At 45.5% G+C, this 103,577-nt stretch overlaps 1 protein-coding gene across 1 annotated transcript; it reads right to left on the bottom strand.

Moving 5' to 3' along the window:
- Positions 1-22,434: 22,434 nt before the first annotated feature.
- Positions 22,435-101,282, bottom strand: LOC132477573 (forkhead-associated domain-containing protein 1-like). The gene is made up of 19 exons (XM_060080004.1): positions 101,180-101,282; positions 81,723-81,929; positions 73,722-73,992; positions 64,503-64,612; positions 61,183-61,419; positions 48,919-49,042; positions 45,131-45,261; positions 42,816-42,905; positions 41,684-41,788; positions 37,834-37,941; positions 37,329-37,481; positions 35,831-35,960; positions 35,030-35,154; positions 32,015-32,110; positions 31,370-31,590; positions 30,642-30,832; positions 28,275-28,315; positions 24,747-24,803; positions 22,435-22,551 (listed from the first exon to the last, which is right to left on the bottom strand). The coding sequence occupies exons 1-19, from the start codon at positions 101,270-101,272 to the stop codon at positions 22,435-22,437; spliced, it is 2,607 nt and encodes an 868-aa protein (XP_059935987.1). The 5' UTR covers positions 101,273-101,282.
- Positions 101,283-103,577: the final 2,295 nt, after the last annotated feature.

The following is a 103,577-nucleotide window of genomic DNA, read 5'->3' as shown; positions in this document are numbered from 1 at the left end:
CACAGTGAGCACATAATGTGTGGTCATCCTGTTTTTAACGATATTGAGATTGAATGGTAGGTCCAATGCTAACAGACTGAGCCATCCATTACAAAGTCCCCAACGGCTTTTTTTCCCCCAATAATTAACATTTTTAATTTTTCATTATGGTAAAATATACATAACATAACATTTACCATCTGAACCATTTAAAAATATGCAGTTCACTAATGTTAAGGATATTCACATTGTTGCTTAACCAACCTCCAAAAACTTTTCATCATGTAAAACCGAAACTGTGTACCCCTTAAACAACTACTCTCCATTTTCCCCTTACCCCAGCCCCTGGCAACCACCCATCTATTTTCTACTTCAATCAATCTGGCTACGCTAGGGACCTCATATAAGTGGAATCATATGGTATTTGTCTTTTTGGTGACCGGCTTCTTTCACTTAGCATAATATCCTCAAGGTTCATCCATGTTGTAGCATGTGTCAGAATTTCCTTCCTTTTTAAGGCTGAATAATATTTCCTTGTGTGTATATACCTTGTTTTATCCATTCATTTGTAAATGGGCACTGGAGCTCATCCATCAACTTTTTACCTAATAGTTTTAGCATCCTTTGAGGATCATTCCCTGGATCCGTATTTCTTGTGGGGTCACAGAGTTGTGATTTTTTCCTGATTGTTATTCCTTTGGTAATTATTAGCTAGAATCCTTCATCAACCATTTGTTTATTTGTTTATCATAAAATACAGTTGGTTCAGGGAAGGCAGAATAAGAGATTGGTTCTTTCCTCCTATGTGTCATTATTCAAAGAAGCAACTGCCAAAGTGACCAGTGAGTTTTAAAAAATATCATTAGGAGTCTTTGATTTAAACAGTGTAGATGTGTTTTAATCCACTGAACTCATTATGTGGTTTGAGGCTCATACTATGCCACCTCAGGGGTTCATGCAGGTTGGCTCCCGTGTTTTTGTTTTTCCAGGTGGAAACTACGCAGTATTTACTGGTAACCACCTATGTTTGCATTGCATTGGTGTGGTCTTTAGACAAACAACTCTGCCTCTCAGTTTTCCTTCGCTGTACAAGGAAGTTGGACAAAATGAGCTCTAGCGCCATTCCTGTTCAAAACTCTCCCTTTTGTAGCATTTTCATTACATAGAACATTATGATTCAGTCATTGGATTCTTCCAGTCCTGTGACTGAATGCAGTTACCAACACCTTCCTTTCAGAAACATGAAAATTGCCACCCTGCTGATACTGTTTTTATTCTACTTCTCCATACTGCATTTTCCCCCAGTAGACTTAAAGCTGTACCTCTCAGTTAGGGATATTTTGCCTCCCAGGGGACTTTTGACAATGTCTAGAGACATGTTTCATTGTCACACAAGGGAGGAGCTACTGGTATCCAGTAGGTAGAGGCCAGGGATGCTGCTAAACATCCTACAGTGCACAGGATGTCCCCCCCTCACATAAATGCTCTCCGGCACCAAATATCATTAGTGCCAAAGCTGAGAAACCCTGACTTGAAGAAATCCATAGAGATGAAATCATATTCCTCTTACTTATATGTTTCAGTGAAAGGAAGTACATATAAAAATGTACACATCTGAGAATTCAGCTATACATGACGTAGGACAATGAGATCGTCTGTTTTTAACCTACCCATAGCATTTAGTCATTTGATGTGCATCTCCTTACTGTTTCCCCTTCAATCTTATTTCTGGCTCCTATTCTACCCCTTGAGACCTTTCTATTATTGGCCTGAGGGAAGGTTAATGGACAATTTTTACTGCTTTCAGGTCAATGGAAAAATTTTAGGTCTTAATTTTTTTTTTAGACTCGGAAAATAAACATCAAAATCAACTTTTATCATAAATAGCAGTTAGATATTTTTGGTCCCAATTCCTCTTTGCCATTTTAATTGATTGAGTGGATATTTTCAATGAACTTAGCATTACCTTTCAAATTATTGCTCTCTTCTGCTCACAGCATCTCCTGTGAGATGTGTATTCCTGAATCTTTCTCTCTCATGCTTTTGTGCTGATTTAAAAGAACCCACTTGGTGCTAAAATGAATTTATCATTGGCAACTGCTAGAATGGTGTGTCCTTTCCTAATCAAAAAGTCAATTTGTGGGCTCATACTTTGAATCTGATTTTTAAAACAGACAACTAATTTGTCAGAAACAAAAAAAAATGCAGCTTTTATCTTTTTTGTGGTTGTTGTTCAGCTTTGAAAGAGGCAGCATTTAGATAAGGCAGGTACATTTATTTTTATTTTTGGCCGCGTTGGGTCTTTTTTGCTGCGCACTGGCTTTCTCTAGTTGCCGCGAGCGGGGGCTACTCTTCGTTGTGGTGCGTGGGCTTCTCATTGCAGTGGCTTCTCTTGTTGCGAAGCACGGGCTCTAGGCACATGGCCTTCAGTAGTTGTGGCACGCGGGCTCAGTAGTTGTGGCTCACGCACTCTAGAGCACAGGCTCGGTAGTTGTCGCACATGGGCTTAGTTGCTCCGCGGCATGTGAGATCTTTCCAGACCAGGGCTCGAACCCATGCCCCCTGCATTGGCAGGCGGATTTTTAACCACTGTGCCACCAGGGAAGCCCAGGCAGGTACATTTATTCACTTGTTTATATCAAGTATTCACACAATTTCTCTTACCAACACATATATTCACAGCTTGTCAAGTTTTACCCAAAAAGTGAAGGAAAAAGCTTGCTATCCCATTATTATATGATTTTTCTCTCTTTTGTGTTTTGTTAAAGTAGATGCTGATGATTTTTCTTGACTGGACATATCATCAAGGATGCTTTCTGAAATAAGTCATCTTGATGATAAACACTAAGGACATTTTCTTGCATTTAAAGTTCCCATGCACCTCTCCAATTTTATACAGTATTGAGCCTAGGTGATCTCTGAGATGCATGCTGTATTGTTTGACATTGGTTCTTTTTTCTGATAAGGAAGACCTGTAGCCCAGAAGGCTTTTTGCCATAACTTTTGCTTCCCAAATTGTATTCTAGTTGGTTTTGTTGTGGTTATTCACCCTCCATTAGTTCCAAGTATGCTTTTAAATAATCTAAAATTCCTCCAAATCAATGTGAGTTTCTAACTACTACCGACTCTTTTCTTTCCCACAGTTTTTATATTACAATTAAATTCCAGGTTTTAATGCACAGAGTTGGGGCTGGAGATAGAGAAAAGGAGAAAGGGAAGAGAAGTCTGTTTCTATCATGCCATGGAGAATTTGATTTATAGTTCTGGACTGGGGAGGGATAGGAAAACAGTCTTTGTAAAAGACTGTTTCTTTAAAGGAAAATGGTAAGTACCACACTCAGACTGGTCTCCAAGGATGATTGTTTCCTGCTTCTTTCTTATGGAACTGACACCAGGTGTCCAGGCTCTCTGATGGGAATCCTCACTGCCCAAGAGAATGGATTTTCCTCTGTTCAGGGCAGCGTTTTTCAAACTCGGCCCCATTGACTGTGGGGTAGAACAGTTCTTTGTTGTGGGGACTGTCCTATGCATTGGTGGGTGTTTAGCAGAATCCCTGCTCTCCTAGATGCCAGCAGCAGCTCCCCCTCCGGCCACTGTGACTTTGCCAAATGTCCACTGGGGGGCAAACCCAATCCTGGTTGAGAACCACTGATCTGAGGTGAGAACATTCAGTTCTGGCGTTGGCTTGAATCCTTAACAGTGTCACTGCAAGCTGAGAACATTTGGTCACATGTTGCATCTGGGAGCTGGTTGGCTTGTATCAGCATGTCATCCACCTAACTGCCTTCCTGGAAAGTGCAGAGTTCCAGGGGTCTGATGAGACACATGGCAGTCAGGCGGGTTGGTCCCAAGGAAACTCCTGTTGCCAGGGCTACGTTTTAAAGGTGTCTGGTGCACGTGTATACATGTTCTCTCTAGTGGCTTTTCTGGAGAAATTTGCATCTGTGTATTGTGTGCTCGTATTTCCCTATCTTTCCCTCCCTCTCTGGGTCAGCTTGCTTCGCAATGTCCAAGGAGAGCAGGTTTCCTGACCACTACTCTCCTTCAGTTATTGGAGGATCTGAGCCTGATGTGCTGTGGCTCGCTGTCACGTACCATCCCATCTTCAGGCACTCTGGGACATCGCTTCCTAGGCCAGCTGCATTGCTACAAAGACACCGGGGAATGGCTTTCTCCTGTCGGCTCAGCATGAAAGGTGCTTCTGAATGGTCTGACGGTGCCTTGCGAACCACCACCCACACAGGTGGCAAGAACTTTGGAAAGCATCCACCCCTCTGCCATGAGGCTGTCATGAGGGGGTGCAGGCTTCCCATCAGAGGCACACGCTTCCCTGTCGGGGAGTGGACACAGGGGGGTCTGAGATGGAGGTTCCAGGCGCCTGTGGCTGGCTCATCCTGCACCCATGAACTTGGTTCTACCCCGCTGCCCACCACCACCACTGCCAGGCGCTGCTGGGCCATCTTAGTGGCTTGCCCTTACTGGTGATCTGCGATCTGAATGCCACCTAGCAAGAAAGCTGATGGACGACTTCATCAATGAGCTGTAGGACTATGGGCAACCCTTGTCTGCTCTGGGCCCGTTTCTCCCCCTGCAGAATATCACATTTGGCTCCATCACCATTCCCTGCAGGGTGTTCTGTGAAAGCTGACCCTGGAAGATGCTCTGTGGGGAAAAAGAGTTTTGTGGCCAAATGGGTTTGGGAAATGTGACGTCATACAGCATCTGTTTGGAGATTCATAATGTGCACAAACATTTGAGAGATTTTCTGGAATTCTCTGCACCCAGGTATCCATGTGGCTCCCTCGTCACTTTTCTGCAATGTGATTTCCCTCGAGACTTTTCCTGATCACCCAGATCTGTGGTCCCTTCTCATCTGTCCTTTACCCTGCCTCATTTGTCTTCCCAGCACTTCTCATTTTCTGACATTGCATCATATTCTTATTTATTGGTTTATTTTATGTCCCCCTCCACCCAAGATGTGCCCTCTGTGTCAGCAGGGACTTGATCCATTTGTTTGCAGATTATCCCTAGCATGTGACCCATAGTAGGTGCTCAATAAAAATGTGTTGAATGAATAGACTGTTTAACTTGGAGATTCCCAAATGAAGCTCATCAGGGACGTTTTCCCATTAAAATCCTGGGAAAGGTGCTTGGGGACTCACCAGGAAGAGGGTGGCTAAAATCCCGAGGGCCGTGGTTCCTAGTACCAGCCACTTAGTTCTGAGTACACAGACAACTCGGCGTTAGCCTGAAAATAAACAAAACGGACGTCATGAGAGTTGCCATCACGTGCCTCGAGGAACCAAGCCTTGTGCAAGGCTGACCCCAGGGCTGCCTCAACTGGTCTTACCTACGGGGCCCTGCTGCCGTTTTCCTGAGATGGCTTTATATGAAGATTCCTTGCAAACTATTGGTGGCGCCTGTTGAATCTTCCCAAAACACGTTTTCAGAAATGAGTGTGAGGCTCACACTTGGAGAAGTGCTTGAATCTTCAAGTTCTCCATCAGGAGACTGTGGTCTAGTCACAGCCACCACGTGGCAACTCCCCCCCGCACCCCCGCCTCCACTCTGAGTCAGGTGTAGCTTTGGCACTTTGCCTGTGGTTTCCTCAGGTGCTCAAAAGTAGGAAACTCCAGGGCTTCCCTGGTGGCGCAGTGGTTGGGAGTCCGCCTGCCGATGCAGGGGACACGGGTTCGTGCCCCGGTCCGGGAGGATCCCACATGCCATGGAGTGGCTGGGCCCATGAGCCATGGCTGCTGGACCTGTGCATCTGGAGCCTGTGCTCCACAACGGGAGAGAACACAACAGTGAGAGGCCCGCGTACCACCAAAAAAAAAAAAATTAGGAAACTCCATTTTGCTGGTGTAGAGAGGAAGGCTCAGAGGGATCCAATTATTTGCTCACGATCATCCTTCTAGGAAGCAGCAGTGCTTGGATTAAAACAAAGTCCTCCCCAGTTGAAAGCCCATCTCTCGCCCTCTGTGCTTGCATACAGAACAGGGGCTGTCCTTTTGTACCTCCACACTTAAATACTCAGCACAATTTGTCCTAGGAGCTAAATGGGCCTGGCCAGGGCCCTTAAGGCAACAAATGAGACCAGTAATCCTCAGAAGGGCTCTTCGTGTACTGCCCATTTATGGCCTGTGGTTTGATTGATCCATCCATTTCCAGGGATAAAGCTGTGTCCCATTTTCAGTTTTGCTCCACAGTTGTGGGTTTAGTTTAGATTTCCCATCTCACACGTGTTCATCCAGAGCCAAGGCGTCTCAGAACATTTGGCATCAAGCAACAGAAACCCACTGCAACTCATTTAGGCATAAGATAGGACTTTATTGAAAGTAGCCTGGGGCATCCTATAGGACAGTGAGTGAGGCCAGGCTAAGGAGAGCCCAGAACTCTCTCTTTCTATGAAGGACTGTTTTCTCCGTGAACCTCTGCTTCATGAGTCTCCTCTTGCAGACCAGCTTTCTCTGTGCACGTGGCTCCCTGGTGGCTTTCAAGTTGATTAGGTCCAGTGCAAGTAGCCAGTCCAAAATGACCATGGTCATTGTCACCCAAGGCCACGGGACCCACTTTGGGAAACACTGTTCAAGCAAGGACCCTTCCCATGGAGAGCGGGGCTTCATGCCTTATCCCCAGAACCCAGAACAGTACCCTGGCACATATCTGTGGAGCTCCGTACCTGTCTGTGGGTGGATGCAGCTGACTTAGCTGCACACACACACCAGGCAGCGCTCTGCACTGCGGTCACAGCTGTGCTCCAACACGATCTTTATCTCAATCATCTGCCTGTGGCTCCCCTTTTCAGAACTGTAACTGGTCTGAGAAAAGTGAAAATCAAAATTGAGACCCGGTGGAGTATCCACTGTGGGCCCAGCACTGCCTGATATGATGCAAAGGCAGGGCCCGCCTTCAAGGACATGGGCTAAGTTTAGGATCCGACCTTAAAAGGGGAATTTATTGGGAGGACACAGCATTTCTTGTGGAACCCAGGGGCAGAAGTACAGCTGGGCTTTCCAAGGCATCAGGACCAAAGACCAGAAAGTCATCAGGACACAGCTATGTCTGAGGTCTCATCCTCATGTCGGCCTCTTTCAGCAGTCACCTTCTCTCTGTGCTGAGGTACGTCCCCTGCTTCACTCACCTGTGGCCCCTTAATCCCTGATACCACATTGCCCAACCCAGGACCTGGGAGAGATGGCCTAGCCCAGCCCAGCTTCTGATTGGTTCTCCTGGGTCAGGTGAACACATACCTATCAGCTGTGACTTGAGAGGGTGGAGGTCACATGGCACCAATATGGCTGCTGAGATTCCTCCTTTTGGGTGGGGTGGGAGTGCTGGGGGGAATTTTCTTTGCTCTTTCATAGCCCTGGGGCCAGTTAGGGCCCAAGAACAGGTGAGGTGGGTGGCTTTTGATTTTTCTCCCCTGTCTCTGCCTTTCTTCTATTTAGTCTAAGAACAAAAACACGGCGGAGAGGAAAGGAAGGGCCAGGGTCTTTCTTCTGGTTTTTACCTTTTTAGCTTTTTCTGTAGTGAAAAGATAGAGAGCTCTGAGAAGTCTGAACCAGTGAACAAGCAGGACGAGTGTGCCTTCGGGAATTTTGAGGTGAAAGTGACCTCCTGCTTTGGTTTTAATTTACTCTTGCAGATAACTTCCTTGTCTTCCTAGGCACTATTCAGGGCTCCAGCCTATTGCTACCATTCCCAGCTAACATTCTCCCTGCCTTCCTTTCAGACGGAGGTGCATCCATGCTCCAAATTTTACGTACTAAACATCCATGAGCTATTCTCTGAACAACGTGAATAATTTTCTACTTGATTGTTTCCACACATACAAAACAACTAAGGTCCTTTGTGCAATTTCCACAGCACTCCTGCCGTATAGGAAGAGTCCAGAAGTGTTCAGATCAAAGTGGGGGACTGGTCTCTAATGAGTTGAAGATTGAGCCCCGTGTTGGTTTGCTAAACACAGTGATGAATTCCCACAAGCTTAGTGGCCTAAAACAACAAACGTATTCTCTCATGGGTCTGGGGGCTGGAAGCCCCAAATCAGTATCAGCTGGGCTGCAATCAAGGTTTTTCAGAAGAACCAAACTCCCTTGGATGCTCTAGGGAGGAGTCCATCCCTTGCCTCTTCCAGCTCTGGTGGCTGCTGGCATCCCTTTTTTCTTTTTTTTTTTCTCGCTATGTAGGATTCCCATCTAGGGAAATACAATAATTTATATGTGCATTTTCCTGTTGATGGACATTTAAATTGTTTCCAATTTTCAATATGATTTCTTTTAAAAAAAATTTTATATACTTTTTCAAGGTTACTTTACATTTACAGTATTACAAAATATTGGCTATATTCCCTGTGTTGTACAATACATCCTTGAGCCTATCGTACACCAAGAAGTTTACATCTCTCACCTCCCCACCCTGTATTGTACCCTCCTCCCACTCCGCGCTGGCAACCATTAGTTTGTTCTCTATATCTGTGACTCTCCTTTTTTGGTATATCCGGTAGTTTGTTGTATTTTTTACATTCCATATATAGGTGATATCCTACAGTATTTGTTTTTGTTTGACTTATTTCACTTACCACAATGCCCTCCAAGTCCACCCATGTTGCTGCAAATGGCAAAATTTCGTTCTTTTTTAAGGCTGAGTAGTATTCTATTGGTTATATGTACCACATCTTCTTTATCCATTCATCTCTTTTAATTTTTTTTTTTTTTTTTTGCGGTACGCGGGCCTCTCACTGTTGTGGCCTCCCCCGTTGCAGAGCACAGGCTCCAGATGCACAGGCTCAACGTCCATGGCTCACGGGCCCAGCCGCACCGCGGCATGTGGGATCTTCCTGGACCGGGGCACAAACCCGTTTCCCCTGCATCGGCAGGCGGACTCTCAACCACTGCGCCACCAGGGAAGCCCCTATCCATTCATCTCTTGATGACACTTAGGTTGCTTCCGTATCTGGGTAATTGTAAATAATGACACTCTGAACATTGGGGTGCATGTATCTTTTCAAATACATGTTTTTTATAACACGTGTTTTTGTTTTTTTCGGATTTATACCCAGGAGTTGAGTTTCGAGGTCATATGGTAGTTCTATTTTTAGTTTTCTGAGAACCCTCGATACTGTTTTCCACAGTGGCTGTGCCAGTTCACATTCCTACCAACACTGTACCAGGTTTCCCTTTTCTCTAAAAATTGTAAATTTTCTTCCTAGGGGTAATTGAGATGGTAGTTCAATAATAACATAAGATCAGGTGAAGCCTAAAGAAATTTTAGAAAACCTGTATAAAGTAAGAAAACATCTGTTCACTGGCATTTGAATGTTAGAGAGACACCAAGACATGTGGGCCAAGTTCTGGAGAGAAGGGAAACACAGACGCAAGCTTGACATTTGGTGCAGCTTTTCTCCTTGGGGCGTTGGCTGATTCAAATCTTACAGCCTAGGAGCTGAAAAGCCAAGGAGTTCAAAAGACTCTAACCACAGAAGCTGCTGGCATCCCTGGACTTGTAGGTGCAGCACTCTAGTCCTGCCTCTGTGGTCACGGCCTCCGCCTCTTCTTTGTATATAATCTCCTCCTGTCTCTCACTTATAAGTACACTTACAGATGGCACTTAGGGCGAGGATAGTCTCAACTCAAAGTCCTTATATCCGCAAAACTTTACCTTGTAAGGTAACATTCTCAGGTCCCAGGGATTAGAGCCTGAGATCTTTGGGGCCACCAGTCAGCCCACTGTAAGCCCTAAACGTCTTCTCTCCTGAGGAAGGTCTAGGCTGGGCAGAAACCCCGACAGACATCTACCAGAGGCCAGATTGAGAGCCCGTTTAGAAGGTCATTTCTCAGCTCATTTGGAACCTTGCTATTGCCCTTTTTGGTTTTTTCTTTTCTTTTCGGTACGTGGGTCTCTCACTGTTGCGGCTTCTACTGCTGCGGAGCACAGGCTCTGGACGCACAGGCTCAGCAGCCATGGCTCACGGGCCCAGCCGCTCGGTGGCATGTGGGATCCTCCCGGACCGGAGCACGAACCCGTGTCCCCTGCACTGGCAGGCGGACTCTCAACCACTGCGCCACCAAGGAAGCTCTGCGCTTTCTTTTTTCCTCCTGTTTGTCCTCAACAGGTGGAAGGATTAAGAGTAAATGAGGGGCTTCCCTGGTGGTGCAGTGGTTAAGAATCCGCCTGCCAATGCAGGGGACACAGGCTCGAGCCCTGGTCCAGGAAGATCCCACATGCTGCGGAGCAACTAAGCCCGTGCGCCACGACTACTGAGCCTGCGATCTTGAGCCTGCGAGCCACAACTCCTGAAGCCTCCATGCCTAGAGCCTGTGCTCCGCAACAAGAGAAGGCCATGGAATGAGAAGCCCCGCGCAACGCAACAAAGAGTAGCCCCTGCTCGCCACAACTAGAGAAAGCCCGGGCGCAGCAACGTAGACCCAATGCAGCCATAAATTAAAATAATAATAATAATAATAATAAAATAAATGCATTAGTGGATTTTGGGTTTCCTCTCATCGTTAGCGTATTGCTTTCATTCCTAAGACCCTAAAAAATTGGAAACCACTCCACTTACCAGGAACACACTTTGCAACACGGATCCAGGGGAAGCTGTTTTCTTCCGTAGACACTTCATGACTCCGGTTTCCACAACAGCAGGCACTGCTGGCTCTGCCAAGTTGCTGGAGAAGGGCACCTTATCTGCAAAGTCACGAATCCAAATGGGCCCCCATTGGCAAGGGTGGAAGGAAGTTGTTTGGCTTAGCTTCTTGGGGGATCAGAAGATTGGGAGTTCTGGTGGGGGGACTGCAGGTACCTTGCTGTCCCTTGGTACAACGTCAGGGGAAAGAAAGGTCGCTGGTAGCTTCTCAGAGCTACCAGTTGGGGCTGTGCAGAGCGTCTTAGTAAATGCCATTTTGGTTGCAAATAACAGAAACTCAAACCGGCTGAAGAAAAAAGGCGACATCTATGGAGAAGAAAAGATGGCTCCTGCCTGTCCAGACTCCTCCGCTTTGCTTGCCCTTTGATTCTCTAACCTTCCGCATTTCCTTTCAGTAAACTCCTTTTCTGTTTAAGTTAGCCACAGGAGATTTCTGTTGGTTGCAACCAGAGAATCTTGAGTGATACAAAACGTCCTAGTGGAACCCAAGGGCAGGCATTGGAATGGGCCTTTCCAAGGAAAGAAACCAGGAACCAGAAAGTCATCAGGAATCAGGGCAACTTTGTGCATCAGTTGGAATGCTTTCAGCTTTTTTTTTTTTTTTTTTCCTTCATGGAGCTCATAATCCATTCATTTATTCAATAAACAATTATTGAGTATCTATCCTGTGCCAGGCACCCTGGTAGGTCTTAGAGTTCCATACAGGTATAAAATATGGCAAGACCCCTGCCCTCAAGTAGCTCACATTCTAGTGAAGATAAAACATGTGAGCACATAGAGTATATTCACAACACAGAATAAGCAGAGCTATGCCATGGACACATATACACCAGCAAACATAAAATAGATAGCTAGTCTGAAGCAGCTGCACAGCACAGGGAGATCAGCTCGGCGCCCCGCGACCACCTAGAGGGGTGGGACAGGGAGGGTGGGAGGGAGGGAGACGCAAGAGGGAAGAGACATGGGAACACATGCACATGCATAACTGATTCACCCTGCCACAAAGCAGAAACCGACACACCATTGTAAAGCAACTACACTCCAACAAAGATGCAAAAAAAAAAAAAAAACAAGAGCTATGCCAGAGGGATGAAGCATGACTGTCTTCATAGACCTAGAAAGCACAGATGCAATTATCCTGGTAGAGAGGGCCTGGGCAGAGAATCGCAGTTAGGTGAACCTGTGTGCACAGAGAACATGGTATGTATGAGAAGCTGCAAGTTTTCAACATCCGTGGAGCAAAAGAGTTCTTGCAAAAGTAGTGGGAGACGTGGCTGAAGAAATTGGTTGAGGATGAAGCATAAAAAACCCACTGAAGTGTGATCTTTTTTTCCTGAGGAGGCATGGGGGAGCCATGGAAGATTTTTAAGCTGTTTGAGGACATGGTCAATTCTCTGGGTTTCAGAAAAGTCCCTCTGGAGTCTGGGATGTGGTGAAAGTTGGGCTGGACCTTTCACCAGCAGGCATGCTCAGTCGCTCAGGAAAGGTTTTCGCTCTGCCTTGGGAAATTTTTCACGCCGCTCTGGCAGCGGAGCTCGCCCCGCCCACGGCTTCTCCTCACTGGATTGGTTGAACTCAGGGAGGCTACCAGGAGGCCCAGTTGACCTCCCAACTCCACACCCCCGCCCCCGCCCGTTAACGCTCTGGGCGCGCGCTGCCTTCAGCTTTAAATAACTGAAACCTGGATGTGGGTAGATGGTAAAAATTTGGAGCCCCTCCCAAATGAACTCTAGCCATGTGGCTTGCTTTGTCTGATGAGATGTTGGCAAACACATGGCAGGTGGAGACTTGAAAAGTGTGCTTTGAGGCTTTCTCTCTCCTGTTGCTCTTGGAAACCTGTACCCACCACACGTGGCCTGGTCTGGCCTGCTGGGTGATGAGGGACCACACCAGGCAGAATCAGACGTCCCAGCTGAGGCCTTTCTAGACCAGGGTTTCTCATTCTCGGTACTATTGACATATTGGATCAAATAAGTCTTGGTTGTGGGCAGCTGTTCTGTGCACTGCAGGATGTTTAGCAGCATCCCTGGCCTCTACCCCGAAATGACAGTATCACCCCCACCCCAGTTTAACAACCAAAGTGTGTCCAGACATTGCCAAATGCCCCCTGGGTGGCAAAATCGCCCCCAGTTGAGAACCACTGTCCTAACCCAGCTTGCCTGGCAATGACCAGGCTGGCCTGTACACGAAGCCACCCTAAACTAGCCCCAGCCAAACCAACCAGGCCAGTACAAGTGGCCAGCTTGACGCCTGGAATCCTGAGAACTAATAGTTGCCATTTTAAGTCACTAACTTTTGAGTGGTTGGCTCCACAGCACAAACAGGTACATCTGACTACAGTGGCTGAAACTGATAGGATTGATTTATTTATACAACAGGATGTACAGAGGTAGGCAGTTCAGGTACAGTGCAGAGCACAGTGATGCCACTAGGCTCCCACCCAGGCTTTTCATGTCTTTCCACTCCACTGTCCTTTGAGGTGGGCTTTGGTCTCTTGCTTGTTACCTGGTGATCCCCAACATGGCTGCTCCAGCTCTAAGTCCGAGCTCCAGGAGAGGAAAAGGAGACAAGGCAAAGGGACAAAGAGAAAAACTTTCTCCTAGCAAAGCCTTGCCTTTAATTCCAGAAGGGAAGCCCTGCCCAGGGCCTTCACCTGCATGTCACTAGCCAGAACTGAACAACACAGCCAGGTCTAGCTGCAAGGGAGGCTGGGAAATGAGGGCATTTCACATGCTGCTTATACAGTAGAGGGAGGCAATGACTAAGGGGCTTGTAGTGTCTGTTGCACTGTCTCTCTGGGGATCGTCTTGGTTTCTTCTTCTTCTTCTTTTTTTTTTTTTTTTTTGCCACACGGTGTGGCTTATGGGATCCTAGCTCCCTGATCAGGGATTGAGTCCGGGCCCTTGGCAGTGAAAGCGCAGGGTGGACTGCCAGGGAATTCCCTGGGTCTTGGTTTCTTGTCTTTACCTGTTGCTTATCTATCCTGGCCATCTCTTTCTAAGACTGGCTTTGTTTCTCCAAACACAGTGGGAGAAATGGCCACCCCAGCTGGGAACTGCATCAAGACTTTCAGCTCCGGGCCATTAATGACCTGTGTGGTAACTCCGTGTCCCACTTCCAAATATCAAGGGCACAGGTGCTGATTGGCCCCGCTTGGGTTAGAAGAGAAACCTGATTGGTCTGGCTTGGGTAGAATATCTACTGATCAGCCAGTCAGGTGTGGCCAAGAGAGCAGCAGTAGGTAGGGTAAACCTGGTTGGGGAATGTGCATTCTCAGAGAAAGGGGTGTGTGGCTGAGGAGACACCTAAAGAACCATCTAGTTCAAGGAGTGAAGAAAGGACATTGCCACTGTGGGTTGCAATGCTGATACGATAAAGATTAACACGTCCTTTGAAAGACCTCAAATACAGTGGAGTCCCATAGGCATTACATTTAACTTATGCAAATTCAAATATTTGTATTCAACCAAAGTATTTTTTTTCCCACACAATTTGGCTTCCACACATGAGCCAGCTACTTAACTACTGCCTGACCAAGTGATCTTTTCTGGTGCTGGAGATTGCTGTTTTGGATTTTGGGGATATGGTACAGTATAAGTAATATGTTCTTTATGGAAAACTGCTGGGATTTTCAAGATTATTTTTAAGGTCAGGTGATGCTCACCCTTCTCACTGTGTAAGAAGTACCTTTAGTGGAAGATCATGCAAATCATTTTTCCCATTTCCTTCTAGATTTAATCAGTATAAAGAATGCATTTGGTTTTAAAATATCAAAATACTTTTATTGTGGCTTTTTAAAAATAAAAAATAAATGATATTCATGGCTTCTGGCTCTTCCTCCAGTTTTGTTTGGTGGTCTCTGGCCGTACAAGAAAGGCAGGGAGAGAACAGATGGCTGGAGAGAAGGCAAAAATGAGGGTCTCTTCAAACACCACGGGAAAGGGGTGTGCCCACCTGGGCAGTGTGTGTTCTTTGATGACTGGGTACTTGGTCTGTCCTGATGGCCTGGGACTTGACCTACTGGGCTGTCTTGGCGTGGCAGAATGGGCAGCGTGAGATGGAGTTAGAAACCTGGGTTCCAGACCCAATTCTTGAATTTACTAGCTGTGTGACTTTAGATGGGCCATTTAACCTCTCTGGGCCTCAGCTTCCTCATTTGTAAAATGGGGAACATAATGCTATTTACCTCCCAGGGCTTGAGAGAGGATTAGACGAGAAGTGTTTTGAACACCGCAGAGCGCCATATAAACATGACTCACTGTTATGGAAGCAATAAAACTGGTTGCTGTTCACATTTATTATAATCAATTCAGATATAAATGCACTATACCATGGCCCCAACAGCCCTGAGGTTACCATTCTGTCCTGTGGCCACAGTACACGCCCTGGGTTTTCTCAACTGCGGGCTTCTCAGAGCTCCTTGGAGGTTTGACATTTGGGTTTGTCACTACCCAAACACATAATTGCACCTACCAGGCCTAGGAGTCTGAATTTCAAACTTATTCTTCATACGCCTGTGTATGTTTACATTCATAATATCTGTGAAAAGAACCCCTCTCCTCACACACTCCAAAATACAGTATTGTGCAAAATACCAGTCTAGGAAGCAACACACTAGGGTAGCAACCTTTAATGTCCTAAAAAAGCATCTTAGTAGTTTGACGCAGAAGAGTTACACTGACTCACGGAGGATCACGCGAGGCCCAGCGGGACGACGTTTCTAGTTCCTTCCACCAGGTTTAGAAAACAGAAGGCTCTGGCTGGATTTGCTGGGCATTTCTCTCTTCAGCATCTCCTTTCCTTGGTCCATCTTTGGGGTGCCTTTTCTGGCTCCAACCTACAACAAGCAAGAGCAACAAAAGCCCAAACTCTATAATTGTAGGGAGATCCCCAAATACTTCTCAAATGGCGTTTTTTTTTTTACTGAAAATAAAATCTTTGTTGTAAAAAAATATTTATATACACACATAGACATGAGCAAAACGAAGGTAAAATGATCCACCATTATCACACTACCCACAGGTAACCTTATTCACATTTTGGTGTACACTCTTCCAGATACACAGTTAACATTTTCTTCTTACATTTGCATCATTTTGCCCATCTTTACATTTGCCTCCTAACTCATGGTTAGGATATGGGTTTCAAAATCCCTTTGGGGTGACCTTGGGCAGCCTGTTTTACCTTTCGAGAGGCCTTTCGAATGGCCCTCTCCTCCAGGACTACTTGAGAGGATTAAATGAGAAAATGTATGTAAAGTGTTTCGTTTAGTGTGTGGCACGTGGCACGTAGCAAAAGCTCACAACACTCTCACAACAAGTGATGGAGATGATGATCAGCTGGCTTCCTGGTAGTCATGTGGCAGACAATAGCCATGCAGATATTAACAATCTAGTCTGCGTGAGAGTTTAACACGGGTTGGCATATCTGGCCCTCTGCCTATCTTTATAAATAAAGTTTTATTGGGACACAGCCAAGCTCATTTGTTTAGGCATAATGCTGCAATGGCAGAGGTGAGTAGTGATGACAGTGACCCCATGGTTCACAAAGGGAAATGACCCTTTATAGAAAACGTTTGCTGACCTGACCCTCATCATCCAGTAGATAACAAGCTGGTTCCTGGACTTCACCGAGGAAAACGCTGTATTGGAGCAGCTGAGTACGAAGTCTGGGCTCTGATGCTTCTGCTCTTGGGCAAGTAACTTACTTCTCATCATTTTCACACGTGAAACCGGAGCGATCCAGACAGTGAGGACTGAGCACGTCTGGACCGTGCTTAGTGCAGGGTCTGATGGCTGGCAAGGATGCTATAAAAAGCTGGCTATTATTAGCTATGAAACTTCAACTGTTGAAAGGCACAAAGAAACTCCCAGAAGAGGGTCACTGCTGCATGCAGCTCTCTAGAGAAGGCCCAGCAATAATCTCATAGAAAGCCAAAAGAGGCTGGGAATGTCCCAGGTGAGCTCTCCCAGGCAACACACCCACTAAATTAACTATTCCAACTCCTTTGCAGGAGGGCAGCAGATTAGACCGTGAAAAGAAAGGGGAGCAAAGGTTAAGGCCCCAAGGTCTAGCACAGTATCATTAGTCCCTGGCACGTAGTAGGTACCTGGTGTCTGTTGGAATGAATGAAGGCTGGTTGTTTAACCATAAAAGAGATTTATCCGTCAAAGGGCAACTCTAACCTGTGCCGATAAGACCACGTCGAGCCAGAGGTAAAATTGCTGCCTCCGATATCTTAGGGTCTTAGGAATGAAAGCAATGTGATGAGAGGAAACTCAAACAAGGAGCCTGCTAATGTTTCCCACCGCAGGACAGAGGCATTGCAGTGGATTCCCGGGGAACAGATGGACAAAGAAAAATGTTTAAAAACAAAAGCAGGCACAGAAGATCATGAATGGGCCCAGATAACTCGGGACACTGAGCAGACAGAGGCAAGCGGCGCATCTTGATGGAAATGAGGCCAAGCTAATAAGCCGAAAGAGTTTACCCTCCCTCAACTGGCTCCCTAACTCCTGCCTTAGGAAACTCAGTATGAAAAAGAGGAGCACATGGACTTCCCTAGTGGCTAAGAATCCGCTTGCCAATGCAGGGGACACGGGTTCGAGCCCTGGTTCAGGAAGATCCCACATGCCCCGGAGCAACTAAGCCCGTGCGCCACAACTACTGAGCCTGCGTTCTAGAGCCCGCGAGCCACAACTACTGAAGCCTCCATGCCTACAGCCCATGCTCTGCAACAAGAGAAGGCCATGGAATGAGAAGCCCGCGCAACGCAACAAAGAGTAGCCCCTGCTCGCCACAACTAGAGAAAGCCCGGGCGCAGCAACAAAGACCCAATGCAGCCATAAATTTAATAAAATAATAATAATAATAAATAAATTTATATTAAAAAAAGAGGAGAACATTAGCATTAGCAGGTTTTGGGTTTCCTCTCATCGTTAGAGTATTGCTTTCCTTCCTAAGACCCTAAAAAATTGGAAACCACTCCACTTACCAGGAACACACTTTGCAACACGGATCCGGGGGAAGCTGTTTTCTTCCGTAGACACTTCATGACTCCGGTTTCCACAGCAGCAGGCACTGCTGGCTTTGCCAAGTTGCTGGAGAAGGGCACCTTATCTGCAAAGTCACGAATCCAAATGGGCCCTCATTGGCAAGGGTGGAAGGAAGTTGTTTGGCTTAGCTTCTTGGGGGATCAGAAGATTGGGAGTTCTCGGGGGGGACTGCAGGTACCTTGCTGTCCCTTGGTACAACGTCAGGGGAAAGAAAGGTCGCTGGTAGCTTCTCAGAGCTACCAGTTGGGGCTGTGCAGAGCGTCTTAGTAAATGCCATTTTGGTTGCAAATAACAGAAACTCAAACCGGCTGAAGAAAAAAGGCGACATCTATGGAGAAGAAAAGATGGCTCCTGCCTGTCCAGACTCCTCTGCTTTGCTTGCCCTTTGATTCTCTAACCTTCCGCATTTCCTTTCAGTAAACTCCTTTTCTGTTTAAGTTAGCCACAGGAGATTTCTGTTGGTTGCAACCAGAGAATCTTGAGTGATACAAAACGTCCTAGTGGAACCCAAGGGCAGGCATTGGAATGGGCCTTTCCAAGGAAAGAAACCAGGAACCAGAAAGTCATCAGGAATCAGGGCAACTTTGTGCATCAGTTGGAATGCCTAAAGCTTTTTTTTTTTTTTTTTTTTTTCCTTCATGGAGCTCATAATCCATTCATTTATTCAATAAACAATTATTGAGTATTATCCTGTGCCAGGCACACTGGTAGGTCTTAGAGTTCCATACAGGTGTAAAATATGCCAAGACCCCTGCCCTCAAGTAGCTCACATTCTAGTGAAGATAAAACATGTGAGCACATAGAGTATATTCACAACACAGAATAAGAAGCGCTATGCCATGGACACATACACACCAGCAAACATCAAATAGATAGCTAGTGGGAAGCAGCCGCACAGCACAGGGAGATCAGCTCGGCGCCCCGCGACCACCTAGAGGGGTGGGACAGGGAGGGTGGGAGGGAGGGAGATGCAAGAGGGAAGAGACATGGGAACACATGCACATGCATAACTGATTCACCCTGCCACAAAGCAGAAACCAACACACCACTGTAGAGCAACTACACTCCAACAAAGATGCAAAAAAAAAAAAAAAAAAAAACAAGAGCTATGCCAGAGGGATGAAGCATGACTGTCTTCATAGACCTAGAAAGCACAGATGCAATTATCCTGGTAGAGAGGGCCTGGGCAGAGAATCGCAGTTAGGTGAACCTGTGTGCACAGAGAACATGGTATGTATGAGAAGCTGCAAGTTTTCAACATCCGTGGAGCAAAAGAGTTCTTGCAAAAGTAGTGGGAGACGTGGCTGAAGAAATTGGTTGAGGATGAAGCATAAAAAACCCACTGAAGTGTGATCTTTTTTTCCTGAGGAGGCATGGGGGAGCCATGGAAGATTTTTAAGCTGTTTGAGGACATGGTCAATTCTCTGGGTTTCAGAAAAGTCCCTCTGGAGTCTGGGATGTGGTGAAAGTTGGGCTGGACCTTTCACCAGCAGGCATGCTCAGTCGCTCAGGAAAGGTTTTCGCTCTGCCTTGGGAAATTTTTCACGCCGCTCTGGCAGCGGAGCTCGCCCCGCCCACGGCTTCTCCTCACTGGATTGGTTGAACTCAGGGAGGCTACCAGGAGGCCCAGTTGACCTCCCAACTCCACACCCCCGCCCCCGCCCGTTAACGCTCTGGGCGCGCGCTGCCTTCAGCTTTAAATAACTGAAACCTGGATGTGGGTAGATGGTAAAAATTTGGAGCCCCTCCCAAATGAACTCTAGCCATGTGGCTTGCTTTGTCTGATGAGATGTTGGCAAACACATGGCAGGTGGAGACTTGAAAAGTGTGCTTTGAGGCTTTCTCTCTCCTGTTGCTCTTGGAAACCTGTACCCACCACACGTGGCCTGGTCTGGCCTGCTGGGTGATGAGGGATCACACCAGGCAGAATCAGACGTCCCAGCTGAGGCCTTTCTAGACCAGGGTTTCTCAATCTCGGTACTATTGACATATTGGATCAAATAAGTCTTGGTTGTGGGCAGCTGTTCTGTGCACTGCAGGATGTTTAGCAGCATCCCTGGCCTCTACCCCGAGATGATCGTATCACCCCCACCCCAGTTTAACAACCAAAGTGTGTCCAGACATTGCCAAATGCCCCCTGGGTGGCAAAATCGCCCCCAGTTGAGAACCACTGTCCTAACCCAGCTTGCCTGGCAATGACCAGGCTGGCCTGTACACGAAGCCACCCTAAACTAGCCCCAGCCAAACCAACCAGGCCAGTACAAGTGGCCAGCTTGACGCCTGGAATCCTGAGAACTAATAGTTGCCATTTTAAGTCACTAACTTTTGAGTGGTTGGCTCCACAGCACAAACAGGTACATCTGACTACAGTGGCTGAAACTGATAGGATTGATGTATTTATACAACAGGATGTACAGAGGTAGGCAGTTCAGGAACAGTGCAGAGCACAGTGAGGCCACTAGGCTCCCACCCAGGCTTTTCATGTCTTTCCACTCCACTGTCCTTTGAGTTGGGCTTTGGTCTCTTGCTTGTTACCTGGTGATCCCCAACATGGCTGCTCCAGCTCCAAGTCTGAGCTCCAGGAGAGGAAAAGGAGACAAGGCAAAGGGACAAAGAGAAAAACTTTCTCCTAGCAAAGCCTTGCCTTTAATTCCAGAAGGGAAGCCCTGCACAGGGCCCTCACCTGCATGTCACTAGCCAGAACTGAACAACACAGCCAGGTCTAGCTGCAAGGGAGGCTGGGAAATGAGGGCATTTCACATGCTGCTTATACAGTAGAGGGAGGCAATGACTAAGGGGCTTGTAGTGTCTGTTGCACTGTCTCTCTGGGGATCGTCTTGGTTTCTTCTTCTTCTTCTTTTTTTTTTTTTTTTTTTGCCACACGGTGTGGCTTATGGGATCCTAGCTCCCTGACTAGGGATTGAGTCCGGGCCCTTGGCAGTGAAAGCGCAGGGTGGACTGCCAGGGAATTCCCTGGGTCTTGGTTTCTTGTCTCTACCTGTTGCTTATCTATCCTGGCCATCTCTTTCTAAGACTGGCTTTGTTTCTCCAAACACAGTGGGAGAAATGGCCACCCCAGCTGGGAACTGCATCAAGACTTTCAGCTCCGGGCCATTAATGACCTGTGTGGTAACTCCGTGTCCCACTTCCAAATATCAAGGGCACAGGTGCTGATTGGCCCCGCTTGGGTTAGAAGAGAAACCTGATTGGTCTGGCTTGGGTAGAATATCTACTGATCAGCCAGTCAGGTGTGGCCAAGAGAGCAGCAGTAGGTAGGGTAAACCTGGTTGGGGAATGTGCATTCTCAGAGAAAGGGGTGTGTGGCTGAGGAGACACCTAAAGAACCATCTAGTTCAAGGAGTGAAGAAAGGACATTGCCATTGTGGGTTACAATGTTGATACGATAAAAATTAACACGTCCTTTGAAAGACCTCAAATACAGTGGAGTCACATAGGCATTACATTTAATTTATGCAAATTCAAATATTTGTATTCAACCAAAGTATTTTTTTCCCACACAATTTGGCTTCCAAACATGAGCCAGCTACTTAACTACTGCCTGACCAAGTGATCTTTTCTGGTGCTGGAGATTGCTGTTTTGGATTTTGGGGATATGGTACAGTATAAGTAATATGTTCTTTATGGAAAACTGCTGGGATTTTCAAGATTATTTTTAGGGTCAGGTGATGCTCACCCTTCTCACTGTGTAAGAAGTACCTTTAGTGGAAGATCATGCAAATCATTTTTCCCATTTCCTTCTAGTTTTAATCAGTATAAAGAATGCATTTGGTTTTAAAATATCAAAATACTTTTATTGTGGCTTTTTAAAAATAAAAAATAAATGATATTCATGGCTTCTGACTCTTCCTCCAGTTTTGTTTGGTGGTCTCTGGCCGTACAAGAAAGGCAGGGAGAGAACAGATGGCTGGAGAGAAGGCAAAAATGAGGGTCTCTTCAAACACCACGGGAAAGGGGTGTGCCCACCTGGGCAGTGTGTGTTCTTTGATGACTGGGTACTTGGTCTGTCCTGATGGCCTGGGACTTGACCTACTGGGCTGTCTTGGCGTGGCAGAATGGGCAGCGTGAGATGGAGTTAGAAACTTGGGTTCCAGACCCAATTCTTGAATTTACTAGCTGTGTGACTTTAGACGGGCCATTTAACCTCTCTGGGCCTCAGCTTCCTCATTGTAAAATGGGGAACATAACGCTATTTACCTCCCAGGGCTTGAGAGAGGTTTAGACGAGAAGTGTTTTGAACACCGCAGAGCGCCATATAAACATGACTCACTGTTATGGAAGCGATAAAACTTGTTGCTGTTCACAGTTATTATAATCAATTCAGATATAAATGCACTATACCATGGCCCCAACAGTCCTGAGGTTACCATTCTGTCCTGTGGCCCCAGTACACGCCCTGGGTTTTCTCAACTGCAGGCTTCTCAGAGCTCCTTGGAGGTGTGACATTTGGGTTTGTCACTACCCAAACACATAATTGCATCTACCAGGCCTAGGAGTCTGAATTTCAAACTTATTCTTCATACGCCTGTGTATGTTTACATTCATAATATCTGTGAAAAGAACCCCTCTCCTCACACACTCCAAAATACAGTATTGTGCAAAATACCAGTCTAGGAAGCAACACACTACGGTAGCAACCTTTAATGTCCTAAAAAAGCATCTTAGTAGTTTGACGCAGAAGATTTACACTGACTCACGGAGGATCACGCGAGGCCCAGCAGGACGACGTTTCTAGTTCCTTCCACCAGGTTTAGAAAACAGAAGGCTCTGGCTGGATTTGCTAGACACTTCTCTCTTCAGCATCTCCCTTCCTTGGTCCATCTTTGGGGTGCCTTTTCTGGCTCCAACCTACAGCAAGCAAGAGCAACAAATGCCCAAACTCTATAATTGTAGGGAGATCCCCAAATATTTCTCAAATGGCATTTTTTTTTTACTCAAAATAAAATCTTTGTTGTAAAAAAATATTTCTATACACGCATAGACGTGAGCAAAATGAAGGTAAAATGATCCACCATTATCACACTACCCACAGGTAACATTATTCACATTTTGGTGTACACTCTTCCAGGTACGCAGATAACGTTTTCTTCTGACATTTGCATCTTTTTTTGAACCAGGAGTTTCTGATTATAGGCAATTTCACTGGGATGGACTTTCTCTCGAAAAGCTGTTACTGAACTGAATGCCTTATGTCTCTGATGTCTTAGGAGGGTAAGATGCAGCATACTCTAGGGGGTCTGTCTAACCCTTTTCTGAGCACTACTCCTGGATCCAGGCAGCCATGTGTGTGACTCTGTCCCTGGTCATAGCTGATCGGGCACTTGGCACGGGCTGGGCTTTTAAGATGGTCACTCCCAGGATTTGGGGTTATGGGCTCTAAGATGCTACTTGCTTCCTGGGCTGGTCCTTTGAACTGGGGGACCGTGAGGTCATTCCTTCCTGTCACATGACTGGAGAGAGCAGAGATCAGGGGAGCCACACAGAGACACAGAGAGGAGATACGGCCTGTGTGTGCGTGTGCGCATGATTGTGTGTGTGTAAAAGAGATGATGCCTGAGATCTGATGGCTTACCAGTTCTATTTCGAGGCCAGGCTCTCTTTCAGCTCCCAGTTTTTATGAGGCACTCACCCCTATATCCTTAAAAAAGCCCCCTCCCCCCCCCCTTTTTTTTTGCCGTACGTGGGCCTCTCAGTGTTGTGGCCTCTCCCGTTGCGGAGCACAGGCTACGGATGCGCAGGCTCAGCAGCCACGGCTCACAGGCCCAGCCGCTCCGCGGCATGTGGGATCTTCCCAGACTGGGGCACGAACCCGTGTCCCCTGCATTAGCAGGCGGACTCTCAAACACTGCGCCACCAGGGAAGCCCAAGGCCCACTCTTGGGGGAGGAGTCGCCCAAGTTACACTTGGCAAGGAACCTGGAGGAAACCTTTCTGTACTGACGAGATCCTAGACACCAAACTTCTAAGCTCAGGCTGGAGGGCAGGGAGAATGGGAAGCTGGCTCTTTGCTCTTAGCCGAAGCACCATCTGCCCTGCTTCTGTTAAAGCCACAGGCAGCGTGAAGTTCCAGGGCGTCTCACATCTCAGAGAAGCACAATGTTCCCACAACATCCGGGGCCCATCCCAATATCTCCTCTGCCATTTCACATCCCCAGGTGGTCCTCAGACAAAACCTAGATGTGGGGCAGTTTCTGCCTCCTCCCAGCTCAGTCATATATGTGAGTGAATAGGTAACAAACTTCCAGTCGTTTCCACTTTGCAGGGTGGCAAACGTCTCAGATCAAGTGGGGCCCTCAGGATGCTCTCTATCCTCTTAACATACTGCTCTGGGGAGTAACCATCTTCTGGTCTTAGCACAAGGATGCTGGTTGAGAAGCTTCTATTTTCCAAATATATCCCTCACCTAGAATATCTTCGTTTCTTCCCATGATAATTTGGTTGCCTCAGCATGACTGTGGCCTTTTATCAAACTTGAATGTCTCCTCTCTCATATTCAACCAAAATGTGTTTGGCTTTCTAGCTTCCTGAGAGCTCGCCTCTACTGTCTGCAAAGTGGGAACGTGGACTGGCTTAATTGCAGTTCCAGGGCTGATTTGTCAATGGCAATGTTTCAACATGTTCAAGATTTCATAGTCTTAATTCTCAACTTTGAAGAGAATTCTAGAGGATGCTTCCTGGAAATTTAAGAGAAATGCCACTGGAAATGTATCAGGTTTATTACCTGGAGGTTTATAACCTAAAGGAGGAAAAGCTAGCACTCACCTGGGTGTCAGATCTGCACTGATTCCCAGCTCTCCTACTGAGCTGTGTGGCTCTGGACAAAGAAAGTCTCTGAGCCTCAGACACCTCATCTGTCAATTGGGTATAATAACAACACCCACCCCATAGGGTTGTTGTGAAGCTTAAAAGAGATACTGCACGTCGAGTGTTTGGCTCTGTGCCCGGCACATGCCAAATGCTCAGTACATAACAGATGTGGGATAACTGTCAACTGGGCTTCCTGCTGACGTTCTAGGGTTTTCTCTCTTCTCTCTTCTGGCTCACCTGGAAATGTGAGTTCTGCATCTTTGAGTTCTTCATCAGCTCTACGAACATTCGTCTCTTTAACACAGAAAGAATATTGACCAAATTTAGCTTATGTTCTTCTTTGCCTTTTGCATCAGAGAAAAATGGATTTTTCTCAACTTTCAGATGCTACCCATTTGGATGGAATGTTGAGCCTTCCTAGCTGAGGAGGTGAGGATAGAGGTCTGCAGAAGGGGGTGTGGCTTTGGGGCAACGCTACACTGTCCTGCTGCACCTTTTAGGGAATCTCTGTTCCAGATTCCAGCAGAGAAGGAGGTGGTCAACCAAGAAGGCTATGAGGGATACTGTATTCTTCTTGGAGGACAGATCTGCTTTAGCTGGAAGCAGAGCCTCCTAGATCAGTGGAAGAGGCTGTAGATGTCCAGTGGCTTTCCGCCCAGTGGAAATGTTGAAAGCCCCAGTGGCTAACCTCCCTGGCAGGGACTACAGGGGCCTGTTGGGAAGCCAGCATCACTGAAACCCTGGAGCTTGCCGCTCCCCTGGGGTTTGATTACTATTGCTGACCCTGATCTGCTCAAGACCCTGCACCTCAGGGGCAGCTCATCAAAGAAAGAGCATCCCCTAGGCACTGGAGACACAAAAGTGAGAGGGAACTGGGGTCTCCCTTGCAGACTGACACTCCGCAGGTGAATGTGCAGTGGTGTCAGGAAGGAGACGTTCTCCTAGAGCCCTGAGCATCCACTGGGGTCGCCAACCTGACTCCTACAGTGGCCAGGAAAGTAAAAGAAGTGGGTGAAGTGAGCTGGGGTGGCGGTGGACAGCAGCAAACACACGAGCCCAGCGCCTTTCTAAGGGGCCTGGAAGATGGAGGCTTGTGATGGTGGCTTGTGGGTCTGTGGGCCTAGGGTCGCCAGATCTTCCAAGTTTCCCAGAGAAGCTGGATATCCAGAGTATTCCAGGAAACTGCCCTATTTTGAAATGTAACTTAAAAAAAAATCCCATGAGCCAAATGGAATATATCTGTGGGCTGCCATCTTGCGACACCTGCTTCAGAACCTCCCTGCTTGGTGTCTAGTTGGTGCTCAGTAAATGTTGGAGGGGTTGCCAGATAAAATACAGGATGCCCAGTTAAATCTGAATTTCAGAATGAAGCCAACAAATTTGTGAGTGTGAATATGCCCCGTGTAATATTTAGGACATTTATACTGAATAGCTTTTGTTGTTTATCTGAAATTAAAATTTAACTGGGCATCGTGTTTTGTGTTTGTTTGTTTTCCCCTAAATCTGGCAACCCTACCGGGTAGTCACAAAACTCAGGGAGGAAATAAGGCTGTCTTTTGGGACAGGGCATAGGTGCTTACAAGACTCTTCCATTCTCCCAGAAGGATGCTAACTCTACCCTCAGAGGAATGTCCGTGAAGGCTGATGGGCCCATATTGAACTGACAGTTGCCCTCCAGGCATTTTCCGTGGAGAAGGCCTCGAGCCTGCAGCCACTCAGTATTTATCACAAACTCAGTTGAGACAATCAGTATCCAAATTCTCAGATTTTATAAAGCAGGGGTTAGTTTTAAACCAACAGCCTTCTTCTCTCCCACCCCATCCCCCACCTCTTTTTTTGCAGAACCGTTTATCCAAGCAAAATCCCATGAGGAACGTGGGGTATAAGATAATGGAGAGCTTCTCTGGCAGGAGAAAGGTGTGTGTGCTTTGAGAGTCACACCTTTCCATGGCACCCAAAGGCTCCAGGGAACCCCAGTTTGAACATTGCTGCAAAATTCCTTCCTGGATTAAGTTCCATCAGTGGGCAGCTGGGCACTGAAAGGCAGAGCCTGGCCCCTGTGCACCTGCTTTTCCTGAACTTTACTGAACTCACTGGGATGTGATGAAGGGGGTGGGGGAGGGTCTTTTTCTTTAGCCTTCTTCTATCCGTATGCTGCATAGACCTGGCCACATGGTTCTACTTCATCATTGTGGGCGGAAGAGCACCACCCCAAGCCCCTCCCATCCCACGCTCCTCCTACACAACATCTACCAATTGTGGGGCTTCCCTGGTGGCTCAGAGGTTGAGAGTCCGCCTGCCGACACAGGGCACACGGGTTCGTGTCCTGGTCCGGGAAGATGCCACATGCCGCGGAGCGGCTGGGCACATGAGCCATGGCCATTGAGGCTGCGTGTCCGGAGCCTGTGCTCCGCAACGGGAGAGGCCACAAGAGCGAGAGGCCCGTGTACAGGAAAAACAAACAAACAAACAAACCAAACACACAAGTGGCACGGAGGAAGCCAGAATCTTGAGAATACCTGGGCCCAAGGAAATCTTGGAAGATAGTGAGTTAAAGAGAATAGTGAGGATAATGACGATGGTAGGAGAGCGTGTATGCTTTGTGGTCCTATGTGCTAAGGCTTTTGTATACAAGCTCCCATTGGGAAGGCTACGAGCTAGGTGCCATTTTTATTCTCATCTTAAAGAAGAGGGATCTGAGCTAATTAAGCAGAGGGAAGGTTAGGGGGTATTCCTGGCTGAGACCACAAGGCCAAGTGGTGGTCACGCCCCCAAGGCAGCACTTGATTGGCTGGAGATTTGATTGGCAGGAGAGCTGAGCGGCTTCTCCTGCCAGAAGCAGCCGGTGCCCTTCAGCCTTTCTTACACTTCAAGCCCTAAGAAAGGGCTTGCGTGCTTCCCAAGTGGCAACTTCTGTGCATTTAAAAATTTCCTCTTGAAAATCCCAGCCTTAGCCCTTTCACAAAAGGTATCTGGGTCCTTTCTTGGCCATGGCCCTAGTCGTATTCACCAAAGAGAAGAGTGTGTCCCATAAGAGCTGGCGGCTTTGGGAGGACCAGGGAAGGCGTCAGCTGGCAGGAAGCTCCCTGAAAGAAATAGAGGAATCCCCACCCATCCATGAGCTGCCTATTCTTCCCCCTTAGACACGGGGCTTGCGATGTGCCAGGCACTGCAGGCATTTTGCCATTTAACCCTCCCGCTGCCCCACGGAGTAAGCCCCTTGCTAACAGTTTTGGTTGCTTTTGTTGAGGAACCTGGGATACAGAGGTCAAGCCACTTATCAGGGTCATTCGGGGCAGCGGTGGGGCTTGACCCCTATTTGTTTGACTCCAAATCTGGCCTCTGAACTCTGAGAGACACTGCCGGCTTCTCGAGGGATGTGGGATGTGGATTCGAGTGGGCACGGCCTGGGCCGCGGTTCCCGTCCCTCTGCCACATGGACAGAGCCACAGGCCCAGTCGCTGTGAAGGCCCAGCATCTTATACCAAGTCTCATTTTCACAGCCAGAGATATTAGTGTGGAAATAGGACTTTTGATTCTTGAAAGGTCTGCTTGGTGAAGAGATGGTCAAACATTAAAACTACAAACTCCATTTTTTTGGGGGTGGGCAATTCTGAAGCTTAAGGTGTGTAATTTCATCTCAGTGCTTCAACCTTGCCACCTCTGTGAACGGGTGAAGAGTTTCAAAGTTTTATACAGGAGGCTAAAAAACTAAGGCTCCTTGTGAAAATACTAAGTGTAAAACTTAGAAAAGAGGAATTCTACCTTCTGTTCATTTCTGCTTAAAGACGACGAAGATATACTCCCTGGAAGGAACGGATGCCAAGACAGATGTATACAAGTGCGCTTTAGGATCCAGCAAAACTTTAATATATATTATTGTTTTCTTCCTGACAAACAGGCTGGCATGTCCCTTGCGTTGTGTATGAATGAGGCAGCCCATGAATAATGCATGTGAAGCCTGATTATGTAAATCCTCAGGTTTTCAGTACATGACAATGGCTTTTTTTGGGCCCTTCTCTGTCCCACTTTGTGGTCTGGTGTCTCTACTTTGGGGCCTAGTCTGCCAAGCCCTGGGGGGGGGGGCATGTCGGAGAGGGGTGAGCTCTCCAGAGGGCACATCAAAGGGAAAGTCACAACTCTGTCACTGGCCCAGCTCTCCCTGGCATTGCTTGGTGTGAAAGGAAACTGTCCTCTGCCTGAGGCAGCCCCATGACACATGCAGACTAAGGCCTGTGATGTTTAATTCACAGCAGTGAGCACTGGAAACACCGCATCCAGGCTCCCTCAGAGCAGGACAGCCACTTTTCATTTCTGGGGCTCTAAGCCAGAGAGCCTGCTGTCTGGAAACCTATTGCCTGGAAGGTTCGCAGGATGGAGGGCAGGCTTCTGCAAGGAACTATCTGACCATCACCTCCTGGTTGAGAAGAAGGGCACCCTTCTATGACCTTGGCCTCCTTAGAGCTCATGCAGGCAACAAACACACACATGCAAATACACACACATGCCAACACACAGCACATACTCACATGTACACACATACACGCAAGCATGCGTGTACAAATACACAGCCCCAAGTCAGAAAGACTGGAGTACTATTCTGGCTACTCAGAAGAGCAAACCCAAATCTTTATTCTCAGAGAGCTTATTCCTCGGTGTATCCCTGGCACCTGGCAGAACAATGAAAATCAGAAGCGCCGCCTTTAAAAACACTCGGGCTGTTCACTCAACTGATTGTGGTCATCATTGCAGGAGGCAGGGAAGTCAGATCATGATGCTGGACACCCTTAAGCTCAGTACAGTGCTGTGGGTCAATTATGTCTCAATAAAACTGGTAGAAAAAAGAGTTATCTGGATAGAAAGAACAAGATAAAATACACGAATTATCAAAAGTTAAAAAAATACAGACGAGCTAGACTATGAGTCTCAGAAAGCACTGTTCACAACAGCCAGGACATGGAAGCAGCCTAAATGTCGATGGAGGAGTGGATAAAGAAGATGTGGTACAAATATACAGTGGAATACTACTGAGCCATAGAAAAGAATGAAGTAATGCCATTTGCAGCCACATGGATGGACCTAGAGACTATCATATTATGTGAAGTAAGTCAGACAAAGACAAATATCATATTATATCATTATATGTGGAATCTAAAAAAAATGATACAAATGAGCTTATTTACAAAACAGAAAGAGACTCACAGACTTTGAAAACAAACTTATGGTTACCAAAGTGGAACTGTGGTGGGGAGGGATAAATTAGGAGTTTGGGTTTAACATATACACACTATTATATATATAATATGTAATCAACAAGGACCTACTGTATAGCACAGGGAACTCTACTCAATATTCTGTAATAAGTTATATGGGAAAAGAATCTGAAAAAGAATATATATATGTATATGTATAACTGAATCCCTTTGCTGTACACCTGAAACTAACACAACTCTGTAAATCAACTATACTCCAATATAAAATAAAAATTAAATTTAAAAAAAAGAAAGTTAAAAAAAATAGAGGCAAGCTAGACTATGAGTCTCAGAGAGGTTAAGCTAACACATATATATGGAATCTAAAAAAAAAAAAAAAAAAAAAGAAGGTTGTGATGAATCTATGGGCGGCCAGGAATAAAGACACAGATGTAGAGAATGGACTTGAGGACATGGGGAGGGGGAAGGGTAAGCTGGGACGAAGTGAGAGAGTGGCATGGACATATATACACGACCAAATGTAAAATAGATAGCTAGTGGGAAGCAGCTGCATAGCACAGGGAGATCAGCTCAGTGCTTTGTGACCACCTAGAGGGGTGGGATAAGGAGGGTGGGAGGGAGACGCAAGAGGGAGGGATCTGAGGATATACGTATGCATGTAGCTGATTCACTTTGTTACACAGCAGAAACGAACACCACACTGTAAAGCAATTATACTCCAATAAAGATGTTAAAAAAAAAAAGCTGCCTGAAGTCACACAGTAAATGGCAGAACAAGAGTCTAAACCTAAGTCTGCCTAACGCTAAAGCTATTCTGCCACCTTCCTTTGCAATGAGCGAATGCATTCTGTGCTGCCTGGATCCCACCGGGACCTCAGCTGGCTGTTTCTAAAGGGAGCTGAGCGGCAGCCTCAGAGGCTCTGCTCCGAGCAGGGGCCTCCCACCTTCTGCTGCCTGATCGCCCTGGTGACCCTCTTCTCCTGGTGCAGCCGCTCTTCCACGTGCACCAGGGCCTCCTTCAGCAGCGCCTTTCCTTCGGCCTCTTTGGAGATGCCGTCCTTCAGCTTTGCCACCTGTGACTGGTACATCTGAACCGACACTTTGCTCTGCCTGAGCACACAGGGGAGACAAAGTCTCTTTTCTCCTCATCTTTCTCACTCACCACCAATGCTCCCGACCTGGGAGATCCTCAGAACACTTCCATGTATGCCTGGCTTCGCGGTTTCCTTACAAGTGGGGGGAAGGATGAAGATGTGGGGACTAGAGGGCAGAATAAATAGCCCATTGGCTGTGGACGTGCAGCATGAAGGGGGCACAGGTTATGCTACCAGCCCCTCCCAATTTTCCAGAGAGGGTGGGGGAACGGATACCACTGAAAATAGGATGGAATTACGAAAAGCACACACATGGTGAAACATCAGACACATTTATAAAAGGTGCACCTTATTCCTTAACAGTAGGGTACTTTAACTGCTGCTTTCTTGCCCACAGACTTGGGTCCTTCAGGCCCTGAGTCACCATCCCGCCTGCCCCCCTCCACACCCAGGCCTCTGTCCTCTTGTCCTGGTCCCTACGGGTCTGTAGCTGCACCGAGGTTTAGCCTGGAGAATGGAGGCCTGGGCCTTTTGCCGGAGACATGGGCCATACTTGAGCTGTGCAATGTCCTTCTCGTATCGTCTCAAAAGCTCTTCTTTTCTCTGCAGCTGGTTCTTAAGTAGGGTGATCTTATCAAACACCAGGTACAGGTCTATTTGTCGAAGCTGGTAGACACTCTCCCTCTCTTTTGGGGAGAGGTGTTTCATGGACACGTGACCTGACATACCTTGGATGTTCATCAAAGTCCCGAGGGTTTTGCTCATGTCCATGTACTACGAGAAAGCATTTCGCAGGTAAGAGGCCTGGCCCAAGACCGCTGGTGGCCACTTTGAGGAGGCAAACGTCTAATTGTGTTTCATTCATTTTCTGCAGTTGCAGAGGAGAAACACATGCTTTGCAAATGAGTGCATTTGGGGTTTTTAGTGCGACTTTCATTTTCCCCCGCATCCATTTACACTAGACCTTTTTGAGAATTGGGGGGAAGTGGGGAGGGGGAATGACAACAGACATAAACATTCATTCTTACTACCCAGTCTTGCAAGGGATTGGGCTCTGCAATTTCCAGCCCATGTTGGGATAGGAGATGGGTCTCGTGGAGCTACTGTAACAACTAAACATGTATGTGGAGTTGATGTTTAAACTATCTGCAGGGCACGCAGGTTTGGACAGGAGGGGACTGATGCTGGGTATACCTACCAGCTTTTCACTAAGATCTAAAGCGTCAGCCACATCCATTTTCCTTAACTTCTCAGAGACCATGATGGACCCTGGGCTGGAAAGGCCATTTTGAGGCTGAAATAAAAAAAAAAAAGAAGAAAAACTCTCTTGGCATTCCATTATGATTTTCTACATCCAGAAGAATAACCCAAACAATAATGGAAGAACTGGAAAGATACTAAAGAATAATTTGAGAGAGTTAATTTTTTTAACATCTTTATTGGAGTATAATTGCTTTACAATGGTGTGTTAGTTTCTGCTGTATCAAAAAGTGAATCAGCTATACATATCCATATATCCCCATATCCCCTGCCTCTTACGTCTCCGTCCCACCCTCCCTATCCCACCCCTCTAGGTAGACACACAGCACCGACCTGCTCTCCCTGTGCGATGCAGCTGCTTCCCACTAGCTATCTATTTTACCTTTGGTAGCGTGTGTGTGTATATATGTCCATGCCAAGAGAATTGGTTTTAAATCCAGTCTGACTCTGTGAACTGCTTTCTTTATGACTGTGTTCCTACCCCTTCAGAGCACGACTGCCTTTGAAATGATGCATCACTTGTGCCGTTCTTTGGCCACCGTCTCGTCTGTCTTCCCTTTAGGCCAGTGGTTCTCAACCGGGGGTGACTCTGTCCACCCTACCCCCTCCAGGACATTTAGCAATGCCTGGACACATTTGTGGTTGTCATAATTGCTGCTGGCGTCTAGTGGGTAGAGGACAAGGATGCTGCTAGACACCCCACGATGCATAGGGCAGTCTCCCAAACAAAGAGTTACCTGGCTCAAAAAATCAGTACCGCTGATGTTGAGAAGACAAGCTCCAGAAAAATGGGGACCATGCGGCTTTTGCTCACTATCTCCCTCCTTGTGCCCAGCATGGCACCTGGCACCGAGTGGTGCATAGTGGGCATGTTTGTTGAATGAACGAATGAAGGTTAAGTGGAAAATAGCCTCCCTCCTTTTGATTAAAGGAATCTCATTTCTGTGCAGCAGAAACCATACCCTCACAAAATTTGGCCCAACCTTCTCCTAGCTCGGGAACCTGGTGGGTGGGCATCACTTCAGACCCTTTCCAGAGACAATGCAGATAGTGTTTGCAGCTGCATCTCCCTAAGACCCCAACCAGCCAGCTGGCTGCTGGAAGCCCAAATGACTGCATGGAATGGCCACCAGTCTGAATAGGTTACCCGAACTGAACGACTACAAATAACCATAATAAGCCTCCTTAAAAAATAAATTGGCTCTTAATGCTTGCCATGAGCATCTCTTAGCCCTAGCATTTGTTGGCACTACCCTGAAAACCTCTGAGATTAAAAACAAAACAACTAAAAAACTATAATGGCCCCCAAAGTGACTGTGATAGATAAGAGTGGACATATTTGTCTATGTATCTATGGAGATGAGAATAAAAGAGGGTATCTGAAGATGACAATAAACCGGGCAGATCTGCTGCAAAAAGAACCTGAGATGCTGCTCAGTGTCTTCAGCTACCCTGAGCTGCATCCTCTGTACCTCTCCAGACGCCCCCTCTTTTCCTGAGGGGAGGGTCACTAAGGAAGAGCCTGGGCTACAGGATCCAAGCACACAGTCCCCACCCGGTCTCTGCAGGCTAGCAGACACACCACCAGGGACACACCCCTGGTGTGTCTTCAATCATTATTCTGTGACCTTGGGTGAGGTACTTGACCTCCTGAAGCCTTCATTTTTCTTATCTGTTAAATGGGGACAATAAGAGTAACTATGACACAAGGCTGCTAAAATGGTTCAATGACATAAGGCATGGAGCCGGCTGAGCTCAACGCCTGGCACACAGTAAGCAGTTCACAGATGTCAGCTATTCTTCCTCCTGCTCTTTCCTTTAATTACTGCCAACCTTGGAGGATTGAGAGTTAGGAGGTTTCCTGCTCTGTGGTGTCAGTGGTGGGATGAGGGCTTGTTGCCAAGGAGAAGGTCTTGGAAGCAGGACCATCAGGACGTGAGATCCAGCTGAGCTCCCCACCTGGAGACGGTCCCTCTACTCCCAACCTCAGAGAAGGAAGGTTCGATTTTATCAGGAAGACCAACATGTTTCTGAAGACTCACATCTCTAGACGTGTGAGCAAATGTCTAGAAAAATTGTAGGAGAAAATGCTGGTACGGATAGGATGGCTTTATTATGTTTTCCAAAAGCTGGTTTAGACCAGCTGCCGCAGCAAGCCACTCTGGCCTGAGCTGTCCATTGTCACGTGTCAGTCAAACACCCGATCAAACATCCATTTAGGATACAGGGCACCTTCAACCTAACAATCAAATTACTTCTGAAAATCCTGGAAAACACAAACTATGCTCCCTAAGAAAGGAAGGTTTTCTTGGATAATATTCTTTAAATACTGTTTGACAATAATAACTATCATCTATTAAAGTGCTCGCTATGAGCTAGGCACTGGGATAAGCACTTTACATAATGATCTCCTTTAATTTTTCCATCCTCATTTTACAGCTGGGAAATTGAAGCCCCAGAAAGGTTAGGAGGCTGCCCAAGGTCACAGAGCTTGCAGAGCTGGGATTAGGACACAGGTCTCTGATTCTAGAACTTGTGTCTTCTTAATCATCATGGCTCCCTTCTGCTGCCCTTTATGTGTTCATGTTTTTCAGTTTATAGCAAAAAGCAAATGTTAGGCAAGCTCATGACATACTGTTGTACATTAGCTTGTTGGATATTTCTGCAGAATATAACATGTGATGTGAAAAGGAGGGCCCAGAGATTGACCGGGCCAGCATCAGTGCAATGCTATATCATGCTGTACATGATGGGAAGCCGCCTTTCTATTCAAACACTGGATCGCTGGTACGGCCAGGCACCGATCAGTCCATACAGGTGCCAGCCCATCAGGGAGGACCTGGCCTCGAACCAATGATGTATACAGTGGTGCCAGGGCACACGGCTAGTGTCTGTCCTCATGCCCACCCTCCCCATGTGTCAGTCAATGCAGAGACAAAGTGTCTTTGGTTACCGTTCGGGTCTCTACTCTTGAAAAAGTTGGCAAGTCAGGTTTTGCATCCAATATTTTCCGAACATTTTTTTCCATCCCGAAGGTCTTTAAGTCTAGAAATGATCCATCCATGTGGTCCTTGTGATCTATAAAAGAAAAAGTTTACACTCAAAGGCTCAGGAAGAAGTTACTGCATGTAAAAGTCACAGCTGCTATTTACTGGACACTTACCACAGGCCAGTACTAATGAGCTCACCATCCTCCCTTGGCAGGTGGGTCATCGAGGCCCAGAGAGGTGAAATGACTTGTCCAAGGCCACACAGCTCGTATGAGGCTGCAGCCTCCCAGGGCTGGGGCACTGAGGGGGAACCTTCGGCCACAGGTGTGAGGACGGACTTGAACCCAGGCTTCTGTGTCCTAGCCCAGGGCTCCACCCAGCAGCAAGCTTGGCTTCTTGAAAGCCCTATTCCCTCTAAACAGGGTATTTATCCTGGGAAGTTCCCCAAGGTTGGTCCTTGCACAGCATCCGTCTATGAAAAAGTTTCCACTGGGCCACAGTGAAATAAGAAGGACAAGGTTCTGAGTTTTTCATGAAATCCTGTTTATTTAATATCAAGGCCTGCTCTTGACTCTGAGCTCATGCCTACACATCTATTTTTTTTTCCTGCCCATCTTTTTTTATAACTATGTTTTTTTAGTTATGAAATGATGGGGATAGAAGATGGTGGTCCTGGCAAATTGGTTAGTCCCTAAAGTGAACCCTCAAGTCTGGGGTCCACGGTTCTCAGCACAGAGGGGGTGACTAGGCAGGAGGAAACTTACTTGACAAGCAGGCCTTCTCAAGTTCTTTAATTCGTGCACGAAGCTCAGATAAAGCCTCTTTCTGACGCTGAATGACTTCCTCATGTCGGGACCCTTTGCACTTGGCTCCTAGATCACTGAAGGACTGCTCCTGTGGCCAGAAGGGTGAGGACAGCAGCTTTATCAGTGATCACAACCTCCCTCTCTTGTATTTGAAGAAACATGAACAAATCATGGATTAGCAGAAACCCTGTCACTTACTTAGTACCTTGGAAAATATCATTACAGGGTTTCAGACGAGAAGGAATTTAAAAATTGCATTTCGAATACAAAGTCACATCAAGGAAGATTTCCAACTTTCCTACCTACTTAGCATCACTATAAATAAGAGATCCCCCCTATGTTCCCTCCCCATGTTTTATTTCTTTTTTTCTTCTAATCTTCTTGTAAGCTTGGGTTTCCACTTGTTGTCATTCTGGTCTCATCTCTGAACAATCACATCAAATTTGCTCCTGGAGGGGCTTTTTTTTTTTTTGCCGGCACCATGCGGCATGCGGGATATTAGTTCCCTGACCAGGGATCGAAACCGTACCCCCTGCAGCGGAAACACAGAGTCTTAACAACTGGACCGCCAGGGAAGTCCCTGGAGGGGCATTTTTTTTTTTTTTTTTTTTTTGGTACGCGGGCCTCTCACTGTTGTGGCCTCTCCCTTGCGGAGCACAGGCTCTGGACGCGCAGGCTCAGCGGCCATGGCTCAGGGGCCCAGCCGCTCCGCAGCCTGTGGGATACTTCCGGACCGGGGCATGAACCGGTGTCCCCTGCATCTACAGGCGGACTTTCAACCACTGTGCCACCAATGAAGCCCCAAATGGTTCTTATCGGCCAACTTGGGGAAAACCTTCTTCTAAGACTTTGTGGCTGAAAATGTAGTCTGCAGAGCTGTGCTATCGGTACCAGCTGGGAGCTGGTCAGAAATGCAGAATCCCAGGCTCCCCCCACCCGATACCTGCTGAGTCAGAATCTGCATTTTAACAACATCCCCATATGATCCGTGGACACCTTTGAGTTGAGAGGCACCACTGTAAACTATCCTCTAATTGGCTGGTTTCTGGAAAAGTAAGTAGCCGTTTTGGCCATGTGTTTCCCCTGATATGCATGAAGAGAAAGCAAAAGACTGAAATACTATTGGTTGGTCTTGCACACACTTAGACACAAACCAGGACCCGCAGTAACGACTGGGATTTGTATCAATAAAATCAGCTGCGGTATATAAACAAAGTACCATTTCTAGACATTTCAATAACCTTGCCTCTTCAAGTTGATCTTCAAGTTGATCTCTGAGTTTTGGGATTCAAGCTTCATGTTAATTCCTCCTACATCATTCACCCTCTTTAATTAATTTAGCTCCCAACAAGGAGTTGCTGAGATTCCTCCATCTGAGTACGTTCCCTCTGTTTCTCATAGGAAAGCCCATTTCATCAGTTTCCAGTAGTAAAGAGAAGGACGGGGACCACCTTACCGATTTCTCTGACATTAGCCGCTTGACTCTGGCTTTCAGCTTCTCCTCTTGCTGTAGCCTTTCCTCGGTCAGCTTCTCCTTCTCTGCCAGATGCTGCCGTAACTGTTCTTGCAGCAAATACTGCTGAGTTTCCCGAGAACTGTTGATCTTCATCTGAAATGAGGGGAAGGGAAACTGCAGCTGATGGGGGACAGGACTAACGCAGGAGTCATTTCCACTACCTTTGGGGGCGGGACAAAGGTTCACGAAACTTTCTTCAAAACACAGAAAAACGATGCTTAGCTTAGTAACTAATAGCGAAGTAGTAGAGCATCGTGGTTAAGAGCTCAGACTCCAGATCTAGATAGAATCTCAGCTCTAGATCTTTCTAGACACTTCTTCGTATAGAAAATAAGCGGGTGAACTAAAGCAGGCCATCTTCCTCCTCATTCATCCCTGCCGGGCACTTGGGTGCGGGATTCCGTGGAGAGCACGGGCCCGTGAAGGGGCTCTGCAGCACGCCTACCTGACCTACTACCCTTTCCAAATGGGCTTTAATGAGGTTTTCTCTGTTCCTCATTTCTTGCAGCTGAAGCAATTGCCTTCTGGAATCCTCCCGAAGCTTCTCTTCAACCTGAAAGGATGATGAAACCGAGGGCTTGCTGCTAATGTGATCATCATGCCCTCTGGGGAAACTCTTCTGGGGGGTGCTAATGGCAGTGGGGGAGTCCCTGAGGGGTAGGGACAGCTGCAGCCCAGCAGCAGGGGGTCACAGGCATGCACTGGGTAGCAGCAGACTCACAGGGAGTTGCCCCCTATGGGAAAGGGCCGAGCTCTGCACCCGGGGCTCAACTATGTTCTACCGCACACTCCGATCCCAGCTCGGTCCCTAACAAGCCGTACGACACTGGGAAAGTTATTTCACTGCTCCGTGACTCAGTGTCCTCATCTGTCCAACAGGGATGATGATACTAGTATCACTGCATAGAGTTATTGTGGGGATTCAATGTTTGGAAGAGTGCTTAAGGGCTCTGTGAGTGTGTTAAGTACTGTTGTAACCTATGAAAGGTGGACGGGAATGTCCGCCGTACAGTCTCGTTCTAATAACTCGTGATGGATACTTGGAAATGTTATGATTGGGTTTATTATCATAACTGTTTGTCGTTACCACTTTGAGCACACTCACTGGTGGTAACCTCTATGGAGGCTTGCTAAAGCAATGTCTATTAAGAATTGCAGCCTGCAAAGGAAGGCATTTAAAGTGGAGAAGCTTGCCTACTTTTCCCCCCTTGCTTGGGTAACAGTCAACAAACGGTAAGCTTGGGAGTGCTTCATGCTACCCTTGGCTGGCCTGTGTAGGCCTCGCAGCTGCTCAGTTCTTAGATGCACCTGCTGAGCCCTGGGCCCTGGCACTAACAGGAAATGAGGCAAACTCTCGTAAATAAATGGAAAGTGTTTGTGCTGAAACAAATACACAGGCTCTTTTTTTAGGGATCTGAAGAGGGGGATCACAGGGATGTAATAAAAGACCCAGAAAAGCCCTTAAGAGCTTTCTTCTGAGTAGTGTGGTCCAGTGGAAGAGCCTCTGCCCAGCTCTGTTACCTTGGAAAAGTCATCTAAGCTCTCTGGGCCTGAGTTTTCTCCCACGTCTAAACATGCTCTGACTTCTATGTCAGCAGCCTTTTTCATGTGCTGCAAAAGCCAAGTCCAGCCTTGGACTCTGCCGTTGTCTGTGCTCTGCATGAACAGCCCCCGTTCCCGTCCCCAAGCCTCAGAGTCACCTTCAACAGCCGCCCTGCTCCCTCGCTCACACTCGGGGGTCTCACGCCTGTCCTCCAACCCCTCTCACATGCAAGCTGGACTGTGACAGCTGGCCACCTCGCCTCGAGTTTAGTTTCTTCCAGTGCAATCTTAACGGTACTATGAGAGTTACCCAGCTGTAAGGCAGCTCTGTCCAACAGAACTTTCTGCAATGGTACAGGTACTCTGAGCGAGGCTGTGTTGTCTAATACGGCAGCCACCAGCCACATCTGGGGATCGAGCACTCGAAATGGGGCTGGTGTGACGGAGGAACTGAACAAAAAATTTTACTTAATTTTCATTAATTTCAGTGTAAACAGTAGCATGTGGCTGTTTGCTACGCCAGGGTCATTGAAGTCAGACGAACCTGGAGTCATACAAAACTCACTGTGCCATTGGGCTAGTTACTTTACTAGTAACTAGTAGCCTTGACTTTCTCATCTGTAAAATGGAGAGGATGATTTCTAGATCACAGCGCTGTTGTGAAGATGAAGAGATGAAATGTTCAAGGAAACTCCTAGTACGTGAGAAATTGTAACTATCATTTTCACCCTGATTACTGTCCACGAATGTCATTGCATCAGTCACTTGTTCAGAAGCCTTAGTAGCTCCACACGGCCTGTGTGGTACAGAGCCCAAGCGCCTGAACTAAGGCAAAACATCAAGCCAGGGATTCAAGAAGCCCCTACAAACTCAACGAGGTAAATAAAACTGAATCCACACCTAGATAAACCATAATAAAACTGCTGGAAATCAAGGGAAAAGACAATCTTAAAAGCAACCGGAGAAAAAGACAGATTATGCCAAGGTACAACAGTTAGGCTTACAGATGACTTCTAAATAGAAATAATAGGAGCCACAAGACAATAGTGACATATCTAATGCTGTATCTAATGTGCTGAAAGAAAAGAATTGCCACTGTAGAATTCAATACGCAGTCAAATGTGTTTTAAGAATGAAGGTTAAATATACATCTCCAGACAGACACACAGGCACATATGAGAATTTGCCATCAGCAGAGCCACAATGAGGGAAAACATTAAAGGCTATTCTTCAGACACAAGAAAAATGAACCCAGGTGGGTGATCAGAGATGCAGAAAAGTCGAGCAACAGTAAGGGTCATGTGTGGATATGATACTGACTATAGCAAAACCCTAATAATGTCCTGTGGGGTTTCAAGTATCAAGAGGAGTTTAGAACATGACAGCAATGGCTTATGAACCTGGAGGGGGTCAGTGAAGTGAAGGTGCTTGAAGCTCACGGCACTGTCCAGGAGAAGGGCAGGATCACCAACTACTAGTGCCTCTGGGGAAGTGAAGAACGCAGGGCTGCCCTGGTGGCGCAGCGGTTGGGAGTCCGCCTGCCGATGCAGGGGACGTGGGTTCGTGTCCTGGTTTGGGAGAATCCCACATGTCGCGGAGCGGCAGGGCCCGTGAGCCATGGCCAATGAGCCTGTGCGTCTGGAGCCTGTGCTCCGCAACAGGAGAGGCCACAACAGTGAGAGGCCCACGTACCGCAAAAAAAATAAATAAATACATAATGCATATTGTAGTCTTCAGGATGACTACTAAGAGAATAGTAGAAGAGTGAAAAACTTAATTAATGTGTGAGTTTGGTGAGTCAAGGATGAATGCTATTGTCTTACTATTACTAAAAGAAGAGTAAAAAAGTGAAATATTTCCAAGCTAATAGAGGGGGAAAGTGGAATAAGAGAAAACAATCCACGCAGAAGGAGGCAAGAAAGGAGAGAAAGGAACATAACACAGATGGTACAACTGGTATTGAGCAAGAAGGTAGATTTAAACCCCAGTACATGAGTAATTACATAATATAAATGGACTAAAAGTCAAAGATTGTCAAACTGGATTTTGTAAAAATGATACGCTATTTGAAGGCATATGTCTAAACCTTAAGACAAAAATTGACAGAGAACATATGAAAAAGATATGGTATGAAAACTCTAACCAACAGAAAGCCAGTGATGAAGCTAAATGACAAAGGAGACGTTAAGGAAGAAACACTACTAGAGATGAAAAGGGACATTTCATGATGATCTAAAGTTTTGCTCTACAGGAAGTATTAGGATTCTAAATTTAGATGCACCTAGTAACACAGCCTCAAAATATATAAAGCAAACATCGTTCATATTAACAGAAGAAACACTCAAATGACAAACATATTGAGATTTTCAAAAACATTCTCAATGATGGAACAAAAAGACAAAAAAAAATCAATATGAGAATTTAAGTTGGAACAACATCATTGGCAAACTTGATTTAATGGATCAATTCTTTCTTAAATAATTTCACAATTAAGATTTGAAGGCAGTCTAGGGTAGTGGTTACACACAGGAGCTTTGGAGTCAGGCAGACCTGGATTCAAGTTCTGCCACAACTACTTTATGCAAGTGAACTTGGATAACTTCCTTCACCTCTGTGAGCCTCAGTTTTCCCAACTGTAAAGTGGGGTTAATACCAGTATAGACCGCATGGGGTCATTGTGAGGATGAACAGAGATGATGCAGGTGGAGTGCTTGCCCCAGAGTGGTTCCCAGGCCGACCTGTCCCTGCCATACCTTGCTCTTTTCCTGCAGCATCATAGAGATCAGGCTCTGCTCGGTACTGCTCCTTTTCAGCTCCACCCTGAGCTTCCTCATTTCTTTTTCCATGTCCTGGATTTGCTGAAAGAGTTCCAACAACAGGGAAGTCAACTTCACAGCTCATTTCATCCGGTTCATTAAGGCAGAAACCTAGTCTGGGATTCGCTTCATTCCTTCCATTGGGGGACAATTCCACATCTTTGAGGCAAAGTAGACTTTCTTTCAACGGATGCAATGAAAGGGCTGGGTGAGGGAAAATTTGAGTTTCTTTTGAAGATCAGCATGGATCCTGGATTAAACAGTACAAGATACCTATCCACTCATTAGAATCTCTTTCCTTGGGGTATATTTTTGAGTTCAATCTAAATAAGGGCTGTTTGGAAGACACAATGGGCACCGTTTGGAAAAAAAGAACAATGACACTTTTCTTTTTTCTCAGGTGAGGCAGAGAAGTGTGCTCCTGACAGAGAGAAGAACACACGTCTCCTGCCCCCGTCCCAGGCACCGTCCTTCCCAATGGATGGAAAACGTATGCCTGGTGATGTGCACGAGGGTTTGGGCTGGTATAGGGGGTGAACATTTACATTTAGTGGTCATCTTTTCATTGTGTTAATTTTTATGTTCACCTTCCATACAAGGCCAGTGATACAGTTGCTTTTTAGTTTGTTTTTACGAATTGTTGTAAAATTGAATGTATTTAAGTAAAAATACTTCAAGAAGAGTTGTGTTAATAACAGTGCTCACAGCTGTGATAAAACTTGTGACAGTGGATCATGAAAGTCTGGGCATCACAAGTCCAGGGGTAGGGACCGCGGTGAATTTCTAGCAGCATACGGTGGCCACCTCCCGTCCCTTTCCCCAGGGGAAACCTGATGAGGGGCCTTGAGCCAACTGCCCAGAAAATCTGGGGAGCGTGTGTTTTCCATGGTCTTTTCACCCATCTCTTTGAGGCTAGCAAATCAAAGAATTAGGAGACTACAATAACAGACAAACACCCAGAAAGCCCCAGAGCTTGTGCTAGCTAATGGGCCAAGGAACCCCTCCAAAACCCTCAAGGCCACAATCTAGGCTTTCAGTGGACACCTAGGGGTCAGGAGGTTCAACGCACGGTTTTGCAGAGTTTTAACTCTTTCTCTTGGGCTTCCCACTTCTCCTTCTGGGCATCTTCCTTCTGTAACTCTTCTTTCAGCACTGAGCACTGTGGAGAAAAAGGACAAGGCCAGGGGGCTTGGCTGGGGGTCCCAAGTACCTGTGTTCATGCCCAGGAGTGTTTCCTGCTGTATAACCCAATCACACCTCTGAATTCTGAGAGGCGAGACCATTTATGTGATGGGAGCACGGGATCCTGCAGTAGTTCCCAGTTCACCCCTCTCATGAGTTCTGAGGAATAGAGCGTCTAAATTCCTCTTCAAAAGCCAGCAAACTTCACCGCAGGGAAAAGCCAGCTTTGTAGTGTCTGGGTACTTAGGGTGCAGGAATTGGGATATTTTCACGCTGTGACCAGTGAGGGTGGAAGGGGCCGAGCCAGTGAGCCCAGATCCATCTTAGGGCTTTTGTGCAGGTTGCATCTCAAAGACACAACTGCCCTGACTGGTGTGGAGGGGTAAACGGAGCTGTCTTGCCCGAGGGCGGCTTGGCAACAGGCATTAAGGGCATAAGGATGGATGTGCCTTCTTTTGACCCAGCAATTCCCACTTTAGGAATGTACCTTAAGGACAATGACTGGAGAAATAAGTAAATCTGTAGTTTCAAGGATGCTCTTCACAGAATTGTCAGTAACAGTGGAAGAAAAAAAAAAAGAGGAAACAACCCAAGTGTTGTTTAGAACAGCAGACCACTTTATAACACTGGGTACATCCAGGAGAAAGTATGTAGCTTTTAAGATGAATGATAAGAGCATTGCTTTATTAGAATGGGAAAATAATCAGTATTTAAAAATTTAAAAAATGTGCATAGTATAAATTCACTATAAAATGATTGATTGATTTCTAGGCAATATATAGAAACAAGACTGGAAAAACAGACATGAAAATATTAACACTGATTTCTCAAGGTAGCATTTCCTCTGCTCTCTTTTTACTTTTCCTTTTCAATGTCATCTACTTATTTTTCTAAAATTAACACACATGATGTATGCCATTAAAAAAAAAGGCATCTCAAATGTTCACAAGAGCAGTACCCTTGGTGGTGACGAGCCCTTTTGCTATTGGCCCGCACAGTCTAGAGGAGAAGGGACCTCATTCCAAGGTCAACGAGGAAGGGGAAACGGGGACATAAATCATCCAAATGCACTTCAGGAGGTAGAAGAGCCAAGCAGGTGCTGTCTTTGCAGATTCCTTCTACTTAGCACCAGCTCTTCATCCCCTTCCCGTCCCCAACAGAGACACACACACCACATAAAACAGCTATAGCACATGCCTGGGAAGACACTCTGCTTGGGAGAAATGAATGCAGAGGGCTTGGCCAGGCAGCTGACCTCGGGCAGAGGCAGAAGAGCACAACTAAAACCAGCCTCCCACTACTCGGAAAACGATTTTGTCATCCCCATTTCACAGATGGGGAAATGGAGGCCAAATAAGTTACAATAAAAGAAAGCTCTGGGGTTGGACCCTGGTCTGTCTGATCCCAAAGCTCATGCAGTGCCTTTCACCAGCTCCAAACTGGGTATGGTACTACGTACCAGGTATTACTTAGTGTGCCTTTTCCTTGGAACCTCAAGATCTGTTCTCACCCCACCCCCATGCAGACCTAGCTATCGGGTAGCCTCTGGGAATCTCTGAGTTGCCACCTGAGATGAAAGCTTTGAGGTTTTACCTTGACTCACAGAAACAGGCACATCATGCAAATACTGAGAAATCTTATCCTATAGAGTCAGGATTCTAAAGTTAGCATTGAAGGCAAGATTTGCAAATAGTCAAAGTTACATGTAAAAAGCTCTTTGCTTGCCTACCACGTTCATCTTCCATAGAGACATTCTACACACTAAAGTCTAAGGAAGAAATGAGAGTCTGCGTGTTTGCATCTGGATCTTCAAACATTCTGCTTTGAAGACAATTATGAGAACCAGTGGTGCTGGGACCATGATGCAGCCGTGTGGTCATCCTTGCTCACAGAGAGATCGTATTCTGTTTAATATTAAACTTTGCAATGGCAGTATATGCTCATAGGTTTGTTTGTTCCTGGGATTAAACAAACTAATTTATAATAGGGGTTAGAAAATGTTTGCTGGATTTGAAAATCTATTATGCTTATTCTGAGCCACATACATGCTGTCCTTTGAAAGGCTTCAGAGAAGTTGGCCACCTGCCCAGCAGCTACCCTCCCTGTGTCCTTGGGCACTGGCCTCATCTCACCACCGTGTGTCATGTGACTCCACTGTGTCTGCTTTTCGCAGCTACAATTTGCTGATGACACGACACTCACCCTGGAGCTGAGGGCTTCGAGCTGGTGATCCTTTTCTTTGTTCTCACTTTTCAGTTGATTCACCTCCTGTTGTAGTTGTTGAACTTGACCATCCTTTACTAACACGTCTCTTTGCAAAGATGACACCATCTCTGTAAAAGAACCAAACCAAACCAAAACAGAAGACTCATGGAGGTCAAAGAGGCAGGAAGGACTATTGGCAACACCATGGCTGTCAGCCAACGTTCGGACAAGACCTTCCAAGCCTGGGCCACCACCGGTGCCCGCCTAGACCTGGGGAGGATTTTTGCAAGGGTCCCAGAGCAGGAATGGGAATGAGAGCAAAGTCCACGGAACAGGGTTTGAGGCTTCAGTGAGAATGAGGGGCGGTCAGCAGCAGCGAGAGGAGAAGCCTTTAGGGGCCCCTTGTGGGCACAAGCCAGGCAAAGCTGGGAGGAGAGGCCACACCATGGGCCTGGGGAACAAAGGCCCAGCACAGGGAAGGTCCAGGAATTCTTCTCCAGAGGCCAGGAGATGGGCCTGTGGCAGAGGGCACTGCTGGACACTATTGATGGGGTGGTTGGTTTCACAGTCCTCTGAGTTTGGACCCCTCTCTACCACTTATTAGCTTGTTGGTCTTGGACAAGCTATTTCACCTCCCACTGTCTGTCCCACACAGAGTTATTGTAAGGGTCAAATGAGACGGTATGTCCCAAGAACACAAAGTGGCTAAATTATTTTTGTTCCATGGCGCCTATTATTTTTCTCGGCAGCCAGCTTCCAAAATGGCCCCAATGATTCCTGCCGCCTAGAATTCATGCCCTGTGTAGCCCCTCCCACCCTGAATAGGGCTGCCATGGGTAACCAATATGATACTGTGGAAATGACGGACTGTTTCCGCTCAGGCTGGGTCATAAAAGACACTGTGGCCTCCTCTTTGCTCCCTCTTGAATCACTCACTCTGGGGGAAGCCAACTGCTGTGTTGTGAGGACACTCAAGCAGCCCTAGAGAGAAGCATGTGTGCTCAGGGACTAAGGCCTCCAGCCAATAGCCACATGAGCAGCCATTCTGAAGGGGGATCCTCCGGCGCCCCCCGAGGCTTTAGATGACATGACTTATGCCCCAGCCAACATCTTGACTGCAACTCATGAGAACTAAGTCACCCCCCGCTCAAATTCCTGAACTACAGAAACTGGGGGAGATAATAAATATTGGTTGGGGTTTTATCCATTACATGTTGGGGTAACTTGTTATGCAGCAATAGATAACTACTCCATTACTGTAGTATCATTTTTTTAAACATCTTTATTGGAGTATAATTGCTTTACAATGGTGTGTTCGTTTCTGCTTTATAACCAAGTGAATCAGTTATGCATATATATATCTCCCCATATCTCTTCCCTCTTGCATTGTAGTATTATTTTGAATAAAAGTGGGAAGAAGGGTGCATAAATGCAGTGGTATTGGGTTATCTCCTACGGTTCTTTTCTTGAAAGAACATCAGGCCCAGTTTTAGTGGTAGGTATCAATCAAGAATGTCTATGAAATAAAGCACAAAATGCTCCAGAATTTCAGTTTAAAAATGAGCTTTGCCTCCAGGACACAGTTCAGTTACTTGGAAATCCCTCTGGGGCTTGCCACACTTTGAGTGGGTCCAGCCCATCTCAAGCGTTATCCCAACCCAGGTCTGTCCGACTCCCTGATCGGAGAAGGTGGGATCTGAGACAGGCTTGATGCTTGGATGAGGTTTCACTGGCCGACATACGGGAGGAAGGTGAGGACCAGCGAGTTCATCCTTCCATTCCTAGTGCCCAGAACAGCACCTAGCCTGGGGGAGGTGCTCAAAAAATATCTGAGGACATCCCAAGTGAGGGAGGAGCATAAGCAGAGACCTGGGGGCAGCAGTGGGTGGGGCTGGATGTGATTAAGTTGCAGAGTGAGGCAGAAGGAAAGCACAGATTCATACAGAGATGGGGATTCACGTGTGACTCAATGCTATGTGTGGCTTCTACAGCTGTGGGCATGTTTCCTGCTATGCGCTGGCTGCTTTCAGAGTGATGTGCCCCTCCGAGGCTCACTGCCTCCTCCCTGTCACCTGCTTCTCTCCCTCCCCTCGTCTGTGAGTGATCCCATCCTCTTCAGGTCTCTAGGCATGCCAGTTCCTGCTTGAAAACCTCCACTGGATTCCCAACACCCTTGGAATAAAAACCCAGACCCCCTGACACTGCCCAGCCCCACAATCCCCTGTTCACTCCATGCAGCCTCTCTTGCCCTTGGCTTGTCCTTGCCCACGTGAAACAGGTCCTCTCTAAAAGAAGGACATAGCCGTGGAGGATACAACATAAACTGGTTAGAATCAGCTAGGTCCAAGGGGGCGTAAGATTCGACTTCCAGGGGAACTGGAGCCTCATTACAGGCTCATTGTAATACATGAGCGAAATGACACACCCACCAGCACCAGGATGTTCCAAGGCTGACCATAAAGGTCAAAAAGTGGGTGGTGGGGCTTCCTTGGTGGCGCGGTGGTTGAGAGTCCGCCTGCCGATGCAGGGGACACGGGTTCGTGCCCCGGTCCGGGAAGATCCCACATGCCGTGGAGCGGATGGACCCGTGAGCCATGGTCACTGAGCCTGCGCGTCCGGAGCCTGTGCTCCGCAACGGGAGAGGCCACAACAGCGAGAGGCCCGTGTACAGGAAAAAAAAAAAAAGTGGCTGGTGGCCCAATTCCTGGAAATCCCCGCCCCTTCCCCAAAATATTAGAGTTGTCCCAATCCTCCCACTCATTAGCCTATAAAATTACCCTGCCCATAAAAACTAATCGCCCCATATTTGGGGGCCTCTAGCCTTCTGAATTGGCCCACACTCTGTCTGTGGAGTGTGTTTCTCTCTAAAGAAATTCACTTCTTACTTTGTCTCTCACTGAATTCTTTCTGCGATGAGACATAAAGAATCTGAGCTTTAGTAAGTCGCGAGACCAGATGCGTGATCTCGATTAAAAGATAGTGGGTTCTGACTGGGTTCGAGTCCCAGCCCACGGGTTCAAGTCCCACCTGAGTTCCATGGTTGCACACCCACTGAGCTGGTCCCCCTTGGCCTCCCCCCTTGAAGTGCTGGCCACCACCACACACAGTTTATTTTCTCCACAGCACCACTGCTCTCTGAAGTGGGCTTGTGTATTCATCCGTTTACTTTTATTGTCTGTCACCCCCTCCCGAATCTGTGAGTACAGGAATCTGACTGTCTTGCTTGGCTCTCCCTCCCCGGAGCCTGGAACGGGGCCTGACACCTAGTAGGAGCTCAAGAAACATGTGGAAGCAATGAAGGAATCCAGGGAATCAAAGCTCAGCCACAGCTGTGTGTTGGCTGCACCTCTCACAATCCAAGCCCTTTATCAGGGAACCCCCTCTGATCAAATTAGAAAATGGTTTCACTTGGGCCCAAGTGCACTCGGCTGAAATGGGTGAGACCATGTGTGCCTTAAAGGAGTGACCCCATTTTGTCCACGCTCTAGTTTGCACTCAGGCTGCTTTGTGGAACCACCCAAGCCACAAGGTGACCTGTGTTCTCCCTGGTGGGGCCAGTGCTCAGGAGACCTTGTAGCCAAGAGATACCATTCTCTCAAATATTTACCTGGCCCTGCCCTCAGAACTGAGTGGCAAGAAACCTCCACTGAGGGAGAACTCTAATGCACCGACACGGGTGATCCCTGAGGCTGCACCCAGGTCACGGGCACAGGTGTGCTGGTTGACTGGTGATGTCTGCAGGGGGAGGGCAGAAGCTCTGGGGCCTGAATGCAGAAGGGTCTCACCTGACGTGATGGCGGCCTCCCTCCTTAAGTTCTCGGCCTCGTGCTTCAGGGAGGTGATTTCTAAGATTCTCTCAGACAGTATCTGGCACAGCACCTGGTTGTAGACTTGCTGTAGGGCACTGATCTGTGGAAGGAGGCAACACACCGTCAGAGGGGGCCAGCCAGGCCTGCAGGACACGCCGGTACTTCTCCAACGTTGGGAAAAGAGTCGGGTTGATCTTGGATCGGGGTGTTGGGGAAACCAAGGTTTTCCGTTGTCACTAGTGGAAGGGGCAGGAGGGGGCCTGTTCCTTCAGTGACCACCATGTCATCGGTCCTCGAGACACGGACCTTATCTTTGTGGCCACCCAGGGGCTCTGGTGCTGCTGTCTTCCTATGACCTGTGGGTTTTTAGCCATAAATAGACCAGCTGTTGCTTCCAGATCATCCAGCACTGACTGGATGCACAGCAAAGTTCAAGAGCCGGGAGCAGGTTATGAAATGAATTCCCTCTAATGAGAATAGAGGGTAGTTTATACCTCACAGAACACTCCAGAGTTTACAAAGCCCATTCACACATGCTACACTGATACTCGTCACAGCGTTGCTGAAGGCTGACGTTCCCATTAATGTGCCCATTTTGCAAGGGAGCCAGGTTGAGACTCAGAGAGGCGAGGCCCCCTGCTCGGGATCACGCGGCTGGTCAGACGTGGAGTCTGATTCAAACCCAGTCTTTAGTTGCCTGGTTCCTCCTTCCCAGGTGGCTCTAGGAATGAGCGTGAGAAGTTGGAGACTGTAAAGCATGGCATGGACTCGGGAGCCGGACTGTGGCCTTCAAGTCCTGCCTCTGCCAGTTAACGGGCTTTGTGAACACAAGGAGGACACCGTATTCTGTTTCCTTTTGTTCAGTCTGTACGCGGGGTGATGGTAGTCCCAACCTGATAGGTTTGTGAGAAGTATTTTAATAAGTTAGCATGTGTACAAGTGCTCAGATCATGCCTGGCACATGGCACAGGGGGATGAGCTGTGACAATCCTCTCCTCTGACTACCCACGGGGTGTATTTTTTGTTTTGTTTTGGGTTTTTTTTTTTTGCGGTACGCCAGCCTCTCACTGTTGTGGCCTCTCCCATTGCGGAGCACAGGCTCCGGACGTGCAGGCTCAGTGGCCATGGCTCATGGGCCCAGCCGCTCCACGGCATGTGGGATCTTCCTGGACCGGGGCACAAACCCGTGTCCCCTGCATCGGCAGGCGGACTCTCAACCACTGCGCCACCAGGGAAGCCCTCACGGGGTGTTTTAGCTTCAGCTTCCCTCGTCCGTCTCTGGGGAAGGTAGTTGGTAATATTTATGTGTGCATTTGTAAGCCTTGCCAGGCTCACTTAAACGCCAGTGTGGTTGTTATTAAGAAGAAATACAGGGGCTTCCCTGGTGGCGCAGTGGTTGAGAGTCCGCCTGCCGATGCAGGGGACGCGGATTCCTGTCCCGGTCTGGGAAGATCCCACATGCCGCGGAGTGGCTGGGTCTGTGGGCCATGGCCACTGAGCCTGTGCGTCCGAAGCCTGTGCTCCGCACTGGGAGAGGCCACAACAGTGAGAGGCATGCGTACCACAAAAAAAAAAAAAAAAAAAAGGAAATACAGGAATCGTGGGTGGGAGGACCACAGGTCGGCTCTATCTATGGCTGCTGTGAGCACCCTGTAAGTCCATGGCTCACAGCCCCTCAAGGGCGGGCCCCCCTCCAGGGGTCTAGGTCTACACGTGGGGTGCGGAAGGCTCTCCATCAAATGCAACGTTGATAAGGCCCCGAAAGTAGCTGCCAGGCCTCGGCCTCCACAGAGCAGGTACCCGAGAGGCCGGGAAAGAGAGCTGGGCCCGGAACTCCCTCCCTCTCGGTCTGATGTGGTCAGACTGCTTGTTCTGAGTGGCCAGGACTTTCCCACCTCAAGGTGCACTGTGGGCCTTTGCCCTGTGATTTTTCAGATGTCAGGCCTAAGTACTCCCACAGGGACACGTTTATTGGGGCATAAATGCCACACAATCTGTAGACAGGACAAGAGCTAGCTTGTTTTAGTTTTGGTTTTTTTTTTTTTTTTTTTGCTGTACGTGGGCCTCTCACTGTGGTGGCCTCTCCCGTTGTGGAGCACAGGCTCCGGACGTGCAGGCTCAGTGGCCATGGCCCACAGGCCCAGCCGCTCCGTGGCATGTGGGATCTTCCTGGACTGGGGCACAAACCTGCGTCCCCTGCATTGGCAGGCGGACTCTCAACCACTGCGCCACAGGGAAGCTCCACTAGCTTGTTTTGATAGATCAAAATGGAAGTGACAAGGAGAAGGGTGCAATTTATTTTCTTTTTTAAAAAATAAATTTATTTATTTTATTTATTTATTTTTGGCTGCGTTGGGTCTTTGTTGCAGTGCACAGGCTTATTGCAGCGCCTTCTCTTGTTGCAGAGCATGGGCTCTAGGCGCACGGGCTTCAGTAGTTGTGGCATGAGGGCTCAGTAGTTGTGGCACACGGGCTTAGATGTTCCACGGCATGTGGGATCTTCCTGGACCACGGCTCGGGCCCGTGTCCCCTGCACTGGCAGGCGGATTCCTAACCACCGTGCCAGCAGGGAAGTTCTGGATGCAATTTCTTTGTTCTCCTAAGGTAAGGTTGCCAGATTTAGGAGAGGAAAAAAGGATGTTCACTTAAAATAGGATTTCAGATAATGAATAATATATTAGTGCAAGTGTGTCCCATGCAATATTTGGGAAACACACTAAAACGAAATTCTAAAATTCAAATTTAACTGGGTGTCCTTACTTTATCTGGCAACCCCACCCAAAGAGAGTTCCTAAACTTCAGTCATTCATATACCACTTTCACTATTTTTCCCATGTCTCTTGGCTAGCCCCACTATAATTTCTTAGCATTTTTCGTAGAAGCAGCTCCCTTTTTAAACTAAAAACGTGCATTAAATTAAAAATAACTGTTATAAGAGTAAATAGAGACTCAGTATCTTAAATAAAAATAATCCCTCCAAAAGAAGAAATACAGGAATTTCCCTGTTTACCATCAGACCAGGTTGCGGGCATCACGCTAAAAAAAAAAAAAAAAAAAAAAAAAGATTGGTGGGAGGTGGTGGGCATGCCCAGGTAATGGAGTTCGGGTGTGCTGATATGGCCACCAGATGGCGCTCACAGCCTTTGGTCTTGGTTTGTGTCCTTGGAAATCTTGTCATTATTACTCTGGTAGAATTAACAGAAGCGTCGAGGTCTCACACGTTTTCTGACTCGTTTCATGCACCATCATGGTTCAGAGTCTAGGACATTTGGGGCAGTTACACTTACTTTTTCCCTGGGGCACCTGAGACATTATTGGGGGGCGTCTATGCTAGAAGTTGTGGGGACACAGGCCACTCTGACCCCCACTCTCCCCAAGGCTATACTTTTGCATGTTTGTGCTTTGGAAACTTTGAGTAAAAAAATTCTTTCACATCTTACTTTTCTCTGTTGGGGGGAACTACAACTTTTCCATAAAAGGTCCTTGGAACACTGAAAGTGTTTGTAAGCTCTTCTCAGCTTAATGCTTTTATTTGCATGATACCAGAGATAGAACACACAGAGACAAACTTCCGGGAGGGAAATCATACGTTCCCCTCTAAGACTCCAGTGATTTTGACAGATTGAAAATATTTCAATCTGAGTGTCAGAGTTTTAGGATTTCGGATTGCTGGAAAACTCCAAAGAGTCTTCAAACCTCTTTGATACTTTTACTATCAAAATAAATATCCATATTGTTTGTAATGGCATAAATTCCAAGATGTTTAATGTCTGTTAAGCTGTGTAATAAAATGGACACTGAATCATAAGAAAGTTAAGAGTGCTAGGAGGAGTGATTGTTTCAGGATGATAATTTGGCTTCTAATTAGCACAGGCGTATAAGAGCACATGGAGGTAAGAATTTTCTAGTGATATTGTAGCGGATCGAAGATCTCTGAGAGCAAATCATTATGCACACACCTTCGGGGACCAGGGAAAACACATAAAGTAATCAGAACCATAAATCAACCTGCCATGTGGCTTATACTTCTGGTGGAATGCTCTGCAGGCAGTAGAATAGTTAAGAAACTAAAATGTCAGTGGATGAAACTCGATTTGAGTTCAAACGAATGGAGCCTCTGGTTCATATATGCCTTGCTATAAAATATTCTTCTTCAGTTATAAGTGAAGCTCCAGGGGTAGGGGAGGCAAGAGCATGATGCATCAGTGTAATTATTTCTAGATAATTTCTTTGTAAAAAAAACATTTTTCCCCCAGATATCGGCAGCCACTTTAAATAATACTCAAATTGGGACCTGCTGATATTCAAAGATATGTGGAAATTATATAATATTCTATGTCAAATATATTTCAATTATTTAAAAAAAGGTATGTGGGGAATTCCCTGGCAGTCCAGTGGTTAGGACTCCGTGCTTCCACTGCTGGAGGCCTGGGTATGATCCCTGGTCAGGGAACTAAGATCCTGCAAGCCGCGTGGTACGGCCAAAAAAAAAAAAAAGGTATGTGGGAATAATTCAGCCTCGTCCATGTACCTGAAAAAGACATGTCATTTTCTCAGGAAAGCTCTGAAATGGGAGAATAACTGAAAGGAATATTTCAGCAAAATTGGGTTCAGTTCAAGAAAAAGGTGCTCATTAATGTGTCAGCTACATGTCAAGGTAGCTGTTTGCATTAATAATCCATACAGGACCTGTTACTTTCATTGTTTTTTCAAAACCAGGTTTGAAGGAGAGTCATTAGTTCATTTAAATATTAGAGCATGTATTTGTTGACTTGTTTATTCTGTCTCCCTCACTAGAGCATAACAGGGGGAAGGATCATGTCTGTCTTGTTCTCTGCTGAATTCTCAGAGCCTGGAAGAGGGCATGACACAGGATAGGCCCCCCAAAATATTTATTTGGATTAATGGACGGATGGATGGATGGATGAATAAAGAACAACCAAACAGACACGGTCCTAAAAGAGTTCTAGAAGGTTACTGGGCCCAACCTTTGCCTTCATGGAGATTACAGTTTCCTGCTAGAATCTCCTAGGTTCACCATACACAATCTGTGTCCTTTCTAGAGCACCATTTCTAGGACTGAAACTGTGTACCTAGAATCGGTTACAGAGGGAAAGACAGTAAACAGAGCACAAGAGAACAAAGGCCCCCAAGCACTGTCTACGGTTCTTTTTTTTTTTTCTATCTCTTTTTAAAAAATGCTTATTTATTTATTTATATTTTTCTTATTAGTCACCCATTTTATACACATCAGTGTATACATGTAAATCCCAATCTCTCAATTCATCATACCAGCACCCCCACCCCCTGCCACTTTCCCCCCTTGGTGTCCATACGTTTGTTCTCTACACGTGTGTCTCCATTTCTGCTCTGCAAACTGGTTCATCTTTACCATTTTTCTAGGATCCACATATATGCGTTAATATAGGATATTTGTTCTTCTCTTTCTGACTTACTTCACTCTGTATGGCAGTCTCTAGATGCATCCACATCTCTACAAATGACCCAATTTTGTTCCTTTTCATAGCTGAGTAATATTCCATTGTATATATGTACCACTTCCTCTTTAACCATTCGTCCGTCGATGGGCATTCAGGTTGCTTCCATGATCTGGCTATTGTAAATAGTACTGCAATGAACATTGGGGTGCATGTGGCTTTTTGAATTATGGTTTTCTCTGGGTATATGCCCAGTAGTGGGATTGCTGGGTCCTATGGTAATTCTATTTTAGTTTTTTAAGGAAACTCCATACTGTTCTCCACAGTGGCTGTATCAATTTACATTCCCACCAACAGTGCAAGAGGGTCCCCTTTTCTCCACACCTTCTCCAGCATTTGTTGTTTGTAGATTTTCTGATGATGCCCATTCTAACTGGTGTGAGCTGATACCTCATTGTAGTTTTGATTTGCATTTCTCTAATAATTAATGATGTTGAGCAGCTTTTCATGTGCTTCTTGGCCAGCGGTATATCTTCTTTGGAGAAATGTCTATTTAGGTTTTCTGCCCATTTTTGGATTGGGTTGTTTGTTTTTTAATATTGAGCTGCATGAGCTCTTTATATATTTTGGAAATTAATCATTTGTCAGTTGTTTCCTTTGCAAATATTTTCCCCCATTCTGAGGGTTGTCTTTTCATCTTGTTTATGGTTTCCTTTGCTGTGCAAAAGCTTTGAAGTTTCATTAGGTCCCATTTGTTTATTTTTGTATTTATTTCCATTACTCTAGGAAGTGGATCAAAAATATCTTGCTGTGATTTATGTCAAAGAGTGTTCTTCCTATGTTTTCCTCTAAGAATTTTAGAGTGTCTGGTCTTACATTTAGGTCTCTAATCCATTTTGAGATTATTTTTGTGTATGGCGTTAGGGAGTGTTCTAATTTCATTCTTTTACATGTAGCTGTCCAGTTTTCCCAGCAGCACTTATTGAAGAGACTGTCTTTTCTCCATGGTATATCCTTGCCTCCTTTGTCATAGATTAGTTGAGCATAGGTGCGTGGGTTTATCTCTGGGCTTTCTATCCTGTTCCATTGACCTATATTTCTGTCTTTGTGCCAGTACCATATTGTCTTGATTACTGTGGCTTTGTAGTATAGGCTGAAGTTAGGGAGTCTGATTCCTCCAGCTCCATTTTTTTCCCTCAAGACTGCTTTGGCTATTCGGGGTCTTTTGTGTCTCCACACAAATTTTAAGCTTTTCTGTTCCAGTTCTCTAAAAAATGCCATTGGTAATTTGATAGGGATTGTACTGAATCTGTAGATTGCTTTGGGTAGTAGAGTCATTTTCACAATATTGATTCTTCCAATCCAAGAACATGGTATATCTCTTCATCTGTTGCTATCATCTTTAATTTCTTTCATCAGTGTCTTACAGTGTTCTGCATACAGGTCTTTGTCTCCCTAGGTAGGTTTATTCCTAGGTATTTTATTATTTTGTTACAGTGGTACATGGGAGTGTTTCCTTATTTTCTCTTTCAGATTTTTCATCATTAGTGTATAGGAATGCAAGAGATTTCTGTGCATTCATTTTGTGTCCTGCAACTTTACCACGTTCAATGATTAGCTCTAGTAGTTTTCTCCTGGCAACTTTAGGATTCTCTCTGTAGAGTATCCTGTCATCTGCAAACAGTGACAGTTTTACTTCTTCTTTTTCAATTTGGATTCCTTTTATTGCTTTGTCTTCACTGATTGCTGTGGCTAGGACTTCCAAAACTATGTTGAAGAATAGTAGTGAGAGTGGACATCCTTGTCTTGTTCCTGATCTTAGAGGAAATGCTTTCAGTTTTTCACCATTGAGAATGATGTTTGCTGTGGCTTTGTCATATATGACCTTTACTATGGTGAAGTAGGTTCCCTCTATGCCCACTTTCTGGAGAGTTTTTATCATAAATCAGAGTTGAATTTTGTCAAAAGCTTTTTCTGCATCCATTGAGATGATCATATGGTTTTTCTTTTTCAATTTGTTAATATGATGTATCACATTGATTGATTTGCTTATATTGAAGAATCCTTGCCTCTCTGGGATAAATCCCACTTGATGGTGTATGATCCTTTTCATGTTTTGCTGGATTCTGTTTGCTAGTATTTTGTTGAGGATTTTTGCATCTATATTCATCAGTGATATTGGTCTGTAATTTTCTGTTTTCGTAGTGTCTTTGTCTGGTTTGGGTATCAGGGTGATGGTGGCCTCAGAGAATGAGTTTGGGAGTGTTCCTTCCTCTGCAATTTTTTGGAAGAGTTTGAGAAGGATGGGTGTTAGCTCGTCTCTAAATGTTTGATAGAATTCACCTGTGAAGCCTTCTGGTCCTGGACTTCTGTTTGTTGGAAGATTTTTAATCATAGTTTCAATTTCATTACTTGTGATTGGTCTGTTCATATTTTCTATTTCTTTCTGGTTCAGTCTTGAAAGGTTATAACCTTCTAAGAATTTGTTCATGTCTTCCAGGTTGTCCATTTTATTGGCATAGTGTTGTTTGTAGTTGTCTCTTAGGATGCTTTGTATTTCTGCGGTGTCTGTTGTAACTTCTTTTTCCTTTCTAATTTTATTGATTTGAGTCCTCTCCCTCTTTTTCTTGATGAGTCTGGATAATGGTTTATCAATTTTGTTTAACTTCTCAAAGAACCAGCTTTTAGTTTTATTGATCTTTGCTATTGTTTCTATTTCATTTATTTCTACTCTGGTCTTTATGATTTCTTTCCTTCTGCTAACCTTGGGTTTTGTTTGTTCTTTCTCTAGTTCCTTTAGGTGAAACGTTAGATTGTTTATTTGAGATTTTTCTTGTTTCTTGGGGTGGGCTTGTATAGCTATAAACTTCCCTCTTAGAACTATGGGATGCTTTTGCTGCATCCCATAGGTTTTGGATCGTCGTGTTTTCATTGTCATTTGTCTCTAGGTATTTTTTGATTTCCTCTTTGATTTCTTCAGTGATCTCTTGGTTATTTAGTAACGTACTGTTTAGCCTCCATGTGTTTGTGTTTTTTACAGGTTTTTCCCTGTAATACATTTCTAATCTCATAGCATTGTGGTCAGAAAAGATGCTTGATATGATTTTAATTTTCTCAAATTTACTGAGGCTTGATTGGTGACCCAAGATGTGATCTATCCTGGAAAATGTTTCGTGCACACTTGAGAAGAAAGTGCAATCTGCTGTTTTTGGACGGAATGTCCTACAAATATCAATTAAATCTATCTGGTCTATTGTGTCATTTAAAGCTTGTGTTTCCTTATTAATTTTCTCTTTGGATGATCTGTCCATTGGTGTAAGTGAGGTGTTCAAGTCCCCCACTATTATTGTGTTACTGTTGATTTCCTCTTTTAGAGCTGTTAGCAGTTGCCTTATGTATTGAGGTGCTCCTATGTTGGGTGCATATATATTTATAATTGTTATATCTTCTCCTTGGATTGATCCCTTGATCATTACGTAGTGTCCTTCCTTGTCTCTTGTAACATTGTTTATTTTAAAGTGTATTTTCCCTGATATGAGTATTGCTACTCCAGCTTTCCTTTGATTTCCATTTGCATGGAATATCTTTTTCCATCCCCTCACTTTCAGTCTGTATGTGTCCCTAGGTCTGAAGTGGGTCACCTGGAGACAGCATATAGATGGGTCTTGTTTTTGTATCCATTCAGCAACCCTGTGTCTTTTGGTTGGAGCATTTAATCCATTCACGTTTAAGGTAATTATTGATATGTGTGTTCCTATGACCATTTTCTTAATTGTTTTGGGTTTGTTTTTGTAGGTCCTTTTCTTCTCTTGTGTTTCCCACTTAGAGAAGTTCCTTTAACATTTGTTGTAGAGCTGCTTTGGTGGTGCTGAATTCTCTTTGCTTTTGCTTGTCTGTCAAGCTTTTGATTTCTCCATCAAATCTCAATGAGATCCTTGCTGGGTAGAGTAATCTTGGTTGTAGGTTCTTCCCTTTCATCACTTTAAGTATATCATGCCACTCCCTTCTGGCTTGTAGAGTTTCTGCTGAGAAATCAGCTGTTAACCTTCTGCGAGTTCCCTTGTATGTTGTCATTTTTCCCTTGCTGCTGTCAATAATTTTTCTTTAATTTTTGCCAAGTTGATTACTATGTGTCTCGGTGTGTTTCTCCTTGGGTTTCTCCTGTATGGGACTCTCTCTGCTTCCTGGACTTGGGTGGCTATTTCCTTTCTGATATTAGGGAGGTTTTTGAATATAATCTCTTCAATATCTTCTCGGGTCCTTTCTCTCTCTCTTCTCCTTCTCGGACCCGTATAATGTGAACGTTGTTGTGTTTAATGTTGTCCCAGAGGTCTCTTAAGCTGTCTTCATTTCTTTTCATTCTTTATTCTTTATTCTGTTCCGCAGCAGTGAATTCCACCATTCTGTCTTCCAGGTCACTTATCCGTTCTTTTGCCTCAGTTATTCTATTGATTCCTTCTAGTGTATTTTTTTTCCAGTTATTGCATTGTTCATCTCTGTTTGTTTGTTCTTTAATTCTTCTAGATCTTTGTTAAACGTTTCTTGCATCTTCTCGATCTTTGCCTCCATTCTTTTTCTGGTGTCCAGGATCATCATCACTATCATTATTCTGAATTCTTTTTCTGGAAGGTTGCCTATCTCCATTTCATTTAGTGGTTTTTCTGGGGTTTTATCTTGTTCCTTCATCTGCTACATAGCCCTCTGCCTTTTCATCTTGTCTGTCCTTCTGTGAATACGGTTTTTATTCCACAGGCTGCAGGATTGTAGTTCTTCTTGCTGCTGCTGTCTGCCCTCTGGTGGATGAGGCTACCTAAGAGGCTTGTGGAAGTTTCCTGATGGGAGGGACTGGTGGTGGGTAGAGCTGGCTGTTGCACTGGTAGGCAGAGCTCAGTAAAACTTTAATCTGCTTGTCTGCTGATGGGTGGGTCTGGGTTCCCTCCCTGTTAGTTGTTTGGCCTGAAGCGACCCAACACTGGAACCTACCCAGGCTCTTTGGTGGGGCTAATGGCCGACTCTGGGAGGGCTCCTGCCAAGGAATACTCCCCAGAACTTCTGCTGCCAGTGTCCTTGTCCCTTGGTGAGCCACAGCTGCCCCCCGCCTCTGCAGGAGACCCTCCAACACTAGCAGGTAGGTCTGGTTCAGTCCCCTATGGGGTCACTGCTCCTTCCCCTGGGTCCCAATGCACACACTACTTTGTGTGTGCCCTCCAAGAGTGAAATCTCTCTTTCCCCCAGTCCTGCCAAAGTCCTGCAATCAAATCCCACTAGCCTTCAAAGTCTGAGTCTCTAGGAATTCCTCCTCCCATTGCCGGACCCCCAGGTTGGGAAGCCCGACGTGGGGCTCAGAACCTTCCCTCCAGTGGGTGGACTTCTGTGGTAGAAGTGTTCTCCAGTCTGTGAGTCACCCACCCAGCAGTGATGGGATTTGATTTTATGGGGATTGCGCCCCTCCTACTGTCTCAGTGCGCCTTCTCCTTTGTCTTTGCATGTGGGGTATCTTTTTTGGTGAGCTCCAGTGTCTTCCTGTCGATGATTGTTCAGCAGTCAGTTGTGATTCCAGTGTTCTCGAAACAGGGAGTGACAGCATGTCCTTCTACTCCGCCATGTTGAACCAAATCTGACTACGGTTTTAAGCAGAATTATGCACTGAGGCCAAAATTCATCAATGACCAATTGCTTTTTTATCAACTTTGTTGAGATATAATTTATGACCAAGATCAGTGGCCAATTTTAAAGTAGTTCTTTAAAACTTAAAAAGCAGTTTTGTTTTTTTTTTTGGATTTAGTTTCAGGAGGAAGGAAGTTGACTGGTAAATCCAGACATTCTGGGTGGAGATTTTTTGGTGAAATTCCCTATAAATGAACCAGCAGCTGCCTTCAGGTTTTGATAAAGGCCTCCGTGTTTGGAACACTGTGGGGTTCCTTCTCCCCATCTCCAGCTCTTTCTGGCTGGGTCCAGGTGGGTGTGAGAAGTGGTCACTGAAGCGACAGGAGTTGGGTGGAAATGCAAAGTGGGTGTGAAAGCATGAGGTGTACAAGGTGGCAGAGCTGAGCCCAAATCACATCACTGCCTCTCACTTGCTGTGCAAGCTGTAACAAGCTCCTGGGCATCTCTGAGCGTGCCTCAGTCTCCTCATCTGTAGAATGGCATCTGTCAGAAGACTGAGGTTTAAATAGCTAATGAGGGGACTTCCCTCATGGTGCAGTGGTTAAGAATCCGCCTGCCAATGCAGGGGACAGGAGTTCGAGCCCTGGTCCAGGAAGATCCCACATGCTGTGGAGAAACTATGCCCGTGGGCCACAACTACTGAGCCTGCACTCTAGAGTCCGCGAGCCACAGCTACTTAAGCCCTCATGCTGCAACTACTGAAGCTCACGTGCCTAGAGCCCATGGTCTGCAGCAAGAGAGGCCACTGCAATGAGAAGCCCATGCACCGCAGTGAAGAGTAGACCCTGCTCACTGCAACTAGAGAAAGCCCGTGCACAGCAACGAAGACCCAATGAAGCCATAAATAAATAAATTAAATAAATAAATTAATTAAATAAATAAATAAATAAGTAAGCTAATGCACCAAAAGCACCTGCACCGGGGCCTGAACATGGTAGTCACTTAATCAAATCTAATATTGTTTTTACAAGGCTAGAAACTTGCCAAACCTGCACTTCCTGGAAGTGTACTCCTCACCATGTTGTGCTCACTGCCCATTTCTAACTACCCGGGTGGCTCCCCCCAGGCTCTACCTGAGAGCTGTCACCCTGTGTTGTGACCCCAAGGCCCCGACCCACTTGTCTCTGAGCCCTACCTGGTTTTTCAAGCTCTGGATCTCTCTCTGTTGGGCATCGTCCTCTTCATGCAGAGCCTGAAACTTGGGCGGGATCACCCTCTCCTTCTGCCTGGAGGCGGCTGTTTCCAACAGCTTCTGCCTCAGGTTGGACACTTGGCTCTGCAGGCTTGCTATCACGGTGTCTTTGTATTTAGATTCAAGTTCAAAATCGGAGAGACGGCTGACTTCTTTTCCCAGCAGCCGAATTATTTCATCCTGGGTGGAGGCCAGATGGGAAATTTACTAGGTGTGGGTCTGGGTGTAAGGCTGAGGCCATTTAAAGAAAGACAGGAAAAATATGGTATCATTCTTTGGGAAGGTGAGGGCAGGCAGGGAGGGTAAAAGCAGACTTTCAAGGCTATCTCTGTCACGTGGAAAATCTCATAGAGACAAGAATTGGGTTAAAATGAGGTACTTGTATATAGACTCCTGTAATGGATGTCTATACCTCACAGGTACGGAAACTTTCCTTTCCCCAAGAATTAGACTTCCATATTAAGAACAACCATCCCACTTGGGAACTTTTGTTGCTAGAAAGTTTACTTAGAATGTTTTCATTTATAATATTCAGCCTAGCACACTGGGGACCTAGGAAGGGTAGTTAGGAAAATAACATTCTGTTGGACCACATTCTGCCTATAATGAGGGTTATTTGTTTTAACTTAAAACATTCTGAACTATTTGTTTTCCCTTTCCTCTCTTCTAATATTTCCTGCCTCTTTTGGCTATTCATGTATGAATTTTTTCCAGGTAACTCAATCTGGAAAGTAAATGAGACAGGAATAGTGATTTATTTGCATGGGCTCATGTAAACTTTTGGCTGGAAAAACAAAATTGCTGGCAGACTGTACCCACAGGTATAATTAACCCTGTCCTCCATCTCTCCAGTGAAAAAGCTCTGCAGCCAAAGAATTGGTTAGGTTTTCCAAAAAAGGAAAAAAAAAATCCCCCAAACTTCTCACCAGACGTTATCAATAAAATGTCAGAAAAACTGAAGAAGAAGAAGAAGAAAAAATTCCCCAGAGGCTTTTCCAAAGCAGTCATAGGAGGAGGTAAACGGGCAATTTCTGGGCCAGCTCATTCCCAGGGGAGCCGTCCAGTCAGCCTCACGACCTGCTAGCTCCGTGACCTGGGGCAGGACAGGGTCTCGCTCATGAGAAAGCCTGTCTGACATTGCCAGCTGCTGCCAGGGGCCTTCCTTTGGGTCCTTGTGAAAGTTGGTGGCAAAACTTCAAGAGAGAGCATCAGACATATTCCCTACTCCTGGGCAGTTTCTCCTGTTTCACCCTGTTATGATCAGCCAGGTGCTTATTCATTTTTCATGCAACAAACATTCATCGGGCAGCCACTAAGTGCCAGGCCCCGTGCCAGTGCTGGAATATAAGAAGTTTGCAGAGGGCAGTGGACAGCTGTGGGTTCTGCTTTCCTGCTGAGGGTCCCCTTGCCCTTCTTGGAGGGAGTGTTCCTCCTTCCATTTGGTCTGGGTAGGACTGTCAGTCATGTGCCCTGCTCCTTCCTGTCCCACCTCCCCATGTGCATGTGGCCCAAGCTGGTCAATCAGAGATTTCACACATCGATTACAGAGGGAGAGGATCTTGCCTTCTTTTGGATCATGTAGGCTTGTTTGCCTGAGTTTGTCTTTTCTAACACACAAAGCCAGCCTTATGTAGAAAGCCAGACTCTGAGGGAAACAGAGGGGAGAAGTTGGTAGTGGGGAGGTGTTCTTATGACATTATTCAAGCTCCTGGATCTAGCCATACCTGAAGCTAGTGGCCCTTTAAATTTTCCAATAAGATGAGCTAATCAATGCTCCCCCTCAAGCTAATTTGTTTATTGTCACTTGAAGGAGTCCTGGCAAGTCAGGGTATAAACGACTTATAAAGAGAAAGAATTATTTCTATTATAAATAGAAAAAATTATAAATGGCTTATAAACATTTTCTATAAATAGAAAAAATTATAGTGGTTGCACTATATTTCCAAGTTAAAATTGAGGCAGGTTGAACAATGGCTACAAATACTTTGCAGTTTTGCCATCCAGTCTATTTCCCCAACCTCTAGTCTGGGCTGGCCCCGTGACTAGCTTTAACCAACGGAATGGAGTGGAAGTGATGCTGCATGATCTCCAGGCAAGTTCTTACAGGCTGTGCAGCTTCTGCTCTGGCCCCCTGGGAACCCTGAGACCACCGTGCTGTGATGAAAAACCACATGCACAAAGGGGCGCACCAGTCCAGGCGTCCTGGCTGATGCCCTAGATGTGGGAAGGAGGCCAATGGAGACCGACCACCAGCCTGGCCAAGCCAGCGGCTTACTGAGGCCGCATGAGTGAGGCCAGGGGACACGAGCAAAGTAACCTTCCAGGTCAACCCATAGATTCTGGGGAATAATGAATTGCTGTTTGAAGCTGCTAAGTTTTGGGATGGCTTCTTACACAGTGATAAATACAGAATCTGAGTGTGGCTTCTCGCCCTTCTACAACATTTTTCAGAGTCTGGTCCCAGGATGCCTGGGTTGGAACCTCCTGCCTCCTGAAGGTTTGGATTTCCGTGTCTGACAAGAACCCCAGGTAGGTCTGCTCCTCACAAACTCTGAGAATTGCTGCAGGAGCAGGCCCTGGCCCTTAAGGAAAGCGAGATATTATAGACTGCTTCTTTTACAGTAACTTTCAAGTCGTGTCTAAGTGGGGAGAAATTGACCTGGGCCCTTCCCAGGATGGCTTGAATCCACCTGTTCTGCTCGCATCCCTGCTTTAAACCTCTCTGGCTCTTTAACGAGTCTCTTGGCCCAGGCCTCCCTGACTTCAGGGCTCACGTCCTCCTGCTAGGAACTTGTTTTTGCATCACTGTTCCATCACTGAAGGTTGACCAAGTGATTACTGTGTGGGAGTTAGAAGTACCCACTGAGAAGCTAACCAGACCTCGGTTTGAATCCTAACACTGCTCCTTGCACTGGGCAGCCTTGAACACATTACTGAACCTCTCTGAGATTCAGTTTCCTCATCTGCAAAGTGAGGGTGATAAAATCTATTTTGAAGATGGTGAAGATTAACGAGCTAATAAATGTCAAGTGCACAGGACATGGCCCAGCACACAGTAGGTGCTCAGTACCTTGTAGCTGTAGATGTTATTTGGGATAAAATGAGCAGTGGCCAAACCTGGCTGAATGTCTTGGGAGGAAGAGGTGGTTTCTTGGAAGTAGGAAAAAGGGACAGTCCTTGAGACACAGAGAACAAGAGGCAGTGGCAATCTCGCCAAGGTCCCTCTTGCTGCTGTAGCTCTGTGCTTCCCCGAGACCCCTCACCTTATCGTGCTGGGACAGGTCCTGGTCCACAAAAATTTCTCTGTAGGGCTCTGCCACAGGAATTTCCTCGGCCACTGATTTTTCGGACAGTTCCGCCGCGTTGGTCCACACTAACACACAAGATCAACAGAGAATGCAGAGGAGACTGTGAGTTTCCCCAAAGCCCTAAAGAATATTTTCAGATTCACCTTCCCATTCATGAGACTTATGCACTGAAAGCATTGCAGGAGGCCTGGAAAGGGTAAGAGCTGCCTCAGTTCTCTTCCCCAGCGTTAACTGCACTGAGGCCCTGTGCTGTGTCTCTTTCCAGACTTTTTTCTATGCCGCATAAGAGCTGAGGACCTTGGGCAAGTCATTTGCTCTCTCTAAGCCTTCGTTTCCACATACATAATTCAGGATCCCTGATAGTCTCTGCTATAAAGGGCTATCTGGAGATTAAATAGAATAATGATATAGAGCAGGGGTTGGCAAACTATGGCCCTGTGGCCAAATCTGGCCTTCTGCCTATTTGTGTAAATAAAGTTTTATTGCAGCATAGTCACAGTGATCATTTACATATTATTTATGGCTGCTTCCCAGCTACAAAGGCAGAGCTGAGTAGTTGCAGCAGAGACCATGTGACCCACAAATCCTAAAGTATTTACTATCTGGCTCTTTACAGGAAAAGTTTGCTGACCCCTCATGTAGAGCATTTAGCACTAAACGTTAGCTATATTTTTTTTATTGCAATCATATCTTTTCAAAAAACAAAAATGCATTTACATGACAGAGATTCTTATCCAGCTTACTTTTCAGCTAACAATATCAAAAACATCTTCCCATGTCAGTATTTGAGGCTGTACTGGGTTCTTTTCAAGGGTAGCATTGTGGTCCACTGTACAAGTGTGCCAAACGTGTTTAACTACGATCCACTCGAGAGACATTTAAGCTTTCCTAATTTTTTTCTTATTTACCCCAATATTACAAGGCCTGATTATATGACTTTTGGGGAGTATGGCATTGTGTTTGGGGGCCCCACTCTGGATCACATCAGACATCTCGCAATTCACTCACATCAACACTGAATACATTTTTTTTTATTGGTGTAGAAACGTTTGTAAAGATTTCTATAATTCTACGTGTGAGATCACTTGGGCCCAAGCAGCGTATTTTAAATTTCCAAGTGACTATGGTTTCTGGACAGTCACTGCACATTCTTATCTTCTTGTGAAGTGAGAAACTGAACAAATTGTTTTCAGTGGTGATGAAACTTTAATGAGTATTAACATTAATGATGAATGAAGCACGCACTGTCATGTTTGTGGACATTCATCATTTATTCATTTTGCTTCTGCATTTTTTATTTATGCATTTTAGAGTCAAAGATTCCTGCCCCCGAGCCAGGTCTCAAACCTGTTTGTGGACCCCAGAACCTCTAGTGGACATAGCTGATTGCCTGTGGTGCCCGGAGAATGCTCAGCCTTGCGTGTTGAATGAGCAGCCCTGGCCACGGTGTTTCCTGGGGCGCGAGGAACAGAAGGGCCTGGAACTTCAGCAGCTGCCCATTTTCTCTCCTTCCACCTCCCCAACTAGGTCCATGATTAGAAAACTTTTATTTGAAGCTCACTGCCCCCATCTGACTCTCTTGGATCCTGAGCAGCTAAGTCCTAACTGACTACAGCAGCAGTGCCTGATAGACAAATAATGGGAGCTACAGAATGCAATTTTCAATTTTCTAGTAGTCACGTTAAAAAGGTAAAAAGAAGAGATGAATTTTTTAATGATCAATTTTATTTAACCCAATACATTAAAAAAATATCATTTCAACACGTAATCGACAAAAAATATGGAGATATTTTATATTCTTTTTCTTCGAGGCATGAAGCCTTTGAAATCTGGGGTTTATTTTACACTGATTGTGCACATCAATTTGGAAACTTAATTTTCAGGAGGAAGACTTGATCTGTTTTCAGATTCCTCAAGAAATCGGCTCCCACTGGAGGATGGTACTGCCTGGCCTGTGTCGCCAGGGAGGGCCTCGGGGTCTGACCCTAACTGGGCCCCTGTCCAGTCTCAGCTTAGAGCTCTGGCGTCTGATGCCATCTCTAGGGGTGACTCCGGCTGCCTCTGCGACCCTGTCGTGGCTGTCTTGAGGGACGCTTCCCTGCAAGATGATGACCGGAGGGGGGACTTCATCAAACTTACAGAACAGGCTGATCGATGGGGTCCCTTTACTGGGGAAGGTGTGTTTACTCAAAGCCTTTGTGGGGCTAGAATTTGCTCTGAGACTCGCTTTCCTTACACCCAGGAAGGGAGGTGCTGGAGCAGTTACCCCTCACCCACCCCAAACTTCTTTACTGGCTACTGTTATTTATCAGAAAGAACCTAAGGGCCATGTATGAAGAAACTGGCTTAACTCTAGCTGCTGGATCCTTCGGAGGTCCCAGTGGGGAGAAGCCCCAGGGAGGGTCGGGAGGGCTGGCCGGATATGGGGATGCAGGCACTTTAAGAATTTTCGTGCATGAGCTGTTGGCCAAATGGCAGGGGAGTAACTTTAATATTTTAACAACCCCCAGCTGTCCTGGTGCGCTCCAATAATCACCAGTCTGCAGCAGGGGCAGTATGTGTGCACCTTAACTGTGTCTTTCAGACATTGTAAGTTGTAAATAAAAGTTAAATAACAATCATGGTTAGGTAATAACTTAAATTTTAAATATTAAAATTTTAAATTATTAAAATTTAAATTTTAAATATTAAAATTTTAAATAATTTAATATTTACTGAATGTTCGCTGTGCACCAGGCGCTGTGCTCAGCACTTACACGCAGGATACGATTCCGTCTTCATAACAACCCAGTGAGATAGGCATTATTATTCCCATCTCCATTTTATATGTGAGAGATATGAGGCACAGAGACGTCAAGTCACCTGCTCAAGGACACACAGCTGGTAAGTGGTAGAGTCAAGGGATGAACCTAAGTTTGTTGAATTCAGAGCCTATGCTTTTAACCACTATGCAGTCATGTATTGAAGTGGGAAGATGTTTATGACATATTATTGAATTTTAAAAATCAGGTAGGGAAGTCCTTGGCAGTTCAGTGGTTAGGATTCTGTGCTTCCACTGCAGGGGGCACAGGTTCCATCCCTGGCTGGGGAACAAAGATCCTGCAAGCTGAGCGGCACGGCCAAAAAAAGAAAAAAAAAGAAGGTTACCTATGTTAGGTTCATATGATCCCATTATTGGGAAAATATATATATATATATATGAATCAAGATGCTATTTTAATAAATCACTCCACATATTTTCTTTTCTCAGTAATTCTTCCCCACCTCCCATGAGCTCTTGCCGTTAAGATTTGGCCTTGGAGCTGACGTTTTATTGCCTTGTGGTAAAGGAAGGATGAGTATTAATTAGAACAGGGTGATTTTTCCCCCAGGCAAAATGATGTTTTGATTTTTGACAATGTCTGGAGACATTTTTGAGTACCACAGTTAGGGGGGGGGGTGGTGTTGCTACTGGTATCTCTGCTGGGTAGGAGTCAGGGATGCTGCTAAACATTCTACAGTGGACAGGACAGATCCTACAACAAGGAGTTATGCGACCCACCTGTCACTGTGCCAAGATTGAGAAACCCTGACCTGATCTGCAGTAAATAACTCCTTGGCTTTGGGTTTTCAAATAGAATTTTTCAAGTCTAAAGCAAGGTGACAGTCTAACAGTAAACCAATTTAATTGGAAGAGCCCAGCTTTGCTAAGAGAGGAAAGAGCTTTCTCGGAACCCTTAAAAAGAGGTGTTTTCTGTCAAGAGACAGCATGGAGGACTGGAGCACAGAGTATTCTCTAAAGCGTGGAGTAGAGAGGCCCAGACAGAAAGGAACTCCCCATGACACGGGAAGGTGAAAGTCCTTTTCTGAGGATGGGGAGAGAGTCAGGGGAATGAGGGCAAACGTTTGGAAACATGAGACCTGGCTGAGAGGCTGAGGAGATAGAGCCCAGGTAGATGTGAGGGACTCTAAGCCATACGACTCATCCTTCATTTCTCCATGGGGGGATGCAAGTCCTTTAGAGAAGCCCCAAGTTCAACATGGCACTGGAGAAACCGGTGATTACAGTGGAAAAATTTAAATGGCGGAGTGAAAAAAAGAAAAGAAACAGCCCATGTGCCATGTATCCAAAGGACGCATTAAAAAACAACCCCAAAAACCCTGTATATATGTTCATAAAACAGAACATGATCCATACAACAAAATGAATGAATCTCAGAAATACTATGCTGAGTGAAAAAAGCCTTGCACAGAGGAATATGTACTACATGGTTCTGTGTACTTGAGATTCTAGAACAGGAATATCTAATCCCTGGCGGGAAAAGAGTTCAGAAGAGTGGGTGCCTCTGGGGCCTGGGGCTGGGAATTGACTGGGGAGGGACATGAGGGAACTTTGTGCGGTGATGGTAATGTTCTATATCTTGATAGGAGTTTGGGTTACATAGGTGTACACGACCGTCAAAACTCAATGAGCACACTCAAGATCTACACCTTTCATGGTGTGGTAGCCAGTCTCCAAGATGGCCCCACTGATTCTTGTCTCCTGGTATTCAGACCCTTGCATCATCCTCTCCAATACTGGATGGACTTTATATTAGTTAGCTGGGGCTGCCACAACAAAACACCACAGGAGGTCTTAACAAAAGAAATTCATTTTCTCACAGTTCTGGAGGCTGGAAGTCCAAGATCAAGGTGTGGGCAGGGTTAGGCCTCTCTCCTTGGCTTGCAGACGGCCACCTTCCTGCTGTGTCCTCACATGCCCTTTTCTCTGTGCACATGCATCCCTGGCGTATCTCTCTCTCTTCTTACAAGGACACCAGCCCTTGGATTAGGGCCCACCCAATCATCTCATTTGAACTTACTCATCTATTTCAATACACTATCTCCAAATATGGTCACATTCTGCGATATTGGGATTGAGGCCTCAGCATATGCATTTTGGGGGAATGCAATTCAGTCCGTAACAAAGCTCCTCTATGTAACCAAGGATATTGCAGAAATGACACAGTTTGATTCCTGAGCTTAGATCCTAGAAGACATTGCAGCTTCTGCCTCACTCTCTAGGACCACTTGTCTGGAGGAGCTGGCAGCTTGAGGATGCTCAAGCAACGTATGGAGAGGTGCACTTAGTGAAGAACTGAGGCCTCTTACCAAAAGGCATGGGAGTGACCCATCCTGGAGGTGGGTCCTGCAGCCCCAGACAAGCCTCCAGAGGACCACAGCCCAGCCACCACCATGACTCCCACCTCATGGACAATCCTGAGCAAGAATCCCCCAGCTAAGCCATTCCCAACTTCCTGACTCAGAGAAACTATGAGATAATAAATGGTTACTGTTGTTTTAGGCCATTACATCCTGCAGTAATTTGTTATGCAACAATAAGTAGCAAATACAGGTTTGGGCACCACGAGTGGTGCAAAATTTAACAAAAACCCTAAAATGTGGTGTGGTTTGGGATGGAACAGTGGCCAGAAGCTGGAGGACTTTGGCCAAGAGTCTTTGAGAAAGCCTGAATAGTCTTAGTAGAAGCCCGATGGCCTTTGAGGAGGCCGTGAGGGAAGGGTTCCAGGAAACTGAGGAAAATGCTACTGGGGTTAAGGGATCCTTGTTAGGTGGTGGCAGAAGGTTTCCTAACAAATTGCCTGTGGTCATGAGTAAGGTAGAAAATGTTTGTGATGAGGCTGAGTGGACAAGCTAAAGAGAGTCCCAGACAAACTCTTGAAAGGTGCTGCCTGGTTACTTCTTGCTACTTATAGTGAAATGTGAGGGGGAGAGACAGTTAAAGGAAGGGCTGTTAAATCAGGGCAATGTTCTGGGCTTGAAAATTCCCTGCCTCTCCAGGTGGCAAATGAAATGTAAGAAACAGGTTCTGGGCAAAGATCAAATCAACGGCACTCTCAAGAAAACACAGTCCAGAGAAGAAGCTGAGGGTGTGGTTGTAAAATCCTTTGTTAAGAATACAGATCCAGGGCAGTGTCCAAGAGAACCCTTCGGTCAAAGAACTGGGCTTCTAAGAAGCTTCTGTCCTTTGTCAGTCTTTGCAGAAGCCCGTGGTGGAAGGGCTTGTGACAAAAAAGTCTGTGGGCGTGGGTTTTGCTTAATAGGATGAACCCCAATAAGAAGCACTGCCAACTCAGACTGACAGAGACCCACAAAAGTCAAAGAAGCGTCTGGACCCCCAAGCTTCTACAGGCAGGAAGCAGGCTATAAAACTATGCAGCCACATCCATGGGACACCTTTCATAGGAAAGGGAGGACGACTCCGAATGTGGAGCTCAGGGACCAGAGGCAGAGCCAAGAGCCCTGGAAAGTCATTTCTGGGCAAGAGTTGGACTGAAGCCCAGTCAAGGAACTGCCGGTGTTTTCCCAGCTGACTTCAGAACTGCTTTGGGCCAGGGGCTCCTGTGTGTTCCCTGGTTTTCTTCTTTTGGAACAAGAGGAGTGTATGGAGCAGTGACGCTATGTCTGTCCCACCAATATGTGCTGGGTGTGTGAGGGACAGACCCTTTGTTCAGAGGTCTTCAGATTTCTGGAAGTAGTACTTGATGAGCTGAACGTAACGTACTATACCCATGAGCCCCATCTGTACCTGGACTTGATTTAGACGAGATTCTGGAATTGGAGCCGAGGCTGTTACTGGGGTGAGATTTTGGGGGGCCTCCGGAGAGAGGAGGAGGAGTGTGAATCATTGAGGACCCGAGGGCAGGCTGTGGTAGCCGGCCTCCAAGATGACTGCTGATAATCCCCACCTCCTGGTCTTCAGGCCTGGGTGTAGTCTTCTCCCACACTGGAGGGTGACGCCCTGGGTAACCAGCAGGATATTGCAGCAATGACAGAGAATGACTTCTGAGGCTTATTCACAAGAGATGTTGCCATTTCCATCTTACCCTCCAGGATCACTTGCCCAGGAGGAGCAGCCGCCGTGTCATGAGAACGCTCGAGCCACTCTCTAGGGAGGCCCATGTGGTGAGGAACCGGGGCATCCTGCTGACAGCCATGTGAGCAGCCGTGTTGGAAGTGGATCCTCTGGCCCACGTCAAGCCTTCAGATGACTGCAGCCTTACGAGGGACCCTGAGCCACAGCCATCCTGCTAAGCTGCTGCCAAATTCCTGACCCCACAGAAACCGTATAGATGATAACACATGTTTGATTTTGCTTTAGGCTGCTACGTTTGGGGAGAATTCGTTATGCAATCATGATAACTGATACACATTCTGTGTTCATTTTACATGAAGGAGACAAAAAATGTTGAGTTCTAGTTAATGGTATATGTGCTGAAACATTTAGGGGGAGGACTACAGATGTGTGCTATTTATTTTGAAATGCATCCAAAAAATAAGATGGATTAATGCCGGACAAGAAGGATGGGTAGACAGAAATGTAATAAGGAGTACAGCAAAGTGTTAGCGGTAGAATTAGGAGGAGAGCTGTCTCTGTAAAATTCTTTTTGCTTTGCTGTATGTTTGAAAGTTTTCACATTAAAATGCTGGGGGGGGGGCTTCCCTGGTGGTGCAGTGGTTGAGAGTCTGCCTGCCAATGCAGGGGACACGGGTTCGAACCCTGGTCTGGGAAGATCCCACATGCCGCGGAGCAGCTGGACCCGTGAGCCACAACTACTGAGCCTGCACGTCTGGAACTTGTGCTCCGCAACGAGAGAGGCCGCGATGGTGAGAGGCCCGCGCACCCCGATGAAGAGTGGCCCCTGCTCGCCGCAGCTGGAGAAAGCCCTCGCACAGAAGTGAAGACCCAACACAGCCATAAATAAAGAAATAAATAAAATTAAATTAAAAAAAAATGCTAGGGGGAAATGGCTGAGTAATTTCTTAACTTGGGTGGTTGGTACATGAGCGTTCCTTAGATGATGATGATGATGATGTAAACTGCAGAGATACATTTCATTTGCTCCTTAGTCTGTTTATTTCAGTATAATAACTATTATTTGAATGGTTGAGGGAAGTGACTAGGTGAGTGGTCCTGAGTGAGACCAGGGAAGGGTGTGGAGGCATCGAGGTACCTGGGGACTCAGAGGGGTCTGGGGCTGGGACACAGAAAACAGAGAATGGGACCTTCACACCAGTGGCCACAGAAGAAACCTGGGAATCATGCCAGGGACTAAGTCGACCCAGCTACTCTGCCAGTAAGCCTGGCAAGGCCAAGAGGATGGTGAAAGACAGGAAGTCTCCTCCCCAAATGCCATGAGGCCTTCTTGGGAGGAGGGGGGAGAAGGAAACCCTGATGGCTGTGTGTCCCCAAAGTGACCAGGCTGTGAGTGACAGTCACTGAGATAACCAGCCTTAAATTTGACTGAAAAGCGTTATTTTAGATTAGATTGAATACATAACCTCCAGAGAAGTAATTTTCTCCATAAGCCTCAGTCTCCTCTTACCTGTAAAATGGCAATAAAATATTTAAAAACCTCCTAAGGCAAGAGGGATTTCAGTTACCAATATGTCTGTACATCTGAGTTGAAGTATATAAATTTAGATTCTGATACAGATTCATATATATTCATATATATGTACAAACACACACACACAGACACACACACTCACCACAGAGGTACTGACGTGTGCAGATGGACAGAGCACAGTCTTGGAGGAGTTTGTACCAAAAAGTCAACAGGGAGAATTCTGGTGATAAGGGTGACAGCTTATCTTTTACTGTTTTCTAACTTTCTGCTTATCCCAATTTTTTCACATTTGATTATGTTCTACTTCAGAACCAAAGAACATAAGCAAAAGCCAGAGAAAGACAAATATCATACCATATTGCTTATATGTGGAATCTAAAAAAAGGTACAAATGAACTTATCTACAAAACAGAGATAGAGTTACAGATGTAGAAAATAAACGTATGGTTACCAGGAATAAGAGGGGGGAGGGATAAATCGGAAGAGAGGGATTGACATACACAATACTATACATAGAGGAGATAACTAAGAAGGACCTACTGGATAGCACAGGGAACTCTCCTCAATACTCTGTAATGGTCTATATGGGAAAAGAAGCTAAAAAAGAGTGGATACATGTATATGTTGAACAGATTCAGTGTGCTGCATACCTGAAACTAACACAACACTGTAAATCAACTGCACCTCAATAAAAATTTTTAAAAAAAGGGGAAAGCAGAAACTGAGACCCATCCTCCTAGCAAAAGCCCCTCCCCTAAGATGCCAAGGAAGCACCCATGAGTACCTTGCCTGATGATGGGAACGCTGTGGGCGGCTCTGTCCACCCCGAAGGAGAACATCTTCTCGCTGGCACTCACGTGCTGCCTGTGGGAGGCTGGTGGGACCATGGGGGGCTCGGGGGACCCCTGCGACCAGCTCCTCTGCACTGGCGCTGGCCAGATGCCTGGGTAGAAGGGGGTCTGTCGTGGTGAGGGTGACAGGTTCAGTTGCTGGGTGGCCCAAGGTGGCTGTGGCCTTGGCCAAGGTGCTGGGTCCCTCACCCATGGGAAGGAGACCTGCAGGGGCAGAAAAGAGGGTCAGGGGAGGTTACGAGCAGCTTGGGTGGTCTTCACCTTTCTGTCCCGGCGACATAATTGCTGCCCTAGATTTCGGCGTATAAGTCACTTCTCCCAAGAATCCCTCCCACACTCTCCCCAAATTTGGGATGGCGGTCCCCACCGTGGGTCACCTTGCACACTATCACACCACCATTTATTGGGTGCAGCCTTCGTGCCAGGCACCCAGTCAAGAGATTCACATGCATTACCTCATTTAATATCCCTGATGCTCTGTGATGAGCCCGAGGCTGAGCAAGACCTAGTGACTTTCCCAGGATCACAGATTTGGCAGTGAGCGTCTGAGCTGGTACAACGCCACCTCTGAGCTCTGAGAGGCTGACAGCTTTTTGTCTACCTTGCTCAGCACCGTATCCTCAGCTCCTAGAATAAACCCTTGGCACATACACAGTAGGTCCTTAAATATTGGTTGAAAGAATGAATGAACACATCTCCGAGATTCAAGCCCAGCTCTCCAGGACACACACATCCACACTGTGTGTCTCCCTGGCACTCTCATTCCACCTGTTCCCTGAAGCCGAGAGCTCTGGGGTGGCAGGCACCCCAACTGGCTCGAACCCCAGCTGGATCATTAACCTGTGATCCTCAACATCTGCCACATCTGATTCTTGGCAGACGCTCCATAAATATCTATCGAGGGAACCTTTTTTCATCTGATCCAGCGGAAGATGTCTATCTACTTTCATTAGAGAGCACATCAAAATCCATGTAAACCGGGAGAAGCAAATGCTGAGATGTGCTGACACCTGGCTTTGTCTTGGTTAATGCTGTTGTGGCCATCCCTCCCCATGCCTAGTGGTTAAACCGTGACATCGTGAATGCTACCATTTATTGTAATTACTCACCGATTTCTCGCGATAGCCCTGAAGGGGAGGAGCTCTCCTTATTCCTAGCTTACAAATGAGGCTTGGAGAGGTTAAGGACTTCACCAAGCTCAGGTGGTGGTGGAGAGGTTGGTGGGACTGGGGTTCTGGAAAGCTCTTTCCCTCTCGGTCTCTCTCTCCCTTCTCTGCCCCCCCCACCCCAGTCTCTTGGCAGAAAAAAACACACTTTTCAAGGAAGAAGCTAAGTTCAAAGGTTTGCCGCCTGTGGCGGTCACGTTTCTCTTTCTGCAGAGTGCAGACACATAATGAGAAACAGGACAGAATGCTTCCGAAATAGGAGCACTGGCAGACAGAACTTCCTATAGCTCCAGCTGGATTGTATTCAAGAGGAAGGTTCTCCACTCACTCAGGTTCCCAAACCAGTCTTTTAGCTACAGTCTTTCCCAGCCAAGTCAAGAATCTGGTGAATTCCCCTGAAGACTTTTTTGGAGTCAGGGAGAACACTGTTCGGGAAAATCAAACTCCAATTGCCTGGCGACACCTGGCCCAGCATTTATGATGACACTGGCCCTGTTGAAACCTGTTTCAGGAACGGACTTGGCAGTGTTCCAGAACTCTGTTACCTTATGTGGAGATTCGAATTTCTCTCCACTGTGGGTACCTCGGTCTCCACCTAAGCTTTCTTCCTTTCTCTCCTTTCAGAAGCTGAGGTGTCCTGCTCCTGCCTTGCACTCACTTCTCCATCCATCCGATCCCTTCCCGTCCTCTCCTCTGGGGCTGTCTTGCCTCAATCATTCCTACAACCTTTCCTCATCGATTTAATAAAGATTTATCGAATGAAAGGGCTGAAGGTGGGAAGGGGGAAATTTGAGTATGTTTTACCCCCGCCTGATAGAAAACAAATCGAGAGACCACGGGTAGTGTGGAGGAATTCCCTTTTGTGCTGGGATGCTCAGGTAGATGTGCCTCACTGCCCACTAACTGCCAGGGTGCTGAAGGGAGTGGTCATATCTCATGCCTCAAGTGGTTCACTGCCGTAGTGAACAGGCCGCAACCCACCTGGCTCTTCTGGAAATTCCAGGAATCTCCCTCCCAATCTGTCAGCCCATTGCTGTGGGTGGGGCTAAGCAATCAACCAATCACACTCCCTGGACATACTGATTGGTTCAGTGGTGGGGCAAGTGATCCAATCAGATCCAAGGAGACCCAAGAAGATTTGGCTGGACACCAGGATCTGGAGTGACCTGGTGGGACTTCACAATGCAGCCAGCATGAGGGAGTGGAGCCCAGACATGGAGAGAGGGAAGCTGTTTATTTATTTTTCAAATTGTAGTAAATAACCTGCAACATAAAATTTATCATCTTAGCCATTTTAAAGTAAATAGTTCAGTGGTGTTAAGTATAGTCACATTTCTGTGAGATGGATCTCCGGAACTTTTTCGTCTTGCAAAACGTAAACTCTATTAACCATTAGACAACAACTCCCCATTCCCTCCGCCACCCAGCCTGTGGTGACCAACAATCTGTCTCTATGAATTGGACTACTCTAAGTACCAAGTACCTCAAATAAGTGAAATCACATGGTACCTGTCTTTTTGTGACTGGCGTATTTCACTTAGCATAATGCCCTCAAGGTTCATCCATGTTGTAACATGTCAGAATTTCCTTCTTTTATTTTATTATTTTTGTGTGTGTGTGGTAGGCGGGCCTCTCACTGCTGTGGCCTCTCTCGTTGTGGAGCACAGGCTCCGGACGTGCAGGCTCAGCGGCCATGGCTCACGGGCCCAGCCGCTCTGCGTCATGTGGGATCCTCCCGGACTGGGGCATGAACCCGTGTCCCCTGCATCGGCAGGCGGACTCTCAACCACTGCGCCACCAGGGAAGCCCTTCCTTCATTTTTAAGGCTAAATAATATTCCCCCATACAGTTTAGAGTGTATTTTGTTTATCCATTAAGCGTCATAGGCACTTGGGTGGTTTCTACCCCTTGGCTATTATAACTATGCTGCTGTGAACATGGTGGGGAAAATAAGGAAGCTGGTTTTGAGCACTGGCTGGGGTGCTACCCTGAAGTGCTCCATCCCTGAGGCTGGCTAGAGCTGGTTTCTGTTGCTTGCAGCACACAGAGCCTGAACGATAGGGCCCCTAGTGGGAAGGAGCCAAAGATGTATAAACGCAGCAGAGACTCCAAGCTCTTCGGGTATAAAAATTTAAAAATAAAGTTTTTTTTTTTTTTTCTCTGAAGCGTGTTGGTTGAGGGTAGCTTTAGTTGGATGGTTAAAGTTGGTTTTCTCTAGTTTCCCGGCTTGCTTTATCAAAGGGAAGGTCAAGGTTTTCTCAGAAATTGCTGCTGGTAACTACAACGAAACAGGCAGGGAGAAAAGCAAACATAAGAAGAAGACTCACATTAAAAGCCAGCTCTGGGCTGTACAGGAAGCATGGGGTCAAGGTCAGTTATCAACAAGTCTGTTTTTATTATTGATTTATTTTAGATTGAATTCTATTTATTTTTGTCTGTGTTGGGTTTTCGTTGCTATGTGCAGGCTTTCTTTAGTTGCGGCGAGTGGGGGGCTACTCTTGTTGTGGTGCGCAGGCTTCTCCTTGTGGTGGCTTCTCTTGTTTCAGAGTGTGGGCTCTAGGCGCATGGGCTGCAGTAGCTGGGGCACATGGGCTCAGCAGTTGTGGCACGTGGGCTCTAGAGCGCAGGCTCAGTAGTTGTGGCGCATGGGCTTAGTTCCTCCACGACATGTGGGATCTTCCCAGACCAGGGCTCGAACCTGTGTCCCCTGCACTGGCAGGTGGATTCTTATCCACTGTTTCACCAGGGAAGTCTTCAAGTCTGTTTTTAGAAACTTTAGTTTAAAAATACACGCTAATGCCTTTTCTCTTTCTTTGTGTCTGTTCTCTGACCATATGGTATGTTGCCATGGTTGGGTTTTTTGTTTTGTTTTTGAGGTAGCATATGTGATACTCCTGATTTCTTTTCCATACTACCTTTAAAACAGCAGGTTGGGGGTTCCCTGGTGGTTCAGTGGTTGAGAGTCCGCCTGCCGATGTAGGGAACATGGGTTCATGCCCCGGTCCGGGAAGATCCCACATGCCGCAGAGCGGCTAGGCCCGTGAGACATGGCCGCTGAGCCTGCGCGTCTGGAGCCTGTGCTCCGCAACGGGAGAGGCCACAACAGTGAGAGGCCCGTGTACCGGAAAAAAAAAAAAAAAAAAAGCAGGTTGTCAACCACCTGGATTAACCATGACCACATCCACGGCTGAATTTATATTAGCTTTAATAAACACAGGTCCATGATTTACTCAAGAAATCACTATCCATTTTGAGAAGATGGGGTTGGGGAGAGTCCTGCAAAGCGCCCTGGGCACAGGCCAGGGGAACACTTGTGCAGCTGCCTGCAGTCAAGCGAGGAATGAAGCAAGGTGCAAGTGGGTGTAGGAATAAGAATTGAAAAAATCCGTGTATATTCGAGTGACCGTGAGAGTATGCTTTCCTCGGTGTGAAAACCAGTCAAGGCTACTGCTCCAGCTAGCATCAGACTAAATGGTTTTCTCCCCTCCTTTTTCCGCAAGTGGGGATAGTGTTTAATTTGCACTGACTAGCTGTGTGGCCCTGGGGAAATTACTTAACCTCTCTGAGTTTCGGATTCCTTGTCTGTAAAATGGGGATCACGGGAGAACCCATCTCATAGGTTGCTATGAGCGTGAAATAAGGGAGAGCAGGTGAATTGCTTAGCACAGTGCTGTTCACGTCAGTGATTCCTCCTGCTGCTCTCCTGGTTTCTCTTCTTACAAAACATCTTCTTCCGTCTTATCTACTCAAGGTTAGAGGTCGTCATCACTTTTTCCCACAATTATATAAGAAGCACCTTGTAAAATAAAGTCCCCATTCCATAGTTGTACACCCGTGTTCATAACAAACTTACTCAAAATGGCCAACAGGTGGAAGCAACCCAAGTGGCCATGGATGGATGAACAGGTAAACAAAATGTGGTGAATCCATACAATGAAATATTCAACTGGAATGAACCATGAGGCTATCATACTAAGTGATAATAAGATGGTCACAAAAGGACAAACAATGTAAGATTCCATTTATATGAGGAACCTAGAATAGTCCAATTCACAGACACAGAAAGCATGGTGGGAGGGGAGGAAGGAAGCAGGGGGTTTGATGTGATGGGCTTAGAGTTTCAGTTTGGGAAGATGAACAAAGTTCTGAAGATGGATGGGGGTGATGGCTGCACAACAGTGTGAATAGATTTAATGCCACTGTGAACTGTACACTGAAACATGGTTAAGATGGTAAATTTTATGTGTATTTTACCATAATTTTGAAAATTAAAAGTTAAAAACAAACCCCAAAATGAAATACCTCCAAGGTTTCTCCGAGGTTTGGGGTGATAGAAATGGAGGAAAATGTTCTGAAAGCAGGTTGTGGTGATGGCTGCACAACTCCATCAATATATTCAAATTGATTGAATTGGACACTTCAAATGGGTGATGTTTCTGTTATGTAAATTGTACTTCAGTGAAGCTGTTAAGAGCAAGCAAGCAAACAAACACATGCTGTGATCTAGAGGAAACTTTGGAGGATGAAGGAGCTGTTCACTGTCTTGATTGTGGCTATGGTTTCACAGGTGTACCCATATGTCAAAGCCCATCCACTTACAGACTTTAAACATGTGCCGTTTATGGCATGTCAATTATATCTCAATAAAGCTGTGTTTGAAAAAGGCAGAACAGTATTCCATATATACACGAACTCCTTATAATATATTAAACTCCTTAGAATATATTAAACAATATAATTTATTAAACAATGCCCCCTTTGGATGGAAATTTAGGTTTCAAATTTTATGCCCTATAAATAATATTTCAATAAATATCTTTGTAGGAAAAAAAGAAGAAAAAAATGCAGATATTGTTTGCTGCTCCCCTCTTCTCCCCACGGGCAAGCCACAGAGTCAGAATTTCCCTGGGAGGGGGCCTGGTAACCTGTAATTTAACTGAACATTCCTAAAAATTTCTAGGAATCAGACATTTTGGGGCACATTGAATCAAACTTCCTGAACTTGGATTTTCAGGCTTTGGAGTGTGAAATCCCCTTTTCTTTGATCCCTAAAAAATTCTGTAAGTGTTCCATACAAATGATTCTAAATTTCGGTTTCCCTCCTTTTGGCGGTGCATCAGAATCATCAGGGAGCTTGTGAACATGCATATTCCCAGGCCCTACTCCCAGGGAGGATGTGTATGGTTGCCAGATTTCGCATAAACAAATAAATGAATAAATAAATATATAAAAAACTATAGGGTGTCCGTTAAATCTGAATTTCAGATAAACACCAAATAATTTTTTCAGCATAAGTGATTCCTTGCAATAGTTGGGCCACACCTGTACATAAAAATTATTTGTTGCTTATCTGAAATTCAGATTTAACTGGATGTCCTGTATTTCATCTGGGAATCCTAAGTATGAGTCCTCAGGCCTGGGGTGAAGCCCAGATCTGCACTGTTGGTCTGCTCCCCACGTGCTTCTGACGAGGGGGATCCTTAGAACCCATGTTGAGAACCCCTGATCAGGTCAACACCTTCTGGGTCAAGAGCCCCTCCTCAGGGCGGCCAGTGGATCCCAGTGCATCCCACAAGTGAGCACACTTTAATGTTGGTCCAAGGAGGAAAAGGGGGCTGAGAAGCAGCAGGAGAAAACTGCCCCAGATTTTCAAAGCCAAACGTGGTGGATGCGGTGTCACGGGCCCTGCAGCCTGAGGGACGGTGCTGATCTTCTCTGAGTGAGTATTTAAGGCTGCCTAGGGGACCCACACCCCAGGATTCTGTCTAGATTCTCTAAACTTTATTTATTTATACCCAGCCTCGTCCCAGAAAGGACTTTAAGCCTCGGAGGTCTCAGCCCATGCAGCGTTCTTGGTGCTGGCGAGTGAGGTTAACACACCGTCTCTGTGGGACACACACGACAGGTATTAAGTGTGTGCTCACCACGAATGGGCATTATTCTGGGAGTTTTACAATGATAAGCATCTCATTTAGCCCTCGAGATAAGCCTGCAAGGTCACTGCTGTCGTTGGCCCCATTTTGTAGATGAGGAAACCGAGGTTCCGAGGGGTCCAATGGCTTGTGCAAGAGCGCACCGAGTAGGCCAGTGGCAGAGCTGGGGTTCTGACCCAGGACTGTGTTGCTACCCAGCCCCCATCCTGCCTCCCTACTGAACCAGATACTTCTTGTGACTGAGCTTTGCTGGGCGAATTTTGGCTTACGTTCCGCTTAAGCTGGGGCCATACTTTAGGTCCTGATCCCGGGAACATTTCTGATCCGGTGTGATAACAGCTGGCAGGCCTTGAGCGTCTACTCTGGCCAGAGACTTTGACTTTTTGTACATAGATACTCTCTCAACGCCCTGCACCGCTGAGAAGACCCAGACCCAGGCACGCAGAGAACCCTGGCCGAGGTCGCAAAGCTAGGAAGTTGCAGAGCACTGATCTCCCTAAAAAGGAAGCATCCATCTCTGCATCTTCAAAAGCACACACCTGCTTTCCACCTCCCCTCGCCTAGTTTCACTTTTCAGGAAAACGCTCTCTCTCCGGGCTGCTCGCTAGGCAACCCTCGCAGGTAATTCCATGAAATGCCCAGAAGAGGGCGCGAGGACTCGCTCTCCCCGGGCACCCACGCAATGAAGCTGAACTTCGCAGAATCGCGAAAGCAAGAGTGACGCGCTCCAGACGAACTCCACCTGTGGCCGTACCCGAGCCCTAGGCTGCACGGAAGGTGACACAACACGGCACCTCTGCACCGCCCCCCCACCCCGGCAGGGGCCTGTACTCACAGAGGCTGGGTTTTCGATGACCAGTTCGTAGGTCAGCCCTCCGGACCCAAACCTCAGGATGTCTCCGGGTAGGAGCTTCACAGCCACGTTCTGAATGTGGCACTCATTGACGAACGTGCCGTTGCAGGAATTGAAGTCGTGGAGAACAAAGCTGCTTTCGGCCTCATTATATTCAATGAGTGCGTGATGGTTGTCGACGTCTGCAGACTGAAATGCAGAAGGGGGACAGTCAGAGCCAGGAAGAACAGGAATAACAAGGAATAACTAGTGCCACTGACACTGGGTGCCCCAATGTGCTCACCACTTCATCTGGCTGGATGGTCACTGCAATCCTCATTTTAAGAGGAGGATGCTGAGGGTCAGAGAGGTTAAGTGACTTGCCTAAGGCCACACAGCTAGTGAGTGGAGGGTCACCAGAGCCTGACAGCAGACCCAGAATAGATGCCCAGTTTTGGGGTAGGGCGTCAGGCAACACAGAGGCAAGAGGGAACTCGGGGGGAATTGGCCAGGAATTGGCCACTTGATAGTTCTCTGATCCCATGCAAGTATCCTTTTGGTTGTGCCGAGTGGCAAGACAGCAGAAATAGCCCAAAACAAACCAGAAAGGTCAGTTGGCAAGTGACAACTGTCCATTTACTGCAAGTGTTAAAGTTCAGGGGAGGTTTTGTAATAATTGTTGTTTTCATTTGTTTGTTCTATTCATTTTTAAAATAACATGATTTTTGGAATAATGCAGAAAATGAGAACTACAGAAAAACACAAAGAAGACATTAAAATCACTTAGATTCCCGTCCCCCAGAGGCAGGCACTGAGAACACGGTGGTTCACATCCTTCCAGTCTTTTCTCTATGCTTACAATCTTTTTTAAAAGTTTAAACACAATTGAGCTCACACCACAAAACATAGTTGTATAACTACCTTTTAAAAGCCTTGGTGTACAATGAAGGTTTTTCCCATGTGAATAATTATTACTGCTGCTTCTTAAAAGCTACTCAGAATTTATCTAACCAAAGATGATCTATTTTTCAATAGGGGCCCTGGTGTGACCCCATTTCCCCCAAAAGAGAGAGACCCCAGACAGTGAATTGTCAGTGGGGTCAGAAACCTCCTGTGTAACCACGTTAATAAGAAGAATGAGCAAAACTCGGCACCAAGGAGGAAATATCACATCCCCCCTGGCCCCGGCGCCCTGGACTATGGGCTGCAGGGCACGTGCGAAGTCTTCTGTCTCCTCAGGACACTGCCTATGAGCCATCCACTCCAGCCTGAGACTTTGCAACTATTTTCTAAGTCACTCTTCTCAGAGTGCCTCATCCAACTTTCATAGAGAGTACTTGGACTTAGAAATCTATACTAATGTCCCACAATATAATTATAACCAATAGCTTATATTAATAATAGCTTATAGTATATGAATAGATAATAATATAACTGCATATATTAGTAGAATATATTAATGACACATTATGTGTAATTACACAAATGCCAGGAAATTGGCTAAGTGCTTTACTGCACTATCCCGTTTCATCTTCGCAATAATTCAAAGGGATACTTCCTCATTTAAAACAAATTTCATTTTTTATTGAAGTCTAGTTGATTTACAATGTTGTGTTAGTTTCAGGTGTACAGCAAAGTGATTCAGTTATACATATATATAATATCTATTCTTTATCAGATTCTTTTCCATCACAGGTTACTGCAAGATATTGAATATAGTTCCCTGTGCTGTACAGTAGGTCCGATAGTTACTCATTTTTTAGATGGGGAAACTGAGGCATAGAACGATTAAGTGTGCCCACAGTCAGCCACTTTGACTCGCCTGGCTTGTTCCCAGGTTTGCCTGATTCAAATGACTGTGCCTTTACCCACTTTTCAAATTTCTACCAAACACTTTGGCACTTAAAATACTGGAACACAAGAAGAAAGCAGGAGTAGCTCTATTAATTTCAGGCAGAGCCAACTTCAGAGGAAGGAAAGTTATCAGGGATAAAGAGAGGCGATACAGAGTGATAAAGGGGTCGATTCTCCAAGCAGACATAACAGTCCTTCATTGTATGTACCCAACAATAGAGCATCAAAGTATGGAAGGCAAAAACTGATAGAACTGCAAGGAGAAGCAGATGAATCCATCATGGTAGCTGGAGACCTCAACAGCCCTCTGTCAGTGATGGGCAGACCCACCAGGCAGAAAATTAGGAAGAATGAAGTTGAACTGAACAGCACTACCATCATCTGGATCTAACCGGCAACCACACAGCTTCATCCCACAGCAACAAAACACACATCCTTCTCAAGCTCCCATGGAACATTCACCAAGCAGACCACATTCCAGGCCACAAGATATACCTCAACAAATGTAAAAGAATAGAAATTATGCAAAGTATGTTTTCAGAACACAATGGAATTAGGCTAGAAACCAATACCAGAAAGACAGCTGGAAAATCCCCAAATATTTGGAGATTAAACAACACACCTCTAAATAACAGATGGGTCAAGGAGGAAGTCTCATGGGAAATAAAAATTTATCGTGAACTAAATGAAAATGAAATTACAACCTATGAAAATTTGCAAGATGTAGTGAAAGCAGTGCTTGGAGGGAAGTTTATGGCATTGAAGGCATACATTTGAAAAGATCTAAGCTTCCACCTTATGAAACTAGAGAAAGAAGAGCAATATAAGCCTACCACAAGCACAAGAAAAGAAGCAATGAATGAAATAAAAAGCAGGAAAACAATAGAGAAAAGTCAGCAAAATAAAGAGCTGTTTGTTTGTTTTTTTTTTTTTGTAAAGATCAATAAAATTGACAAACCTCTAGCAGGATAACCAAGAAAAAAAGAGAGAAGATACAAATGACTCAAATCAGAAATGAAAGTGATGGCATTACTACTGATCTCATGGACATTGAAGGGATAATAAAGGAATATTATGAATAATTCTATGCCCACAGATTTTATAAGTTAATGAAGTGGACCATTTCCTTGAAAGACACAATCTACTGAAAGTCACACAAGGAGAAATAAATACTCTGAATAGACTCATATCTAGTAAAGAATTTGAATCAATAATGAATAACCTTCCAAAATGGAAAGCACCAGGCCTGGATGGGTTCACTGGTAAATTCTATCAAACATTAAGGAAAGAATGATATCAGTTCTCAATAATCTCTTCCAGAAAATAGAAGAAGAGAGAACACTTCCCAGCTCATTCTGTGAGACCAAACTTATTCTAACAGCAAAACCACATAAAGGTATTACAAAACAGGAAAACTGCAGACCAATAACTCTCATGAACATAGATGCAAAATCCTCAACAAAATATTAGCAAATTGAATCCAGTGATGTAGAAAAAGAGTTCTACACCACAGTCAAGTGGGATTTATTCCAGGTATGCAAGGCTGGTTCAACATTTGGAAATCAATTAATGTAATCCATCACATCAACAGCGTAGAGAAGAGAAATCGCATTATCATAACAGTAGATGCAAAAAGAGCATTTGACAAAATTAAACACCATCCATGATAAACTAACAAACCACCAAACCACCACAACAACTCTTGGCAAATTAGGGATGGAGGGGAACTTCCTCAACCTGATAAAGTACATCTATAAAAACCCTAAAGCTAACGTCATATTTAATGGTGAGAAACTAGAAACTTTCCAATTAAGATCAGGAATAAGGTGAAGATGTCCCCTTTCACCACTCATTTTCAACATTGTACTGTATGTCCTAGCTAATGCAACAAGGCAAGAGAAGAGAATAAAAGATAGATTGGGAAGGAAAAAGAAATCTTCTTTGGTGAGGTGTTTGTTCAGATCTTTTGCCCATTTTGCAGATGGCATGATTGTCTATGCAGAAAATCCCAAAGAACCGACAGAAAGCCCTCCTGGAATGAATGAGCAATTATAGCCAGGCTGCAGGATACATGATTAATATACAAAAGTCAATGGCTTTCCTATATACCAACAATGAACAAGTGGAATTTGAAATTAAAAACACAACACCATTTACATTAGCACCAAAAAAAAAAAATGAAGTACTTAGGAATAAATCTAACAAAATATTTAGCTATATGAAGAGGTATAGTAAGAAAACTATGAAATGTTGATGAAAGAAATCAAAGTAGTCTAAATAAATGAAGAGATATTTCATGTTGATTTGAAATTCCTTAATAATATATGATGTTTAACATCTTTTCATATGCTTATTTGACATTCTGTAGATTTTCTTTGGTGAGGTGTCTGTTGAGCTCTTTTGCCCATTTTTAAGTTGGGTTGTTTGGTTTGTTATTGTTGACTTTTAAGACCCATTTATCTTGTTTATTTATTTATTTTATTGAAATGTAGTTGATTTACAATATTGTATTAATTTCTGCTGTACAGCAAAGTGATTCAGTTATACATATATATACATTCTTTTGAAAATATTCTTTTCCATTATGGTTTATCACAGGATATTGGATATAGTTCCCTGTGCTATACAGTAGGACCTTGTTGTTTATCCATCCTGGATGTAACAGCTCACATCTTCTAACCTCAACCTCCCACTCCATCTCTCCCTCAACACCCTCCCCCTTGGCAACCACAGTCTGTTCTCTATATCCATGAAGACTCATTTATTTTGGATACATGCTTACAGCATCTTTATTCATAACTGCCAAAAACTGGAAGCAACCAAGATGTCCTTTAAAAGGTAAATGGATAAACAAATTGTGGTACATCCATACAATGAAATACTAGTGATAAAAATAAATGAGTTATCAAATAACAAAAAAGACATGGAGAAATCGTAAATGAATATTGCTCAATGAAAAAACCTAGTCTGAAAAGGATACATACCATATGATTCCAACTGTATGAAATTCTGGAAAAACTAAAACTATAAGGAGAGTAAAAGATCAGTGCTTGCCAGGGGCACAGGGGCTCTGGGGCTCAGGATGAAGAGGAGGGGCACAGGGCATTTTAGGGCAGTGAAAATATTTGTTATGATACTGTAATGGTGGATACTTGTCACTATACATTTGTCAAAACGAAAGAACGTACAACACAGAGAGTGAACCCTAATGTAAACTATGGACTTAGTTAATCATAGCATATCAATATTGGTTCATCAGTTGTAACAAATGTACCGCACTAATGCATGATGTTAATAATAGAGGAAACAGTGTGTATTGGAGGGGTGGATATATGGGAACTCTCTGTATTCTCTGCTCAATTTCCTGTAAACCTAAAACTGTTCAAAAAATAAAGTATTAAAAAAATTAAAACACATTATTTCTTTGGAAAATGTCACCCACATCATCTTCATCACCATTGGCATTGATCTTTGTGTCCTTTGAACATTTGATAACCCATGAATGAGAGAAACTCTGTGTGTTACATTTTGTTTTTCTCTTCCCAGGCTTCACTGCTTTCAGTTCCTCAAAAACTGTCAAGCCATTATTAAGAAATCAAAGCAAGCAGGAAGTTTTAAATGACTCCACAAATTTGGGTGAGCCTCTACCACATGTTAGGCCAGGAGACAGCTTCCTAGTTTGGCCCTATAATATCACTCGCTCCCTTACTTGGAAAATTGCTAAATGCTACTACTGGACAGATGCCCTGCTGCTAATACAGACTGACTCTATAAGCCCCAGCCTACTCAGCTGTCCAACTATGAGATGAACTGTTATTTATTTATTATTATTTTTATTATTATCCTTATCATCATCTAACATGTTTTGAGGGCTTCCTGTGAACTGGGCCCTGCTGAAGCATTTTGTGTGCAGTTTTATCATTTAATCTGCATGACAGCCCTAAACAGGGACTCTTATTATCTCCATCTTAGAGATGAAGAAGCTGAGACTCAAAAGGTGAAGTGAGAGGACAGCATTACCTTGATACCAAACCCAGACAAAGACACTACAAGAAAACTACAGACCAATATCTCTTATGAACACTGATACCACAATCCTCAACAAAATAGGAGGAAACCGAATTCAACAGCACATTAAAAGGATCATACACTATGATCAAGTGGGATTTATTCTTGGAATGCAGACTTGATGGTTCAACATATGAAAATTAATCCACGTAATACATCACATTAACAGAAAGAAGGAAAAAATGATCATCTCGATTGATGTACAAAAAGCATTTGACAAAATGCAACATTCTTTCATGATAAAAGCACTCAACAAACAGGGAAAAGAGGGAAATTACCTCAACATAATAAAGGTCAAATATGAAAGGCCCACAGGTAGCATCATACTCAAAGGTGAAAGACTGAAAGCTTTTCCTCTAATTTCAAGAAGAAGATAAGGATACCTGCTTTTGCCACTTCTATTCAACAAAGTACTGGAAGTCCTAGCCAGAGCAATTAGGCAAGAAAAAGAAATAAAGGCATACAAATTCGAAAGGAAGAAGTAAAATTATCTCTGTTCACAGGCAACATGATCTTACATGTACAAAATCCTAAAGAGTCCATGAAAACCCACAACCCTCTTAGAACCAATAAATAACATTCGCTAGCAAAATCGTAGGATACAAAATCAACACACAAACATCAGTTGTGTTTCTATATGCTCACAATGAACAATCTGAAAGGAAGTTAAGAAAATAATTTCATTTACAATAGCATCAAAATGAATGACATATTTTGGGATAAATTTAACCAAGGTGGTAAAAGATGTGTACACTGAAAACTACAAAGTGCTGCTGAAAGAAATTAAAGACACAAATAAATGGAAAGACACCCTGTATTCGTAGGTTGGAAGACTTAATATTGTTAAGATGTCATTACTACACAGCAGGATGTACAGATTCAAAATCCCAACAGCAGTTTTTGCAGAAATAGAAAAATCCATCCTAAAATTCATATGGAATCTCAGTGGACCCCAAATAGCCAAAATAATCTTGAGAAAGAAAAGCAAAGCTGGAGGTCTCACACTTCCTGATTTCAAAACTTACTGCATACAAAGGTACAGTAATCAAAACAGTGTGATACCGACATAAGGTCAGGCACATAGGCCAATAGAATAGAATAGAGAGCAGAGAAATAAAACTTTGCATATATGATCCAATGATTTTTGACAAGGGTGCCAAGATTATTCAAGGGGGAAAGAACAGTATTTTCAACAAATGATGCTGGGAAAGACCGCAAAAGAATTAAGTTGAACTCTTACCTTACACCATGTATAAAAATTAACTCAAAGTGGATCAAAGACTTAAACATAGTCTAAAACTTTTAGAGGAAAACACAGGAGGAAAGCTTTATGACATTGGATTTGGCAATGCATTTTTGGGTATGATACCAAAAGCATAGGCAGCAAAAGTAAAAATAGATAAATTCAACTATATCAAAAATTAAAACTTCTGTGAATCAAAGGACACAATAAACAGGGTGAAAGGCCATCTAGAGAATGGGAGAAAATAGTTGCAAATCACAAATCTGAAAAAGGGTTAATATGAAGAATATATAGAGAACTATAACTCAACAACAACAACGAAAAAGAACCCCCAAATAACCTGATCAAATATGGGCAAAGAACTGGAATAGACATTTCTCCAAAGAAGATATATAAATGTCCAACAAGCATATAAAAAGTGCTCAACACTACTAGTCATTAGGGAAATGCAAATCAAAACCACAGTGAGATACCACCTCATACCCATTAGGATGGCTACTATCAAAAACAAACAAACAGCAACAGAAAATAACAAGTGTTGGCAAGGATGTAGAGTAGGGGAACACTTATGCACCGCTGAGAAGGTAAAATGGTGCAGCTGATATGGAAAACAGTAGAGCGGCTTCTCAAACAATTTAGAATAAAATTATCATACGATCCAGCAAGTCCACTTCTGGGTATATACCCCAAAGAATTGAAAGCAGGAACTTAAAGAGTTATTTGTACACTCATGTTTATAGTAGCATTATTCACAATTGCCAAAAGGTGAAAGCCACCCAAGTGCCCACTGACTGATGATTGGATAAGCAAAATGTGGTCCATCCATAACAGTGGAATATTATTCAGTGTAGGAGGAAGGAAATTCTGACACATGCTACAACATGGATGAACTGTGAGGACATTATGTGAAATAAGTGTCACAAAAAGGCAAATTTTGTATGATTCCACTATGTGAGGTACATAGAGTAGTCAGGCTCATAGAAACAAAATAGAACGGGGGTTGCCAGGAGCTGGGGAAGGGGAAACGGGGAGTTGTTTAATGGGTACAGTTTCAGTTTTGCAAGATGAAAAATTCTGAGGCTGGTTGCACAACAATGTGAATAACTTACAACTACTGATCTGTACACTTAAAAGTGGTTAAGATGGTAAACTTTATAGGTATTTTATCACGATTTAAAAAATGGCTAAGATGAAGGGACTCACTCAACATCAGGATGCTGGCACAGGGCAATGTCAGGGTTTGAACCCAAGTCTAATTCCAAAACTTGTACCTTTGATTTGTACCCTGTGATTTTCAGAGTAGAGAGTGATTTAATAATGAGAGAGGAGACAGGCAGGACCTAATATACAAAACAAGTGCATTTTTAAAGGCTCCTGCATTTAAAATGTCTTTAAAAAGTATATAGTGAGTCCATAAAATATTGAGACGTTTAAAGTTCTATTAACAATGACCATCTGCTCTGATGACCCCTGTGCTTTAAGGAAGCCTCCTCGGGAAGCTGACTTAGTTATGACGTTGCCCTGAGGTTCACTGACATTGTCGCTGAGGTTCGACGTGTACCTGGAACCGTCCTTTGGAGCTAGGTTTCAACCTTGCATCACCTGGCATTGGGAAGCCCCATCTCAGACCATAACCTCCCACTCCCGGCCTTCCTTATCCTCTGTCTCGTCCTCTCCTTGAGTCACGTAGCCTTTGCTCCCTGTTTGCTCCCTATGGGTAATGCCCTATGCTCACCCAGCCTGGGCCCTGCTCAAGCTCACCAGCTCCTTCAAGTCCATCCCGGCCCCCAAACCCTCCTGCCACCCTCACACTTCTGTCCTGAGGCTGGCCCAGTGCCCTTTGGGCCCCCCAGCCAGCAGGTCCCTGCTCTCAGGCTTTTCATTCTACTTTGACAACAGCCTCCTAGGTCTTCACCTCCTGCACCTGCCCCCATCCTCCATCTGCTTCTCCCGACCCTCCTCCATCCCTTTACATGGCGCCCTCTGCCCAGCAGGCCCACCTGTGTGGCTACATCCATGGGCTGATGGACTCCTTGTGTCTGGTTTCTGGTTGGGTTTGGCCAATGGGGGGGTTAGAGATCAGAGCAGGGAGGAGAGAGCTTGGGGTACTTACTCCCCTGGGTTCCATTCTCTGAGGCCACACAGCTTCCCTCAGAGTACTCTACCCAGCCCTCGGGGTCTCTGGGTCCCAGGAAATGCCCCTGCCACTCACCCCTCAGCTCTGGGGGTGGGAACAGTCCTCACTCATACTAGCTCTGGGCCCTGCACTATCCTTTGTGGTTTCTCTGAGCCCTGCCCACTCCCTATGGAGTCCCTTCAGGAAACTCCCTTCCATCACTCCACACCCCTGTGAATGTGCCTTCAGCTCCCTGCCAGGACCTGGACTTCCCAGGCAGGGAGAAGCTCTTAGATGGGACCTTCAAGGCTTCTCTTAGCTGCCAAGGGCCTCCGGGTGGTCCTGCCTTCATCCCACCCTGGTCTGGTCCCTCTCCTCAACCATCTCCTCTTCTGCATCCTCACCTTGACAGTGTAACTTCCGTCTAACCTGTGAACGTGCTCACCACCCCCTCGGCCTGGAAACGCCGCCCCTTCCCCCTTCCTTTCCTTTATTGTCAAATGGCTTCAAGAGGTTCCTCTCCCGCTGGGTCCTCAACCCACTGCCATTGCCCTCGGGGGCCTCCTCGGGCTCTCGGCCTCCCTGTGACATGTGATACAGTTGTCAGAGAGGGGCACGTGGCCTGGTGGTTCAGGGGTTGGGGGAGCAGGGCAACGTGGTGGTTATTAGACTGGGCTCGAGTCCAGCTCTCCTACTTCCTAGCAGGGTGACCTTGGGCAAGTGATACCTCAGCTTCCTCATCTGTAAGGTAACAAAAGGACAGTCTTATAAGCTACTGGTGACCTATAAATGATATAATACATACTAAAGCACTTAGAAGAGAACATAGGGCAAATGGGAAATGTTCTCTATTATGAGCAAGAGGATGGGCTCTGGAGTTAGAAAGCCTTGAGTTCAACTCCCACCTCTGCTACCTTCCAGCTGTGCAGCCTGGGGCACAGTTCTTTCCTTCTCTTTGGTTGTTCCCTGAGCAGCAAAAATGAGTTTGATAAGCTGGGCTTCGTAGGATTGACAAAAGGTACTGCTTGGTGACATGTTCAAAGGAGTGGGATAACATTTTTGAAATTAACTTGTGTGTGTGTGTGTGTGTGTTTTATCTATTTCTTTTAACCTTTTGGTTCTAGGCTATCCCATCCCCCAGCCCCAGCCCCCCACTGCCTCCGGAAAGGGATGTAGTGCAGAAATAGTAAAAAAAAAAAATGGGGTTTTCAAAAGAATAAGGATATGAGGAAACGGCCAGGCGCTGGTGAGACAACGAGTCTGGGAGTGGGAGGAAAGAAGAAGCTTCTCTGCTTCCCCGTCGGCTGGATCCTTCCTCCCAGGTCTCCCCGGGAGAGCCCTGTGGACCGGCAAGGCCTCAGGAGAGGCTGGTCCTGAAAGCAGACTGCCCGAGCGTGGTGCCCAGTGCCCCAGCCTCCCCCTGTGACCCCAGGCAGGATACTCAGCCTATCTGTGCCTCAACGCCCTCATCTGTAAAGTGAGGTCATCAACACTAACCTCCTAAGGATGAAATGAGTTAATACACTCGAGAGTGCCCAGAACAGTACCTGGCACACAGCAAGCTGTCTCTGTGATGAATACCCTCAGCCTGTCAGCAGCGCTCTGGCTCCCTCACCTCTCTGACTGCTTCCAGGTCTCCGCGCCGGGCTCCTCTCCCCTCAGATGTCCGTTTCCTCCGCACTCTGTCCATGGGCTGGGGCCACTGTGCCACCCCCTCGATTCGCAGGTGTGTGTTTCCAACCCCTGGTTCATCTCCAGGCCCCAAACTGCCTGGCTGCTTCCGGGATGTTGAGGTGCTCACTCAACCCGTCCTGCTTCCTGCCCTCTTGGTAACGGTATTATCACCTGCCAGCTCATCCAGCCATCTTTCTCTGTGGCCTGTGGCATTGATCCTACTGATTCTTCCAGAAAGCTCTCAGACCAGTCCCAAAGCAACGGTCCAGTCAGGTGGTACTATTAATGTGGTGGGCAGAATGGTCTCCCAAAGATACCCATGCCGTGATCCCCAGAACCTGGGACTATGCTCCATGACGTGGCCAAAGGGACTGTGACGATGTCAAGGTTACTAATCAGTGCTCTTAAAAGAGGGAGACTAAGGACTTCCCTGGTGTTGCAGTGGTTAAGAATCCGCCTGCCAGTGCAAGGGACACGGGTTCGAGCCCTGGTCCGGGAAGATCCCACGTGCCATGGAGCAACGAAGCCCGTGTGCCACAACTACCGAGCCTGCGCTCCAGAGCCCACGAGCCACAACTACTGAGCCCACGTGCCACAACTACTGAATCTGCGTGCCTAGAGCCCGTGCTCTACAACAAGAGAAACCACTGCAATGAGAAGCCCGTGCACCGCAACAAAGAGTAACCCTCGCTTGCTGCAACTAGAGAAAGCCTGTGCTCAGCAACGAAGACCAAACCCAGCCAAAAACTTTTTAAAAATTTTTTAAAAAGTGGGAGACTATCCTGGGTTATCCAGGTGGGACTAATTGAACTCCACCAGTCCTTATAAGCAGAGAACTTACTCTGGCTGGATTGGAGAGATAAGTGGTGTTTCTTGCTGGGCCCCCACTTAACAGCCCCAATGCTCCTCTTCCTGGGAAAGCACCAGGTCAACGTTTCCTCTTTACCCAAATCCCCCCCTAGATAGCACCACCTCAGTCTGTTGCATGAATGAGGATCACAAGAACATTCATCTCACATTTCACTGACAACCCCCATTCTCGATTCCACAGGGTGGAATTTCCCTAGCTTACTCAATTATCTTGTTATCTCAGTTAACTGAGAATTTCCAATTTAGATATTAGATGTTCCCAAAGCTAAATTTACACTCAAAAAGTGAAGCTTCTGTTTTTAGAAGCTTCAGTCAGCTCAGTCTGAAACTCAGCCCCACCTCCCCCGTCTAGCTGTGTGATTTGGGCCAGTTCCTTAACCTTTCTGAGTCCCATGTCCATGTCATCAAATGAGGATAATAATGATAATAGTAGTTCTCACCCGCACAGGATTTGTTTTGTGGATATAATTCTATAAATATATATACAGAACATACATAGATGATGTATAAAGCCATGTGAGATGCAGTAAGTAGTCCATAAATGTATGCTGTAGCTGTTTGTATTGTGTATGCTATTCAAAAGATTATGATCCTTCTTTCATCTCACATCCATCACAATGGCTACTATAAAAAAAAAGGGAAATCACAAGTGTTGGTGAGGACGCAGGGAAAGTGGAACCCTTGTGCCCTGTTGTGAGAATGTAACTTGGTGCAGCCACTATGGAAAACAGCATGGCAGTTCCTCAAACAATTAAAAATAAAATTATCATATGATCCAGCAAGTCTACTTTTGGGTATATATCCCAAAGAACTGAAAGCAGGGCCTTGAAGAGATATTTATACACCCATGTTCATAGCATTGTTTGCAACAGCCAAAAGGTGGAAACAACCCAAGTGTCCATCACTAGATGAATGAATAAACAAAATGTGGTGAATCCACACCATGGAATATTATTCAGCCTCAAAAAAGGAAGGAAATTCGGACACATGCTACAGCATGGATGAACATGGACATTATACTCAGTGAAAGGATATTATACTCAGTGAAAGAAGCCAGTCATGAAAAGACAAATACTGTTATGATTCTACTTATATGAGATACCCAGAGTAGCCAAGGTCATAGAGACAGAAAGCAGAACGGTGGTTGCTGGGGGCTGGGATGGGGGGACAAGGGGAGTTGTTGTTTCATGGGTGCAGTTTCAGTTCTGCAAGATTCAAAGAGTTCTGGAGATGGATGGGGGTGATGGCTGCACAACAGTGTGAATATATTTAATGCCACTGAACGGCACACTTAATAAAAGTGGTTAAGATGGTAAATTTTATGTTATGCATATCTTACCACAATTTAAAAAAATGAGAAAATGAGATCACGATCTAGCCCTTTCCTCTGAACTTTTTCCTCTTGGAAGCCCTCCATCTGCTGGTGAGAAACTAGTCCCATCAATTGCTGTGGTGGGTACTGACCAATGAAATCAGCCGCCAATTCCCAAACAGGGGACAAAACATTCCCTGAGGACTGGTGAGACCAAACAGGTGAACCCCCAGAGCAAGGAGCACTTGGGGAGAAGCCAGGGGTGAGGTGGGGGTGAGGGGGGAGGATGGGAGCACGACCCAGGCAGGAGGACAAGCGCGATGCAGATGGGGAGCCAGCAAGTGCACCCTCCCAGGCCTGTTTCATTCCGTGGATTTCCCCACAGAGAGTCCACCTGTTACCTTATGTCCGAAAATGCAGGTGTTCGCTTAGAATAAGAGAAATGTGAATTAAAATGACACAGGTACCATACTTCACCCCGTAGATCAGTGAAGATCCAATGAGGGGTCAGCACCCTAGGCTGGGGAGGGAGTGGGAGACGGGCGTCCACTGTTGGCAGGACACCACATCCGGAAAACTCTGGTGGACAATTTGGCCATGCCCATTAGAGTTACAGCTGTGTGTGTCCTTTGACAGAGCAGACATACCTGCACGTCTGTGAAATGATGCAAATAATAGGAGAATCCCAGCAGCCTTGTTTAATAATAATAAACAAGACTATGGTGTAGGCTCTGGTTCTTTTCTGAGAGGCAGCCCAGAACTGGCAGGGGCCAGGAAAAGGGACAAGAGTCATCCGGCTGGATGGGATCGGGGGTGTGTGTATGAGATCAGTCTGGCTTCACGACCCTCAGATCCCACGCTAGAAGGGCTGACACAGGCTGGAGAGATGGCTCCACCCATGAGAAAGGAGATGGCTGGCAGGACACTGACCACCGAGGGTGAGGGGTGGACACCAGCTTTTCATCCCCCTGTCATGTCTGTTCTTTCTTTTTCTCTTCCATCTCCACCCTCGTAGCTGCAGCCCTGCGCTGACTTGGGCTGTCCTAGAGCTCAGTCTTCTAGGGATCCTGGGACTTCCCCAGGGTGGGACTGGGGGAGTCCCTGGGGAGGGGGTAGGGTCAGTCAGCCCTTCATTGTTTACCCTTCGCTTCTCTTTTCCTCAAAACAAAGTTTATTGAAAGAATACACACACACACACACACACACACACACACACACACAAGCAGGAGTTCTGCTGATCAAGAAGGGAGAGGGAGGGAGCACTGATGGTGGGGTTCTCAAAGTGTGGTCCTGGAGCCAACTCCAGGGGACTCCATTCCCCCCACCTGAACCTGGGGAGCATATAAATGTGAAGATTCCTGGGCCTTACCCCAAACCCACTGGGTCAGAATGCCTAGGAGTTCATGTTGGACAACCACTCTTAAACATACGGAAAATCCAACAACCACTGGCTTTGGTGTTTCTTCATTCTGGAAGAACTGAGTCCCTTTCTCAGCAGAGTTTAAGTAACAGCCACATCCAACTCTAAAAATTACAGTTTACAAGGCACATCAAATCATATAAATTATAACTTGCAAGGTTTAGCTGTGAAATGAGCAAGGCTGAGGCTTTTGAGCCATGTAAAATGGGAGAGGGGAGATTGTGAATAGAGCTCCTGATGGCTCGTCTGCACACAGCAGCTGGGATGTTCACTGGCAGGTCTCCCCCTTGTTTACACTCCTTGAAGCCTTCTTCCCACTGCTTTTCAGATAAAGATCAAAACCCTTATGGTGACATGAAGGAGGCCGACTTGTCCCTTAGCCCTCCTCCTTCCCACTCTGACTTCTGGATGCCCTGGTTTTCTCTCAGTCCCTTGGATTCACAATATGTTCTTCCACCCCAGGGCCCTTGCACATGCCATTCCCTTCTCCTTTTGTCTAGTTAAGTCCTCCTTGTCTTCCATATTCCTTTCCTTTACAGCCCCAATGTTGGAATGGAATTAGTCACACCTCTGTGGGATCATTTGACTTATTTCTCTCTCTCCTGGCAGCTTCCTGATGGCAGGGACCATGTCCAGTTCTGCCATCACTGTACCCCTAGACTTGGCTTGGTGCTGAGGCTCTGGGTAAATACTGTGCAATGAATGAGTGATAGCAACAGTTATCACTGTTGACTATAAACAGTTCTCACTAGCCTGGCTATAAACAGGCTTCCTATTGCCTTAGGGAACCAAACTCCTTACAGGATATAGAAAAAAGTCTGGAGGGTAAAACCCTGCAAATATCAATATTGATTTTTCCCTGAGCCAAATGATTACAAGTGACTTTTATTTTCTTCCTCATATTTTCCTTTCTCCCAATTTTTAAACACAAGAAGCATGTAACTACCTTCCATTATCGGAAAGAGTAAATGATGTCGAAATACTACGATACCAATAGTCAAAACAATATGTCAGCCTTGCTGATGAGTAGAAATCTTTAGAAGCATGACTGCCTATTCTTTAGGATTGATCCAGGCAAATAGAACAATCTTTTTTATTTGCTAGATGTAACCTCTGGGTAATTGCAAGGATGACTTTTTAGTAATATAAATCCCTGAATTTTTTTTTTTTTTTTTTGCGGTACACGGGCCTCTCACTGTTGTGGACTCTCCCGTTGCAGAGCTTAGGCTCCGGACACGCTGGCTCAGCGGCCATGGCTCACGGGCCCAGCCGCTCCGCGGCATGTGGGATATTCCCGGACCGGGCACGAACCCGTGTCCCTTGCATCGGCAGGCGGACTCTCAACCACTTCGCCACCAGGGAAGCCTTGTCACGTATTTCTTAAGCTAAGTCCGAGGAGCAGTAAGCTCTCAATTATTTATATACAATGAATGCAACTCAATTTCTGTCTAGTTAATAACTGTCCTCATTAGTTCCCTTTTCCAAATGGCTTATTAATGTCAGTAGATCCTCATCTCAACCCTGTGCACCTCTGAGGATTCTTCTCAGTCTCTGTTTTAGGAGACCATAATAATGATCATTGTGTCATTCACTGAGCACCACGTGCCAGGCTCTTTATATGCATTTCTCACTTAATCCTCAGAATAACCCTGTGAGGTAAGAGGTTTACAGACAGGGAAAAGGAGCTCAGAGTGATTAAGTAATTTGGTTGAAGTCACTCAGCCACAAAGTAGCCTAATGAGATTCAAACCCAGCTCTGTCTATCTCCAAAGCCTGTGCTTTTAAAAATTACTACAGTTTTCTAATATCATAGTCAGGTTCAAAACAGAGATCTCTGTCTCTACTTTAGTCAGACAGGAAATAAAACTACCCCAAATCTATGCCTTGTTAGGATAAAGAAGAAACGACAGTTCTTCTTCTTCTTCTTTTTCCTCCCACTTTGCACACTGCACAGATGTTCTGTGTCCTTGAAGGGAGACCATATCATGGAGGAGAATCTCACGGGGAGGTTCATGGAGTTATCTTTAAATCTGTTGCGTTTACAATAAACATTCTCAGAAAACTAGGAATAAAGGGGGAAATTTCTCACTTGGTAAGAACATGTATAAAAACCCTACAGCTAACCTCCTACTTAACGGTGAAAGAGTAACTGCTTTCCCCTAAGGTCAGGAACAAGCGAATATAAGGATTTATACACTGCTCTTGTTCAGCAGAGTCCTGGAAGTCTTAACCAGGGAAATAAAGCAAGGAAAAGAAGATTCAAGGCATTCAGATCTCCTTTTCTGAAAGGAGAAATAAAATTGTTCTTATTTGCAGATGACATGATTGTTTATGTATAAAATCCCAAGAAATCTACAAAAGCCCTTATATAAGAAAGTGCAGTTAAGGTTGCAAGATACCAAGAAGCATACAAAAATCAACTGTATTTCTATATACTGTCAATGAACATGTGGACACCAAAATTAAAAATATAATACCATTTACAATCACTCAAAAAAAAAAAAAGAGAGATATACTTAAGTGTGAATCTAACAAAACATGTTCAGGACTCGTATGCTGAAAACTACAAAACACTCATGAGAGACACTGAATAAATGGAGAAATATACCATGATCATGAATTGGAAGACAATGTAGGAGTATATCAATTATTCTCACATTGTTATATAGGATTAAACACAATTCCAATCAAAATTACAGCATGATATTTTGTATATACAGACAGGCTTACACTAAAATGTAAATGGAAAGGCAAAGGAACTAGAATAGGTTAATTTTTTTTAAAGAAAAGTGGGAGGAATCACTCTACCTGATTTAAGACTTACATAGCGACAGTAATCAAGGCTATCTCATAATGGTAGATCCATTATGACAAATAGATCCATGAAACATAATAGGGAACTAAGAAGTAGCCCCCATAGAAAGTATGGCCAGATTATTTTTGACAAACTTGCAAAAGCAATTCAATGGAGAAAGATAGTATTTTCAACAAATGGTTCTGGAACAACTAAATATCCACATGGAAGAAAAATGAACTTTGACCTAAATCTCACATCATAAACAACAGTGAACCCAAAATGGTTCATAGATTTAAACATAAAACTATAAAACACTTAGAAGAAAACATAAGAGAAAATCCTCAGGGTCAGGGACTTGTGGCATGTTCTTAGACATGACACTAAAAGCATGATCTATAAAAGAAAAAATAACTACCTGGACTTCATCAAAAGTTGAAGCTTTTGCTCTGTGAAATACTCTGCTAAGAGAATGAAAAGACAAGCTACGGATGGGACAAAATATTTGCAAACCATCTATCTGACAAGGGACTCATATGTAAAATACATAAAGAATTCTCAAAACTCAATGGTAAAAAAATTAACAATTCGATTAGAGACACTTAAAAGATATGAAGAGATATTTCACTGAAGAGGATATGCAGAAGGCAAACACGTACATGAAAAGATATTTAACATCACTATCGATTTGGGAAATGCAAGTTAAGACTATGATGAGATACCACTACACACTTACTAAAACAGCTAAAATGAAAAACAGTGTTTATGCTAATTGCTGGTGAGGATGTGTCTCATACATTGCTGGTGGAAATGAAAAATGGTACAGACATGCTGGATAAGTCTGGCAGTTTCTTTACAAACCGAATATATATAAACACATATGTTAATCCATGCAATCATACTCCTGAGCATTTATCACAGAGAAATAAAAACTTATGTTCACACAAAAACCTGTATACAAATGTTTATAGTACATTTATTTGTAATAGCCCCAAATGGAAACAAAATGTCCTTCAAAAAGTGAATGGTTAAACATAGGTGATACGTCCATACCGTGGACTATTACTCAGCCATAAAAGAACAAGCTAATAACCTAAATGGATGTCAAGGGCATTACACTGACCAAAAAAAAAAAAAAAAATCAATCGCAAAGGTCATACATAAATGATGAAAATTATAGAGACGGAGAACAGATTAGTGGTTTTCGGAGCGTGGGGACGATGGTGGGAGGAGGAATTGTGACTATAAAAGGAGCATCACAAGGGACATCTCTGATGATGGAATACTCCTATATCCTGATGGCCACACCCAAATCCACACGTGGTAAAATGGCACAGGACTCCACACATGCTTCGTGCCATTCTCTCTACCATTTGTGCATCTATAATTATTTCAAAATAAACTTTAAAAAACTCTGTTGAGTGAAGTCTGAGAGTGGTCTGCCTTTCACAGTCCTAAAGGGATTCCATTGCAGTTCTCTTTCTGCTTCAATATTTTAATCCCTTTCAAAATTTTAAAAGGCTCAAAGCCACTGTTTGTATAATTCCTTACTTACAATTTCTTCCAACTTCCTTGGCTGTCAATGAGCTGGGACTGTGGACCAAGCCACAGCTAATTCAGAGAATGGAATGAAATGAAGTGAGAGAGCGCTGAGGCCACGCCCAGGGCTGACCCTGATTTACTACTTGGAGGTATGGGGGCGGGGGAGGGCTCTGAGGGGCCCATAGTCTCCAGAAGCTCTGGAAAGGGCGAGAGGCCATTGCTCAAGCTGGGCCCTTCAGGTGGCCGTGGCTGCCAGACGCGGAGCAGGTGAAGGTCAAGCATCAGCTCTACGCCCACCTTCCAAACTGCGCCATCAGGGTGGGACACTGCACACACAGTCAGCAAAGGACACAGGGCCCATCGCACTTTGCACTGTGCTCATTCTTACCACATGTGCCAGGGAGACCCAGCACACGCGGGGAATGCTTATTGGTGGCACACCGAGGAAGGCTGGGACTGTTAGCCAGAGGCTGTGCTTTACAAGAGACTGGAGTCCACAGAACAGTAAGGACTTTTGGTGGTGTGAGGGGTAGGGAGGGTCGGGGACTGGCTAGGAAGAGGTCTTACCTCTAAAACAAGGTCTGAATTTTCATGCCTTCCAATCGTAGTGCTTTTATTCAGGACAAAATAGCCTTCTGCACTCTTTAGATAGGCTTTCATATTCTCTGCTTTCCCTATAAAAGGTTTTCAGAAAACAATTTTGTTAGAAAAATACAGTCCTCTAATTATTCAATGTCATATTTAGAATGAATGGAATACACCAGAATGTCCACAGGAAAAGTCAGCAGAGGTAGGAGTGGATAGCTGGATTTAACAATGATCACAATGATAATTCCGCACATTTTTAAGACTGTCCTTTTAACAGTGATAGCCGGCATAGATGAGCTTGCTTCTGATCACAAGAGGACATCCTTTATGTAATTCAGAGCACAAACAAGCAATAGCAAAAAAAAAAAAAAAAAAAAAAAACCAAACAAATCTGAATTCCACTGATCACTGCTCTCCACCTCCCATTAAGCTTGGTTTGGGGTTAGTTATCTGACAGAATCAAGTACTCAGTTTTACTAACCCACCACTTACTAGCTCTGTGACTCTGGGTGAGTTACTTATTCTCTCTCTATGCCTCTGTTTCCTCATCTGTAAAATGGGGCTAATAATACTCTGTATCCCAAAGAGTTTTGTGAGGATTAAATGTGAAGCATCTAGAATGGTGATTGCTACACTAAACACCCATTTGTCCTACTGTGATCATGACCGTTATTAATCTTGGGCTTCTGAACTTTGACTCAAGAAACCCCAACTTCTACAGAGCTTCTTAAAGTGTGGAAGAGTCAGTCATCAAGGAAATGGGCATTAGAAGATACTTTCTTTTTAAGTCACCGCATTCCTTCATATATTTAGGTTGAAAAAAAAATGATTTCCAAAGACAAAATATCAAGATTATAGCTTGGCTGTACGGTCAAGACTCTGTACATATCTTTTGCTGGCATTTTATTAGGAAAATGTCAAACACACAGAAAAGTTGAAAGAAGTGGATGGTGAACTTCTATAGAACCACCACCCAGATTCTACAATCAACATTTTGCTCTATTTGCTTTATCATATATCTACCCATCTATACATTTTATATTTTAATGCATTTCAAAGTAAACCCTATACATGGTTTTAAAATTTATTTATTTATTTTTGGCTGTGTTGGGTCTTCGTTTCTGCGTGAGGGCTTTCCCTAGTTGTGGCAAGCGGGCGCCACTCTTCATCGCGGTGCGCGGGCCTCTCACTATCGCGGCCTCTCTTATTGTGGAGCACAGGCTCCAGATGCGCAAGCTCAGTAGTTGTGGCTCGCGGGCCTAGTTGCTCTGCGGCACGTGGGATCCTCCCAGACCAGGGCTCGAACCCCTGTCCCCTGTATTAGCAGGCAGATTCTCAACCACTGCGCCACCAGGGAAGCCCTATACATGTTTTTTATTTTTATTTATTTATTTATTTATTTATTTATTTATTTATTTTTGCATTACGCGGGCCTCTCACTCTTGTGGCCTCTCCCATTGCAGAGCACAGGCTCCAGACGCACAGGCTCAGAGGCCATGGCTCACAGGCCCAGCCGCTCTGCAGCATGTGGGATCCTCCAAGACCGGGGCACGAACCCGTGTCCCCTGCATCGGCAGGCGAACTCTCAACCACTGTGCCACCAGGGAAGCCCATATATACATGTTTTTTAAAACATAAAAATTTCAGAGACTTCAGCTGGTTCCAAGATGTTGATGATAATTCACATGATATTTGAATTCTGATCCATCTCAGTGCCATGCCAAAGATAGTCTCTTTTCTTTTATTTCCTTTTTTTTTTTTTGGCTGTGTTGGGTCTTCGTTGCTGCATGTGGGCTTTCTCTAGTTGCGGCGAGCGGAGGCTACTCTTCCTCACAGTGCACAGGCTTCTCATTGCGGTGGCTTCTCCTGTTGTGGAGCATGGGCTCTAGGTGTGCAGGCTTCAGTAGTTGCAGCACGTGGGCTCAGTAGTTGCGGCACACGGGCCCTAGTTGTGGCTCGCGGGCTCTAGAGTGCAGGCTCAGTCGTTGTGGTGCACTGGCTTAGTTGCTCCGAGGCATGTGGGATCTTCCTGGACCAGGGCTCGAACCTGTGTACCCTGCATTGGCAGGCGGATTCTTAACCGCTGAGCCACCAGGAAAGTCCCCAAACTCTCTTTTCAACTGAAAGGTCACTGAAGTGTGAACTTGTTAGACTGTGGATAAAAACAAAAATCATCTAGGTCTGACCGTAGAGGGTCTCCGGTCTGGCTCTGCTTTCCATCAACATCTCCATCATCATTCCATCACTGAATCCCTACTAAGTGCCAGGCACTGGGCTGTCCTTTTACACACGTGGCCTCTGTTCACCCTCAGAACCACCCTGCGAGGCAGGTGTCAGTATTTTCCCGCTTTACAAATGAGGAAACTGAGACTCAGAG

The sequence above is a fragment of the Mesoplodon densirostris genome, chromosome 2 (genome assembly GCF_025265405.1).
Source record: "Mesoplodon densirostris isolate mMesDen1 chromosome 2, mMesDen1 primary haplotype, whole genome shotgun sequence".
Classification (NCBI taxonomy): Eukaryota; Metazoa; Chordata; class Mammalia; order Artiodactyla; family Ziphiidae; genus Mesoplodon; species Mesoplodon densirostris.
This window is presented reverse-complemented; position numbering and strand designations above follow the sequence as displayed.

Excerpts from the sequence above, each read along its gene's own strand:
- LOC132477573 (XM_060080004.1), bottom strand. The coding sequence starts at position 101,272 with ATGAAAGCCTATCTAAAGAGTGCAGAAGGCTATTTTGTCCTGAATAAA. Across the intron at positions 42,906-45,130 it reads TCGAAGCCCTCAGCTCCAGG|TGCTCAGTGCTGAAAGAAGA; the intron begins GTGAGTGTCGTG and ends TTTTCTCCACAG. Across the intron at positions 28,316-30,641 it reads AGGCCCCTGCTCGGAGCAGA|GGAGTATATCTTCGTCGTCT; the intron begins GCCTCTGAGGCT and ends CGTTCCTTCCAG.